Source organism: Salminus brasiliensis, chromosome 5 (genome assembly GCF_030463535.1).
Source record: "Salminus brasiliensis chromosome 5, fSalBra1.hap2, whole genome shotgun sequence".
NCBI lineage: Eukaryota > Metazoa > Chordata > Actinopteri > Characiformes > Bryconidae > Salminus > Salminus brasiliensis.
The window spans coordinates 42,606,284-42,749,762 of NC_132882.1; the positions used below are offsets into that span (position 1 = coordinate 42,606,284).

Sequence of the window (143,479 nt, forward strand, 5' to 3'; positions counted from 1 at the left end):
ATTTACATGTGCGTAATCTGAGAGGCTCCTCTTCTGAAGCTTATACAGGCATTTATAGACATTTTGGGACCGTCCAGTCCAGACTGAGCAAGTCACTGAAGTTGCGGTAGCCTCGGAAAGTTTAGTCTTTCAGTTGGAATTCTTTATTATTGTAGTTACAGCTCGTCGTTCACACGGCAGTAAAAGACTGAGCAGGACGGTCTCCCTAAAAATGGGGGAGATCGTCTCGAACTCTAACTCCAACTCCCTCTCTCTGGGTTTGGCCTCCACTTGGTCTGTTCAGACGGCTCCAGACTTCTAAAGCGTGCTCTCTAGGGTGTTGTAGTTGTCCTTGAAGTTTTTGAGCTCCAGGAAGTGCTTTGGTCTCTTGCTGCGCTGGCCCGAGGAGGGCAGGTACGTGACCTGGATGGTGGAGGCCGAGGACGGTCCGGGGGAGCTGGTCAGATCTTTAGCTGCTGACTGGTGCTGCTGGTTCAGGCTGCTGGAACTGGAGTGGATCTTCACACTGGGATCAGATACAAAATATATATATATATCAAGACAGAAGATATGAGAGAGGATATCAGTAGAGCAGTGGTCTCCACTCTTTCTCCTGGAGAGTGACCTTCCTGAAGGTTTGAACTCCCAACAACTCCAAATCTTACACCCCGTTCAGCCAATCAAAGACATCTGAAGGCAGTAGTTACTTAAATCAGGTGGGGTGGATTAGGGTTGGATTCAAAGTCTGTGGGAGGGTAGCTCCAGAAACAGGGTTGGAGACCACTGCAGTAGAGGCTGCAGCAGATACTGAACTGCACCCCCTGCTGGCCATAGATGAAACTCCTTAATCAGTTTTTATTTGGTTGTTTTTCTTTATTTAAGCTGCGAACAAGGTGGTAAATATTGTTGTGTGTTTATCTCTACCATGGATGCTTGGTATTTTAAACCTAGTTTGAATTAAGACTGGATTTTCGATGGCTAACCAGTTTAACAGGAGACTATTTTTGCGATTTCAGATCGTTAATAGATCTTAGACCAGTCAGAGCTGAACTTCTGACCAATCACCCTCCGATGGAGGTGGACTTTCATAATTTTTAACAGTTATAGACTGTGTTTAATGTAAATCTGGGTGTAGATGATGGTTAGAAAAGTCAGGAACCCTGTCTTAGTGGAACGAGTGCACTTACAGAGCAGCCAGTTCAGTCAGGTCCTCTTTGTATTTAAGAAATTCTGCTTCCCCAAAGACCTGCAGGTGAGAGAACATCAGCCATCAGCTTCTATGCCTTCATCTTTCATCACATTTACTCGTCACAAAGCCTTTTTAGACCTGTAAGCATCTATTTGTAATTATAATATTAAATTATTTATTTGCCTGTAGAGGATTTCAACCCCCACCTTCAGGTTTGGGACGAACTCAACCCATTAGATCAGCTCCATTTCCCATACAGGAGCACCGTGTAGTTCTATGACTCCAGACTGTATCTCCATCTGTTCTTCTGCTATACTTTGTTAACCTCCTTCCACCCTGTTTGTTCAGGACCCCACAGGACTGACCACCGCAGAGCAGGTAGGTAGTATTTGGGTGGTGGGTCACTCATCACTGCAGTGACACCGACTCACATGGTGGTGGCGAGTGTGTCAGAAGTGTGTGTTGTGCTGTTGGTACGAGTAGATCAGATACAGCAGTGCTGCTGGAGTGTTTAAACACTGTGCCGGTCCACTCACTGTCCACTCTATTCGACACTCCTACCTAGTTCAGGGTCCACCTTGTAGATGAAGGTAAAGTCAGAAACAGAAGCTCTCTGTATCTGCTGCAGTGCTGGGAATGCCCCACCATTCAAATACGATCTGCTCTGTGGTGGTCAGTCCTGTGGGGTCCTGACCACCCTGACGGAAGGGTGAAAGGAGGCTAAGTATGCAGAGCAAAGTATGCAGAGAAACAGATGGACACAGTCAGGAATTCTAGAACTACACAGTGCCTCTTTATGGGAAACGGAGCTGATATGATGGGCTGAAAGCAGAAAACACACACACAGACCCCAGTCCCATGGCGGGCGTTGTCGTAGCCCTCCAGCAGGCGGTCGACAAGGCTGCTGTGGCTGCTCTTAAACAGCGAGTGTGAATTCCGCAGGTCCATTAGCCAGTTCCTGTAGCGGCGGCCGGTCAGAGCGCTGGCGCTGCGGCCGAGCTCATGGGACACGGTGTCTGAGTAAGAGAGACGCAGAAACAGAGCTGGGTCGCAAATGATGCTAAGAGCCTTACTGTACACGGCTCCAACGCAGAAGCTCTTCATCATGTGAAGAAAGCAAAGCAGATTCAGCACTAATCAGAGGGAGGGCTCACCAGTGTCTCTAATGGCATCCAGAGCTTGCATCCTGTACAGGTAGTTATAACAGCCTGCAAACAAACACAGTGAGAGGGGTTTGAGAGATATGCAGGATCTCACCTACGTCAGAGTTTGCTACAGTCTGGTGCTCAGCTGCTTCGGACTATGAAGGGCATTAATGCAGGTCATCAAATGGGAAAGCTGAGCACAAACGGCTTTCCGAGAAGCTGGAACTAGACTGAACTCATCCGTCCATGACTGTCCTCAAAGTTCACATGAAATATTCTCCCATAGAATGAGGACCCCTCTTGAGCCCAATGCAATGACTGCCCTTTTTGGTGGCCTTTGGGGGCCTCATAGCATTTACTGCTACTTCTGCCCTGGGTAAATGCTTGATGATGTGGAGGTGGACATCTTCTGCCCCACCTTGTCTCTGGGAGTGGAGAAAATCTCCTTGGCCACTTGGGACCAACATGGGACCCTTTCTTTATTCATGTGAGGGGCTTTACAGTCCTTCACTGTCACCAGAGTCACTAATGTTCAATAATAATAATAATAATAATAATAATAAACCTGAGGATATACCCATTCTCTCACCGCTCTGCCCGCGATGCTTCAGCCTGTCGTCGTTCTCCGAGAGCAGCCGCGGTTCGTAGCGGATGTCGTTCACTTTAGACAGGCGACAATCGATCTCTTCTCGAAGACCCTGTAAAAGGTTTACACTGCGACTCAGTGGAGCACCTTGAACTGCTAGTGACAATGTAACTAAACGTAAAGTGAGGTGGAAAGTACTGGGACACCAGGTCTAACTGTCTCTGTCTCTATGGAGCTTCACCATCTATCATTGCATAGATCACAGTTCTTCCGCTGCTCCACAGCTCAATGCTGGGGGGCTTTATACCCCTCTACTAGCCCACGCCTGGCATTAGGCAGCAGCATGGTGCCAATAGGTTCATCTTTAGGTTTATCTGCTCCAGAGAGTCCTATTCTATTGGCAGTACTTCTTTACAGGGACTAGACACGTGACCAGGGTGTGTGCACTTGCACATCGGTGTCAAGTATTTGGACATATAGTGTACACATCCTCCAATCATATCTCTGTATTCAGCACAAGTAAATAATTATCCTGAATTGTATGAAAATCAGCCAATCGAATTTTACCTTTGGGGCGTTATGACCCAGCGGGACGTGTGGTCCTCGACGGGATTTCATGGCGAAGCGCATGATCTGCCTCTTTACGAAGATGAACAGCAACACAAATACCTAAAAAGGTGAAAGAGCGGCAGTGATTGGCTTTTCTTTTGATTCGCAAAAGATATGAAGTTATGATTTTCTCTTAGTATTTACTCATTAATACACTTCCCTCTTTTACAGTTTCAAAATAACTCAAAAAAAGCAAAAGGACCCAAGCTAAAGTTTGGGCACCCTGCATGGTCATGTAAACGAGTCCTGCAGTTCCTGTCTGAGGGATTTTCACCCATTCTACCCTGCATAAAACCTCTAGTTCTGTGAGGTTCTTGGGTCGTCTTGCGGCAACTGCTCTTCTGAGGTCTATCAACAGATTTCGGACGACCGTGAGCGCCATGTCAAAACCTTCAGCTTGCATCTCTGGAGGGGTTTCATTTTCATCCTTTTTTTTTTTTTTTTTTGCTGGTATTTATTTGAGTGTTCCCAGTGCCACTGGCTGCAACGCAAACCAACCTCCAGGTTTAACAGTTGGAGAGGTGATCTTTACATGAAATTCTACGCTCTTTCCTCAATGCGGAATTTAATCTCCCCAATTACCCAGCCCGTACGTACCCCCCCCAGTGAGGGTAAAGAACCAACACACGCCCCTTCCGGCACACATGCAGCCCCCCGACGCCTCTTTCTGCCAACGTCAACGTCAACCAACCAACACACCTGGAGGGAGGAAGCCATGCATCGGTCAGCAGGCGCCAGCAACGTGGGAATAGAGCGCCATCTACCCACCCTCGAGGGACCAAGACCAACCGTGCCCTCTCAAAGGCTAGCGGTATGACCCCGGGATTCGAACCAGCGACCCTCTGGTCATAACAACAGCACCTTATTCCTGTGCACCCTCCAGAGTCTTCCTGAAGGTCTTATGGAGCCAAATTAGTCAGCATTTTTTAAGAGAGTACTAGGCAGCTGCTTAGAGGAACCCAGGGCTGCTGATTGTTGGGGCAAGGCTTGACGTTTGCATCACGTGATCTTTCTAAACGACTAACGACGATTGGGAGACATATATTATTTTTTATTATAATTTTTTTTTTTTTTTTTTTTTACAAAATTAACAACCAAAACTAGGGAAATAATAATGGAAGAATTTACGAATCGCTGTCTGGCGAAATCTCCTCAGTGTAACTTAACTAGCTAGCTTGTTAGCTAGTGCTAACGTCTTTCTGTACGTTTTACTAGGAATATGTTATGACTGGGGGGTTTAAAAGACTGAAATATCGATGTATTCGGATTAATGATGTGTGAAAATGCGGTAGGAAGTGTTAATAGACCATATTTGTGGTATATGGTGAATATGAAAACACGAAGCTACGCTTTCGTTGGAATTGTCCGTTCCACCTTAAATGGTGCAGCAGTTGCATTCTGGCGCCTCAGGCGCCAGAATGCAACTGCTGCACCATTTAAGGTGGAACGGACAATTCCAACGACAAGTCGATTAAAGCAGCTGGCGTGATATATAAACTAACATATAGAGAAATTAGACTATAAAATACCAGCCTGTTATATTTTTTATATATTTTGAACATAATTATATTTATATATTATAGCTATTTATCTTACCAGACTCCCATAGGCCATAACCAGCACCACGTTCACGCCAGAGAGGGGCGAGTCTGTTCCCATTTTCGCCACCGGTCATCTAAAACTCCTCTATCCTGGCCGACAGCGGTCAAGCTTTCTAAATATATCCCTACATATATATACAGAAGCTTCACTTTCACAAACGGACCCTCCTGGACGCCCTGGTTGTTGACAAACGCCCCAGTCACATGACCATCTGCTCCTGCTACTGCTTCTGCTTCCTGTAGTAGATATGGCAGTACTGCCAACCCCTGGTTGGAAATGGTCTGAGCTGGTCTTTGATGGTCAGGCTTGGTCACACTGGTTGTCTAGGTTTGGTGTGAAATGGCTCGGACGTACAGATTTGGGCCAGTAACCACCATGTGGTAAAGCTACCACCACCATGTGTCTACTGGAGTTTGTTTGTAATGTGGATGGATGGCTGTGGATTTGCTTGACCATGCCTTACATGTACCTGGATGGATGGATGGATGAATGGATGGATTACAAACGATGGGCCAAACCCTTCTCAAAATAGCTCATGTCTCAAATGTACATCCATTATATATAACCATATATAACTTGGTGTAGCTTTGCCGCCATCTGTCCACCCTGAAAGGGAGCTAGGCCAATTGTGCCCTCTTGAGGGCTAGCAGCATGACCCCGGGATTCGAACCAGCCGTCCTCTGGTAATAGCAACAACGCCTTATTTTGGCAATGCATCAGGCTCATTTGTCCGATTACTTTCACTTTTCCATGAAGGTCATTATTGCTGCAGATGCTGCTGCACAGTAGAACAGTGCACCACCCCTCCTCAGTCTTCCTGAAGGTCTTAAGTCCTAATTACAATTACAAACTAAGAAAATCAGCTATCATTTTTTTAAAACGTTGGATTGCAGATAGGCCAAACCCTTCTCAAAATAGCTCATGTCTCAAATTTACATCCATTACATATATAAACATATATAACTTTCTGTGACGTAGCTCCTAGACTATGGCATTAAAGTCGACAGACGTCTGTTTACCAACACTGGATGCCACAGACGTATTAGTGCCAAGGATGGTGCCATCAGCCTGCTAGCGTCTGAGATCTTCTTAGCGCCACCGTTGAGCTGAAAAAGAGCAGGCATGTGTCCTGGCTGGTGGATTAGGAACATCTAACCCAGGGATATTGTTTAAAGGAAGTCTAGTTAGGCCTTGTTGAGAGCCTCTCGTCCACTGCCACCATTGTTGAACCCAACAAAGCTGCCTTTGGTTCTAGACAAAGGCCCAACTAGACTTGCTTTAAGGTGTGTCAATTTGACCTTTCTCCCTCAACATTTGGCCATATTTCATATTATTTTATATTATTTTATATTATTTTAGCGAGTGCTGTTTTGTTTAATGTATTGCTGGAGTTTCAATGCAATCATGAACTGCTGATGGTGTCTTACGGCTGGACACTTTCATTTTCTATAAAAACCTCAAGTTAGCTTCCGCTGCTCCAGATGGCACAATAGAAGTGTGTGTGTGTGTGTGTGTGTGTGTGTGTGTGTGTGTGATGCAATAACAAAGAACCAACCGAACTAACTTCATGAGCCTTCTTCATGCTACATTTCTAACAATGGCATATGTTTGTAGGTGTGTATATATATTTATTTATATTATATATATATATATAAGTGTACTGTACGTATGTGATGTCCATACACTGTCTACATGTATCCAGCGTATGTAGTAGTAACCCTAACGTGTCCCTCTCTCTCTCTCTTTCTCGATGCAGCTGCTTGCTGTCTAAAGCTTGTGGTTAAGCTACCCTGCTACTCTGCAGGAAGCTAGCTCAGCTTCTTCTCACTTCTGCAGCAGACATCCACCCAGGTAATTCAGCTTAACAAATGTTGCAGCATATTTGATCAGAATCACTGCATGCACTGCTGTTAACCATCATTAGTAGACTAGTTATATCAGTAATCATCAGTAAACGATTACTGTACCTCTCCAACAAATGTGGGATCAAGATTACTTAGAGCGTGTGGTGACCGACAGCCACTGCACCGGCTCAGTGGTTTGCAAAGCCATTGCATTTAGCTAACGATGCATTTGATAGCTTCCAGAGGAGAAGGTTCTTTAGGACTTTAGTGATGTCATAAGAGTAACATACTGTATTTCCAAACCTGATTTTTAAGCATTTTGTACTTTCAGTTTGCACTATGCTAATGAGTTTCAGTTGGCTTTTGGCTTAGCCGCATTAGCCTGGCAGGTCAAGTAAAGTACAAAGAATTCTCAACCCGTTTTTTTTGCTTTTGCGACCACACTTGAACAGTGGAAGGTAAGCTTTGTTCAAAATATTTCTTAAAGGATCATTTCTTTACTGCTGAATGTAGCATTTTATTTTTTTTAGAGGTGTTAGCATAGAGTAGTGTTAGCTAAGTTCCCACGCTGTGACATTTTGACTGTTTGACTGAATGTGTGAGTTAACTGTCCAGTTTTGTCCAAGCTTCATTAAATTAGTACTGAAGTTAGTCCTGGACATGGACGGCATACAGGTTGGGTTGTACACCAAGTGGCCAGCTGGAGGAGCTGTTGCAAAAAAAAAAGAAAAAAGATGAAAGGCTAAGAGGGTGGACAGAGTGACCTAAAACCACACTTCCACTAGAAGTAAAAGTAGCTCCTAAAACCCAACCTTCATGCCCAACAACGACTAACGAAGTTCTGAACTTTGAAAACTACAGTGAAACATCTTCCAGCATCTGTCAGAGTAGGAACAGAGGTGCCTTAGACTCAGTTCCCCCTAATTTTCAGATTTAGGCTTAAAATCGAAGACCAACGGCTTGCGGCAAAGCAGACCTGCTGCAGAAGCAAAAATATCATCCTATATAAAACAAGCAAAGCCGCCAAAATCAAACATTCATTGCTTGGACACGCTACATGTCCAAATGTTTGTGGACACCCCTTCTTTTGAATGCATTAAGCTACTTTATATTGCACTCGTTGCTGACACAGATGCCCACACTGTAGTCACCTGTAGTCCTCACCCTTCTAGTGCTGGGGGGAGTTCACAAGACTTCAGAAGTTCACAAGGAGTTCACAACTTGGTAACTGACCTTCTAAAATAGGTAGAAAATTGTGCATTTATAAATAAATTATTCAAAAAAACAAAAAAATGGCCAAGGAGGTGGTTTGCCGACCTGAGGAAGTTCGTCTCAGTCTAACACGAGGGAGAGCAATTCATTTAGACTCTTTAAGAAGATTTAAAGCAGTTCAACCAGCATCTGAAGGTAGAGGAGCATGTGGACGGAGGCGGTAGAGTAATACTACAGGATTGTCCCCCAAACTGGGTTATGCAGCGTTACGCAGTCCTGGCCAGAGGTCTCGTTCAGCTCCAACCTTCCACAGTGCAGTAGCAGCGTTCCGGCCCGGCGTGGAAATGACGGAGATGCCGTTCTCCCCCTGTTACAGTCCAGTGGAGCATCTGGAGCTGATATTTTAGTCATTCATAAAAATGTCACATAATGTTGCTTCAAATGTGTCCAGACATGAGTCACATCAGAGCGAGCCCTGTTTCACTGCTGTAAGCATACTGAGCATTTGACCGTTGACCCTTGTGAAACTGCACAGAAAGGCTCCAGATACTTGTCCCCAGCAGAGAACCAGTTTGCCTACAGTACTGATGGAGTGACAGCACAGGTAAAGAATGCAGCTGTGAGCTGGAGGATTAACTGGTGCGTTTATGCATGAAATTGAGACATTTGGTCACACATGATCACCTGTTCAAGCTCCACCACTCACAAAAGCATTCTCTGACATAGTAACAGTTACAATAAGACTCCCCTTATTAAAGGCCTGGTAAACGAATGGTTACATTTATTTATTTTCATAGTTATTAATCGGATGAAATGCCTTACAAATGTGTTTTTTTAATTAGTAATCAGTTCTAAAACATAAATAAAAAGGGAAACTACAGAAGAGGTGGTCTCAGCTCGGTCCCAAATGAACTCTGGAGCAGTTTGCTTGTGGTGAGAACAGGATCTGACCTCGATCCAACCTAACTTTCAGGTGAACTTTGCAAGTTTGAGCTGAACGACACCCATTTAGCCATTTAACCTGGTGTACTGGCCAGGTATTCCGGCTACTACAGCTATGAACAGATGCTATCTCGGCCACTGCTCCTTGTTAAACTGCACAGAAATATGCGCTAGTCCAGAACACAGGGCCTGTATTTGTTCTTGTGTTTAGCATATCTTGCTAAACCAAAGGTCTGACCAAAGCGGAGGCAACGTTTGTTGTGACACATTAGGGGCACATGGATTTTTTGCTGTATAAAAGCAAACCAAACCAAGGGAAATACGCCCCCTGTTTCAAACTCGTTAACTGATTAAGACCAGAGCGGTTTGGAGAAGAAAATAAAGTTAATAAACAATCGGAAGCACATCATCTGTCAAACATGGTGGAGGCACAGTTATTACATGGGCATTTTACTGCAACTGGTGTTTTTTTAATATACACAGACAAAAGTATTGAGACTCAAGGGTCTCCTCCTTGTGCCGCCAAAACAGATCTGACCATTTAAGGCATGGACTTCATAAGACCTCTGAAGGTATCTGGCACCAGGACGTTAGCAGCAGATCCTTTAAGCCCTGTACGTTGTGAGGTGGGGCCTCCATGGAGGGCATCAGTGAGCCCTAGATGCCTGTGACCCTGGCCCTGGTTCACGGGTTGGCATTTTAACTGCAACTGGTATTTTTTTTAATATACACAGACAAAAGCAAGGTCAGGTTGTTGTATGATATATGATAGCTGTTGTATGAGATACCTCCTCAGTTCATCTAAAAAATATAGCATGGGATGGAATTAGGAAGCATGGTGCCCATAGGTTCATGTCCTATTCTGTTGGCAGTACTTCTCCACAGGGACTACATGAGCAGTGTGTGCATTTGCACATCTGTGTAAAGTAGCTGAATGCATTGATGTGAACATGTGTCCACTAACATCTGGAGTCATAGTGTATGACTGCTGATAGAAGAAGCAGGATAAATTCTGAAGTGTGTAGAGAAACGTTCTGCTCAGATTCAGCCAAATGCTTCCAAACCAATAGGACGGCACTTCACTTCAGTCTAAAATTTTTCATAATTTTCACCAAATGTCGCTGTCCAAATACTTACAGACCTGACTGTACACATCAGTTCTGCCAAATACAATGGCAGTTAAGTCCTTGGAAATTATATTGCTTGTCAGGGTAGCCTCAGACAGCCAAGCTTTGCCACTTGATCTTGCATTAAGGCCCTTTTGGTGTTGCTAATATTAATAGCTTATGGAAAATGGACACAGCCCACCTGAGGTGAAGAAACATCAAACTAAACAGGACACAGGGATCCAGGTTGGGGTTAAATAGTAGGAAACCATTGGTAGATATCTGCTGAAGCTTAGATGTTTACTCACTAACTGATAGAACAGGAACCAGCAACATCTGAGCTTTACTAGGTGTAGATTCTTTAGTTGTGCTTATTCTGACCTGGTACCAGGATCTCATTCAACCGAGTGAGGAAATGCAACCCACACATTTCCTCTTCAAAATATGCAAATGTAGGCCATCTCAGGCAAGGGCATGGTTGCCTAATCTCCGTATGCTACAGCTATCTGTGGCCAGAAATCAGCGAGGGCATAGCTGCTCTCTTTGGGTGGGTGGGTAGGATGGATTACTCCTCCCCATCATTTAGCATGATGTCAGAATTGCCAGTTATTTTAAATGGTATTTATTTTGTATGTGTGAAAAGTCACATTCCTGGGATAAACCGGTTTAGTCCTGGCGCGGACAGCAGGGAATGGCCAGACCAGTTGGACCTGACAGAAGGGCTACACTCAACACAATTTTGGCGGAAAGCAGAAGAGCATCTCAGAATGAGGAACATGTGCAGCCTTGAGGAGGATAGGCCACAGCTAACGTCAGAAGACCACGCCTGGTTTCACAACATCTGTCAGCCAAGAACAGAAAGCGGAGGCTGCAGTGGTTCAGCACAGGCTGAGCAACACTGGAGGGACTTAGCCTGGTCTGATGAAGCTGGATTTCTGCTGAGGCTCATAGATGGTAGGGTCAGAACTTAGTGCCATCAGCATGAATCCATTGACTCAACCCAACCTGCCTTGTGTGAACAGTCCAAACTGGTGAAGATGGTGGTATAGTGATCGCTTGAGTGCCACTGTCTATTTGAGCTTTGTTGCTGACCATGTGCGTCCCTTCGTGACTATAATAGACCCTGATCTTCTAACTATAGCTATGTCCAGCATGCTGATTCACCATGTCACAAAGCAAGAGTCATCTCCCAACAGGTTTTATGACCGTGAGAATGAGTGCAGTGTTCGTTAGTGGTGGTTCCTCCCAGTCTCCAGATCTGAGAACACCTTTGGGATGAGGTACAATGACGGGATGCAATGACGTCAACGTGGAACGAATTTTTCTCGGCACTGAGAGTTGCTGCCACTATGAAGCTAGAAGGAAGACGTTTAGCCAAAATCTCGTGAGTCGCGAGGTTCCCACAGGCTTACGTTCCTAAAATAAGACAGCACAGTAATGTAGACATCAGTTATGCTGATTACAGTGTCAGTTAAGTCCTTGAGAATTCTTAGCCATGGGCAAACTTGGTAGTCTTACAAAGCTCCGGCACTTGATTCTCCAAAAAAAATACGCAAATCCAGGGTGTGTTAGCCACACTAACAGTCAGGAGGTCCTCCTTGTGCTGCCAAAACAGATCTGACCATTTAAGACATGGACTCCACAAGACCTCTGAAGATGTCCTGTTGTATCTGGCACCAAGACGTTAGCAGCAGATCCTTTAAGCCCTGTACGTTGTGAGGTGGGGCCTCCATGGATCACATCAGTGAGCCCTAGATGCCCATGACCCTGGCCCGGGTTCACGGGTTGTCCTTTCTTGAACCACTCTTGGGAAGCACTGACCATGGACCACACCAGGAAAACACCACAAGACCTGCCTAGTGTTTTGGAGATGCTCCGAGATGCCAGCACAATCTGGGCTTTGTAAAAGTGGCTCAGATTCCATACATCACCTTCGAGACCAGAACCAGATAATCAATGATGTAGGTCATCAGCATGGTGGCACATGCCTCTTCAATTAGCAGTAAGCTACAGCAGTACACTGAGTCCAGCGCAGTACACTGGAAATACTCGCTTCCAGGCTCTAAACAAAGACAGCTACACTGTCACATTACAAAGGAAGATGTTTGGGGGTGGAGCATGTACACCAAGCTTGAACCTTGAGCTCCTGTCACTTTCTCCAATCAAAATACTCAGAGGAAATGGCAGAAAACTATTAGCGTTCTCGCTAAAATGGCCAGGTAGCCACAAAGCCAAAAATTCACGGGATCTTCTCCATCTTCAGATATGCTTGCACGTTTCTTCTGAAGGAGGACTTCTGGGCTTTGCTGCCAAGAATACCACAGCTTGAGGCAAAGAAGGAGGTAGGAGAACTTTATATCTACATTATAGGATCACCAGCATCGCATCAACCTGCCCCCTATGTTCCCTGCTTCGTTATGCTAGTGGATCCCTTGTGCTTTCCTGGTTCCATATGTTAGTGGATCCTTTTTCCGTTCATATAAAATATAGTACGATACAAGAAAAACAGAGAGAGAGAGATAGAGTTAGAGAGAGAGAGAAAGAGAGAGAGAGAGAGAAGGAAGGGAAGTTAAAGGAAGGTGTAACAATGGGAGAGTGGGTGGGTGAGGGTGAAGATGAAGAACCAGTCAGACAAGTTCACATTACAGATGCATAATAGTAAAATCATGAAGGAATGAGGGAGAGAGAGAGAGAGGGAGGGAAACTGAGCGAGCAAGATAAAGAGAGAGCAGGTAGGTCGAGTGAGAGAGCAGGACAGCATGCAGAACGCCTGCCGAGCAAACCAGCAAGGTCTTCCAAGGTACGTGAGCTTTCTGTCCAGCTTAAGAGCTTAAGACCTCCAGTGCTTGGTCGCTTGGAGGAAGGTGTCTGTTACACGGTTTCGGAGCACGTATGTGTTTGTGTGTTGTCTGTAATCCAACACTCGCCCGTAAGGTTAGAAGGTCACAGGTGTGCCACAGCTGATCTCGACATTCAGCATCTACTTATCTGTCCTTGCCCTGTTCGTTCTCCGAAGTTCTCCGTGTTCCTCATGTCCTAATCAGCAGTTGGCTTTTATTCGGCGCTCACTTTGGTTTACAATCAATCAGGTTTCAGTCATGGTTGTCCCTGCCGGGGTGTTGGCTTCTCTGAATGGTTGCAGAGCAACACGCCCCTTTTTGTATGCCACCTTACCTGCACCTGCTGCCTTGCTGTGTCTTCTAGTGGCTTCAGCAATTCAAAACTTCTGACCTATATTGTGGATTGTTGTATTAGCTGGATGGGACGGGGGCACTCGTTTAGCAACCTGGAGTGATAGTGTTTAGGAAGAGCTACACGTGTTGAACCACAGAGGCACGCGACACATGGCCTACGCTGTGTTTGTGCGGTAAGTTCTTTATCTACACTGTAAAGAAATATGAAAAATGAAGCATGTTTGATACATGTTGGCGTTTTTGAGAGCTTTGCAACACTAGCGTGATGAGTTATAGTTTATTCTTTACTTTTAATAATATATATGAATAAATATGTAATAATAATGAATATACATGTGTATATACAATTAAATAAGTAGTTATTTACATAAATAAGAAAATAAAACCAGATACATGTTTTCCGCTTCTGCCACAGTTAAGAAAAAATATGTATTTTTTTTCATTACTTGAATAAAATGTTAAAAGCAGCTCAATTAAAAGCTTTATGATCATAAATTAAAAAAAAAGATTTATGCTATGATTTTCAAACTGAATACGAAATAAAAGTCCTATATGCTAATTATTATTATTATTATTATTATTATTATTATTATTTTATATAAATAATTGGTCAGAAGGTCAAATAAACAGATTTTAAAGATGAGAATTGTCTGTCAGTCATTTGATGGTTCAGTTTTTAAAGGGTTAAAATGATGTAAACTTATGTAAGAAATTTAGTCTGTGGCTCCGCCCCCTTGTTTACTGTTAATTCCCATCTGCTGGTTCTGACTGCGAAGCTTTTGACAAAGGAGCGCTGAGCCCTTGCTGGGAACCTACGATCTCTTCACACTTAATAAACAGGCAGTTAGACCGTAGGGCCACTTTAGAGCTGTGAAATTATACTACAGAAATTTGTCAAATTTTTCCATCAGTTTGAATTTGGTACTGTCAATTAACCCACCCGTTCGTAACCCACCTCCTTGGATTAGCAATGCTCTTGACACAAGAAAAGTAAGGACTTACCACGTGTCTCCTCTGATACATGTGAAGAAAGCCATTGCCTCTTATCGAACTGCTGCCGGTGTGGCGACACGCTCAGAGGACACACCAGCTAACAGACGCCTGTGCCGGCCAACATTGCTTTAAAAGGGCTCACCCCGAGAAAGCACAATTGGCCATCCAATTGATGGCAAAGCGGTGTTGGCTCGGGGTTCGAACTCTCGACCCCCAGGCCATAGTGGTAGCACATTAGATCCACTGAACTGCTGAGCCACTCAGAGCCCTCAATAAAAACACAGTTCTGAGTCAATTTACCTTCCCATTCTTTCTCGGATGCAGAAATGCACATGGCTTCACAACTGTCTAACTGCCTGATGGTCAAGAAACAGGAGGAGGTCATAAGTTCGAATCCCATCAACACCACATTTTACTCTCCACGGCCAGGAGTCTGATCATAGGAGGGCCTCCGGCCATGTGATGGGCGAGTCCTGATCTGCAGATGGGAATAAACGGTATAATATTGAGGGGGAGGAACCAACGACTAAACATCTTACACAACATTTAAGCAAAATTTCAGCTGCGGATGTTTTTGGGGCTCAACTTTAAACATATTGTTGACCAAACTGAGATGCAGAACTAAAAAAATGAGAGTTTTTTATACAGCGTATTGATTTATTGTCCTCACTCATGGATGGATGAGCTTCCGCAAGTCAGTCCTACTGTCTGATCTACTTATCTGATCTGGTTTAAGTGCCTCTCTGTGAGTTGATTTGAATGACTGCTGGACTGTAAAGTGCGTGGGTGCGAGTATCGGCCTCTGGCTATTTGTTGATGCATTTGTTGATTTCTAGCTGTACTCACTGTATTTGGTGTACAGGTACAGTATATCCATTACTCACACTTCTACTATGCCTGCTCAGTTTTGTACCTTTCAGCCTACAGTACGCGGTGTCAGTCCGGATTGTGGTTTGGTGCGTTTGACCTGTTATCTGCCAGTGGATCAGGTTTTGTTGAGCCACGGAGAGTGACAAAGTGCTCAAAGAATGTAGTCAGTGTAAACACGGCAGGACAAACACATCCTCTTAACGACAGGGTGCCGTAAATACGAGAATGAATAAATTAGTGTTTTGTGTCGCCCCGTGACGCGTCCGCAAAGCTTAAGGTTTGATACCAGACCTGGATGACTAACGCGCTTACTCGCTTCCCACTCCTTTCTCATTCTTTCTCTGGCTTTTCCATGTGAACGTAGTTGAGCCAATCTAGCTGGCACTTTCTTTCAACTCCCTGTGCCATAATTAAGTTAATTAACCTTCTCCATCAGTGACAGCCTTAATTTGGCCTGGATGCAATTATCGCAGCATTACAGGGCATTACTGCAGCACGTAAAAGAAAAGGGTGGAAAGAAAAAAAAAACCTCAAAAAAACACTGACTTTTTATTTTGTAGGATTTCGGAGGTCAGGGCCATCTGACAGAGCCTGTGGCAAAACGGGAGGCAGGGAGTCAAGAGACCAACCACTGGAATCCATAGACCACAGCACCGCAGTCAGAGGAAGAAAAAGACAGCAAAGGAACGTAGTCAGACTGGAGTTAACCAATCTTCCAAGTCCAAAAGAAAACACAGTATCCCAACAAATGAACTGCCAAGTGTGAGTGTAAGCAGATATAAACATTTTTGAGTGCTAAGGCCACAAGGGGAGTTGCCTTTTTTTTCTGCTGAGCGCTCTGGGTGTTTTGTTTATGGTTGAACTTTCTTTGCTGGACATCTCTTGCTTAGATCTGGACGCTAAGAGACCGACTGCTCAACAACCACACCTGCTCACTCAACAGATGATCTTTTTATTACCCCTTTTTTATGGATTTCTTCAAAAGTTTGCCACGTCGACGCTGGACGGATAGCCTAGAATTTACCGTGTGTTGTGAATTACACAGTTGACAACCTACTCACATTTGGAATGGATCTCCACGACCGTGCACGTTGCAAAAGAATGGGACGTGAGCATCTTAGGAATGGAAGTGGGAAAAGAATAGTTGGGGAATTGACTTGCCTGATGATTACACTGTAGTCCACGGACTGTGCCTCACTCTAAGAAAATGGACATGTCTGGAGCTGGGAACGCTGAAGAACAAGGCCAGGGTAAGTCATTGGCAGCCCCAGGACACTCCACAGCCGCTAGGTTCCAAATCCGCTCAGCCAAAGAGCGGCAGAGCATATTCTCCAAGGAACCCACCAAGGGATTGAAAACAGCACAATACAGTAGATTTGAGGGTGGGATGGTTGCAAATGTGAGAAGCAAGAACAGCAGTGACGGTGGGAAGGAGGAGCTCAGAGCTCGTCCTAATTCGCCACCAACTCCAGACTCTGATGTAACTGACAAAAGAGCACCAAGAGGGCTCAATCAGGTCAGTGCTGCAAGGCACGGCGAATTGCCGGTCGGCTCTGAGACAAGCGATGCGACTCAAGAGAAGCCAGACTGTGTTGGCAGCCTGACCACAAGAGCGAGGGGAAGAACAGAGTGGAGAGGACCGAATCTAACAAACAGAAGCAAAAGTTTAGACTGGAGAGGATTTGAAAGGGGAAAGGAGAATCAGACTGTGGCGATTAGGAATACTACTGACTTTAAAGTCCTCAGACGTTCAGAGAGTTTACAGGACAACGGGCCAGGCAACAGCCCAAAGCCGAATGAACCTACCAGCCCATCAAATAGCGTGTCACTAAGAATTCAAGCATACAATGCGATTGGTCAAGGAAAGCAGAACGGCAGTGCTAACATTTCCCCGGGGGTCTCTGGATCTTCGTCTGTTCGAATTAGCCGGGTAGCTCTTGCTCTGGAACGGGCAAGTGGTGGGCAGTCTCTTCCATCCAGACTGAAACGGATTGAAAGCCAGGACAGTACAGAGGACAAGAAAAGTCCCTGGTGGCTTTCTGGACAGGGCAGTCCCAAGTCTGCTCAGACTGACATCCAACTGTGTTCTCAGGTCAGTGAATCAAAAGTCAGCGAAGTAACTGGGAACCAAACTATAATGGACAGAATCGGAAAACTCTACCGCTTGAACGCATCGGAGGATAACACCGATGCAAACTCCAGAGACTCCATCCGTGCGAAACGCTACTCCGCTCCTGTTGGGGACTGGTTTTACAGCCCTGATGCTGTCGATTCCAAAACAAGCCACAGGAGCTCCATGAAGGATGGAATTGATTTTACTTCTACAACAGACACTCCGTCAGCTTTACCCAGCAAGAACATGAGAAGAGACGCCTCATCCACCATGCCCGTATCTCCCGGGTCTACGTGGTCTAAGGAAAGACCCCTTGGAAAAGATTTAACTAGTCTGATGACTGGAATTAGTGGATGGAATGTGAGAACCCAGCTTGGAGAGCCCGTAGAGAGACTGGGAACTCATTCTTTAGACAGAGCAAGGAGCAGAAATAGTCCTGCTGCGCTGTCTAGAGCTCTGAGAACTCAGGAGTCTTCATGTCCAGCTTCTGACTCGAGCATGGCTGGGAAAGCTTTCCAGCTGACTAGGCAAGACAGCATCATAAAAGAAGTGGAGAGCGACAGGCAGGTCGACCAAACAACTGCATGTTCAACCCATGTCAAAGCCATGGAGATAGGTCCAAAGAAACAGATCAACGACTCACCGGGAATTCATTCATTTGGTAAAAATGGGACTGGTCAACCCAAACCTCAGTTGTCCCGGAGTGTGACAGTAGATGGGGAAAGATACAAAGGGAATGACGATGTGTTTGAGCTTGGCTCATTAACACTTCCAAGAATGAAGAGACTGAGCTTGCAGGAGAAAGGCCAAGCACAGTCCGTGGATTCGGTGCGAAAGAAAATCCACAAGTTTGAGAGTCTCGCCCATCAAAACCAGAAGCCATCCCAGACACTTCGTACCAGAAGGACTTTTTCGGTGCCAGAAAAGCCTTACCTGCCTTTAGAAGTGAGTAAGAGCAATTCGGATAAATCTCTGAGCGAATGGAAGGGCGTATGGAACGCAAGAAACCTGAGTGACGACCCCTTTAGAAAGTGTGACGTCTCTGAAGAGATTATAAGTGCCCCTGATCAGAGTGGACCAGCCGATAAAGGAAGCCCAGCAATGAAAACCCAAAGTAGAGAAGGCTACAGAGAAGGTCCTGAAGTTGCTCTAAAACAACTGGACAAATTTGCATCATCTGACCAGAGTCCAGAGGTCCAGGACAACGTTAAGGATGATGTCAAAACGACTGAAATGACCAGGCATTTGGACGAGCCAGACACAGTTAGAGCTCATCTTGGTGTTGCAATCTCCAACAATACGTCTAAAGACTTCTCCAGGTCACAAACCAAATGTTCATCAGATGCCAAAGATGATGAAGCCAACCTCCAAATTCAAGAAAGTCCACCAGGTAATTCAACGACTGCAGGCGCTCAAGAACTTCAAGCACCAGAAAGCATCCCAGTGTTTCCGGATTCAGTTTCAACCTCCTCAATCAAGTCTTCCTCAACCGCCAACAGTACTCAGCCCAAATCGCCATCAGTTCCCCAGGGCGACTCTACGGTAACAACTGCTGTCCCTTCAACTCAACTGAATGATCTCAGTAATATCTGCGGGACAACCAGAGATGAAAAGGTAGCTGCAAAGGTTTCCAGGTGGATCACAAACAAAAGAGATGATGTTAATGTCACTGCTAATGACAGTGATGATAATAATGATGATGATGAGAATGAGGATGAGGATGACGAAGATGGCGATGAGGGAACAGAGAGAGGTGATGACTCTGACTCAGGAGAATCATCAGTAACCATCACAAGTGACATAAGCCAGTCAGATCACAGGAGTTTTTCCTTGAGGTATGACTGTAGTTTAAGGATAGCTTACATGCTAAGTATTGTTAGCATCTCCTTTTTTCTCCAAATAACTGGTTTGCCTTGTTTTTTACCTTCTGTTTCCTGCCTTTATTTTCTCAGCCTTGCAGACCTGTGTAACTTGGGTGGACTGGACTACCCTCCTTCAGATGGGAACGGTTCAATGGACGAGGAGAAGTGGATGTCCAAGAGGTCTGCCTCTCTAAGCTCAGACATCTCAGTCCTGTCTAGTGTGACGCTGCTGGCCACGGAGGAGCTGGACTGCCTGTTGGATGACGTCAAGGGCCTAGGAGACGACGCCTTAGAGGTACTGTGCGCCAGAAAGTGCTCCTCTAGAGCCAGATTTGGCGGGTTGTCTGACATCCTTTAACTATTCCGAATCATAAATGTAATCAGTGGCTTAGAAATTAAGATTTGAGATGATTGATTGTGGTGCTGGGATCTTTGAGTAATTCTACAATAAACTATATGGTGTTATATAAAATAGTCATTTGTACTATTGTTTTTTTGTTGGTTTTTTGGTACTAAAGATCATTGTTGAGCTTTTTTTACTCAAGATTTCAATAATTATTTTATAAGTGAACGAAAGGATGAATACTGTTCTCAAATTATTACATTTAAGTCTTTCAATCTTGAGATTTCATCAATTACTTTGATATGATCATTTCTAGATCTGGATTCTTAATGCTATACCTTTCTTAGTTATTTCAGAATCTTATACAACATCCATGGTTTACAAATCCCCCTATTCTGTTTATTAATGGTTTAAAATCTGTGACACAGAACCAGGGGCTGAATTTACAAAAGCTTTCTTAATTAAGGTAAACATGGAGAAGTTCGTAAGAATGTCGTTAAATACAGTTCACCAAAAAAATCCCCCAAAAAGTGTCGTTATTATTTTCTTAAGACACTTATCATTGCTTTCTTACCCAGGCTGTATTTTTATGCTGTTATAAAGAACAGGTCCAAACTTTTGAACGCTACCATGTATTCCTGTTTCCTTGCAGAACTTTGAGGATGTCCAGGTGGTTGTTCTGCATAAGGAGGTGGGGAGGGGACTCGGCTTCACCGTAGCAGGAGGAGTGGATCAGAATAAACCTGTCACTGTGAGTTATTACTGATTACCATTCTCATTCACAGATTCAGGCAGTTAAACACAGTAATCACACCCTGATCTGACCTCACTAACACTCTTGATGTCTAATGCAATCAAAACCTCACAGCAATGCTCTAATAAAATCTAGTGAAAATCTCTAAATATCTTCCCTGGACAGTAGAGACAGTTACTCCAGCAAAAGCAGGATATGCTCTTTTTAATACCCTTGATTTGGGAAGAAACCCTGAATAAGCAGGTGTCCCAATACTTTTGTCTATTTAGTCCATAACAATCCATTTCACAATTTGCACAATGGATATTTTTAGTGGCTGTTCTGGCAACTTCTTTAAGCTTCCTCTTCCTAATGCCCTCCTTTTGCTTTCTCAGGTCCACAGGGTGTTTCCCTGCGGTGCAGCAGGCCAAGAGGGCTCTATCCAAGAAGGTGACCAAGTGCTGTCAATCAATGGCACTGCTTTACACAACTCCGCCCACTGGGAGGCCCTGCGTACACTGAGGAAGGCAAGGGCGCGCGGAATGGCAGTGGTGGTGCTCAGGCCAGGAAACACCACTGAAACACAGCATAGCACTAAAGAAGGCCTCCACAGGCCGACAGGAAACCCTGGTGAGAGCACATTCCTTAGCCCTTTGTTGCTCGTTGGTATGAAGACTGCTAGCAGGCCTCGTTCATTGTAACCGTATGCCTTTTAACAGCCTGAACTGAACGGTGTGTTTATTGCGTGTGTGTATATATGTGTGTTTTTCTCAGCAGGCAGCAAAGTGCATGTGACATTGACTAAGGCGAGCTATGACCTGGGCTTTAGTCTTGAGGGAGGAGTAGGCTCCAGCCTGGGGGACAAACCCCTCACCGTACAGAGGATTTTTCAGGGTGGGCATGTAATTACACAACACTGCGACAAATGAAAATGGCCATTTTTTAAACAGCAAGTGCAGATTTACAACTAATCCCAGAGGCACCACAAGGGTTCACAAAAAAAACACCTGGTAAATCAATGCAGACACAATAATTGATTAAGTAATTGACAGTATGTGTTAGGAGTGTTAGACAAGCTTTTTGACTTAAGTTTAAAAATAAAAAATTTAAAAACGTCTGCAAGATAAATGGACAGCTAAGATTCAGCAGACTCTGGAGTGGTGACTCTGGAGCCACCTGCGTCAGAAGTTGTCAAAGAAGCATCTAAACAAGTCCAGTGCATTTAAAGAAGTCTTGTGGACTCATGAAGTCCAGTGAGCAAAGGTATGTTTGGAGATTAAAGGGTGCAGAATTTTGTGAAAAGAGCACCTTTCCAACTGTTAAGCACGGGGATTCATGTGTTGCAGCCAGTGGCACAGAGAATCTTTCACCGGCCTAAGGAGGGATGGATTCCATTCAATATCAATTCTGAAAGCAGACATCACACCGTCTGTAGATGAGCCTCTACAGCAGGATAATGAGTCTAAACACACATTAGACAGGCTTTAGCTTTTGCCATGACCCTCACAGTCACTTCAGGGTCAATCTTATGGAAACATGCAGATGATATTGTTGTGGGAATATGAGAAGACTTGTTTACATACATAAAATGCCCATGTTACATTTTATTGGGCCCTTTTACATTGGGCCCTGTTCTCCCAGTATACTTGGTGGACCCTTATTTTTGATTCTGGGGGAAAAAATGTGTTGCTAAACCACACAATCTATCAAAGAAAAAGAAAAATACCACATGGACAAAAGTATTGGGACATCTGCTCATTCATTCTCTACTGTCCAGGGAAGTTTAGAGTAGCATTGCTGAGAGAATTTGATTGCATTCAGCAACAAGAGCGTTAGTGAGGTCAGGATGTTGGATGATAGAAAGTACTAGATGAAGCACCACCATCCATCATTCCAGACAACACAGTTCTTCCACTGCTCCACAGCTCAAGGCTGGGGGGTTTTAAATATACCCGTCTGGCATTAGGTTCATGTTTATCTGCTCCAGAGGGTCCTGTCCTATTGGCAATACTTTCGCTACAGGGACCAGACAAGCTGTGTGTGTGTGCATTTGCACATCTGCGTCAGCAATGGGTACTATTTAAAGTGGCTGAATGCATTCACTGGAAGGGGTAAATCACCTAAACCACCTCCTGCTTTTTTTCTCAGGTGGTCCCGTTGGGAAGGTGTTTCCAGGAGATGAGCTGCTGGAGATTCAGGGTCAGACATTGAGTGGTCTAAGACGCCTGGAGGCCTGGAACCTGATTAAGAGACTGCCCCCTGGCCCTGTGGAGGTGTTACTGCACCGTCCTCACCAGCCGTACTAAGGGCTTGGTTGGGGCCAATTGGAGTATGTTACAGTGTTGATGGGCTTGACCAGCTGTGGTATTTTTGCAGTGTTATTTATTTTTTGTAATTGTGTAACAGTGTAAAGGGACCTGCGTCAGACTCTAGAGACTTTTTTTTAAAAAGCACCATGTAGGAAGGTGAGAGGGAATGAATGCAGGAATGCCATCATCACCTTCACCAAGGAGCTTCACCACCAAGGAAGTGGAGAGAGTTTCATTTAAACATATTCAATTTCAACACGTTGAGCATCAGCAGGTGCAGCAGGAAACTATGAGATGCCACCATGTGGCCAAATTATGAAATGCTTTTTTTTTTTTAAACTGGATTTGTTTTTATGTTTTCTATAATGTTGATATTACCCAGCAGCATGCCATCATGCGTATGTGCCTCATAGGGTCGGTTTCCTGGACATGGATTAAGCTGGTGTTATAGTCAAGACGAGACCTAGTGTCAGAACTAAGATCAGATTAAGTAAGTAAATATACATATACATACATATATATATATATATATATATATATATATATATATATATATCCTTTACAGAACCTTTAGTGGAAATCAATGTAAAAATATTTTATTCCAAGTCATTTTGGAGAATTTCTATTGGTCCATTGATCATGACATTTGGACACAATGTAAATAACAACGATACAGCAACGATATATATGAATTGTACAAATATATAAATAAGCTTATTAGTTAGCTATTTTAGTTGCACTCTGTAAAAGTTATACCTCTGTCCTTTTGAATCTTAATATGGGGCTATATTAATATATTAACATATTGTCACTGTCATATAAAAACTCCAAAAAAATAGTGGGTTAATTGTCAGTACCAGTTATTTTCTCCCAATTTGGCACCTGTTAGTAGCTAATTGTCCTTGTCAACCCTTTTTTAGCTGTTTTACAACACTAGTCCTGGACCATACAACATGCTAAAAGGAAAATGTAGTGTATGAATGGGCCTAATCACTGCCCAGGAGACCGACCCTTAGCCTCTTGATTTATGGAGCTACAGCACATTAGTATCAGGTAATGATGGAGCAGGTTTAAAAATGGCATTGTTTCCACCTATATACATATATCTATACATAAATATAACTAAATAATATATATAATATATAAGTATATAGAACAGAAGGTCTGTACAGTATAGTTTTCTAGAAATGAAAAGCACTGGAAGTTTAAAATAAGAGGGGATGCAAATATTGTCTCTGTGGAGATTGATTCTTTTATTAGCTTTATTTTCGCACATTCTTCTTAATGATGTTTTATCATAATAGAATGTACATGTATTTTATAAAAATACTGATCCGTCCTGTTTTATAGTGTAGTTTGCCTATATTTTACACTATGCTTGGATATCCGTATGTTTAACTTTCCAATTAAAAACAAAACTGGCAACAGTTCTGATCAATCTGGTTTTATTTATTTATGTATTTATTTCAATTACTTTATTTGAATAATTATACTGAGATGCCCTTAAGCTGGAAATTGGAGACCACCCTTTATTTATTAAATTTTTTTTTAGTCAAAACGGCCGCTAAGAACAAGTTCTTCATGGAAGACAGTCCACTTCCATTGAAGAAGAAAGTAAAAAGTGAAAGAACGAAGCCTGCCCGCCATCAGAAAACGTTTTTGTACTCCCAATTTTCCTCCACAATTTTAGATAGCCAATTACTCTTGCTTCAGATCTGAGAACATCCACAGGTGTTTGGTGTCCATCCAGCGAGAAGATGCCTCAAAGCCATGGGTATGTTTTTAATGGATCACTGAGTCTAAATTTGAGACGCTCAAACCATGTCTACAACCATCAGGTTTGGGTTTGGGGATGTAGGAGAACATCTAGAGCCATCTAGACAACATTATGATTGCTGAGAAGTACAAACCTGATGTTTGATTGAGAAGAAACTCATTCTACAGCAAGACCATGACCTGAGCACACTGCTGAGAAGGTCGAGATGTTAAACTGAGCAGCTTATGGTGTTCCCAGAACATTGAGTCCAGACCTCAACATCCTTGAAGTGAATCTGGTTGGGATCAGCTAGATGGTGAGAAGCAGCTGAATTTTGGATGTTTGGAAGAATTCAAGAATCTCACTCTCAGAGCTTCTGTAGAAATCTGTTGGGAGATTACCCCACACTGCATGTTTCTGGCTGAATCTTAAATACCTCATTACACCCTAAATAGTGAACTACACAAGTCATAAAACTACAAAGTCTACACAGATTTCCTGACTTTCTAGTGCACTACATAGGGGCCGGTGTGTAATCTGGGATATAAACCCTCTGTGTTTTCTTCTTCCTTCTTCTTGGTGTTCTGATGACTCTTTTTCTGAAGTACTGTCGCCCCATACAGGGACTCACGCGAGTGACACTGAGGTCTGGACCCTGCGGTGTTCAGTCTAGTTCCACATGGCACTTCAACTGCAAGTCAACTGGATGAGTATCCCCATGGCAGCCTGAGCTTTATCACATAACTACATATCACGACAGACCTAGCGTTCCTCTTTTACACCACTCCAGCTGCCCTTTGCACATTGAGTGATGAATGGTCAAAGTGACCTGCAATTAAACATCATTATATTAAGGCACCAGTATTGAGGCTCAGGGCTGTGTTCCATAGACTTGCACTTTACTTAACGAACAGCACACGGACCAGTTGGTTATCTATGGGTTTATGGCTTATGGAATGCTCCAGTGTCAGCGCTGTCAACTCATAAAGATAATGACTAAATAACTCAATGACACGCTAATGTTCTCTGAACGATTTACAGTGGCCAATTACTAATACGAATTATTATATTAGAGTATGGTTATCAGGGCCGATGCTCATCACCTCCCACTCTCTCTCTCTCTCTCTCTCACTCTGTCCTGATTACTAATGATTTAATAAGAATTTTATATAGAGCACAGAAATGAAGGACAAAGTGTAACAGACCACTCAACAGCTACAGTGTCCTGAAGTTTGCTTCAGTCTGCTGTGAGCTGCAGATCAGGCAGGGTTCAGTCAGAGTGAGCGGTCTCAAAGCAGGCAGCCAGTCCCAGCAGGAGTGAACACATGCCGAGCGCTATGAAAACCCGGGCCAAGAAACTAATCATGAGGATGAAGATCAAGAACGAGTTAGCCAGGGAATGTCTGGGAGAGATCCTTGGCACCTTCGTTCTTCTGGTGAGTTCATATTCTCATATCTCTCATAATTTCAAGGATTAAATTAAAAAAAAAACTAACTTCCTAACTTTCAATGGAAGTCAGATCGGAGCATTTCTATTGGTCCATTCGTCAGAAATTTTGATACAATGTGAAGAACACCTGCCAGATTCACATTATGTCAAAAAAGGTTTATTTAATGATATATATTTATATATGGATTGCATCAGTTTACAAGTTTGCCAGTTTACCGTTTGAGCTATGACGTTCCTTGGAGCACTTCTGGTAGGTACTGACCACTGCATACCAGGACCACCCCACAAGACCTTCCTGCTGTTTTGGAGATGTTCTGACCCAGTCGTCTAGAACATCAAAGTTTGGTTCTTGTCATAGTGTCTCAGGTTCTTACGCTTGCCAATTTTTCCTGCTTCAACACCTCCATCCCCTTCAAGAACCAACTGTTCACTTACTGCCTAACATGTAGATCTCACCTTTTAAGCGTCAGTGGTTTTAATGTTATGGTTTATAACTGTAACATTTCTGAGCTCTCTGTGCACTCCAGCCACCAGAGGCTCGCCTGATTTACTTTCATTAAGGCTGGGAGCTGTAAACACTGGGCTTTCTTGAGCAGAGCTTTGATAAATACACTGTATGTTCAAAAGTTTGTGGACACCTCTTTAAGAGAATGCATTCAGCCACTTCAAATTTACACATCTGTTTCATCAATGCCTGCAAGTTACACACACAGCGTGTCTGAACATGAACCTATTGGCACCATGCTGACTAATGCCCGGCTAGAGGGGTATTGAGCTGTGGAGCAGTGGAACTACTGTGTTCTCTGGAATGATGGATTTATGGTGCTCCATCCAATACTTTTGAGATGAGCTGGGGAGGTGAACATACATCGTCCTGACTTCTTCATCAACATTTAGTAGAAAGCCTCCTTCCCAAGACAGTAGAGACAGTTACTCCAACAAAAGCAGGATAAACCTTTTTAATACCCTTGGTTTCAGAATAAACAATGAAGGAACAGGTGTCCCAATACTTTTGTCCATGTAGTGTACCTTTAAATATTTAGACTTGCACAGTATTGTTTATATTTACTAATGGTGCTATTGTTCATTAACATTGGATTCTGGTGAGGAAACATACTGACATTATTAATGTTTGCTTTTTGGTTTATTACTAATTATAACTATATAATTATTACTACTAATTAATAATTACTAATGACTGTAGTTCTGGTGCATTAGTATTGAACTGACATTGATTAGCAGACCCTGCTTATCCTAATCACCAGGAGTTCATAAGATCATTAACCTCACATTATGGTCCCTTGTGAAACAGCAATGACCCCACGCTGATATGAACACAGGACCATGCCGACCGCTCTTAGCTTCGGGGCAAAAAAAAAAAGGGTTAACCTGTGTTAAACTGTGCAAACATGTGGGTAATCTGTGTATACAGATGTGTGTGAGTGTATGAGTGTGTTAGCACGTTATCTATAGTGCGTTGGGTTAGAGTGTGACTTATGTAAGCCTAACAGAGTACGTCAACTGTTATACTGAACACATGCTGTAATATACTGCCCCTACTGACATACACTGTTCACTTCGCCATATTAAGACGGTTAGTTATTTTAAATTCAATAATAGGCTTTAATATTAGAAACCAGACTCTTATGTGTGTTTTAGATGCTTTAATTATGAAGAGTTTTAGACCTGTCCATTCACAGCAGTTTTGTTTATTGATATTTGCACATTGCATAAATTACAATACAAACACACGGTTATTTTTCTAATAATGGCAAAATTAATAGTCATATGTCATGTAAATTACTTACAGTGAAGAAACTGTTACATTGGTTAAATATTTTTGGGAACAAGAAAGGTATTCTAAAATGCTGTAGTTGTCTTAGACATTTCACACCATTTTAAATATAATTAACTTTACTATAACCTTTCTTATATGCTAATATAATTATCATTTTTCATTATATATTCAATATATATATATTTACAATAGTAACATTTGTATTTCTCTAATAATGGCTAAATAAAATGACAAAAAATAATGAAAGTCTTATATTTCAAATATTTCTTTTTTATATAATTACCTGTACTATAACCTTTATTGCATTATAAGTGTTTTATAACTTTGATTTTTTTACAGTCTGTTTGTGTAACTTAAGAAAAATCATATAGCATATAGAAATATCTTACACTGAATTAAATAAATAAATCTGGCTTTCAAAGCATTTTGCAACTAAACCTGTTTGTGGAACAACAATTTATTACAAAAAAATATATATATATATTACATGAAAAACAGATTCCAAACTTTCTACAGTTTATTCTGAATAAACTTTTATTATATAAGTCGATATATATAACCTGAGTCTCTTATGAAAGTATACAGTTGCATACGTAGAATTTTACTAGCACTTCTTTTATAAATGAGTGAAAGTAAATTTATCTGCTTTATAATTCATGGAATTCTCCAATGCTCATCTGAACTTACACAGATAATTAATAGATAACTATATAGCTGTGTAATGTTCTGCAATCTCTAATTATTACACATCATTAAAGGTATCTCTTCATATCGAGGGAACCATATCGTCTCTGCTGTCATAATAATATCATTAACCTCCATCTCTTCATCATTATACACCGATCAGCTGAACCACTGATAGCTGAATATGAATAAAATTGCAGTGGATATATTGAGCAGTAATAAACAGTGGCAGTGGATATGGATGTTGGGCAAGCATAAGAAACCGAGACACTTTTACAAGGGACAAATTGTGATGGCTTGACAACTGGGTCAGAACATCTCCAGAACTTACTTAAAAGTGCTCTAAGGAAGTACAGCCAGGTGACTGGCGAAAGGGTCATGGAAACCTAAGGCCCACTGATGCTAAGGCCCCATCTCACAACTTACAGGACTTAAAGGATCTACCTGTACATGTACATACACTGTATGGACAAAAGTATTGGGACACTTGCTCATTCATTGTTTCTTTCGAAATCAAGGAGTTTTTTGTTGCTTTTGTTTGAGTAACTGCCTCTACTGTCCATGGAAGAAAGCTTTCTGTGGTATAGGAGCATTGCTGCGAGGATTTGATTGCATTCTGCGACAAAAGTGTTAGTGAGGTCAGAACGCTGGATGATCGCCACCCCACCTTGTCCTCTAACTCCCCAACTCATCCCAAAAGTACTGAACGTGGCACCGTCCATCATTCCAGAGAACACAGTTCCACTGCTCCACAGCTCAATGCTGGGGGGCGTTATACCCCCCTCTAGGCAACATGATGCCAATAGGTTCATGTTTATCTGCTCCAGAGAGTCCTATTTTATTGGCAATGCTTCTCCACAGGGCAATGTCTTACTGACCTCATGGCCTTTTGCTTTAGCTGTTTGGCTGTGCTGGGGCAGCGCAGGTGAAGACCGGGCGGGATATGAAGGGTCAGTTCCTGTCGGCCAACCTGAGCTTCGCTGTGGGAGTCATGTCTGCCATGTATCTCAGCATGGGAGTGTCAGGTGAGGAAGAAAACACTTGTCAAACACAGCTTTGAGAAACAGTGGTAGTGATTGTAAAGCTCTATAGCTGAAATAGGGTTCTGAAAGAGTTCTTCTTCAAGAGTAAAAGTAATGGTCCTATATTATTAACTATATTTAGTACTATATAGAACCCTACCTGCTTGGTGTAGTTGGTGCTAACACTACAAATGTTCTGCTTTAGACAGTAGTATTGCATAACATTGATTACATCACTGTCTATGTGCTCATGCAATCACCCAACGTCCATCTCTATCAAATGTGATAGTTATCTATATGGCTCTGTAATGGTTTATAATTACTAATAATTACACAATATTACAGTTACCTCTCATCTTCATGGCACCATATCTTTTCTCTCAAAACTTTAACCACCCCCTCACCATCCTTTTATCATTAGTACCAAAGCAATTAAGGCTAAAGTGTAATGAGCCCCCTCAGCTTCCACAGATGGGCAAATAGCTAATCTGGAATGTCAATGTTGTGGGTGTTTGATTGTACTGTTGGTTTCTCTCTCTCTCTATCTCACCTCTTACTCTCTCAGGAGCTCATCTGAACCCTGCTGTGTCTCTGAGTTTCTGTGTGTTGGGAGATCTTCCATGGCATAAGCTTCTGCCCTACTCTCTGTCTCAGGTGCTGGGGGCCTACCTGGCTTCCGCAGTCGTCTACCTGATGTACCACGGTGAGCGGTGAATATATATATATATATATATATATATATATATATATATATATAAAGAAAGAGAGAGTTTAGACTGACAGTCCAAAAGCTTATATAACTTTTCAGACGTTTAGAATAACAGTCCAACAGTTAAAAATGACTAAAATTTACAATTGCATTCTAAAAGTAACCATAGTTTAAAACAACATTTCAAACATGTAAAATTACAGCCTAAAAGTTCAAACAATTTTAAAATGTTTAAAATTGTAGTCCAAAAGTTAAAAGTTAAAAGTCAGAATCACTTGTAAACAAAATAACAATTGCAGTCTCAAGGTAAAAAATACAATTTAAAAGTTTAAGATTACAGTCCAAATGGTAAAAAACTTTTTTCTATTTTTTTAAATCAAAATTTAAGCATAGAGAACCATTTTATTTTATGAAATTAATCTAAACATGTGCATCTTTACATGCTTTACATGAATATGTTAATATTATACATTTTAAATGTGCCTAAAATGATGACCAGAGCTGATTCTACAATGATAGAAAATGCTATATACAATTTAAAGTAATTAAACAATATTTATTAGTAAGTATAAATAAATAATAGTGTCAAATATTCAGGTGACTAACACGAAACAAGCTGAAACAAGCTACAACATGTACGTGTTGTAACTTGCTGCTCTTAATAAGATGGAAAAGCCAAAGAACGCTTTTAAAAATACACTTCGGTGACTAGTTTAACATATTCCAGCCTGTACTGCTCTTAAATTAACCAAGAAAAAAAACATACATTTCATGAGTGATTGCAAATATTTTAACAGTAATGTAACTTTCTCACACTGAATTTGATATTTGGCTTATGCAGTATCAAAAGCTGGCAATGCTGGAAATCTAAGATGAGCTGATTTTTGAGCTGAATGTTCAGCGATCATTCTAATTTACCTTTGCTCTAGATGCTATTATGGAGTACAGTGGTGGAGTTCTGACTGTGACTGGCCCTAACGAAACCGCCTCCATCTTTGCCACGTACCCCTCCGAAGGAATGTCCCTGCAGACCAACTTCTTTGACCAGGTCAGTGCATGAGAGGGCAGGAAACAAAAACAGAGGGTCAATCAGCCAATTATCCAATAATCAGCCAGGCAAAGACCCAGCTGAGCATCCACATGGTTTTTGAGTCATGTAGGTTTTATATACAGTAGAACCATTGCCTCCACTAAGAACCCCTTTTTTTAAGTGTGTCGGTCTTCTCTCTGGTCATATACAGCCAGATTCAGTGCCATACATTTTATAAAAGAGCAAATTTTATAAAAGTTCACCCTGTCCCAGGTGGAGAAAAATAATTTCAACCAATAAGATTTGCCTCAAACTATCCTCAAGGAGAAATGATCCCCAAGCCTAGAGACCCTCCGTGATACCTGATGATTTCTGATTCACGTTCACTGTTAGCAACTCCTCTTCCTTCACTGCTCTCTCAGGTGGTTGGTACTGCCACACTGCTGCTGTGTATCCTGCCCCTAAACGACAAGAGGAATCGCCCCGCTCCCGAGGCTCTGCTCCCACCCATCGTGGCCACTGTTGTTCTGGGAATAGCCATGTCCATGTCCTCCAACTGTGGTGGAGCCATTAACCCCGCCCGTGACCTGGGGCCACGGCTCTTCACCTTTACAGCAGGCTGGGGCGTCGAGGTCTTCACGTGAGTTGGAGAGATCCTTCAAAAGTCTGGTCTTGTATATTGGGCAGTCTTCTCATATTTACTCAGATCTCCTGCCATGTCTCTCCCAGGAGCTTCGACTACTTCTTCTGGGTGCCGCTCGTTGCTCCTCTGGTGGGGGCAGTGCTGGGCTCCTTTTTCTACCTGGTCTTCATCCAGTGGCACCTTCCAGAGCTGGAGACAGAAGAAGCTAAAGGTCAAGCAGAGATCATGGAGTCTACAGTTGTGAAACCTCTGGAGAGTAAAGAAATCTTTACCATCAAAGTGGCGGCGCTGTAGTGAAAACTATGGGCGGTGTATAAAGACTGTTTTCACCTGGCGTTTGGTTTCTGTTTTGGACCAAGCCGACTTTTCGTTCTTCACCTTATTAAAATTTTGATACAGTTTTTCTTTTATTTTTTAGAAAGTCAGGTACAGAACCAGTGTTTTATCCTCCTTCCCTCTTTCTGTAGTATCTCACCTGACTTTAAATAAGAAAAATAACAAAAAATAGTTCAAAATAATGTTTTATATTTATAATTTATTATAATTTATTTTCTTTGGATTTTTACTTCCTATATAGAAATAATATATTTTTAATAAAAAAAAAACATTATTTTGAGATTCACATTCTGAGAAGATTTATTCATTCAGTTGTTATTTTGCTACATTGTCAGATATTTTGAAATATTACATAGAGACTTTGACCAAATAAGTCATAATGTCGCCAAATTTCAACATATTTTAAAATACTTCACAGGAATTATGAGAAAATAAGTCATTATTTTGCCAAATTTTGACATATTTTGAAATACTACATAAGAATTCTGAGACAATAAGTCATTATGTTGTCAAATTAAAACATATTTTGAAATATTACATCGAGATTTTGATCAAATAAGTCATAATGTCGCCAAATTCCAACATATCTCAAAATACTTCACATGAATTCTGAGAAAAAAAGTCATTATTTTGCCAAATTTCAACATATTTTGAAATACTACATAAGAATTCTGAGACAATAAGTCATTATGTTGCCAAATTTCAACATATTTTGAAATATTACATCGAGATTTTGATCAAATAAGTCATAATGTTGCCACATTTCAACATATCTCAAAATACTTCACATGAATTCTGAGAAAATAAGTCATTATTTTGCCATATTTTTTACATATTCTGAAATACTATATAACACTATATAAGAATTCTGAGTATGAAAGAGAATTAGGTAAACTGTAATTTCGGTCAAATGCGAATACTGTAGCTACATGCTAATAGAAAAACTGTGGAATTTCTTAAATACTTAAATACAATGAATTCATCTGAAGGATCTGCCTCTGATTATAGATCATATCCAGAGTTTTAAAGTGGGCTTCATCATTACTGGCCTGAAAGTGCTTCACCTGAGCCAAATCTGAGGATGGTGTAAAAACAAAAACGTGGAAAATCAAATATCCCTGAATCAAATGTCATTTCGTCGATTAGCTCGGACATGTTTAGTGTGTGAACTTTGCTTCTCTAGTTTTACAGAGAAACTTTAACAGAGGTCAATATGGTTGGTGACAGACCTCCATTTCCTCAGCATTAGCCTTGTATTAGCTGCAGAGCTGAACCAAAGAGCAAACCTCAGGCTCCAAACATGTCTTCACTGAGGAATTCTTACATATTTAAGTAATTACAAATTGTGTAAATTAGTTTTTGTCTTGAAATTCTCAAATATTACCTCAGAAAGTTGTAATAAACTTAATAATAAGCTAAGGTACTTGTATTTACTAGGCCTCAAGCTAGCTAGCTAACATTATGGCCCACAGATGCAGCTAGCTAGCTAGCCCTAACCCTAGCCATTTGTAGTTCAATTCACATACGACACAAATTAAAATGAAATGAAAATAACCAAACTTTCACAATAAAAAACAAGAAAATAAAAGTGTAAATTATGGTAAAGTAGTAATTTGTGTATAAAGCCAACATTAACTACAAAGTTGGGTAAGAGAAGGTAAACACAGCTTTATTAGCACTAGCTAGCTTGCTAGTTAACCAAGCTAGCACTAGCTATAATAAATCTAGCTAGATATATATACTAGCACAAGAGTGTCCAAATATGTAAATATAGACGTGTACGTGACTTTATCTTTATAAAAAGGTTAATAGTTTTATCTCTCGGTGAGGATATGATGAAAATTCACTAGTTCGCTCTAAAGGAGTTACTGAAGGTCCATAATTTTCTATTTTTATCAAGCCTGTCTTTCATCATCTCTTTTTAATCTTTTCATGTCTTTATTTCCTTTGTTTTAAAATGTTTCCTAAATATTTTGTAATCTTTTTTTTTCACCTTAAAATCCTAATAATAACCATCTAAAGTCCTACTAAGTGTTCACTAGCTAGCATGTTTAGCTTTAGATTTTAGGAAAACTGATCATAAGCAGATAAATGTATAATATAATATAATATGTAGTATCTATAACACATTATGTGTCTAGTATGATCATCATTATATGTGTATGTTTTGTATTTATTCCCATGGGTTAAATGCAATCTTATATAACTAAAATTGAGTTTTGAGTTTTATTTGCTTTATATTAGTTCATATTTAGATTGCTACTCATGTACACTAATGTAACTAAACCTAAAAATTGCAATTTTAGCAGTATTTTATTTAGTATAATAAATTACTTCATAGATAGAAATAATCAAAATAATCTATACTAGCTACAATACTGTCGGATAACCACCGGAAAGTCCAGTCTATACACGCATATAATCACATATCATATAAGAATAAATATATAGCTGATTTGTATTTTTATATTTATTGATTTATACTTTATGTATTATTTGAATGTTTTAAATGACTTTAAATGTAAATTCAGCTGTATGTCATTTCAGGTATGACCAGTAGAGGGCGAACACGAAACACGATTGAGCCCAAACACAAAGTCAGATCACAGGGGATTGTTTACCCCTTTATATTTTTGCTTGTAATAAAAGTATATGATCTATATGTCTTATAAATAATATTATTTGACCAAATGTCCCAAAAAAACAACTTATTTATTTATTTATTTTAGATATGCTTTCATTCAAAGAGTAGGAGGAGTAGAAGGAGTCGGGGCGGCACCGTAGCCACGCCCCTTTGTCGTGTAATCCCAGAAACGTTAATGAGAAAAAAAGAAATTGCAAAATAAAACTAATAAAAACTTAAATACATAATAAATAAATAAAAAAATACGAAAAAACGAAAATAATTAAAATGTCAAATTATATTTTCAAAAAAAAAAAAGTTTCAGTGGTCACATACACGGTTTTTTACACGATACAACTAGCAGTGAAATGCCTTGGCGACTCTCCGATCATGTAACACAATAAAAACATGACATTTAAAAATACAAATAATTAAATTTACACAAAGGAATTAAAAAAAACTAATAAATCAACACAAAAAATAATACAAATATATTCAAAAATTGGAATCGAAAGTGTACAAATTTCTTTCTCTTTTTTAAAGTATTTTAATGCTTTAAACTAATTATAGACTCATTTAACAGCGTTTAAAGAAGCCCCGCCCTCTTCAACGAACGCCACGCCCTCCTCCCAACAAAGCCCCGCCCTCGTGTCGCCTCCGCGTTGGAGTGAAGCGGGGCTCTGTAGGTAACCGTTACCTACACTGGCAGCGCGAGCGGACTGTGGAGGAGAGGGACCATGAGAGCCACAACCTGTGCGTCCTTAAACACGACGGGATATCGCTCAAACAGGCTGGAGGACACTGGCCTCCACAAGTCGGAAGGATGTCGCTGAACATCAGTGCTTAGTCCACAGGAGACCCTGACAAGGTACCGAGGGGTCTTTTCCAACCGCTTAGCTCGCGCGATCTGCTTGACCTTTGGTTTTCGGGGGGGGTTGGGGGACTTTGGGGCATTAGAGGCAGCTCTGCCTCACAGCGTTTTAAGATAAACTTGGTTTAAAACCTAACAAACACTGTGTCCAAATATTTGTGGACACCCTTCTAACTTGCATCCATTGCTGAGGCAGATGTGCTGAGGCAGATGTGCAGGTGCACACACACACACACACACACACACATACACACAGCTGGTTTAGACCTTGTAGAGAAGTACTGCCAGAATTAACCTATTGGCACCATGCCTCCTAATGCCAGGCGTGGGCTAGAGGGGTGCAAAGCCCCCCAGCATTGAGCCGTGGAGCTCAATGTGGAACTGGCTGGAGTGATGGATGGTGATGCTCCATTCAGTACTTTTGGGATGAGATGGGAATGATGAGGTGGGGTGGTGATCAATCATCCAACATCCTGACCTCACTAACGCTCTTGTCCGATGCAAACAAATCCTCACAGCAATGCTGCTACAAAAATCTAGTAGAAAGTCTTCTTCCCTGGACATTAGAGATGATTACTCCAACAAAAGCAGGATCAACTTTTTTAATACCCTTGATTTCAGAAGGAACAATGAATGAGCAGGTGTCCCAATACTTTTGGACACATGGCATCTTCTTCATCTTTTCAGAATATACTGTTGCTGTTATTTTAATGTTATTGTAATATATGAGTTATGCTGTTTATTCAGAAAGTAGTTAGCTAGTGCCGTCCTGGTTAATAACGTTAGGTTTGATAGCTTAGCTGTGCCGCTAATACAGTTAAAAGACCCTTCCTAATTAGCTTGCTAGCGCTACGGCCTGTTCACGGTCAGCATTAGGAAAATTGATAAATACCCTGACTCGTTCATCCCAGTTCTGAGAGAAGTGTTCATAGGTGTGCTAGAAAGACAGGCATTCAGAACCCCCAGTTGAATGCAGAAGACCTTCAGAAATATTTGGCTTTTGACTTCAAATAAAATTTTAATCTATTTTCAGACTTTTCGGGTAGTCCATGTTGGATTTTTGAAGGTATGTTGCGGACCATTATATCCTTTTATATATTTGACGTATATCCATTCTTCCCTCCACCTATGCAATGTTGCCAATGCCACTGGCTGCAGCACAACCGCAAAGCATTCGCCTTCATGACGCACAGTTGGCGAGGTGTTCTTTTCCATAAAAATCGTGTTGGTAGTCCACTGTGAATTTGAGATGTGTTTCAGATCATTTGCTAGTATTTAATTGAATCCACTTTCCCCTTTACCAGTATTATTAGAAATATTCCTTTGCCACTGGCTGCAACACAACACCGGTGCTTAACAGTTGGAAAGGTGTTCTCATCATGAAATTCTGCACCCCAGTTTTTCTCATAGTGTCCAAATATTTTTCATTTCAACCTTATCAGTCTACAGGACTTGTTTGCGACCGAAGAGTTTTGTGATGAGGGTGATGTGTCTTATCTTATGACTCTTCCATAAAGATCATGTTTGTTCAAGCAACGTTGCACAGTGGAATGATACACCACCCTCTTGACTCAGCTAAAATTTCAAACAGCTTCTTGGCAGTCGTACGGGCGTTTTGATTGACCTGTCTGTACAGTACACAGTACACAGAGTTTTCTGGCCCTTTCAGATCTCATCTTGACCTTTAGAGTTCCCCTGAACTCTAAATTCCCCATTTTTAATTAGACCTTTAGATTGTTGGTAAGAGGAACCCATGTTTGATGAGTACTAGTACAAGGTTTGAGAGTCATTTGAGAATCATTTTTAGAGGTTTGACATTAGATTTGATTGACAGTTCAGAATTACAGTTGATTACATGTTCTGGTCGCATGAGGTGTTAACTCCTGAACTTTTGCTTTGGGCCACTAACACCATACCAGTGACCCTTGTTTCTACAGTTTGTGTGCTGGTCAGTCTGCAAGGTCCTCAGGCTGTGCGAGGGTTTTTAGGCTGTGGGTACTTTTAAGTCAAATGTCGACTTAATTGAATCTTTGGACTTAAGCTGGACCTCAACATTCCAGCCAGAGCGAAAGAGACTTTCTGACTTCGGGCCAAAAAATGTGCTTTATGCAGCGTTGCTTAGTGAAAACGCATAATTCCCCCGAGTGGAGGATAGAAATTGCTGTGGAGGGGAGGGGGTAGGAATTGTTATGAGGATTAATGAACAGAAAGAGAGAAATGGGGACAGAAGAGCTGTGCCTAATTTCCTGTAGCAAACGGCATTACGCTTCTGCTCTGATGCTTGTTTCCTGTTTAGAACTTTGAAGAGACCGGCCGAGAGACAGAATGAGAGAGATAGAGAGAGAGAGATGGCTGGATAAACAAGCCTGGAGGAGACGGATGCTGTAATTTGCATGTGACACTGGCAAGGAACCATAATAACAGTCTGAATAGATGGAACAGTTGAATGAAGACCAGAGCAAAAACAAAAATATATATATATATATATCTTCTATGTCCATGATGTTTAAAACCTTCAGCTCGCACCTCATGAGGTAGTCCACTGTGAATTTGAGATGTGTTTCAGATCATTATAGAATTTGCTAGTATTTAGTTGAATCCACTTTCCCCTTTACCAGTATTATTAGAAATTCCTTTGCCACTGGCTGCAACACAACACCGGTGCTTAACAGTTGGAAAGGTGTTCTCATCATGAAATTCTGCACTCCACTTTTTCTCATAGTGTCCAAATATTTTCTATTTTTCATTTCATTTCTAGACATTTGTATAAAAACGTTTGATGCTGGATTTTGTGGTGGGAACGCAGGAGTGAAGCGTTTTCCTCTGATGACTCTTCCAAAAGGTGGTATTTGTGTAGGTGTTGCTGCACAGTAGAATAGTGCACCCTGGGCTGCCCAAACTGTTGCATTACACTGTATTTATTCATATTTTCTCTCTCGTTTTTTTTTTTAATGTGCATTCTTTTCAGCTTTTAAAACACGTCTTTTATTTTTAGGTAGGTAGGGAACAGCTTGGGCAGAGTTTGGATTCTGAGTGCTGTCATGTCTTGTGTTTTTCTCTGGTTTCAGCGTAGGCTGAAAGCAGTCCAGGGCTTTCTTTAAGGTAGAAAGAGAAAGGCAGAGAGCGGTTCAGGGTGTTCAGAGTGTTCTCAGGCTCATGCTGGCCTTACAGGAAACCCAAAGCGCATTGATTAACGCACAGCTAAGCCAGACCACTCCTTACAGCGCTAGCATTACTTCATCTTTTGCGTTGCTAATGTGAGTCAAACTGGGTTGTGAGGTATTCATTTTCTTTCTTTTTTTTATACCACTTCAAAATATTACAGTATTTTGTATTACACAGTATACAGTATTACTGGGAGGGCTGGGGGTGGTATTGTACGTGACGTCTGTACAATCCCCCCCCGCATCATTTTTAAACCAAAAAAATAAAAATAAAATGCACGTTTACAGGGTCACAGACTTGGTGCACATTGTGTTAAACGGCCAGTCTGACAACAACGGCTAATGTTAAACTCAGGAGAGAGAGAAGCTGGTTAGCATTAGCTCAGCTAGCACCACAGCACAAATTCAAGTCTGTCTGACTGAAATCTCACTTATAAACGTTGAGGCGAGAGGGACTCAGATCGAGCGACGGCTGCTGAAAAGACAGAAAGCTGAATTAAACGTTTTTCCCTCAGTGTTTTGTTTTAGATCTGTAGCCACTCGCTAAGCTAGCCTTTGCTTAGCTAGCTCAGCTGGCCGCAGCTCCACTGCGTATCAGACAGCCCAGTGCAGCTGCTGTTGGCTGCTAACTTCTGAGCTAGCGACACAAGTGTTGACCATAAAACGTTTCAGTGTCTGAGGAGGAAAGTTGAGCGACAGGTGTTGGGAGAAACAGAAAGGGGAAATTAGAGGCCGGTTCTGCTGTGTTTGGACTCGTAGACGGCTATCGAGGCTTGGATAAGTTAGCTAGCAGGCTAACTAAACACCACAGCACAGGCCGTGTTCCAGCTAACTGAGGCTCAAACCACACCTGTTAAAGGATGAAGCCTCAGGCTCGTTTCGTAGCCTGACGCATCCAGGTTTGCCTGCTCTGCCTTTTAGTCGAACTCAGCACATCGCTAAACTCGCCAGTATGGTGGGCTTGGTTATTCTCACCTGTTACCTATAGACCCCCAAGCTTCAGCTGCCACTCTTAAGACTTCAGTAGCTGCCGCACTGTATTGAAATAAGAGGGAGGAACTAAAGTATGTGAGTTTAGTCCGAGTTTAAGTCTAAATTAGGCTCAATTGGTGATAGTTTCATTTCTTGATTTGCTGCATATAAAACCGAACGGTTCCTTATGCTGGATAATAGGGTACCGTAGCCTGAGGACGTAACGCCCAGCCCATTAAACAGTGACTTGACTAAGACATAGCTGACAGACCTCTGCTGTAGCACGGGGGATTAGATATCACTGAATTCCCTGAGTGAGCAGTCATTTGTCCCCTGTTTCACCCTTGAGATCCTGTTGACAGTGTGTTTTGTCTTTCTTTGTGTGTGTGTTTAGACTTTCCCATGGGACGGAGCGGCAGAACCTCAGAGGTGTGGAAATGTTCAGAAAGAGGCCCCCCCCAGGTAGTTACCTGTACCTCGATAACTTGATTATTTCTTTAAGAGCTGTCAGTATTGACCAAGGAGGTGGTCTCTAACTCATGGTCTAACTGGTGTATGGTAAATATGGTGTAAAAACCTTGTATCACCAAAACAGCAGCTTTACAGAATGAGACAAAAAGCTTCTTAACTTTGAAAAGGAAGTTAACGTAAATTATTTTGGAGCATTTCTATTGGTCCATTCGTCAGGACATATTGGCACAATGTAAAGAATAGCTGGTAGATTTACATTATGTCAAAAGGTGCGGGGTTTGCAGTGGGACTCATACTTTGAGAATAGTGCAGTACAGTGCCATGCATGTCTCGTTAGATGTGTGGAAAATGGGCTGCAAAGCAGATACAGTTGATGATTGGTTAAAATGAGTGCATTTGGGTGTGGCCAAAGACCATAGTGTGAAGGCAGTAGCTGAATATGCAGGTGTATGGAAGCATACGGTCATAGGGGTCTACCAGCAGTTGCAAAAATCCCAGTCAACAGGAAATCCGAAAAACGAAACCGACGGACAGGGACCACTGGCAGGTTTTTCTGCAGGTGTATGGAAGCATACGGTCATGGGGGTCTACCAGCAGTTGCAGAAATCCCAGTCAACAGGAAATCCGAAAGACGAAACCCAAGGACAGGGACCACCGGTAGGCTTGTTGACTTCTACAAGCAAAACTTGTCTGGAAGCGAAGTCATTTCCGTTACGCTAGCGGTGCCAGGCTTACAATACTACAGTTACTTTAGCTGTCTTCCTAAACCTCTACAGTTTCCTCAATACCATGCAAATCCGTATTCTGGTTGCCATGTGTGCTTGTATAATTACCTGACCCAGCCGTCTATCCATCACAGTTTGGTTCTTGTCAGAGTGGATCAGGTTGTTAAGCTCTCCCATTCGAGAACTGACTGCTCACTTGCTGCCTTGATCCCACCCCTTGACAAATGCCTCACCAACCAGATAATCAGTGCTATTCACTTCGCCTCTAGACTGATGAGCTCTTTGTGAGCTCTGCAGGTTGACTGGTTATTAAATAATACTGCTGGTATTTATTATTAGGGTTCAGATCAGATCGTATTCGAGGGCTTTCATGTAGACTGGCCATGTCTCTTTAAGTGTTAACTGTTACTGTTAATGGCCTGTTTTTGTTACTGATGTGAATCGACATTGATTGTACCTCTGCTGGTTAGCTTGCAGACGTGCATTGTCTGCACTCATTATGCTGTCTGTTCTGATGCCGGCCAGCTGCCTGATCTGCCACTGCCACTTCTAAATGCTGGAGGACCTGCTTATTATGCAGGCCTTTAAAGCTTCACACTCAGGCCGTTACAACATTTGTCACTGATTAGAGTAAGTAGTCTGATAAACGAACACTGCCATTCTAACATATCACTTTTACAGTAATCATTTGCTTTATTTATTATTAAAAATAACTTATTCAGTAAGTTCAGTGTAGATCGTACATTTACAGGTTAGACAGTAAATTATGATAGATTTGACAAATAGATTATGATATTAAATATGTAATATTCAAACATTTTAGGTGATCGATTCCATAGCAAGTTATAAATCATTTTATAGTATTATTAATATTATACTGAACATATTAAAAATATTCTACAGGGTAATTTTATTTTAACATTATTATGGGTATTATTTTTTATTATAACTTCACTTATGATCTACGACTTCATTGTGGATATTCATTTTATTACTTTAATTTCATTCTTTACCTACAGTATTAATTTAGAATATTAATTTAAAAATATTAAATTCATATTAATTAAGGAATATTAAATGAATATTAAACTTCATTCTGCATATTAACCTAATTATAACTTTATAATGTTCTACAACTTCATTCTGCATATTAGTTTAATTACAACTTATCCTTAAATATTAAATTATTAAATTAATTAATATTAAACAAATCACTGCAGTCATGATTTTCTACAACCTAATTCTGGATATTATATTTGATCATTTAATAAACAGAAAATCGTAATGTTCTACTATTATATTGTATATTATACTTTTATTATAACATTTAACATCTACAACTTATTACATTTTATCATTTAATACACCATACATGTTCATTCTCTACTATTTTATTGTATATTATACATTTCTTATAACATTTTTCATGATGTTCTACAACTTCATTCTGGATTCTAAATTAATTAAACATTTTATTCTGTGTATTAATTAAATTACACCATTTTCCTGATTTTCTACAACTTAATTTTGTATATTATATTTAAACATTTAATAAACAATAAATCATAATACTCTACTATTATATTGTATATTATACATTTATTATAACTTATTATCTTAATTACAGCCCCATTCTTAATGTTCTACAACTTCATGCTGAACATCCATTTTACAATAAAGGTCACTCTTGATGTGATCCTGAAGGTCATTGTCCATCCACACACTTCTAAAATCACAGAAAACAGGACTGGACTATTTTAAAACTATTTTAAAACACAAGACCGTGAAGAAATGTGACTTTATATCGTGTGTTATATTGAACATGCGTTGTATTAATTCTGATATCTGATGTAGTTGCATTGTTCAAACGACGAGGGAGTGGCTGGAAAACAGTCCAGGGCACGTGCTGAAGCCTGAGCCGTTAGAAACATTCAGCAGCTGAAAGACGTTCCCTTCACTGCTGGGTCAACACACACACACACACACACACACACACACATACACACACACTTTCCCAACACGTGCCCAGCCACCTGCCTGGCCCAGTAGTCTCGTGCGCTTTTGTACCACCACCCCACAACAACCCTCCCCACCCCTCTGCACACCCCTTTAGATATCCTGAGTCTGCAGGGCTCTGCCTCTGGAGCCAGCATAGCCAACGGTCCTTCAAGTTGCCTCGGCAACCTCCTCCGCAGCTTCCCATTGGCCGCTCCCGCAGCCAATCCCAAGCCTTTCTGATTATGTCATATATAAACAGCGTGGTTGTGTTCGGCTGGGAGAGAGAGAGAGGGAGAGAGAGAGGGAGAGAGAGAGAGGGAGGGATGAGCGTGAGCGATACCTGAGCTGAGGGTCCGCTTCGGAATGATGATGCAAATCGATATCTCTCGCGCTTTAGAAAGACAGTCAGACAGAGAGAGAGAGAGAGAGAGAGGGAGAGGGAGATTTATGGTCTATATGAGATAAGAGCACACGACACAGGATCAGGTGATGCCTGGTGAAGGCGCAGCGGTTCAGAAGTTGCACTCGGGGAAAGTGAGTCTCGAGGCTGTAACTCGATGCGGGATGGCGGCCAGCAGGAGAGCTTCACTCACACTCAGCTTTTAAAGAGAGACAGCGACGTCAGGCAGAGCTGAGAGGGGCTGAGTGACCCCCACGACTGCGGCAAAACACAGACCAGAGGGAGGACCGACCGACTGGTGCGACCTGTAGCCACAGTGCTGAGATTCATTTATACAGTGCCACGGACACTCGAGGGAGAAAATGACCATTCCCAAAGACATTCCAGACAAGTGGTTTCCCATCGTCCTCCCAATGAAATGGGCCAAAGAGGGACTCCCAAACAAGGCGAAGATAAGAAGAGGGGCAGGTACTTGTATTCTGGCGTTTGTTTTTGTTTTTAATGACTGAATTTATTTAATATTATTCTTATTAAAATATATATATATATATTTATGTGTTTATATGTTTCACATTTCATTTCATTTCCATTGCATTGTTTTTTTTAATTTATAAATATTTTGTTTATTATTTGTGATCAAACTTTGATCAAATACTTAGATATTTACATTAATATTTTTATTTATTTGTTATATTTTCTTAGTTATATTTTTGTATTTATTGGTTTGTATTTTAGTATATTTATTTGATTTAATTTTACAAATTATATACAGATTTTTTATTTTATTTATTTTATTTTCTTTAACAATAAATAACATTAATAAATAAATATACCTGATAATTTAATTTATGTATTTTTAAATTTGTAGTTCATTAACTTTTTACATTTTTGTTGTAATTTGTTTTTACTTTTATTTAAAATGTCAGTTTTCTTATTTATTCTGTAAGTATATTTATATTTTATATATCTATGTATCCACTTAAATATTTTATTTGTATAATTTAAAATAGAACATTTAAATATGTATTTAATATTTAGATTTATTTATGAATAAATGTTTACTAGATAATGTTGCGTATTTGCTAACTTCACCTTCAGCTCCACTTCATGTCATCCTGTCCTGCCAATAAAATCACTCTTTCCATCTGTGTGAGTGTGTGTTCGTCATTGCCTCACTCGACGGTCACCTCAGGTCATATGCGCTTGTGTGTGTGTTTGTGTGTCCTCACTCGACCTTTGTTTGGGTCGCTTCTTGATATCATACATTACGCTCACATTATTCCATCTCATTCCATCTTCACGTTATCTTATCTTACTTTACTTTATCAGTAATAACTCCGTTCTCCGCTGAGAAGCTTGGTGGAGAACGTAGGTTCTCACAGGGTCACCTTCATGGGAAAGCTCACAGTTCCAGATGTGATGCATGTGATTGACTTTACTAACCAGGTGTTTTTCACATATTTCTTTTCACCTTGCACCACCAGCGGCGTTCGCCTGTCTGCCTGTGTGTGCGTGCGTGTGTGTGTGTGTGTGTGTGTGTGTCCGTTAATGTGCTCAGAAGGGCAACTGATGGCTGGCTGGATGCGGGTGATGTAATAGTGATGAGGTCTGCAGGATCTCTTCTCTGTTATGCAGCGTTACGTTACTTCCACTCCAGCTGTCTCAACCCAAATGGCTTACACTTACCTTAAAGGCTGCACGGAAAATGCACGGCCTGTTATGGTTTGAGAGCTGTTTTGACCTTTGTTTGATTTGACCGTCAGCGCCAGCCTTGCTGTTACGTCAGCTCATGGTCCTGGCAGAAGCAACGCAATCACTTAAGGTAACAAGTGAGTGTTTCTTTAATGTGATTGGCCGGTTTCCAGCGGGCAGCGCAGCATCAGCAGTTAAGGCACGTGCCCGAGATTGTCCATTCAGCATGCCGTTAATGAAGGCTGTATATGCAGCATGTCTCGAACCAGGCACTGTGGTCTCTGTGGGTCTGTTTACTCACAAGTACTCGTTATAATAAAATAGCACCGGCTCCTGAGGGGTGCAGCTGTCTAAGCGCTGGTGGAATATCCCATGATCTTTATGCAGTGATTCCACAGCAGTCTGTGGTGTGGCGTAAGTGACCTCTGAAGCTGAAGGCCTCTGAAAGCTCCCGAAGGCCGAGATGCCGTTTAACAGTAGTTCTGAGTCAGGTTTTGGGTCTATTCCTGGTGAAGGGATACGTTCAGGGCATCGTACGGCAAAAATAGTACCCAAATTTGGCCATGACTAAGCAGCAATCACAGAAATTTCTTCAGTAACAGTTATAAATAGATAGCCGAATAAAAGTCAGTCAAAAGGCTGTGCTGTGCAATTGTACTGTAGTAAGTGAGGTAGCCAACCGGCCTAAGCAGTGGTCTGTTCTTCAGTTAAAGCTGCTGGACACGATTCTGAAGAACAGGTGCGCCAGACACTCGTCCAACATCTATACCTCGGTGTTAGCACGCCAGCCACTGGCCTCGTCTAATATCTCTACCTCGGTAGTAGTACTCCAGCCACTGGCCTACTCCAGCATGTCTACCTCGGTGTTAGCGTTCCAGCCACCGGCCTCGTCCAATATCTCTACCTCTGTGGTAGCACACTAGCCATCGGCCTCGTCCAATATCTCTACCTCTGTGGTAGCACACTAGCCATCGGCCTCGTCCAATATCTTTACCTCTGTGGTAGCACACTAACCATCGGCCTCGTCCAATATCTCTACCTCTGTGGTAGCACACTAGCCACCGGCCTTGTCCAATATCTCTACCTCTGTGGTAGCACACTAGCCATAGGCCTCGTCCAATATCTCTACCTCTGTGGTAGCACACTAGCCATCGGCCTCGTCCAATATGTCTACCTCGGTAGTAGCACGCCAGCCACTGGCCTACTCCAGCATGTCTACCTCGGTGGTAGCACGCCAGCCACTGGCCTCGTCCAATATGTCTACCTCGGTAGTAGCACGCCAGCCACTGGCCTACTCCAGCATGTCTACCTTGGTCTCAGCATACCCGCTACTGGCCATGTCCAAAATCTCTACCTCGGTAGTAGCACGCCAGCCACCGGCCTCATCCAAAATCTCTACCTCGGTGGTAGCACGCCAGCCACTGGCCTGCTCCAATATCTCTACCTCGGTGTTAACGGGACAGTCACCGGCCTCGTCCAATATGTCTACTTTGGTAGTAGCACGCCAGCCACTGGCCTACTCCAGCATGTCTACCTCGGTGTTAGCACCAGCCATTGGCTTCGTCCAATATCTCTACCTCGGTGGTAGCATGCCAGCCATCGGCCTCGTCCAATATCTCTACCTCGGTGGTAGCATGCCAGCCATTGGCTTCGTCCAATATCTCTACCTCGGTGGTAGCATGCCAGCCATCGGCCTCGTCCAATATCTCTACCTCGGTGGTAGCATGCCAGCCATCGGCTTCGTCTAATATCTCTACCTCGGTGGTAGCGCGCCAGCCACTGGTCTACTCCAGCATGTCTACCTCAGTGTTAGTGTACCAGCTATCAGCCTTGTCCAATATCTTTACCTTGGTGTTAGCACGCCAGTCACCAGCCTCGTCCAACATCGCTTTAGTAATGTTAGCACTATGGCTACAGACCTCCTCCAACTTATGTTACCTAGCATAGTATTTTGAATTGGGCATTAGTCCGAATAATCCCACTGTGCTTGCAAACAGCTTTTCAGATCTTAGTGGTCATAAAAGCCTTTGCAAATGTTGTTCGATCAAATACCATGATAGACCACGACAAGAAATTAGCTTCAACCAGGGTAGCGTTACCAAACTGTTACTTCAATTACTGCTGCTACGCAAACCAGCTGTGTTTCACTGCCGTGTTCTTAGCGTTTATGCTAGGGGAGTTAGCCAACTTGCTAACTGCTATGTTAGAAACACAACTAATCGCACTAATCGCCGCCGGCCAAAGCAGTGGTCTGTTCTTCAGTTAAAGCCACTGGACACGACTGTGGAGGAGGAAGACGCAATATAAATATGCATATAAATATGCGCAGATGTAGACGAGTTAGCCGCACTGCTAACTGCTGTGTTAACAACTCCGCTAATCACAGCGGTCACACTCAACCCACTATCTATACTTATCTATAGCTCAGGTCACTTGGTGTGCAGCCTTGTGCTCTTGTAATGGTTTAATTTATGAGGCGTTAGGGTGCTGTTACTGTCTATGATTGGGGATGTAGCTCTCTTGCTAACTGCTACAACCTTTGTAGGAACCGGTGTGCGACTATAGCTTTTTACCTCACAGTTTGGGGCCTGAAGTTGGATTCTTTAGCTTTGCGCTGAAGCTACAAAAGAAATGGAACTGATCATGTGTGAAATGTACAGGTCAGAAGGTCAGAAACCACATACTGAACACCTCCAGGCCTCCACACCTGTGTTGGTGCATGCATGCAGTTCGGACTTAGTCAGACGACTACAGTTGGGGTCAGTTTGTTAGGAACCGCACCATTCTTACTCCATGCCGTGCCTGAAGGAGGTCGTGCACCGCTTACATAATCAGGGCTCTCAGCGGTGGTGCTAACCTCATTTTACTCCTCACACTCACGCACATCTACACCGGCGGTCCGCTTCAACATGCACACCTAGACATGGCAGACGGATTCGCTCAGGGTGAATTTATGTCTCGGGGCCGAAGATGAATACAGTTCTAATGAGCGTGATTGATCACAGACCCTAGATCGGGGACCTTGGATATGCTTGATAATAGAAATTTGCTTCTTGCATTGACAGTAGAAGATGCTAGGCTAATGTTGCTAACAAACTCTGGACTTAGACTGTCACCAATCTCCTTTTTTTGGAAATACACACCCAAATCTTTAGAAATGCATTGAAATGCTATGTAAACAAGCCATGCCTTTCTCGTGCTGAGATGAGATTGACAGTCTAAGCCCAGTGCTTGCTAGCAACATTAGCCTAGCATCACCTGCTCTGAACAAACATGTTGACACTGCTTGACTGATTTTTATTTATTTATGTCATTTTTTATTTGGTCAAATTGGTCCCTTAAATCTCCCAATTTAGTACGGTCAGTTAACCCCCACCCGTTTGTAGCTTGGAGGAAAGCAGTGGGAGCTCCAGCTCCACCACAGCAGCGTTGCTGGCTGATGACGGGTGGTCTAGACAGCTTTCACACCTGACATACTCTCAAACATACTCACAGAGCATGTAGCAATGCTCCGACACGAGGAGGGGATGGACTTAACATGTCTAGCGTCCCCAAAGTTTTGGACGGAGAACCAACTATCATTCCGGAGAAACTGTGGTTGCTCCACAGTTCAGTGCTGGGGGGCTTTATACCCCTCTACTACCCACTCCTGGCGTTAGGCAGCCCCAGAAAGTCCTATTCTATAAGGGGTGTCCACAAACATTTGGACATATTGTGCACTTTGCGCATCCATACTATGCTGGTCAGTTTGTGCTTGGTCATGCCAGACCTCCTAGGATTTTGGAACTGAATCAAAGTAACCCCCCCCCACACACACCCCCCCCCCTTTCTCCATCACAGCCTGTTTTCCACCGCGGGAGCGCATGCCGTAGCCTCGGCCACTGCGGCTAATCAGCGGGGCCGTCCTTGGCTGCATTAGGAAAGGGCAGAGTGCTAAAAAGTGCTTAATGGCCCAGTTTAGCGGGGAGCTGCTCCAGCTAGGAACCGGCACTACGACATTATGTCATCGGCAGCCAATAGGCAGGTGCTGTGCGGTGGGACTCGGAGACGGTGTCGATTTTCAGCGGGATTGATTACTGGACGAGAGAGAGAGAGAGAGAAAGAGGGCGAGAGAGGGAGAAGAAAAGGAGAAATGACCTTGAGCAGCAGAGAAGAGATGTGATTGAATGAGGTGAGGTTTGAATGTGGAGAAACCCATTGAGACTCTGAAAGGCTCTAACCACAAGGCCTTAAAAATGAGTGTGTGTGTGTGTGTGTGTGGCATTTAGGGCCTAGGCATCAAACTGAAGGTGGAAGTTTAACCATTTCATTATAGTTACGATTGATTAGAATCCATGGTGAACCCTCTGGACTTTCACAGGCCACACCACCACGACTAAATGGAACCACGACTACTGATAGGAATCAGGTTGGGAGCTCCCCCTAGCACTAGCAATGCTCTGATAGGGTGAGAACTTAACCCACGTCTCCAGACTTGACTACCGCAACTCCCTTCTGGCTGGTCTTCCTCTGAGCACCATCAGGCCTTCAACGCTTCTGGGTTCAGCCATGTTCTTCTCACTGGCTTCCTGTAGCTGCTGCCCAGGTCATCAGATTCAAACCCCTGAAGCTGCAAAGCCTACAAAGCCAAGACTGGACCAGCCAGCCCCTCCGTACTCGATGGCAATGGTCAAAAGCCGATCAGCACCAAGAGAACTTCCAGCCTTAAGTACGGCTCGGCTTGACCCGCCATCCTTTAAGATCCACGAACGTCAAGCGTCCAGGCTTTTCTATGTCCTGTACCGAAGTGGTGGAACGAACTTCCCCTGGGTGTCCGAACGGCGTCAGAGTGACCCAGACTGAAGACCCTCCTCTTCCAAGAGTACTTGGGTGAAGTGTGTTGTGTGGAGTATTGAGGTCTCCATTAGGGACGCACCCTATCCTATACTAAAAGTCCTGAGCCCAGACAGCGTCCGGCAGTTATTCATTTTAGTGACCAATGAACAGAAATTGGGTTCATTAATATCTGAGTTCATTTGTTATAGTTTGTTTTTAAAAATATATCAATCTTGATGCCTTAAGTCTCTCCCAGATGGTTTATTAATTCAACAGTGATATCGGATTGGATGCAAAGTTCATGTATCTTCATGACTTCAGTATTTAGTAGTATCTAAGCTTAAAGGCATCTTTTGGACTAACTAGGACAAACTAGCTAAGGGCATTTGCTGAGTAAAGAGCAAAGTCGCTCTGGAGCAGAGCCACTGCCTCTTTTCCAGCTGTAGTAGAGACAGTTACTCCAACAAAAGAAGATTAAACTTATTTAAATACCCTTAATTTAAGAAAAATTGAGAATGTGCAGGTGTCCCAATACTTTTGTCCAAATAGTGTAGGAACTTGTGCTGAATGGACACAATTCTGTTGCCTGTTTCAATGCAACAATTTCCTTTCCATTGTGTATACACATTGTGTGTGTGTGTGTGTGTGTGTGTGTGTGTGTGCGTGTGTGTGTGTGCGTGTGTGTGTGTGTGCAGTCAGGGCTGTAGGCTGTGTCTTGTTTCGACCTGGGCAAAACAGTGTGAAAGCTCAGGCAGCTCTGAGTGGCCTTTTAGCAGGAAACCACAGAAGACAGGGTGAGTAATTCAGAGCAGGACCAGAAAAGGTGTTGAGGAAGCTGCTGCTTGCAAAGCGGAGACTGCTGTGGGCCGTGTGTGTGTGTGTGTTTGCATGTGTTTGACCTTTTGCGATGCACCACTTTAGTGCAAGTGCAGCCATTGGTCAATCAAGTGGTTTTTGCACCTGCTGCCATCTAGACGTACTCTCAGCTGTACTCTCACGCTTGGACGTCAGCTCGGCAGCCTTTCGGGCTGGGTTCATGTACATTTCGGGATGTAAATTGGGTGTAAAAGGCAAGACTGTGATGGAACAGTTTGGAGGGGCTTGGGATTGGTCCGTTTGCCTCCGTCCAGCTCTGTTTTGGTTCTGCTGGAGGTTCTTCTGAAGGAGGAACCATTATTCGACTTTGCTATAATAAATACAGCTTAACATTCGAGGGCTCCTTTATTAGTGCTGTGATAGGATTTGGTGGTCCTCCAGGTCTGGTATGGTTGTTCCTTGTTTGTTGTAGAAGTAGCTTCTCTTCAGAAAGCCAGCATGCGTGTGGTCTGTGTGCACTCTCATGCAGGGCGTAATCAGGGCAGTCTCTTCATTTTTTAACGCTCTCATCAATATTGCAGCAGCACAGGGGGATGGCGGACCTCCCTTAAGCTTGCCCACGCGCACACGAAGGCACACGACGAGGGCTTCCTGTTCTCCACTGTAAATCGAAATGAATCTCAGGTAGAAAACGAGGTAAAAAGAGGTTTATTAACCCTTATAAGACCACTGACCACCAGTCTGCTGTGGCCCAGTATGTCCAGTATGTCAATATGTAATATATATATATTTTGGATTAAAAAACACTCCACGGTTATTACGGTCAGATTATAAAAATTACACACACTGCAGATTCATACTGGATTAAAAATGATTCCATAATTATTACTGTCATTATAAAGACTACACAAACTGCAGATTCATACTGGATTAAAAATGATTCCATAATTATTACTGTCAGATTATAAAGACTACACACACTGCAGATTCATACTGGATTAAAAATGATTCCATAATTATTACTGTCAGATTATAAAGACTACACAAACTGCAGATTCATACTGGATTAAAAATGATTCCATAATTATTACTGTCAGATTATAAAGACTACACACACTGCAGATTCATACTGGATTAAAAATGATTCCATAATTATTACTGTCAGATTATAAAGACTACACACACTGCAGATTCATACTGGATTAAAAATAATTCCATAATTATTACTGTCAGATTATAAAGACTACACACACTGCAGATTCATACTGGATTAAAATTACTCAACCGTTATTACTGTCAGATTATAAAAATTACACATACTGCAGATTCATACTGGATTAAAATTACTTAACCGTTATTACTGTCATATTATAAAGACTACACACACTGCAGATTCATGCTGGATTAAAAATTATTCCACAGTTATTACTGTCAGATTGTAAAAATTACATACACTGCAGATTCATACTGGATTAAAATTACTCAACCGTTATTACTGTCAGATTATAAAAATTACACACACTGCAGATTCATACTGGATTAAAATTACTCAACCGTTATTACTGTCAGATTATAAAAATTACACATACTGCAGATTCATACTGGATTAAAATTACTTAACCGTTATTACTGTCAGATTATAAAGACTACACACACTGCAGATTCATACTGGATTAAAATTACTCAACCGTTATTACTGTCAGATTATAAAGACTACACACACACTGCAGATTCATACTGGATTAAAAATTATTCCACAGTTATTACTGTCAGATTATAAAGACTACACACACTGCAGATTCATACTGGATTAAAAATTATTCCACAGTTATTACTGTCAGATTTTAAAAATTACACACACTGCAGATTCATACTGGATTAATAATGATTCCACAGTTATTACTGTCAAATTATAAAGGCTACACATACTGCAGATTGTAAAAATGACTAGATTCATACTGGATTAAATTTATTCCACCACAGTTATTGCTACCAGACTGTTAAAACCACTCACACTGCAGATTCATACCGGAGTCAGAAACCATTCACAGTTAGTAGCACAAAACTGCACAATCTACATAGACTGCAGATTCACACTGGATTAAAAAAAGCTCCACAGTTATTTCTGTCAAACTGTGATAACCACACACACACACACACACGCACACACACCTAATTATTGCTGGATGTAAATAGCCAGTGTCTCTCGCGCTTTTCTACACAAGTTCCATAAAGCTAATAGTGATCTATGCTCCGGCTGAGAGCGCAGCAACAGATTCGCTCTGCTTAGCCGAGTCCGACAGAGCCTCTTCATCTGCCCGACTGGATCAAGGTTGTTGTAAATTTCTTAGCACTGACTACTCTTTTGGCACACTGCCATGCAGAGACGGCAGCAGACTCCTGATGAAGTGGCTTCTGGAAGGCATCTGCTCTGCAATGACCAGCAGTAAAATTAAATTTGGCTCATGGTTCCAGGAAACATTTCCAACATTTTGCCCAAGCTGCGTTTTTTTGACTGTCCGCTCGTCTCCGGTCAGTACATGGCGTGTGCTGCATAGTGAACTGACTGGGGAATGGGATCAGGACATTCCTACTTTTGGCCATGTCATGCATTCCCAAGTCAGCTGCAGTTGATCCTGGCATATTAGAATGGATTGGATGTAGATCCAGATCCGGTCCCGATCCTGTTTCCGGGTGTGCTCACTGCAGCAGAGAGGGTAAAGGCTCAAGGGCCCAACAGTGGCAGCTTGCCAAACCCACCACCCTGTTATCAATAGCCCGGTGCTCTAACCGCTGAGCCACCACTGCATCAGGGACACTCCACAGTGGTAAAAACAAAGGATTGGAACTGGATTTAATGGATTGACTGTAGATCCAGATCCAATCCTTTGTTTTTACCACTGTGGAGTCTCCCTGGTGCGGTGGTGGCTCAGTGGTTAGAGCTCAATAGCCCGGTTATCAATAGCCCGGTGCTCTAACCGCTAAGCCAGCACTGCTCCAGGGAAACTCCACAGTGGTAAAAACTAAGGACTGAACTGGATCTGGATCTACAGTCAATCTGTTAAAATATAATATAAAGGTGGAGGCCAGATTCTATCTGTGTCCGACACTATTGGTGAATATGTTAGAAGGCAGCAGAACAGCTTAGAGTCTGCAGTGTGGAACCTTTTTCCAGTGGAACCTGGATCAACGTTTCTAGAGTGTTGGTTCTAATCAATGGTTCTAGACCGTTGACTGCATTTAAGCCACTTTTCTCCCTTATTTATTTATTAATTTATTTTTAAACGCCACCAAAACAATACAGGGTTAGAAACATGACACTATGGTGCAAACGCTGTCTCCTGCCGTTTTACCAGCGGGAGAACCGGGCGCCTTACTTGGGTTCAAACCAGCACTTGAACAGCCCGTTTAAAACCAAGAGAAGTAGGCTAGCGCACACACGGCCATCGTGTTGACTCGATTGGTCCAGGAGCTGCCCCTGATCCCCAGTCCTGAACCCAAAGGGAAATTCCAGGCTAAAACTAGCATTTAATATGTTGCTGTAGCGCTGTCCCAAGGCCTAATGCCTAATCCCTAGGCCTCATCAGTTTGACCATATTCACAATACTGTATCCTGCACTCTCACTACAATACCCATAAAGCATCCCACATATACACCGTGCAACTATCGCGGATTCATTTTCGGTGGTAATAAAGAAATGCCGTCTGCTAGCGTAGCCAGTGATTTGGGGACTAATAAATACAGAACTGATATTCTAGGCTTTGTATGCTGTTGAAAGCTCCTCCTACCTTCGAGAAACATCATCAGAAGGGGGGCGGGGATTGCCTTGTCTTTGAATTAGAAAATCTGAGTCTGTAGACGACTTAGGCTCTGCTGTAGGAACTGCGGAGATGCGTCAAAGTCAGATTTAGCGGTGGATATGGTTGTCATTTCGGCCGGAGCGCCCCTTTAACCTTTAGGGTCTTCTCGTCTTCGTGAGGCATGTACACCTAGAAAACCCTAGAAAGGTTCGAGTGAAGGTTAGCTGGCTAAGCCGTACGTCTTGCTTTTGTGAGGCAGGTCCCTTATTGGGGTTGAGGTTAAGGTGAACTTCATAGACAGTTCGTTGAACACCTACGCGACATCTACAGTGGCCCCTCAGGATAGGGAATCGGTAGCTGCTGTGAATGTATTTAAGAGTGTTTAAGGGTGAGGAGGTCGCTTTGGAAGCAGAAAGAGAGTAGGTGCAGGAACGAGGAACCTGAAAGTGTTTACCGGTAACCTGCTCACAGCAGAAGAAGTGAAAGTAGCCAGCTGTTGTTTGGTAGTTAGCTATATCGGTGCTGTTTTTGCCTCATTGTACATATATGAATCATACTGTACAGTGCACACACCACAGTGAGCCACTTTTTTGCTTTCACAGGTGTGTGTAAGCATAGCAACCGACCACAGCACTTCAGTCTGAAACTGGCTGGTGGCGTGGGGTGGCTTAGTCATGCTAAGTGTTCCATGTATAAAGCTGTAGTTTCTATTTCTGCAGGACTGTGTTGATTTTGCTACAATGGTGCAGAGAGTGTATGCATATCCAGTAACTTAGGGTAGTTATACATTCTAAAAAAAGGTCGTGACCCCTCTCTCTTTCCCTTCTGGAAATGACACCAGTCAGTCATAACATTCAAAACAAATTGTATAGGTCCCGCTTGGGCAAGGCGTGGACTCCACAAGACCTCTAAAGGGCGTCCTGTGGCACCAAGGCTAACGTGAGCAGCAGATCCTTCGCATGTTGCCCTGTAAGTTGTGCGGTGGGGCCTTCGTTAGCATCCATGAGCTCCTTCCTTGAGGTACTCACACAAGACCTGATGTTTTGGATGTGTTCTGACCCGGTCGTCTAGGGCAGTGTAAATGTCCTCACGATGCGTTGGAGGGTCTTGCGGTCAGAGGCTGTGCAAGTCCCAAATCAGGCAGTGATGCAGCTGCTTAGGATGCTCTCTATGGTCCCTCTATAGAAGAGGGTGAGGATGGGTGGAGGGAGACGGGCCTTTCTCAGCTTCCGGAGGAAGTAGAGACGCTGCTGGGCTTTCTTGGCTGTAGAGCTGGTGTTCAGGGACCAGGTGAGGTTCTCCGCTAGGTGGAGACTAGGTGAAACTTGGTGCTCTTAACGATCTCCACAGAGGAGCCGAAAAAGTCTTGTTTTCCTGAAGTCAACAACCATTTCCTTGGTCTTCTCTACATTCCAGTGAAGGTTGCTTCTGCCAGTGGTTTTAATGTTGTGGCAGATCAGTGTATGCCTAAAGTACAGACATCCATGATAAAGACCTGTGAGGCCTCGCTTCTCGCAGTTGTGCAGTCCTTCACGCAAGCCAGTAGGCAATTAACGCCTAATTACACATCACACTTCATTAACCAGACACCAGACTGTGCGTGTCATTGATCCTGATGAACTGGCTAATTGCTTCTGATTCCCACTCGATTGCCTGATTTGGCCTCGTTGGAAAGCAGTGTGACTCATTGATCAAGTCCAAACCAGTCGCTCAGTTGCTCCTCCGCTAGCAGCACACTGTCAGGCTGCATTAGCCCTGGAAAGACGAGAAGGGTCTATCTGGGCCTCAAAGACCAGGAGTTATTTTATTAATTTATTTATTTTGTATCCAATTTTCACCCATTTTTCCCCTCAATTACAACTCATAGACAGTGTTCTTCTAACAAGGTCCCTCAAAGCACCTTAAGAGGTTCCTCTACAATTTCAAGTCGAAGAACCTCCAAATGTTCCTCAAAGATTTTACACTTTAATAGTGTGGCTATGTTCCTCCATAGTTTTAAAATGATGAACCTCCAAACCTGATTTTGCCTTCTGGAGTATTATATGCATCGCTGTGAGGGGAGTTGGTGTGTGTGTGTATGTATGTGTGTGTGTGACTATAAGGATAGCATGAATTCACCGGGGTTTTTTTTTTGTGTATGAGCTCTGTTAAAAGTATAAGATCCTTGAGGAACCTTTGGAGGTTCATCATTTTAAAACTGTGGAGGAACATAGCCACACTATTAAAAGTGTAAAATCTTTGAGGAGCATCATTGAGACTTGAAATTGTCATTTGTCACCTCTTAAGGTGCTTTGAGGGACCTTGTTAGAAGAAAAGCTGTTAGAGAAAAGGGTTCCTTGAAGGTCCCTCACCTTAAGAGGTTCCTCTACAATTTCAAGTGGAAGAACCTCCAAATGTTCCTCAAAGATCTTATACTTTTAATAGTTGGCTATGTTGCTTAGCTTAAGCTTAGCTTAATTAGGGACATCTAACAACCTAACCACATAAGGTCGATTCACTTTCTTAAATAGCCGTTAAATGTAGCATATACATATGTTCAAAGTTCCTCAAGCAACATTTGGAAGTTCTTCCATTTGAAATTGTGAAGGAACCTCCTCAATGACCTTTCAACAGTGTAGTCCTAGCATTTCTGAGGTCAAGGGTGGTTTCAGAACCAGAGCGGCCTGTTTTGAGATGCTGATATTCATCACAAGTGCATGTCTTTTCCTCCGCAGAAGAAGAAAGGAGGGTCCGAGCCAACGACAGGGAGTACAATGAGAAGTTCCAGTATGCGGTAAGAAAACGAGCAGTTGTTAGAAACTCCTACCTTGTGCGTCCGCTCTGTGGCCACTTTATGAGCTCCACCAACCTCAGCATTCCAGTAGGTTTAGAATTAGACTGTAGAGCAGCTGTTACTTCTACAGAATTCATCAGTGGTCAGTTTCCTGCCACGAGACCACAGTGGTCCAGATGTTATTTAAGTGGACTGTTCATGGTGGTTTATGTGATGCAAGCGAGAGTGTATTGCTCACAGCAATGTTGAATCTGGAGTTTTTACACCCCGTTTTTAAGCCCAATTTGGTTGTAGCCGACTGAATTTAAGCATCCAAATTTTTATGTGCAGTGTGGAGAGGGGAAGCAATGCTTGATTACTTGTCCAAACGAGCTCCAATTGAGCACTCAGATGACCGGGCTACTCTTCTCACAGTCTGAGCAGTCTTACAAGCCTTATTTAGAGCCTAGAGCCACCACTAGGTTGAGAAATGGTCCACCACTCAGAAATCTCCATTAAGAGCATCTCTGTGGAACACAAACTGTGCATCTGCAGATGGGCTACAGTCTTCAGGTGGAGGTACAAGGGAGGTGTGTCTATTAAAGTGGCCAGAAAGTGTCCATATGACTTCATGCCCATTTCCATAGCATTGAATTATCTTTCATTTGATGACCTAATCAGTGGTGACTCGCCCTCTGTTTCTGCAGAGTAACTGCATCATGACCTCAAAGTACAACGTCGTCACCTTCCTGCCAGTCAACCTGTTCGAGCAGTTCCAGGAGGTTGCCAACACCTACTTCCTGTTTCTTCTCATCCTGCAGGTACTACTCACTTTTGTTTGTTTAAAAAAAAAAGGCAAATGTCCATCCAATAGTCCCACACACTTCTGCTAGAAGAAAAAAGTTGCTTGTTAGCGTCTTAGCATCTTGTTATTGATTGCAAGCGTGGGATTGAATTGATGCAGACAGGCATAGGCGGCAGCCTTCTTCATCCCCGTAGGCAGACGTTGCGTAACAGGACACTAAGAGTTTGATAGGTAGGCTGAAACAGAGCTAGCTAGTGGCTGCATCGTTTTACAACACGTAGAACAGGACAGGCAAGGACGCCGTCCACTATGCAGGACATTACAGACGCACGTTGTCTTATATACTCTCATATGACCCACTGAGCCCATATTACACCGCTGTTGAGCAACAAACAGGCAGCAGAGGCAAGTTTTCTTAAGATTCTTAAGCCTAAAGCCGTACTTTGCCATGATTACCTCTAGCTCTTTCTGTTGTGCTACTGTATCGCCTCAGTGAGGAATTAATCTTACTGAAGAATTCTCTCTCTCTTACTTTCAGTTGATTCCTCAGATTTCCTCCTTGTCCTGGTTCACCACCATAGTGCCTTTAGTACTGGTGCTGAGCATCACTGCAGTCAAAGATGCCACTGATGACTATGTGAGTCAACTGACTACTCTGTGCATGACTTTTAGAACCTACACTGCCCCATTCACAAGTTAGGTATCAATGTTTCCACTCAAATAAAACGCACATGCAGATCAATGGATACAATGAGACCAATATGCTTTAAGACTAGCGTTAAAGAATTAGCAAGAATTATTTAGCATTTCTTGTTCATTTGAAAGTCAGTGAGCTTAAACTACCTTTAGTTGTGATGTCAATAATATTCAAATCTAAACTGTTTTTAAAATATTGTAAGTAATTTATAATATTAATAATAATTGATCATTTATCATGTTCTGTTAGTTTATGCTAATAAATGTTATGTAATGTATTAACTTCTAACTAAGTTCAGGACAAGGACCACGCCCTAACTCCTCCACATTCTCCTGATGGTCCAATTATGACCTCTGCCTGGCAAGGGGGGGTCTAGCTTCGGGTCTCATAAGCTCAAAGCCCCCCAGAACTCCGGTCTAAATTCAAACCTAGTCCTAGGTTCAACCAGTTTTTAAGCCCAATTTGGTCGTAGCTGACTGAATTTCAGGGTCGGTGGGCGTGGCTGCAGTGACGTCACGTGCATACCCTCTATACTGTATCGGATCAGTGTCATCTCTATATGTTATAGCAATGCACCAATATGGGACCTGTGGGCTGATGCTGATATTTGTTCTATGTTCGTATCTGGCCTTACAATATTTACCGGGACCGGTGAAGGTTAAATACGTGAATGTAATTATCCATAAAGATTCAATTATATGAGTAATAATGGTCCAAATAACTCTTAAGAGTTAACATAGCATTATGCTCTTAACCCCTTAATGCAGAAAGGCCTATTGGTGTATTACTCAGCAACTACAGGGTCTTCTGTACAAACCGTGGGGCTATTCTTTGGTAGCAGAGGTTTGTAATAGCACTTTCGGCCCACTGGCGGTCCCTATTGGCCAAATCTAAACATCTGCACATACCAATATGAATCCATTAGCATTGTGCGTCCCTTCTGAGTCTCATATTGAGACACTCTTGCCTCCGAGACGAAGCCTAGACTGTTGTAATCCTCACATCTCTGTATTTCTCTCGTAGTTTCGTCACAAGAGTGACAACCAGGTGAATAACCGCCAGTCTCAGGTGCTCATCAATGGCATGTGAGTATCACACTGACCACACATCAGGACTCCCGTGCTGCGGGTTTTGCTATTGTATGTCATTATATTACACTGCTGAGATCCCTCCCTGTCGCTCTCTCCCGCCCTGCTGCAGTCTACAGAAGGAGAAGTGGATGAACGTGAGGGTGGGTGACATCATCAAACTGGAGAACAACCAGTTTGTGGCAGTAAGTCTTCCACCGGTCATCTAGCATGATAGTCATCACCCTGTGACACCAAAAATGACACTGGAAAGCTACGAGTTAGCTAATGTCGCTAACAACTAACGGACACTCATAGCCCACCAGTTAGCGCTATGCAAACTGCGTACCTGATTGCTAGCACTGTACGACGTACTGTGGTCTGTAAGCATCAACAAAATAGTACAGACAACACTCTCAATATGCTACCAGGTGGCTGCTACGGTATACACTGTATGGCCAAAAGTTTGTGGACACCCTTCTCATTAGTGAATGGCTTCTTAGTAGTGAATCAGAGCTGAGATTTTTGTTTTGTTAGTGTCAGAAACGTCACGTTTGCACAAGAAAGCGCATGAATTGCTTATCAAAATAATAACAAGTGCTGTCGCTATGCTTTCGCTAATGTTTCCGTAGCTTTTTCATCAATTTCTTAAGCAAATAAATGAAAATTTGAGCGTATACATGCACCAAGACCAGATTGGTGACAATCCAAGTCCAGTGTTTGTTAGCAGCATTAGCCTAGCATCTCCTGTTCTGAACTAAAGAAGCTCATGTCACACTTCAAACTTGTCTTGGCTGATCGGCTGCACCCGGGGTCAGAGACGGGCGGTCAATCACATACACCCTCCATAGAATCTCCATAGAAAAGCATTGCTAACACTCTAACTCTGTCTGAATTCATTACAGGCTGACCTGCTCCTGTTGTCCAGCAGCGAACCTCATGGCTTGTGTTATATTGAGACTGCGGAACTGGACGGGTGAGAGTGTGACCCCTTCTCCAGACCTAAAAACACTACACTACTGACTGCAATACGCTGGTCTCTGATATGCTTCGTTTGTTTGTTTGTTTGTTTGTGTGTTTGTGTGTTACAGCGAGACGAACATGAAGGTGCGTCAGTCTCTGTCCGTCACCTCCGAGCTGGGAGATCCTAACAACCTGGCTCAGTTTGATGGTAGGAACCTGCTGCTGTGTGTGTGTATGAGAAAGTGATTTGATTGACTGAGCCACAGTGCTAGAAAACATGCACGACCTTTACACAGTTGAACCTTTGATGCTGAAGAACTAAGACGGATCTCACCCACACTTCCTGCCCTCGCTCTGCAGCTGAAGAGCCCATCGATTATATGTAAACACTGACTCCTCAAAAATCACCAAACCGCACTCCTCACATCTCTCTGAGAATGGTCTGGGCGTGGTCTTTATATTCTAACGCCCTCTACAGGTGGGTAGATGGCTCGCTCCCTCCACCCATCACTTCAGACCCATCACACAGGGGTGTACCTGCGTGTACCCCGCATTGGTTGAGCAGTGAGGTTGCATTGCTGGCAGTTCGGAAAAAGAGGCAGTGGCATGTGTCTCTGGGGGTGTTTTTTATAATGAAATATCATGATGCCATATCAGGAACTCACTCTCTCTCTTTCCCTGTCTGTGCAGGTGAGGTGGTGTGCGAGCCCCCCAATAACAAGCTGGACCGCTTCTGCGGGACTCTGTACTGGAGGGACTGTAAATACGGCCTGAGCAATCAGAACATGCTGCTGAGGGGCTGCGTCCTGCGCAACACAGAGAGCTGCTACGGCCTTGTCATATTTGCAGGTGTGTACGGTGTGTGTCTATGTGTGTGTGTGTGTTTGTCTGCGTCTCTAAAAACTGGATGTTATAACCAGTACTGTTCTCAGTTGATGCTGACGATGGTTCTGCAGGTCCAGACACCAAGCTGATGCAGAACAGCGGCCGCACGAAGTTCAAGCGGACCAGCATAGACCGCCTGATGAACACCCTGGTACTGTGGGTAAGGGAACCTTAACTCAGCTTCTTGTGCAGCTTGTTGAACTACATCTTCATTTATGTGCAAATGCACACACACACACACACACACACACACAGCTTGTCTAGTCCCTGTAGAGAAGTACAGCTAATAGAATAGGACTCTCTGGAGCAGATAAACATCATGAACCTTTTGGCACCATGTCTGTGCTAGAGGGGCATAAAGCCCCTGTGGAGAGCTGTGGAGCAGTGGACATTATTGAAAGGCTCCATAAAAAGAGTCTTGTCGCTGAATGCAATCAAATCCTCACAGCAATGCTCCAATGCTCCAAAATGTTGTAGAAAGCCTTCTTCAGTAGAGACAGTTACTCCAACAAACGCAGGATAAGCGTTTTTAATGCCTTGGATTTTAGAAGAAGCAGGTTATGAATGAGCAGGTGTCCCAATACTTTTGTCCATATAGTGTATAAGTGTATAAGTGATAACCTAGTGCAGCTTTGCTGTGACTTGAGTTGTAGGCTGTTTGTTTAAGTAAGTTTAAGCTATGACACTAATGCACAACAGCCTGAGAGTATTAAGCTTGTGATGCTACCACCACCATGCTTAAAAAGCTGGTACAGTGTTCAGTGCCTCACTTTTACTTTTCTGAATAAACCACTGGACACTTCGGCCGAAGCCCTCCAGAAGGCTTTTTCTTTATCCATGTGCTTCAGCTGCCTCAGTGCTTCAGACCTGTAGTTCGGCTTCAGGGTGTCGATTCTGGAGCAGGGGCTTGTTTTTTGGTCAAGCTATCCCTAACTCTTCCTTTCTCTCTCTCTCTCTGCCAGATCTTTGGGTTCCTGGTGTGTATGGGAGTCATCTTGGCCATAGGCAACGCAGTGTGGGAGAGGGAGGTTGGCTTTCTGTTTCAGAGCTATCTCCCCTGGGACCCCCCTGTCGACAACTTCCTCTTTTCCGCCTTCCTCTCGTTCTGGTCCTACGTCATCATCCTCAACACCGTGGTGCCCATCTCCCTCTACGTCAGGTAGGACGGACTGGCTGGCGCAGATCGGACTGTTCCTTTTAGGGCTGTTTCTGTATGATTTTAAACATTCGTAGCTTAATAAGAGCCGCTTTTCCGTTTCGTTTGTTTGTTTATTTATTTATTTTTGTTTGTTTTGCTGTTTTCATGTTTTCCTCAGATCGTCTCAGGCAGGTAAGAGTCCCCTTGCCCTCCCCCATCCCAACTTTTTGGAACACCAGTGCCCCATGTACCACATCACCCACAAAGCTCTGCTTAACTACTGGACCCAACCCAGCCCCTGTAAACAAGCTCTAACTGCTGTTGACCAGTAGTTGCCCTGTTGACTAATACCCCCTCCCGAAAACGCTAACACATGGTAGTAAATGAATAACATGGTGCTGGAAGACATTAAATTATAGAACTAAAAAAACGTTTACATAATAATACAGTATATAATATAGTGATGACTTATGCTTATGCTTATTAGCTAACTAGAAGCTAATATAAGCTAATTTTTAGCTTATATTTTCATTGTTCGTTTTCATTAGCTAAACTAGCTAGCTAACAGACTCTCGCATCAAACCATAAAAGCTAATAAAAAATTGTAAAACTGTATATGAAAAAATAAAACTAATATAATAACAAGATAATAGTAAAAGCACATAGTAGCTAGATATAGTAGCTAATTTCTTACTCAGGTTGGAAGCTGAACTGTGAAAAGCAGATTTTTTTTATTTTATTATTTTATTTAAAACTATAATGTTATTAAAAATGAAAAATGTAGTACAATACTGATTTAATTATGTTTTTAATTAGTCATTAAGAAATGACTGTAATGAGAGTAGTGGTAATTAATTACGTGAGGTGAGTATATCATTTATTGTAGATATATAGATATACATATCTACAGACAGACAGATAGACAAACAGATAGATAGACATATAGATAGACTGGTAGACAGACATAGACAGACAGATGCATAGATAAATATATAGATAGATAGATAGATAGACAGACAGATAGACAGATAGACAGATAGATCGATAGATAGATAGATAGATAGATAGACAGATAGACAGACAGACAGACAGACAGACAGATAGACAGACAGATAGACAGACAGATAGGTAGATAGATGGGTAGATGAATGGGTAGATGGATGGATGGATGGATAGATAAATAGATAGGCACCCCCAGAATTACCATATAACTGAAATACATTTAGCTACTTTAAGTACTTTAAGCACCCATTGCTGACACAGATGTGCAAGTGCACACAGACACACAGCTTGTCTAGTCCCTGTAGAGAACTACTGCCAATAGAACACAACCTAGAAACTCTGTTGAGCAGACAAACATGAACCTGTTACCACCATGCTGCCTAATAATGCCAGGTGTGGGCTGGAGGGGTATAAAGCCCCCCAGCATTGAGCTGTGGAGCAGTGGGACTGTGTTCTCTGGAATTATGGATGGTGGTGCTCCATCCAATACTTTTGGGATGAGTTGAGGAGTTGGGAGCGAGGTGGGGTGGTGATCATCACCCAACATCCTGACCTCACTAATGCTCTTGTTGCTAAATGCAGTCAAATCCTCGCAGCAATACCTCTCCAAAATCTAGTAGAAAGCCATCTTCCCTGGACAGTAGAGACAGTTACTCCAACAAAGGCAAGAGAAATCTTTTTTTAATGTCCTTGATGTGCAGGTGTCCCAATACTTTTGTCCATTTATCTACCTACGTACCTAGAGGGGACGGGCCTACTAACTGCAGCGTGAACTGTCCAACTCACCTTAAAGTGGACCCAAACAGGGCCAGCTGCAGCTCACACTGAGTAATACAGTGACACAGCTGTATCCCATAATGCCCTAGGTGTTGTAGCATCGCATAGTGTTGCAGGGAGATACTGAGCATTGAACACAGTTGAACATTTACAGATGCAGAGGAGTACTGTGCCACTGTCTGACTCAGCTGTGCTGCAGAATCCCTCAGAGCTATGAGTGTGTAGGAGTGTGTGTGTGTGTGTGTGTGTGTGTGTGTCTCTGAACGGTGCCACGTGAAAGTCAGGTGTTGGTGTGTAGCTAAACGTTATGCTCTGTCCCTCTCTGTCGCTCTCTCTCTACTCCAGTGTGGAGGTGATTCGGCTGTGTCACAGTTACTTCATCAACTGGGACCGCCGCATGTTCTGTAACCGTAGCAACACGCCGGCCGAGGCCCGGAGCACGACGCTAAACGAGGAGCTGGGCCAGGTGGAGTACATTTTCAGCGACAAGACCGGAACCCTCACCCAAAACATCATGACCTTTAACAAGTGCTCCATCAACGGACACGCCTACGGTGAGATACACACACATACACACACACACACATATGCACCCACACAGATTTTCCTCAATGCATAGATAGCATTGAGTGATACAGTATCTCAGAGTGTGTCCTGATGTAGGCATGCAGTTGTGCTTAGTGCTCCACTGTATGTCCAAATGTTTGTGAACACCCCTTCTATAGAAAGCATTCAGCTATTTTAGTAACAACCATTGCTCACACAGATGTGCTAATACACACACACACACAGCTTGTCTAGTCCATGTGAAGAGGTACCTCTCAACAGAATAGGCTAATAATAGGCACCATGGCTAATGCCAGGCATGGGCAAAAGGGGTATGAAGTCCCTGCCCCCCTCTCCAGCATTGGGCTGTGGGGTAGTGGGACTGTGTTCTTTGGAATAATCGTGCTCCATCCAGTAGTTTTTGGGATGAAGTGGGGAGTTGGGGATGAGGTATAGTGGGGCTCATCCAACATCCCAACCTCACTAACGCTCCTGGTGCTGAATGCAATCAAATTCTCACAGCAGTTCTTCTCCAGAATCTAGAAGAAAGCCTTCTTCCCTGGACAGTAGAGACAGATTTTAGAATGAGCAGATGTCCCAATACTTTTGTCCATACAGTGTAATTGGTGGGGTATACGTTTCTGTTGCTCCTACTATTACATTAGACTTGTTAACTTGCTGCATTTTAGGTAAGAGGGAAAGTTATTTAAACATGATTTGGGTCATTGTCATGTTGCATGGTCCACCTCCAGCTTCAGCTTCAGTTTTTGCCATGACATTTCCACCTCTTTACTTTACAGTTGGTATGTCAGAAAACACACAAACCTCACCATGGTTTGTGGTGATTGCCCAGACGCTTCTCTTACTTCTTACATTAGCCTTGTTGATTAGCTGCTTTTGCGGTGAGGTGGGAAAAGAGTGAGTTCCAATGGGACCATTACTTTACAGCATGTAGCACAGCTATACTCTAACCCAGGGGAACAAGCCCACCAAAATGCTGCAATACTGAAAGTGCAGATCCAGTTATTTATACCTCTGTCTTGAATCGCAGGTGAGGTGATAAACACTCCTGGAGCTCAACATAAGGTGAGTACAGCCCTATAGCTTTGCAGTTCAGAAAATTGTAGCATGCAACCAATCACTCAGTCCAACTAATAGATAAATAACATTAAATATTTTGCAGAAATAAGCCAGTATTTATTTATTAGTTTGATTGTGATTATTGATTGTGCTAATCTTAACTTTTTACATCAAAATACTACAGAAATATTACAATTAAGTCAGCTCAGGTGTGGTTTTATAGGCCTATTTTACAACCCTGTTATTTGACCTTAGAATTCAACAATGCTGATTGTCTAGTTATGGTGGGCTCATGAAAAAAAATAGAATTGCTCTGCTTAAATTGGTTCTCTTATGGCACCAAATGGCTCATGTGGCATACCATAACTTAGCCTAGCTTTGTTATTAGCACTCTTTGTGTGGTGTGCAATTAGTAAGCTGAGGAGATGGAGCTGATCAGCTAGTGGGTTAGCTTTTAGCCTAGCGCCTGCTTGCTTTTCTGGGGTGCTTTCTGAGATCCCTTTCTGATGGATGGTAGGCTCTAGTCTGAGGTAGTCCAGTTTGTCTAGTCTTTAAATATTGATATAGTATATAGTATAGTATAGTGATATAGTATTTTTACCATATCACCCAGCCCTACTTTGTACATGTGTTTTTAATGGGACCCAGTTGGGCTTCCCAAATGGACCCCATTGTTACAGCCTGTCTTAATCTCACATGGGTCCCATCTAGGCCCTGCATGCATTGTACAACCCAAATCTAGCCCATGCTTAACCCCTCCTGGTCCCATCACTGACTCTGGTGGGCATCCGTATGTGGGGCCAACATGGAACCTGAGGACAAAACCTTCTGGTTTCCAGTTGGGCTACCCATACAGGCCCCAAATGGTCATGTTAGCTGGGTGGCTTTGGCTTCTTCACTCAACAAATTTGTCAAATTAGTCTGCAAACATTTTTGAAGATGAATTTGAAGGGATGTTATCTGAAGCAACAATTACACAGCAGTACCTGTACCCCAAACGTAGCCAGTCAGCTAGGACTAGAGGCTTGTAGCCCTGAAGTTGGCATTGTGCAGACAACGTTCCTAACCACACTTGCCTCAGACCACATTAAGTAATTGTTGTCTGTAAGACTTCCTGATGTGCTTTTTGATGTCTATAAAATTGGCAAGAGTGTGTTGCTTATTTAGTACCTTCTACTACATGTTAGCTGCATTAGCCGCATAGCTCCAGTATATCCGCCAGACATGCCTTAGCTGATCAGATGCATTTTGGGGGCTGCATTTTAATTTATTTTATGAATAACCATTTTGACCTATTGGTAATAAGAATTGAGGCCTTTAGGCAAGATGCCTAGACCAACATTTGTATAGTGGTTAAATCCTTGGGTTATTGATCATGGGTTCGATACCCAGATCTGCTAAGCTCCCGCTCTTGAGCAAGGCCCTTAACCCTTTTTGCTTCAGGGGTGACCCCGTGGATCGGTCAAATTATCCAATACCACACCCAGATAATTTTGTTAGTATCGGGATCGGGACTCTGCACAGTGCTTTATGCAAAGCTGGATACTAAGCTGTATGTCTGCTAATGATGTGATGGTTGTTTCTCAGAGGGCCCAGCCCCTGGACTTCAGCACGTGGAACCCGCTGGCCGATCAGGGTTTCCGTTTTTACGATGCTTCGCTCCTGGAGGCCGTGAAGGTGGGGGAGCCGGCCGTTCATGAGTTCTTCCGTGTGCTGTCTCTCTGCCACACGGTCATGAGCGAAGAAAAGAGTGAAGGTAACCACTTTAACCTGCACCATCACTTACCCACAAACCCAAGGCCTGGTTTACCTCACATAGTTTCAAAGTAGGCCTCTCACTTCCTACTGTTTTTGTAATTCTCATAACTATGTCCAAGAACCAAGAAGTAGATGCGTTCACTGGCTGCGTCCACTCTCCACTCACAATGTTATGAGGCAAATACATTTGAAGGCCAATGATTGCTGTAAACGTCTCTAGCTGTAGGTCACAAAAATAGGTAAATGGGTAGAAATACTAGGTTGGTGTCTTATCTGGCTGTGTACTCTTCTCATAGCCTGAGCTCAGAGGGTCAGAATAAAAAATGGTCCAGTAATATGTCTAAGTTGTTTGATTATCTAGAATTTGGTCTTCAGAACATGCTCACAATGTACTGTTTTGCGGCTGCATATTGTTTCTAGTGCATACCGAACTTTTCTCATGCTTTGCTGATCACTACTGTACATTTATCTGTGCTATATATTTAATATAGTGTATAATAATTCACTGTAAGTCAGGCAGTTGTTTAGCTGGCTGTTGTTGTTTTTCAGGCCTGTTAGCTGGTCTTTGAAATGCATGTGGTGGGGTCATAAGAGTTTTATGGTGTTATATCGATAATGTCCACTACATGACTTCAACCTGCTGCCGAAGCGAACCCAACACGCCCCAAAACACACGTGCTTCGCATTACCTAGAGGGTGCAGATTCGGGTCAAAAAAATTGAATATGTTTGACATGCTCTGACCGGTCTGAAACACATTTGGGAGGTCAGCGAACTAGAGCCAACCAGCACAAACTAAAGTCAGAGTAAAAATAACGTAGTGTAACAAATGGCCTTTTAGTTCTAATGGATGTAGGACCTCAAAAGATGAGTTAGTACATGTTGACCTTTTGACCTTTATATACGGGAACAGCAGATTTTAAGCCAAAGTACCTTGACTTATGACTTATGTGTGTTGTTGACCTCTATGAATTCCAAAATGAACTATGTAATATATTAAAAAACATTCAAAACATTCATCCAGCCTCTTTCAGTGCCTCTGTGCACCAGCCTTAGCTTATGAAATATTAGTTACATTTAAATAAAAAGCTCATTTTTTATGATAACATTAAAAGGGGGGGGGGGGTACAGTTGACTCTTTATGACCCTTTTTGTTCTCTATTTTTTCTTCCTCTCTCCGCAGGAGAGCTGCTGTATAAGGCTCAGTCTCCTGACGAGGGCGCCCTGGTGACGGCGGCTCGAAACTTCGGCTTTGTGTTCCGTTCCCGTACGCCTGGGACCATCACCACCCAGGAGCTGGGCAAAGCGGTAACGTACACGCTCCTTGCCATCCTGGACTTCAACAACATCCGCAAGAGAATGTCCGTCATAGGTATGCCATTTTCACTATGCCAATATCTGGTCTGACGTTTCTCCACAAGGGGGCGCTTGTATTTCTGTGAGATTATTGGGTCTTTTGCTGCACTGCCCTTTTGAGGTCTATTAAATGAACTTGACCCATTATATCAGCTCCACTGACCATACAGGAGCACTGTGTAGATCTAGAAGTCCAGACTGTATCCATCTGTTTCTCTGCATGCTTTGTTATTGACCTTCGTCCACCCTGTTTGTTCCTTAGTGGTCAGAACTCTATAGGACTGAGCACCACAGAGCAGGTAGTATTTGGATGGCGGGTCATTCTCAGCATTGACTGACGTGGTGGCGAGTGTGTTGGTGTGTTAGCACAGACACACAGACACAGCAGTGCTGCTGGAGTTTGTAAACATTGTGCCTGTCCACTCACTGTCCACTCCATTCGACACTACCATTACCTAGCTGGTCCACCTTGTGGATAAAGATGAAATCTGTTAAATCGGTGCTGACAGGACGCTGCTTGCTGGACATGTGTTGGACAGCAACACACACTACTAACAGACTCACCACCACCATGTCAGTCAGTGAATGGGCCACCACCCAGATACTACCTAGCTGCTCTGTGGTGGTCAGTCCTGTGGGGTCCTGACCACTGAATAACAAACAGAGTGGAAGGAGGCTAATAACAAAGTACAGTCTGGAGTTATAGAAGTACACAGTGCTCCTGTATGGAAAAGTGGAGCTGATCTGATGGGCTCATTTCAAACCGGGGGTGGTCATACTATTCTGATATGACCGTCAGAACATGCAAAAAAGTGTTGTGCTAAGGCGAGCCGGGTGGTGAAGTAATTCTCTTGCACCCTGTGAAAGTGATTTCGTCGCACGTGATGAAATTTGAGCTCATTGAAAATGATGGCGCCCTGGCCTAGACGCTGAAAAAGCTGTAGACGGCAGCAAGCCTGCCTTGCCAAGCCACAGCAGTACATTAGTGCCTCTACAGTGTGTCCATGGCTTGTAATAACACTGAAATACGGCCCTCCGGTTTGTGCAAGTGAATGCTGATGGTCGTGGAGCTCGCATTTAATTTGCTGTAATCAGTTGTTTTGTGGGAGTCAGGGTAAAAATAATGCCAGTGTTTCTGTCTGAGTGACTGGCTAGCTGCCATTGTTGTAGGTGAGACGGACAGTAGGTGGCGCTATATGCCTAACAAAGTGAATCCACCTTGTACTCATCCTTACAAATAATTACATCATGTGCTGTAGCCAAACTTTGCCCCAGGTTTTGGGTACTGTGCCTTTAAGACATAAGATATATGCAAATTACCTCCTCCTCTGATTGGTTGGCTTGTACTGCGCCTTATTCAGAAAGCAGCACAGGCTAATATGAACTGTACACATATAATACATAAAAGTTTATGATATTATATTTTGGTATAATATTAGTGAATATATACACTATTTGGACAAAAGTATTGGGACACCTTTGAAATCAAGGGTATTAAAAATAGTTAATCATGCTTTTGTTGAAGTAACTGTATCTACAGTCTGGATAAAAAGGCTTTTCCTCACCGCTGTGAGGATTTGATTGCATTCCCAACAGAATTCTATTGGCAGTACTTCTCCACAGGGACTAGACAAGCTCTGCATGTGTGTGTGTGTGTGTGCATCTGCACATCTGTACAGCAATGGGTGCAACTGAAAGCCACTGAATGCATTCATTAGAAGGGGTGTCCACAAACTTTTAAAAATATGTGTCTGTTTCAGTGAGGACCCCTGAGGGCCGTATCCGTCTGTACTGCAAGGGGGCCGACACAGTGCTGTTCGAGAGGCTCCACTCGTGCAACCATGACCTGGTGAACATCACCTCTGATCACCTCAATGTGAGTGTGTGTGTGTATAGCCTGCAGTGAGAGTCCAGCTGTCTGACTCCTTTAGAAGGTAAACACCCCCCTCTAGTGGTAGCGCACGGAAAAGACTGACTCACACCACTTGCAGTGGAGGTTTCGTTCCTTCAGTCTAGCTCAGAATTGAACTCAGGCTTCTTGTGGTGTTTACATGTCTCAGATGATCTGGGTATTTCACACAGTGTGTTGGTTTGCGCTTGAGCTCATGACCATATCGAGTGTGTGTGTGTGTGTGTGCATTCCATGGCCGTTATACACTCTTCAGCTGCCTGACACTTTTCCGAACCTTTACTTACTTTTTATACTTGATGTTGATGCAAGTATCATAGTGTCAAATCTGCAAAGAAAAAAAACCTTATTTGGCCACGCCCACTTTGCCAAGTTTGAAGAATTTCCGCTCATTTCGGATCAAATGGTTTGTGGCCATATCGCATTAGAAGAGAAAGCCGTTAAATCCAGTTACATTAGAGATTAATTCTGTAATCCAACCATTTAAACGGATCAGTTTAGAGGCTTGTAAGGTCGTAAGGTTGGACAAATATATGCAAAGCAATAACTCATTTGTTGTGGAACTACTTTTTGCCGGAAGGAACCGACGGTGGTAAAGCGTATTCAGGATGAAATTCAGGGCTTTATATATATATATATATATATATATATATATATATATATATATATGCAATTCCGATATGGATTACTTGCAGAGGGTTAATGGCAGGGCAAGGGCACTGCACCGGCTATATGGGGTAAGTCTTGCTGTTTGCTATGGTATGTGTATCATGTCTGTAGGTTTTCTAGAACACCGGCAGTGTGGGAATCGGGTTCAGTAAATGTATTGGTTATCCATTATATATATATATATATGTATATATACTGTCACCATACTGTCACCACTGTCATATATATATATATGTGTGTGTGTGTGTTTGAATAGGAGTATGCAGGTGACGGGTTACGGACGCTGGCTCTGGCCTATCGGGATCTGTCTGAGGAGCAGTGGGCAGAGTGGGCAGAGCGATACCGTGGTGCGGACAAGGCTACAGACTGCAGGGAGGACCACTTGGCTGCTGCTTATGAGGAGATTGAGCAGGACATGATGGTAATCACAATCGTAATGAATCCAAAAGTCATAAATGCGTCCTGCTTCTTTCACGTGTCTGTTTGTAACGTTTGCCTGAATGTCTCGTAGCTGTTGGGAGCCACAGCTATAGAGGACAAGCTGCAGGAGGGTGTTGCCGAGACCATCGCTATCCTTTCTCTGGCTAACATTAAGATCTGGGTGCTGACTGGAGACAAGCAGGGTAAGTGGCAAGTATATCCACGTAAGGGTGGGCAGGGCATTATGTCAAAAACCCTTTGCTATAGAGGGTATGCATGTGACGTCACTGTGGCCACACCCACTGAGTGGCGGAAAGATGCTCAGAAGTTTTAAGTAAGAGGGAAAGCAACTATACTAAAGGGCCCGAAAACAGTGGGAAACAGCTGTGTTGACAAAAAAACGAGAGAAAATCTGGTACAATCACAAGAAATAAGAAAATTAATTTGACCAAACTTGTTAAAGCATAATTCAATAAAAAACACTCAGCTCTTGGATATGGACCATTGGTCCTTTGGTAATGTGGACGGATCGCTGTCAAGGCCAACTGCCTTTACCTAGAGCAGATAGTCGCTTGTTTCTATCCCGGTTTGGCTGTTTTCCCTAATTGGAGAATGGAGAAATGCCGAGCGGGTGCTAGACTAAAAGCTAAACCAGCTGAGCTGCTGCAGTCTCTTCAGCTAGCTAAGTGCACACCATGCCGAGAGGACACAGAGAGGACAGAGAGGACAGACATCAATCTGAAAGACTGAAAGACTGTTAAAGACAAATAACTCCTATATAATAGTAGGTATTGCAGTTCCAAGCTTGGCTAGGCTAGGCTATGTTATCATGGCTGTGGGCCGTTGCGATGGCGTAAGTGTTCTGCACAGCAGTGTGTTTCAATCTTAGGGAGTAAAAGTAACAGGGTGGTAAATTTATTCAAATTTATACATCAAACATCAACTGAAATACTCAATAAATACATTCTGTATTTCTCTCATAGAGACTGCAGTCAATATTGGCTATTCGTGTAAAATGCTGACTGACGACATGACAGAGGTGTTTATTGTTAATGGACACACCGTCCAAAGCGTCCGTGAAGACCTAAGGTAAGTCCACCTCTCCGTCCACCATATCGTACCGTATCCATGCTCTACAAATGTCAAACCTCTGAGTTCGTTTGTTTTTCTGTGCAGGAGAGCAAGGGCACGCATGATGGAATCGGCCCGCATCAGAGATGGAGAGAAAGAGGCGGAGACTCAGTGGGGCGGAGCCTGTTCTTTGGGTAACGGATACAGCAGCAGAGATGGGGCTAATTGGATCCCTGATCAGGAGAAGTGTGCCCAACCCCAGGCCCCTCCTACCTCAGTGCTGGAGTCGATCAGTGGAGAGTTTGCGCTGGTCATCAGTGGTCACAGCCTGGTGAGCTCATTCTATCAGTGGTGGCAATCATCAGGGGGCCAAGCACTGACCATACTGTACATATACAGAAAATAAGCTGCAAAAACTTTTGTTTTGTTGACAAAAACACAAAATAATGTATGTATTTTTTTAATAATTTGTCATAATGAGTTATAATTTCTGTAGTCATTGAAAAAAACACAACACCCAGATAACATGCCCATGTGGGGCCTGTACAGGTAGCCCAACTGGGAACCATCCTCGGGTTCCAAGTTGGCCCCACATATGAATACCTACCAGTGTCAGTGATGGGACCAGGAGGGGTTAAACATGGGCCACTGCACATGTGGCCTAGATGGGGCCCATGTGAGATTATGGAATTTAGGAAATTGTAGGAACCCCAAGTGGGTACAAACCCACCTGGAGCCCACCTAGCCCACGTTCCACCCATGTGAGCCCTACGTGAGCATGTTGGCAGGGCACATATCCAGCCATTTAGTCGTAGTTCTAACAAGTGTTTTCAACCCGGACTATATTTTGAGCTAGAAACAATACGTGACAGCCAATCAGAGCAGAGATTGTTTACATACATTAAAGTCTTAAAGGCACAGTAACCCGTAACAGCCAGTTTCATTATAAAGGATTGAATATATTTTTGTTTCATATCTTTCCGGCAGGCTCACGCGCTGGAGGCCGACATGGAGCAGGAGTTTCTGGAGACGGCGTGTGCATGTAGGGCTGTGATCTGCTGTAGAGTCACTCCGCTGCAGAAAGCTCTGGTGGTCGAACTGGTCAAGCGGCACAAGAAGGCGGTGACCCTCGCCATCGGAGACGGAGCCAACGACGTCAGCATGATCAAAAGTGAGTCGGGTTCGCAGAGGGTTAATCGTGTGACCTGGTCTAGCGTGCAGGAGTATCAGAGCCACTCTGGCCAGCTGATACGTCCAAGTGGCAGTTTTTGATTTTTGAGCTTCTGAAACTATTTAGCCGCTGCCAGGAAAAGACTTCCTTCCTCAGAAGTCTGACCTTTTAAACCTCTTAACACAGGAAGCCTATGAACCCTTCTTCCCCCTTCTAGTTCTCTGTGTGGTGAGAGAGTTCTGGAAAACGACTTATTTGAGATGAAGAGGACGGGTGGACGTTACCTAACTGCTCAGAGTGACCATAAAGCTGTAGGTTTCACAAAGTCTGTGCATTGTTTTGGTAAAATTTGCCTGTCTACTCCAAATGTAGTGGTGTTTGATCCTTTTTGGACTATGCTGGAGCTGTATGGGTAATGCTGCTAGTGATGGAAGTTTAATGTGCAGCCATTAGCATCATGTAAACTGCATGGCTATGTTTTGTTTCTCCGCCAGGTGGATGACGGGGGTCAAAATGGCAAGAAAGTTTTGATTGGGACAAAATGAGCCAGAATTTGAAAAAAATTAATAAGAAATAAGTAACTATTCTGACAAAAATAATTGAAAAATACAGTAAATTCTGTGAATAATTTGACAAGATGAGTAAAAAAACAAGAAAAAAGACATTATTTCAGTTAAAAAACCTGAGAATCATGAGAAATTACATTAATAATTTGACCAAATGAGCCACTAATTAAATAAATTTAGTAGAGTACATACTTTTATCAACAAAATAACTGAAAAGCAACAAGACAAAATCTCAAAATGTAGAAAACAACTAAAAATTACAATAATAATTTGGCAAAAAGAGCCGAAATCGTATGAAAATCCCAAGAAATAAGTAATTATTTCAACAAAATAACTGGAAATCATAAGAAAATTTTTAAAAATAAAAATTTTTTGGGAACTAAGGAGGGAAAAAATTCCAAAATCTCATTGGCCGAGCTGTGTGCATAAGACCGCCTCACAGCAATTGAATTCTGCACTACTGAACTGAAGTATTTCCTGAATGATTCGCTGTACATGAGCACCAAATGATTGATTTAACCTGGTGCTGACTGGTCTTGTGACGGCTGGCCGTTTTTTCCCCAACCCCGAGGCTAACTGCTTGTTAGCTGCATTAGCCTCATAGCTCCACTGCAAAACCAAAGAAGCAAACTTCAGACCAGGGTGACCTCCAAAGGAGAATGGCCAGGTTCATTATTCCACAAAGGGAATTGTTTGAGACTGGATGAAGATTTTGGGAATGTTCTCTTCCTTCTTCCATGGCCAGGAAAACACCTTGGATACTCCCCACGTCCACAGCACAACACTTCCCTTTCCACTAAATGTGAGCGCTCACCGGCATAAATAAAACTGACCTGCATTGTTGAGTGAGCGTGCTTCCCTGACCCCTGCGCTGCGACTGGCCCGAGGTCTTTATTAAAGGGAAGGTAGGCACTGTTACCTTAAAGCCTCGCGTGCCTAGGCCTTAGACTGAGGCTGACAGGGATTTTAGTGTTGACCCGAAGGCCACGGCTACTGCCCCACATTCCACTTGGAATGTACAATCCCGGCCAGGAAAAACAAGTCTGCTCTGATAGGACTGTGGATGCGAGCCTGTGTATGCATGTTTGTTTGTTTTTCTCTACTTCTGAGCTCACAGATATAGCAAACAACTTGGGGAAAACAGTACCAGTAAAATGCCTGGACACGTTTCATTCACATACACACATGGAAACCTACATAGAGGCGTCATAACACATTCATAACATGTTTATACAAAGCAACACTCCACTGACATTGTGACGGTGACACGATTGCCCTGAAGCTCATTTATTTATGTAAACATTTTTGAAATTTATAACACTCTTCCTAATGAAGTTCAGAAAAGTCATTATTTAATTGGATTTTCTGTTGTGATGTCGCAAGATTTTTCTTGTGATCTCAAGATAACATCTTGATTAGTCGGGATAAACAAAGGTTGTTTGCTTATAAAAATAAGTAGTTGTTTTGTCTCATATTTGTTAGCATAACAAAACAATTGTTATCTTGAGATCACTAGAAAACTAGTTAAGATCATGAGAAAACAACTTTTGTTATCTTGAAATGATGAGAAGTTAATTGTGATTATAAGAAGCCAGCTGTTAGTATCCTGAGATCACAAGAAAAACTCACTGTTGTGAAAAAAAACACAGCAAAACACCTTTTATCTTGAGATCAAAAGAAAAACTAATTATTAATTCAACAAAACAAGAAAATTAAGTTGTGATCACAACAAAAACAAATTTTATCTTGAGATCAAAAGAAAAATAGGTTGTGATCACAACAAACACAACTTTTATTATGAGATCAAAAGAAAAACAGGTTATTAATTCAACAAAAAAAAACTTATTTTAAGATCACAAGAAAATTAAGTTGTGATCACAACAAAAACAAATTTTGTTATCTTGAGATCAAAAGAATAATAGGTTTTGATCACAACAAAAAACTTTTATTATGAGATCAAAAGAATATTAGGTTGTGATTACAACAAAAACAACTTTTATTATGAGATCAAAAGAAAAACAGGTTATTAATTCAACAAAATAACTTATTTTAAGATCACAACAAAAATGTTTGTTATCTTGAGATCAAAAGACAAATAGATTGTGAGAACAACAAAACGTTTCTTTTGAGATCACAAGAAAATGAAGTTGTGATCACAACAAAATGAAGTTGTGATCACAACAAAAAACTTTTATTATGAGATCAAAAGAAAATTAGGTTGTGATTACAACAAAAACAACTTTTACTATGAGATCAAAAGAAAATAGGTTATGATCACAACCAAAACAACTTTTATCGTAAGATCAAAGGAAAAATAGATTATGATCACAACCAAAACAACTTTTATCATTAGATCAAAATAAACATATTCTTAGGTCATTAAGATAATGGTCAGAACTGGATTTTCATGTAACTAAACACCAAGGCTCCATGGAAACGATGCTCCATAAGAGTGTTATAAATGAAACCCGCCAGTAATAACCTCCATACTCAAGCAACCAAAATGAATTTATGTTAATAAGGGTTCATGATCTGAAGCAGTACCACATAATCTGTCAAACATGGTGGAGGCACTGCTGGCTGTCAGTGGATCTGGTGACCACTGGTGTGACTACTGATAGAAGTAGCTGGAGTGTCATGGCAATACTGGGCTTTCAGCCATTTCTTTTGAACTGTTCTTTATAATGCAAATGTAATGTGCTTTATGAGCAGTACCGGTCAGGGTGGCCTCATATTGTTGTGAGACACTCAGACTTCTCTGTTTATCACTTCCTTCTGCTTTGGGAAGAAAAGAACGTCTCAGAAATCTCGTCATGTCACAACGTGTTTCATAAGGATGCTGTTACTATAGAAACTGCCAGCTGTGGTGTTACTGCCAGGCCTCTGTACATCGTCCAGTAACACAGATTTCAACATGTTTCCTCTTTCGCTCTGCCGCACGCACACAAACACGGCAGCCGCGATTTGACACCATTGCACATTTATCCATTTTTGCGGAGCAGAGGTTTGACCCTGTGGTCTCTAGGGGTCAAAGGCAGTTCTGGTAATGGGGCTGTGATAGCTGAGGCTGACATAGCGATTCCATGTGTGAGAATTAGGGATGCACCGATCCGGCTTTTTCAGTTCCGATACGATACATAAACTTTGCGTATTGGTCGATACCCGATACCGATCCGATACCACTGCTGAATTAATAAACCATATACCTCAGCATATAGGAGAGACTTAAGGCGTCAGGATTGACTTTATATAATATAACAAATTAACACATAGATATAAATGTACTAAATTGCCATTTATTTGTCACTTAAATAAAAAAATATATATATAAAAATGTATTTTATATTATATTTATTTTATCTTATTTTTAAATACTTAGCATAAACAGTAAATCAGAATACAATCTAGCAGCTGAACCTGAGAATAAATAAGTAACTTGGTCAAACATACAAGCAGTTATCAAAAATTATTAATTGTAAACATTTAGTTCAGTCGAAAGGATCGGTTCCATGGATCGGCCTAATTATCCGATACCCCATCCAGCTAATTCTTTTAAATATCGGGGCCGATATCCGATCCTGATATTGGATCGGTGCATCTCTAGTGAGAATAAGTGCAGAGAAGCTCACTTTTGAGAGGAATCGGTCACTGTTACTGCAGATGGACTGATTTTGGGAAGGCTACAATATGCAGCGAGGCCTCCAACTTATCACTGTACTACTTTAAATGATGCTGCAGTATCGGACATGCAGCTACTAGAGCTGATCAGTGTACTCTATTAGATTCCGGGGTCCGGGGAGTCGGGGTCTGAAACGTGACCAGGAGCCCCCAGACACTACTTTTTAGTGCCTGGGCACCCTAAGTGGTGAAGACCCATCTCTATCAAGAGTATTTAGGGGCAAAGTGTAGTGCATGGTGAGCACTACACTTATTGTTTATCTAGGCATCCACACTGACTTTAGTATTTGGCAGCATCTAGCCTCTTGAGGTTGTCTTTTGGATCCAAGCCCATACAAACTAACTAAGGATATTGTCAGAGTGACCAGTGAAGCACTTTCGTAAGTGGCTGTGGAGAAGAGCAGCTGCTGAAGGTCTGAGTGGTCAGTTACTGCATCAGTGTAAATTGTTCTGACTGTAAACTCAACACTGAGCTTCGGTAAGTAATTAAACCTAATTGGAAAAGTAGACAGGAGGGTTGAACTCATGTCTTTCTGCCCATTTGTCCTTTTCTGTCCCCAGCGGCTCATATCGGCGTGGGCATCAGCGGTCAGGAGGGCATCCAGGCGGTGCTGGCGTCCGACTACTCCTTCTCCCAGTTCCGCTTCCTGCAGCGCCTCCTGCTGGTTCACGGCCGCTGGTCCTACCTGCGCATGTGCCGCTTCCTCTGCTACTTCTTCTACAAGAACTTTGCCTTCACCATGGTGCACTTCTGGTTCGGCTTCTTCTGCGGCTTCTCCGCCCAGGTAAAGGGGACCACCGGCCCACCGCCCCTGCTATAGGCCGGTGTACTGTAGAGCTAGTTATGAAGTTGGCTGATCCACAGACCGATACTGGGGGGGCTTTTTACCTCTAAAGACCATGCTTGGGCATTCATTGAGCTTGGTGACCTTTGGGTGGTGTGGAGCTCCTCCACTGCTCCAGAGCATCAGGACTTTTCTATAAAGATTATTATTATTATTATAGCTATGTCAGCTACGAGTCCACCTCACAGGAGCTGAGTTCACTAGTTAGAAAGCTTGTCCACAAACTTTTTTTTTTTTAAATTTTTTTTTATCACACACTAGGTCCAGTCACAAGTGTGATACCACGAGTACAGTGGTGGGCAACTGAGGGCTGGAGTCCAGCACAGTTTGGTGATTTCCCTGCTCTAGGACACTGAGTAAACCTGGCCATTAACCGATGACCTGAATCAGCCGTATTTAAGCTGGACGATCACCAAACTAGGCAGGAACACGGCCCTCCAGGACTGGAGTTTCCCAGCCTTTTGTTCCCCCTAACACCTTGTCCTTTGTTTTGTCTTTCTCTTTTAGACGGTGTACGACCAGTACTTCATCACTCTGTATAACATTGTGTACACATCGCTGCCTGTCCTGGCCATGGGCATCTTTGACCAGGTATTCACACAGCTGATGAACCTGGATTGAATTGTGAACCATTGTCATCACGTCCAGCTCTGAACAGCAGCGTTATCGGACAGGAGGGCAGCCAACAGGAGGGCAGTTAGCATGTCTGGAAGTTTCTCCGGCACGGGCGAAAGGCTGGTTTGTCTTAGCCATGGCGTGCTGAGGCAATGGTGTTCAGTGTGGAAGGCAGTAGTGTCCAGACAGCGGAGCTGTCACCACATCACATCTGTGTCTGGATCGAGTAAAGTCCAGCACTTACTGAGCTTCATTCTGGAGGAGGACTTTATCTCCTCCCACTCAGTCCGTGTAGACATTAGCAACATTAGCGAGCATCCTGAACACCACAGCTAGCAAAAAGACACAGCCTCGTATTTCTACATTAAATTGGCGTTAGTCAACAAGAGCCGGCGCTGAGGGCTCTGACCCGGCGCTGAGGACTCTGACCCGGCGCTGAGGACTCTGACCCGGCGCTGAGGGCTCTGTTTCTCACGGTTTTAGCAGTAAATGTTAAATGAACGTAACGTTGATAGCGTTAAGGTTAGCGTGCTAGCATTCTTAATCAAAGACATGAGTAAATGTGTCTCACCGTTCATCTGTCCATTACATTCACGTTAACTCTCTTCTAATTGGACGCCTCGTTAAAAATGCTGCATGATGGGCGGACTTTTTCAGTTGGAGTTGAACCTGATTGAACTGGATGGAGAGGAAACTCTGGTCAGTGTGTTTGGTTGAATTATGGGTGTGTTTAGGAAAGGGCAGCAGCCTCGGCTATTGATTACAACACAACCGGAAGCCATTTAAAGCTTACTTTCACTATTTACACTCGCACACTGATGAACGCGGAAGTGTGATAGTGGTCTATAGACAATAATGGGGGGTTAACTGTTTTCAAATGTTAAACTAAAAGCAAGGCCTGGGTTTTATTTTTTTTTTTTTATCAGTATTGTGTTAATCAAGGGTGCCCAAATGTTTTGTCTTTGAGAGCCTGAAGTGCAATGCTTGTGTTAGTCCAAAAGGACAAAACAATTTACTATAAAAAAAGGCATCATGCCTTAAACCAATGTATATATGAATATTTAAATCAAATATATTTAATTAGCAGAATGAAACGTCGTATTGTGCTTTTAAACATATATATATAGATTCATATTTAAACTAAATTGTTTATATTAAATGAAATACATTTTAAAAATGTATTTAATATTATAAAATATTTTAATTAAAATATTAATCATTATTTAGTTATATTATTTAATATAAATTATATTTAATATTCAATTGTATACATTTTTTAAATATATTTACTATTATTAAATATTTTAATGATAACATTGATCATTATTTAATTATATTATTTAGTAAAAAATATATTTAATATTAAATTATATACATTTTTAAAATGTATTTAATATTATACAATATGTAATATTGATTAATAATGTAATAATGATAACTGATATTTATTTACTTATATTATTTTGTATAAATGATTAAAAAAAAGTAAGGAAATTAAAAATGAAATAAACTCTATGTGGTATGAAAATATGTTTATCCTATTATTAGTGGGCGGGGGGTGTGGTGGGGGTGAGGTTAGTGTAAGTATCTGACAGGCCAAATCAAATGGACCAAACTTTGGGCAGCCATGGTATAAACAGCTCCTAATAGCAAAACAGAACAATGAAACCATAACAGACCTTAAACCCTAAAATAAGAAACATAACTCTACAAAATGGACACATAAAAACTGTGAGTTGCCCTGGCAACAAACAAGAAGCATGAGCAAAAAATTATGAGAGAGTGAGACTACAGACAAAACACAGGTACAGTGAATAATACAGGGGCGGAGCTACGATGATGCACTAGAGATTTGTAATTGAATCATTGGGAAGTCAGAACGAGCATTTTAATTTCCATGACAAATCCGACATTCAGTCTTTTCCTCTCTCTCCCTCCCTCTCTCTCTTTTTCTCTCTCGTTGCCTCCCACAACAGGACGTTCCCGAGCAGCGGAGTCTGGAGTACCCGAAGCTCTACGAGCCGGGTCAGCTGAACCTGCTGTTCAACAAGCGCGAGTTTTTCATCTGCATCGCGCAGGGCATCTACACCTCTGTGGTGCTGTTCTTCATCCCGTACGGTGTTCTGTCCCAGGCCACGCAGAGCAACGGCGTCCCCCTGGCGGACTACCAGACGTTCGCCGTCACCACGGCGACCGCCCTGGTCATCGTCGTCAGCGTGCAGGTCAGTCCACACATTTTCCAAAGCTACTGGGATTCTGTGAAATTGACACTCTGTACTCGTGTACCAGCTCCAGACCATCCCCATTCTGTTGGTCAGGACTTGTGTGTGGAGATTATGGATTATAGGGTGTCAGCTATGGGTCTACATTACGGTCCCCCTTACGATCCACCTTACAGATAGGGTTCAATGAGTTAAGTCAGAGCAAATCCTCTCAGAGCCCCTTCCTGTTATTAAGGGTGTCCCTCAGGGCTCGATTTTATGGCCTACATTATTTTATATATATATATATATATATATATATATATATAAATATATATATAGTTTTTTGTCTGCTCTAAAGAGATGAGACCACTCTTATACTGGTTATAATAAGTCAGGTCACAGAATACCAATACCTAGGTATCTGGTTGGACAGCTAGAGTCAGGTTAAAGTGTAATGGTTTTGCCGTTTATGACTAATTCTCAGAAAAAGGCTGCAGGAAAATCTATCTTCCAAAAGTAGGCGAGGGCTTCTGAGTGGTGTAGCTGTCTAATTGCTGGGCCTGCCATTAGAAGGTCGCTGGTTCAAGCCCCATCTGTGGGCGTAGGGTAGGGTATTTTAGGGGAGGGTCATTATTTCAACATAATGGGTCAAAATCTTGAGAAAAAAAGTAGTTCAGTTATGCTTTATTGGTAATATACACTTTAACAAAGCAGGGGTAAGTTTCTTGCAAGCTATCGATGTTGGCGAATAACGAACTAACTAAGGTACAACGCAGCAAAATGAATCCATTGAGCGTCCAAATCAAGTGTTTCCCAAAGAAATTCATAAACCGAAACTTGACAAATAAGTTAAAAAAAAACCCAAAATATTATTTTAACATCAATTTTTATTACGGCTCCTGAATGTGCGGCTCCTATGTAGTATTCATGTTATGGAGGATTCTGGAAAACACTCGTTAATCAACAAACATTCTTAAGGACTAGTTAACATAGTAAGTAGCGCTCCAAAGCTTTTGGGAAGCTCACAATTATAGTCGAGTCTCAGTTAGTTATTAATACTAATATTCCTCATTAATAATGAGCACTTCGACACACCTGTCATAACATCCCCTGTAGCTGCGCTGAATCTCCTCATAGAGTTTCTCTATGGCTTTTGGTGTGTGTGGTGTTGCAGATCTCTCTGGACACCGGCTTCTGGACTGCTATTAACCATTTCTTCGTGTGGGGCTCCCTGAGCGCTTACTTCACAATCCTCTTCACCATGCACTCCAGCGTCCTCTTCAACATCTTCCCCAAGCAGTTCCACTTTCTGGGTAAGAGAACACAGAGACCCCGGTCAGCCGGTCAGCTCACAGTACCAGCACAGAATCTCCTTCATCTCCTACAGAAGCTCATAGAGCGTTTTTCAGCAAGGTGGTCTGAGCTATCATCGGGAGATTGCAGGTTCGATCCCTTGTGATACCACAGCCACCTGTAGAGCTGAACTGGGAACTGGGAACCATGTTCTGTCTGGGTGGGCAGTGGCCCACATTTTCCCCTCCATTAAAAAGTGGGTGGGTGGGTTCGGACTAAATCAGGTTATCTGGTATTTGGTCCCTCAACTCGATCCAACATCCGACGTTCTTGCCTTACCAGTGCGCTTGTTGCTGAATGCAATCAAATCCTCACAGCAATGCTCTTCCAAAATTTAGGAGAAAGCCTAAGGACAGTAGAGACAGTTACTCCAACATAAGCAAGAGAAACTCTTTTTTAATATATTTTGGCTTCAGAAGGAACAATGAAAAAAAAAAAAGGTGTCCCAATACTTTTGTCCATATATTGTAGTTCCACTAAACTGCGCTATTCCTATTTGAGAACGCTCCCCACTGCTGCGGGCTGGGAATAATATCAATGAATGGCTTCAGAAGGCGCTTTGAACACATCCAGAGATGTCCCGATCCGATCCAGGCGTATTTTAATGAACTGGGTATCAGCTATTTTAAGCCCAGTCCAGTTCTCCAATTCTTCGTTTTTACCACAGTATTCAAAGCGCCCTGTGGCGCCCTCTGGAGCCCACAAGGAGCCATTACTGGACATTATTCCCAGTCTGCAACAGTAAAGAGTGTAATCATAGGGCAAAAGAGCAGTGTAGAATCTGTAGTGGGGAACTACAGTGTGGACAAAAGTATTGGGACACCTGCACATTATTGTTATGTTGGTTGTTGCATTGTTGTTTTTCTCCCAGTGTCACAGCGGTAAGTAATTTTGCTCTTGTGGTGAAGTGGATGCAACACTGGAGTGAAAAACGTGTGTGTGTTTGTTTACCTTTCTCAGGAAGTGCTCACAACACATTAGCACAGCCAGTGGTGTGGCTGACTATTGCATTAGCTACAGTCATTTGCATCGCGCCTGTGCTTGCGTTTCGTTTCCTCAAACTGGACCTCAAACCACAGCTCTCAGACACCGTAAGTGTATGTAAATGTGTCTGTATCTGTGTCTGAGTGTGTGTGTGTGTGTGGGGGGGGTGTTGATGGATAATTTATATGCGACAACCATTCCCAGTTATATGTGTCAGTAGAAACAGAAGCATATAGAGCACTGTTGCGAAGGCGATGAACAAACAACTAGCCAGAACAGAACTAGCCAGGCTAAATTACAGCTTTCAAACATGGTGGAGGTAGTTTCACACAGTGAAGCCACAACTAAGCCTCCTGATAGAACCACTGATAGAACCCCATATCACAGATCTGCAAAGGTAAGGATATAAGCTGTATTTTGTGAGGGTCAGAACATCTCCAAATACAAAAACCGAGAGCTACAACAAGTACAGCAGATTCTTCGCTTCGCATATCCCAGCCAGGTCAGAGCACAGGGGCAGCCATGCTACATCAGCCTTGGAGCAGAGAGGGTTAAAAGCCTTGCTGAAGGACCCGACAGTAGCAGCTTTAGACAACACAGGTGTCAAACCCACAACCCTGTCTCCAATAACCCAGAGTGCTAACAACTGAGCGACTCAGCGCTAACAACCAGCCACTGTAACGCATCCGCTCCATCGTCTTGGTAGTTGCTATGCAAACACCAACACAAGCAGTTAAGCTTTAAGGTTTCAGAAGACTTTTATTCATTGATTTTTTTTCACACCAGTATTGATGGAGTCTACACTCCAGAAACGATGTCCCGCATGTAGGTGGGCCAGCTAGCCGGGGTGTGTATGCTTTGGCCTACGCCTAAGTGCCTGGACATGTGCATGCTAGCCTCTGATTGCTCCTTTCTCCGTGTCCCAATGAAGGTGCGCTACACTCAGCTGGTGCAGCAGAAGAAGTGGAAGCCTGGCGGGCGGGCCGGCCGCAGGGTGGGTGGAGTCGGCGGATCAGGAGGAGGAGCCCTGGGCCGCTTGGGCCGGGGTGGCTCCCGCCGCTCGGGATACGCCTTCGCGCACCAAGAGGGTTTCGGGGAGCTGATCACGTCGGGCAAGAACATGCGCCTCAGCTCGCTCGCCCTGGCCACGTTTGCCTCGCGCCACAGCACCATCTGGATCGACACGCTCCGCAAGAAAAAACACGCCCACAACACCCCGCCCACTGGAGAGAGCAGCCCCGCTCCCTCGCTGGCGCCGCCTCTCTCCACATCTTCTTCCATGGTCGGCCCTCCAGAAACAACCCTGGAGGAGGCAGGGCAAGTGAACGGTGACCCCGCCCCATGCAAGAGCCTTGATGATGTGCAGTTTAACGTGGCCAGCGGGGCACAAGTGGAGACGGGGGGGCGCGGTCTAGAGGCACAGGTGAACACAAGGAAATGCTTTCTTTCTTTAAGAACCTTTAAAGGGTTACTTTTATGAGCATTGAGGATGGCAGGAGGCCGAAGCGTTTGCGTAATTCGTGTTTTTGTAGTTTACTTAATAAATAAATGATCTACTTTTCACTAGACTTGATGCCATGTTTTTCCAGTGTTCAGTCAATACATTTCCACTTCATTTCCAAATAAAAGAATATTTGACAAGAGTATTTATCAGTCAGCTCTTCAAAAAAAAAGTAAAAAGTAAGTAAACCCTGGATTTATACCATAATTATACCTAACTTAACTAATCACACATAGTTATTGAGCACATTGAGTAAACATTCAAAGTGCAGGCTAGAAAAAGTAAGTGAACCATCTCTGTTATTGACTTTTCCCAGAGTTAATTGGCAAAAGGTCTTTCAATTAAGGTAAAGTTTTACGAAACCTAGCTCCACATCAAAACCTCATTCCAACTGTGAGGAATGGTGGAGAGAGCATCAACGTTGGGTAATGCAACAAGACGATGACCCAAAGCTCATGGGTGAACCAACTAAAGAGTGAAAAAAGAAGTTTTGTTCAATGTTAGTGTTTTGGAATGGCTCAGTCAGAGTCCTGACCTTAACCCTATGGAGATGCAGTGGCATGGCCTGAGGAGGGCTGGGCACATGAGGCATCCCAGAAATATTGATGAACTGAAGCACATTTGCAGGGAGGAGTGGTCCAAAATTCTTCCTCAATGTTGCGAGGATCTTATGCGGCGTGCCACCAGAATTCCAGAATCTATTTGCATCTCATTAAATCAGTCATGCACTGTCCAACGTCTATCTGTGGACGGATTTCCATGGTGTTCGGATGCACAAAATACTGTATAATGCATTATTATCACTGGTATCGCTAATAATGCTAAATTGGGGCATAAAAAGTGGGACTTGTTTTGGTTAGATTCACCATAAAACACCAGTAAACAATTGTCAAATCAGTTGTAGTAAACGCCAAAGTCTTTAACTAACTGTTTTTTGGAAGTGTTTTGAAATAGTATACAATTATCAGAACAGTTAGCTGCAAAGCGGTCATCTCTGGCGTGTCCTCATTGCCAGCTCCGACATCCAACTTCCGAGGTAAAAAAAGGAACGCAGCATTATTTGTTCAATGTTCAATGGAGATGATTCCTTCTTAAAGAGGATCTACAGTTAATTTACTTCAAGGGCTCACTTACTTTTTCTAGCCTGCACTGTGGACGTTTACTCAGTGTGCTCCATAAAAGACTCCAAAGATCGTCTTTGTCAGACTGTCTTTGGGATAATATTTGGGATAATGATCAGACCACATTTTAATAGCAATCGATGCAGAAATCAAGGTACTACCAAACGTCCAAAAGGTTCATCCTACTGGACATCAAATAGACATAGCCATTGCTGCCCCAGGTTGTTATGGTGCCAAGTAATTCAAAAAATGAGGGAAGTGTCCAGCGACCTTTTTGGAAGGCAGAGGCTCTGATGAGACTGAATGAGAGGAAATGAATAACAGCCCACCGAGATGTTGAACTACTAGATAAGTGTGTGGCAGGATGCAGCTGCTTACAGGGCATTTCTGCCTTTTATTTAGCAATTTGTGTTTCATCAGTACTACCTGTACTCTCTCCTTCTTAGGAAACTGCAGCGGCTGGCTGGAAGGGGGCTGGACCTCGGATCACTGGTGCCAGCAGTCCTGGCCCGTCCACCATCGCCGAGGAGACGTCCAGTGGCGAGTGAGAGGCGCAGGCGTTGATAGACGCACCTGTGGGAATCTCATGTGCATCCTTGGATGTTGAAAAGGTCTTGCGTCTGACTGAGGACAAGCCATAGCGACTAGCGATGACGAGCAGCCGGTTGGTAAAGACTGACTCGAAAAAAAGACCTTAAGCTAAACATGCTCAAACACAAGCAGACCATTACAGACCCACTGGAAGCACTGGTGAGCGAGCCATTTCAGCTGGACATTGTATTCAAAGCAAAGGAGGAAAGCGCTGTAGATGTGAAGCGGTAATTCAGCCAGAAATCTTTAGATCTTTTGACTGCAGAACCTAGACTAATCAGACGGGCTAATGTTCCCCTTAACCCGACACTCGTCAAAACAAAGGGGCTACAAAAGGTTCTTTGAGCGATGCCATAAAACAACCACTGTTGTTGATGTAAAGGATCTTTACCAATTCAAAGGTTCTTCAAAGGCTCTTCAAAGGGTTTATGTTTGTAATACAAATGTGTGATTGTGAAGAACCCTTTAAAGTCTGTAAAAAAGCCCTTTCTTTAATGTAAAGGTTATTTGTCAATTCAGAGGCTCTTCAAAGGTTCTTCAAAGGCCCAAATTTATAATATAGGTGTGTGATTGTGAAGAACCCTTTAAAGTCTGTACAAAAAAACTTACCTTGATGTAAAGGTTCTTTACCAATTCAAAGGTTCTTCAAAGGCTTTTAAGAGATGTGTGATTGTGAAGAACCCTTTAAAGTCGGTACAAAAAAGACCTTCCCCTGATGTAAACGTTCTCTTTCAATTCAAAGGTTCTTTAAAGACTCAAGTTTATAATAGATGTGTTTGATTGTAAAGAACCCTTTAAAGGCTGTAACATTTTCCCCTTAATGTAAAGAATCTTTTATCCATCCAAAGGTTCTTTAAAGGCTCTTTAAACGCTCAGGTTAATAAGACATGTTTGAGTGGGAAGAACCTTTTAAAGGCTGTAAAAAAAAATATGTCCCTTGGTGTAAAGGTTCTTTACAAATTCAATGGTTCTTCAAAGGTTCTTCAATGGGTTCATGTTTGTAATGGAGATGTGTGATTGTGAAGAACCTTTTTAAGGTTTTAAAAACCTTACCTTGATGTAAAGGTTCTTTACCACTTTAATATGTCTTTAAAGACTCAAGTTTATAATAGAGGTGTGTGATTGTGAAGAACCTTTTTAAGGTTCTAAAAAGCCTTCAGTTGATGTAAAGGTTTTTTTTTTGTCAATTCAAAGGTTCTTCAAAGGCCCAGATTTATAATATAGGGGTGTGATTGTAAAGAACCTTTTAAAGGCTGTAAAAAAGCCTTCCCTTGATGTAAAGGTTCTTTATCAATCCAAAGGTTCTTCAAAGGCTGTTCAAAGGCTTTTTTTAAGGCTCAAGTTTATAATACATGTGTGAGTGAAAAACGTCTCTTAATTTAAAGATTCTTTACCAGTTCAAAGGTTCTTCAAAGGCCCATGTTTATAATAGAGGTGTGTGACTGTAAAGAACCCTTTAAAGTCCGTACAAAAAACTTTCCCTTGATGTAAAGGTTCTTTACCAATTCAGAGGTCCTCCAGATGTTCTTCAACGGTTCAAGTTTGTAATAGAGATGATAGTGTGAGTGTTCTATTGTTCTTCAAGGAAGCAATATTGTGTTCTTCTATAGCATCGCTCAAAGAACCTTTTATAGCTCCTTTATTTTTAAGAGTCTAGGTCTGTCAAGATATTAATTTAGATTTTTGATATCGAGTGTAGGATGATGATGATGCTCAATGCCAAGCGACACTGTGGCAAAGCATAAAAGCCAACACCACTGATTAAACACCAAGGTCCTTTTTCAGACAGAACTGTTCTAGCTTATTTAAACACAGCATTGAAACTCTGGACATTGGCGTATTTGAGTTGTTTAACTCTAAACCCAAACGTAGGTGATCAGCCAAGACATGACCTGTCTGGGAAGTTTGTTCCTTTAGCTTCTTATTCAAGCTACACGGCTAATGTATGTGTCCACAGCTCTGAGCCGTGGACTCCACAAGACCCCTGCAGATGTCCTGTGGTATCTGGCACCAAGACGTTAGCAGCCAATCCTTTTAAATCCTGTAAGTTGTGAGGTGGGGCCTCCATGAGCTTCAGGCCCATGACCCATGAGGTACCGACCACTGCGCCACTGCACTACCGGGAACACCCCACAAGAGCTGCCCGATGTTTTGGTCCTCACGCTTCCCATTTCTCCTGGCTTAACACATCACTTGCTGGACGCTGCCCCATTGCATACCCTGGGATGTCCAGCTTAGGGATGCCGTTTGCACAGCGCTATCGGCCGCCACCGCCTAATAGCTGCATTAGCCTCGTCGCCAAAGCAGCAAACGTGGTTATGTCGACCTTCGGGTCTTCGGGTGACCTTTGGTTTAAAAGGGGAAACGTGATTTCTGGCTGAATTGCCGCCATAGATGCTGTCAGGTTCAGGGCTTCAGAGCTACCCACCACCTACACAAAACTCACGAGCAGAGCAGATCTCAGAGCTCCATCAAGAAGGGAAGTTCCTCTGTGTCGTGACATTAAGGGCTTTCCCTTTAGCCAGGAACACGCTACGTGACTTCACCTTGTTTTGTTCGTTTTTTTGGTTTTACAGCAATTGTCTGAGAGTGAGACGCTATAATGTCAGCTGTGACGCCTGGCAGATGTTTCCAGAGTCATTTAGCGCCCACCCTGTCCGTAACTTCCCCTAAATACCCGTTGTTGTTGTTTTTTTTATTATTATTATTGATCCGTGTTTGGAGGATCACTTCACTTTTTATTGGGCTGTACGGCATAGTTGCGCCTTTCTACTTGTCAGGTTTGCTTGATCAGTGGGTAAGAAGACCCTGATCTGCATGAAAGGACCGATATTGAAGATGCAGAACGTCCATATGCTCTTGGTTCCTCTTTTTCGTTCTTCGTCCGTCTTGCTGAGTCTGTCTTTCTGCGTTTACTTTTGCCTGGATGTATATTTTTGTTCTTTGCCTTCTCGCTCTTTTGCTTCCGTTCCTTCTTGAAATCGATGTCAACATGTTTTTCTTTTTTTTCTAAGGCTTGATAATTTCCATATGCTCGCTTGTTAGTTCTGGTGCCGGTATTTTCTCACCACAGGGATCAGCTGAGTGTCGGTGAAGACCTATAAACTGGACGAGGATATGAGAGATGATTGCTTGGAAGGCAGACTAGCTCCAGTGAGGGTCATGGATTAACGAGAGTAGCAATTTCTAGAGATGGCAAATTCAGGTCCAGAAAGTAAAAATCCGCCCCAGGGGACCTGAATTTGCCATCTCTAGCACTTTTAGGCCAAAGTTCTCTGTGAGAACGTGACCAGGACTCTCCCGAACGGATTCAAACTCTCACTCTACGTCTTCATTCACGTGTTTGTTTGTTTTTGTTGTTGTTTTTTTTTTTACACCATATTGGTGCTCCGAAGCTACGACCGTCCACCCCGAACTGTTAAGCTGGACTGCTGGAGTCGTACTCACTCAAACTCACTCTGCTCTTCTGGATCCCAGAAAGAACTGTGAAAAAAAAAGAATGTCGTACCATGACGAAGCTATCAAACGGATCCCACCAGTCCCAACAGTCTGAATCTAAACGTGGCCTTAGATACACGTTCATGGCTTAACCGCTCAGCGTTGGCCGTTTCTTCACTTTAAGGTGGACCGAACCGTCGTCCTTTTTTTTTTTGTTGTTGTTATTGTTGTTCTGTGGACGAAAAGACAGACCCGAGGCGATCCACCTCGAATGGCCAAGTGCGGTCGTGTTGTGTTCGCTCCTTGTGTAGGCACATAGCCGTCTATTGCAATAATAGGGTCCACAAGACCAAAGCTAAAGCTAACGGCCTGTGGTCGCCGCTTTTTCATGATCCGTCGAGTGTCGAGATTTGAGACGTAAGAGTGGACCGTGGATGACCCTCATCCTTACGATGGAGTTGCTGGGAAGTGGATGAAATGTCATTAAAATCGTTTATGCCTTCTTCAAGAAGGAAATGTCTTGTGTGTATGTGTGTGTATCTCTTATGTTGGCTTTTGGGATGGAATATGAGTCAACAGGTGTCTAAAAGGGACCTTTTGATGGCTTTGCCATCAGCAGCCGGAGTCCTAGAGAGCACAATTGACTGTGCTATCTCCGGGTAGGTAGATGGCGCTGTTGGCCGGCATGGCACAGGTTGGTGCGGTTGAGCTGGGGACCGCTTGCCGCATTCCTCCGAGCGTGTCGGCTGCTGGTGATGCCTCCTCGGCACCGGTCCTAAAAGAGGCGCTGGCATGTGTTAAGTCCTTACCCTCCTAGTGTTGGGAGCATTGCTAGTGCTAGGGGGAGCTACAAACGGGTAGGTTAATTGGTAGTACCAAATTGAGAGAAGGAGAAGGATTATGGATTATTTACTCACATAGGCAATCGCACCACCCTACACCAATAAGAGTCCTTGGGCTACATTTTCCTATATTAAAATTTATGGCATTTGTCTGATGCTCTTATCCGGAGTGACTTACATACTGCCAGGCAATCAAACCCTAAACAGGGAAGAGAGTGTTGAACTGTAAATGTAAGCTTATTACTAATGTAATAACTAAACCAAGTTTGAGAAGCCATGGCTAATGCAACAGACCAGACTATTTTCAGACTATTTTTAATATTTATATATAGTGAAAATATAGTCTTTACTACTGAAACAGCCTTTCCTTTTTTTATTTTTATGTTTTAAATAATATTTAATTTAATAAGTTATTTGCACTCAAACAGTATGTCAACGTTGTGATCACAACCTATAAAATTATGTTGAACAAACAAAATTTATCAACTTGAGATTCTTGAGATTACCAGAAAATTCATTTGTGATTGAGATATATGTTTGTTAGCTTGAAATTATAAGAAAAATGATACATTTATTTGCCATTTGTATATAACAGTACAGCAACATACCCTTACAGCATCTCATGATAAAAATTTCAATAAAACGTTATCTTGTGATTACTTATTTTTCTTGAGGAAAAGTTGTAATCTTGACAAAATAAAATTCACCAGAAAAATTAATTGTGATCACAAAATAACTTTGTTTAAAAAGTTTTTTTTCTTAATTATTATTTACCACACACCCTTACAGTTTGAAAATTTTAATATATATATATATATATATATATATGTATATATATATATATATATATATATATATATATAAATGTATAGCTCATTATTTGTATTACTACAAAAGTCCAGACAGGAAGTGAGTCAATTGTATATTTTTTTTACCTTCACAACATATTCTTCTTATGAATTTGAAAAAAATATTGACAAAACTTTATCTTGAGATCACAACACAAATCATTAGATTATCTCATGTTAACTTTATCCTGAGATAATAAGAAAAAACAAGTGGTGAACACCAGACAACTTTATCTTGAAATCACAACACAAATCACAAGATTATCTCAAGATAACCTTTTCTTGCGACCATAAGAAAAATAAGTGGTGAACACCAGACAACTTTATCTTGAGATCACAAGACAGATTATCTGAAGATAACTTTAAATCCGACAAATTAGCTGCGATCGCAAGACCACAGGAAAAATACATTGTGTTTATGAGTGGCTTTGTTGAACCATTATTATAATTAAAGAAGCCATCCAACTTCTTGTGGATGATTTGGAGGCCATTATTGAGGTTTACTCTCATGGTCCTTGACACAGACAGTGTTTGTCCATGTTCTGAGGGGGTTGTACATTACGCAAGAACCCATTTGTCACATCCAGATACTGAGGGAAGGCAAAGGGGGCAGGCTTTTAGTGGAATCTCCAATCTTTTTACACACTCCTGACAGAAACTCGACAGAAACAGGCTGGGCTTTCACCTCAGAAGCCATGCTTTCTTGTGTTTAGCTCCTTGTGGCTGTCTTCCTGTTGTTTTCACTCTCACGGCTGGCTGAGCTTCATATGTTCCTGCTTTTGGCTCATTATCACTTCAGTTATGGCAGACTGACCTGACGATGAAGCTCCTGTTCCTCCTCGGCTTGTTTGCTGTCAAAGTCCAGTGTGCTCAACAGGCTGAAGCATGTCCTCGAAAAGGTGAGTCGGTGCCCCAGCTTTCAGTGTTGGTCAGCTGGATTTTCAGCGTTGCTTTGGGTAGACTAAACAGGGTGTTGTCCATTGAGTAGGTTTTAATAACTAAGTCGAATTTAATATGTGAGTTGCTAGCTGATATGCTTAGAATACGTGTTTTACTAATTATTTATATGTATTTAACCTTATTTTTAGGATAAGTTTAGAGTTTAAAGCTGGTCTTCTAGGAATTGTCCGTTCCACCTTAAATGGTGCAGCAGTTCCATTCTGGCGCCTGAGGCGCCAGAATGGAACTGCTGCACCATTTAAGGTGGAACGGACAATTCCTAGGAGAAGCTATATTTCCAAGTCATCATAATATTTTACAAATACATCACATAAAATCATATCATATGATAAAACATAATCGTAAATTATCATTAAGAAAGTTCAGAAAAAAAGCCCAAAAGTGTAACAATTAAAATTACACTTATTAAATAAAGTTTCCTAAATATGGTTAATTGTAACATTATTGTTTTCTATTCAAATGCTATAAATTTTTGTTTATGTTTAAAAAAATCAACAAAAAAGAGGCTTAATAATAATATTTTATATAAATATTTAATTTATTTATTAATTAAATAAGAAGATTTGCACAGCCCATGTTGTTGTTAATAATTGTTAATACATTAATGTTTGACTGCGAATAATAATTCTATTACTAAATAGTAATATAATAAGTCTTTACTAAATGTAAGTTTAAGGTATATTTATGAGGTTTTCAGTTTTTAAGGAGTTTTTAAAACGAACTAACTAAATCAAATTTAAGTCGTTTTATATATTTGTTTTTTGTACTAGTAGAAACTAGTAGAAAAGTTTTATTTACCGAATGTAAACAAGGAGATTTGTATGACTCACTCATGTTGTTGTTAATAATTGTTAATATTTATTTTTGACTTCTGATAATAATTAAATTAGAACAATGCCATGTTGTCTTTAGTGGGTGTAAGTTTAGTCAAATCTCGACAAAGTCAAAGTTTTATGAATATTTATGAGGTTTTTAGTTCTAAATGGGGTTAAAACTAACCCTGCGGTGTGGAGGCTGTACTTTGTAGCCTGGCAAGCTCTTACTGAGGGTTGTTTACATCTCTAAAATTCATGCTGTATCAAGCAAACAAGTCTAGCAACGTCAAATTTAGGTAGTTTTACACCCGTTTGTTTACATCAGCTTTTTTTACTCCAGTAGAAACTTTTGTTAGTGAATGTAAATAAGGGAATTTGTGCATTTCTAAATGGTAATTCAGAGATTGGATGTGTGGAGGCTGTACTTTTTCTTACTGTTGAGTTTTTTTTTTACATCTCTTAAATTAGTGCTACATCACAGCCAACAAGTCTAGCAACGTCAAATTTAAGTTGTTTTACACCAGTTTTAACCTACCTTCCTTAAGTGCAAAAGTAGTGTTTCCATAAATACGTGAACTCTCATAATGGTGTGTTTGAAACAGTTTTTGAAACCAAACAGGTTTCATATCAGGCCACAGAACTGAAACAGTGTTGCTAAATATTGCTAAGTCCAGCGTTTGTTTTAGCAGATTGTGATATTTTGATGAACACCTTGACACATTGGGTGGGCCTGTTGATTTGATACATATCCATTTCCAGGTGGAAAGTGCTTTGGAAGTCCAGTGTGTGCTTTGTGGTGTTCCACAGGGTTCTCTCTTAGGCCCACTTTTATTTTCTTTGGTCTCATTATTGGGGTCAGTTATCACAAATATTCACAATTTTACATTTATAACAGATTTCTGCTGAAATGAATGAAATGATGGAAATGTTTTAAATAAACTAACAACCGGTTTGTCCGGTGTAATTAACTGGACTATCAGTAATTTAAATTGAATGTTTGTTATTGGGAATAAAACTAAGTGAAAAGCGAGTTATGAAGTTCTCCACAATCAAAAGAGGAAATCAGAAATCTTGGCATAATTGTAGACACCACTTTAACTTATAATAATAACTTAATTAATAAAAATAAAAAAAAATTCATGCTTTAGACAAAGTATCAAATCAAAAATGGTTCACTGCAGTGGCGTTTCTCGGGCTTGGTGCTAGCATTTTTGAAACGTTTGTTTTTGGGGGCAATTTTTGGGACCTTGTACCCCCTCACCTCATCTATGGTTTTGTGTAAATGTTTTTACACCTCTGGTCAAATGACAATCAAAAAATGTTGTTGTTTTTTTTTTAAACATACTACATAAAACCATTCTGCGCATTATTATATAACACTGCAGTTTATTTTTCAAAATTTAACAGACGACAAAAGAACATGTTTATTATGCAATAAAAATTTCTATCCTTTTACAATATGTTAAAATAAGCCAGTAAACAGTAACTATGTTTAAGAATGTGCAGAAGTGCAGTATTTTCCCTCACAATAGTGGGGCATTCCCTACTAAAAGGTCTTCAGCTGTACTTATTTTAACCAGAACGGTTTCAAATCTGATTCATTCGGGAATGCTAGACTGAGAGCAGGACGGATTGTAGCGATAAGTACTGATTATCTTTCATGTAAGAACTGACATTATCAATATTTAAAACCCAGCACACATCAGTGCTTTTACAGAGGGAGGGAGGGAATGCAGAAGAATCAGACTGGAAGAAGGAACTGAGAACAAGTGTGGGGTTTCATTGTGCAATTTAGCAGTTTATCTGTGCAAATCAGTCAACCGCAACACACACACACACACACACACACACACACAAGCCCAGGAAACCTTTTTTTTTTTTATTATTATTATTTATTGTAATACCCGCCCAAAATAACGGATCAACGCTATTCCTGGAGACGAGCAGATAACATTATTGCCACATGGAGAAGATGTACAATGCACAGGAGAATTACTGGCTGAAGATAAACGGAAAAGGCTGTAAACAAACGACTTTTTAAAGGGGATTTCCAACGAGTTTTCAAAAATTCAGAGTAGTTTTGGTGTGAAGTGGCTATCTGTAGTGAAAATGACTGACTCCGAATTTTCTGCAGTGGTAGGGAATGTTTTTTTGTTGTTTTAAAAAATTAAAACAACAAAAAACACTTTAAAGGCTTTTAAAAGAAAAAAGGTTATAACGAATATTTTTTGAAGAGAATCACTAAGACGTTCTTAAATCCAATTCTCCCAAAAACATAATTTTTGTTATTTAAGGACTTTTATTTAAGACACTTTTTGTTTATTGGGTTTTTTATGTAGCCGTTTGCTAAATAGTTATGCAAAATTTTACAGCTGATCATAAATAATGTTTAATTTTCTGTTATTCAGTTAAATGTGGCATTAAGCTAAGTGTTAAAAAAATCTGTAAACAAGGACTGGAAGTGACGGAAGTGGAGGAAGCAGCCAACAGAGGAAAAAAATCCCCTTGGAAAATGTGAGAACTGTGGTGTTGGAAAGCTGTTATTTTCCTAATGTAGAAACTAACAATATTTTAATAAATTCTTATGATTAAAAAAGAAAATTATCGTATATTTTTATCAAGTTAAGAAAAATTGTTTTTCCTAGAATCTTATCCTAAATTTTTCAAATTTTTAATGAATTTGACATTCATTCTAGTAATTCAGCTATTTATACTCATCACTTTAGAGGCTGACCTTCTGACCTCTCAGAGTCCGAGATTAGTGGGAGGCAGTTGTGAGGTTAAGAAAATATTTTATAACTTTTTTAAGAATACCATTGTTCTTATAAGTTTTCTTAAGAGAAAAATGTTTTTAAAAAATGAGAATTCTTATGATTCAAAAATAAAATGATCGTATATTTTTTCCTAGAATCTTATTCAAAATGTTTAATTTGACATTCATTCTAGTAATTCAGCTATTTAAACTCATCACTTGAGAGGCTGACCTTCTGACCTCTTAGAGTCTGAAATTAGTCTTACCCTAGGCCATCGGGATGTTAAGAAAATATTTAATAACTTTTTTAAGAATACCATTGTTCTTATAACTTTTCTTAAGAGAAAAGTTCTGAAAAAAATTAAATTCTTATGATTTAAAAAGAAAATTGTCATATATTTTTATCAAGTTAAGAAAAATTGTTCAGCTATTCAGCTATTTATACTCATCACTTTAGAGGCTGACCTTCTGACCTCTCAGAGTCCGAGATTAGTGGGAGGCAGTTGTGAGGTTAAGAAAATATTTTATAACTTTTTTAAGAATACCATTGTTCTTATAAGTTTTCTTAAGAGAATTCTTATGATTCAAAAATAAAATGATCGTATATTTTTTCCTAGAATCTTATTCAAAATGTTTAATTTGACATTCATTCTAGTAATTCAGCTATTTAAACTCATCACTTGAGAGGCTGACCTTCTGACCTCTTAGAGTCTGAAATTAGTCTTACCCTAGGCCGTTGGGATGTTAAGAAAATATTTAATAACTTTTATAAGAATACCATTGTTCTTATAACTTTTCTTAAGAGAAAAGTTCTGAAAAAATTAAAATTCTTATGATTTAAAAAGAAAATTGTCATATATTTTTATCAAGTTAAGAAAATTTGTCTTTCTAAGACACTTTTTAAGAGTGTAGCATATGGTCGATCACCACAGACAGGAATTTCTATGCTTTAAGAAGGACCGAAAACCTTCCCACCCGAAACTCACAATCCGAAATCACAACATCTGTTCCTTCAACATCTGTCCATCGGCGCCTGTCGGTAGTGACACGAAATTCGCTATGAATAAAGGCCAGTGGGCAGATGCGGAGGGAACTGCCGTACAGTCTCCTTTAACTGGCATTACAACTATTTTTAGCGTCTTTTTCTGTCCTCAGAGTCTCCTCCTGGCAAGCTGGCTTTGACCCAGGGTAGCGAGGTCATCCTGGACTGCAGCGGGGACGTCACCGTGGACGGCGTGTCCGTAGTAACGGCTGTGCGACAGAAAGAAAAACCCAGGAGCCGAGGAGTCACGACCTCCCACCGGACATCCCAAAGGGAGGGAGACAATAGCGGTACCACTGGAATGTACCATTCTACAGTGGGGAGTGCTGCTGTAACTGGTGTGACTGGGACATACCTAAACAAGACTACCACTGGAGGAGGGTACACTGCAGACCAGAGTGCTGCTGCCGGAGCTACTACTGTTAGAAGTCCTGCGATCACGGCCGAGGAGCGGACGAGGACCAGGAACGACATTACTGTCAGACAAGTCACTCGGTCAAGGAGAGTGGGCGGAGTTGCAGAAGAAGGAGGAGCTTTTAGCGTGGCCATGGAAATGGGAATCAGCTCTGAGCGAGGTAGGAGTAAGCGCTCAAACGCATTTAGCGGCGGTTAGATTTCATGAGCCGCAGCCGTTGAGCTGCACTGGTTGAACGTCCTCGATGCTGCAGGCCGTCATCTCGTTCCTCACTGGCTCTCAGATTTAGTGCCTTTGCAACTGATGACAGCCTTTTACTATTATTAGTAGTAGTAGTATTTGTTTGTTTTTATTTATTTATGTATTTATTATTTTATTTATATATTATTTTCATTTTGTTGTTGTTGTTATTATTATTTAACCAATGTAAGTCAAATATATATAACATAAAAAATAAATATTACAACAGTATATGTTAAATTAAGCCGATAACCCGTGTAATTTGATCAGTAATAATAATAATAATAATAATAATAATAATAACAATAATAAATGTCATTTTCTTCTCAATTAAAATATTGTTGCCTTTCAAAATAAAATGTGGGGAATTCAAATAAAATAATGTATATAATAATATATTAAAATTGGGAATATTATTATTTTTGTTGTTGATATTATTAACAGTTAACAACAGTAATTATTCTACTAAATAAATTACATTTAATTTCAAATGAATTATTTAGATTTTTAGTAGTTTACATTTTTTTGTGTATTATTTTTTGGTTTTCACTGAGTTTTATTATAATTTTTCTGATCATTACCACTTACCTAATTATGTGTCAAAATAATTGTATTGCTTTCTGTTACGTCTATAGTGGTAAACAATTTCATATCACTGTGTGTGTGTGTGTGTGTGTGTGCAATATTCCTAATAATTTTTCAGCCCATTACTGCATAATAAACTTCCGTTATCCTCCCACCACTAGGGGTCAGCGTGGACTATGAGGACTACGAGGACTACGAGGACAGGGAGGAGGGCCTGCGGGTGACCAGAGCCATTAAAAGACAGACACACTGGACTCGAAATGGCCAGAGAGTTCGGGGCATGAAGAGAGGAGGGTCCTTGAGACTGCCCGCCCTCCGACCGGCCGACTCTGGGAACTACAGCTGCTATAGAGAGGGCAGGCTTGTGATGTCTGTTAACATCAGTGTGGGAGGTAGGATTTGAGGAGTGTGGATGAAATACTGTATGATCTACAGTCCAGTTACATTACAGATCATATATCAGTTAATTGACATATCTGGTGGTCTCAGCAAACTAATGTGCATATGTCTACTAAATGACGTATCTATGATATAGGCATGAGGGTCAACTTGGGTCAAACTATTCTTCTTCAAGTTCAGACCATGCCCTCAGCATATGATATTATTTGGGTGGGTGGAGAATGTAAGAGAGGGGGACAGAACCTGGGTGTTTTATACTTAGAACATCAACATCACATATAATTCGATCAGTAATAATAATAATAATAATAATAATAATAAAAAAATATATTATTATTATTATTATTATAGTTCTTAATGTCACTTTCCTCTCAATTGTTACTCCATAACATCTCATAATCACAAAATACTTTCCCATAAATATGAGCTGTTCTGTCATAATTCCAACACGTCATTTTTTACAACATAGACCATATGGACAGAAGTATTGGGACACCTGCTTATTCCTTTTTGCATTAAAAACAACAAGAGTTATTCCTGCTTTTGTTGTAGTAACTGTCCCGACTGACTGAAGAAGAGGACTTTGTACCAGATTTTTCTCAGAAGCCCTGCTGTGAGAATTTGATTGCATTCAGCAACAAGAGCGTTAGTGAGGTCAGCATGTTAGATGATGATCACCACACCACCCCACCCCACCCCACCTCACCTCATCATCCCTCCCTACTCCCTAACTCAGTATCCCAAAAGTATTGGATGGAGCCCCAACCATCATTCCATAGAGAAGACAGTAGTTCCACTGCTCCACAGCTCAATGCTGGGGGGGCTGTATACCCCTCTAGCCCCCCTCCTAGGTTAGAACAGTTCATTGCCAACCTCAGGTAGATCTAGGAATACTGCCGTGATGCACATACACAGAAGCAAGACCTGAGCGTTCTCGTATCTCTTTCAGTTCCCCCGGAGAGGCCTACACTGTCCTGCCGCAAGAAATTCCACACAAGCAAGGTCCGTTGCGAGTGGATATCCCACCAGCCCATCGTTCCCCGACCTCAGTGTTACCTGCTGATCAGTAAAGGGTAAGGATGAGTTTGTAGTGTGTAATTAACAGGAGTGGGAATCACTGCCAGTATATGATCATGATAGTTTAGGCCACTAATCAGCCTTCAGACCATCGTTGTTGATATTAACTCACTGGGTTCAGCACTACAGCAGCTAGTAGACTGACCACTTATCCGGTCTATTTAAAGACACTGGCCTCCTCCGCACATTTATTGGATTGGATGATCACCACCCCACCTCATCCATCCTCAACTCCCCAACTTATCCCAAAAGTATTGGATGAAGCCCCACCACACCATCATTTCAGAGAACACAGCTCAATGCTGGGGGGCTTTATACCCCTCTAGCCCACGCCTGGCATTAGGCAGCAGCATGGTATCAATAGGTTAATGTAGTTTATCTGTTCCAGAGGGTCCTATTCTATTGGCAGTAGTTCTTTCTCTACAGAGACTAGACAAGCTGTGTGGAGTCAGATGTGTGTTTGATTCTCTGTTCAGGTTCGAGGAGTTCTCCCGGGTTTCCTGTACGTACTCTGTTAATCGCTCGCGCTGCTGGTGTGCCTACCCCAGCGATGAGGGGGACAGAAAGACCTATACAGCCAGACTGTGCGTGACCAACACAGTGGGCAGTGCCATCAGCCTTCCCCGCAACTACAACCTGCAGGACATCAGTGAGTGTACTTGTGTGTGTGTGTGTGTGTGTGTGTGTGTATGTGTATGTGTGTGTGTGTGTGTGTATAAAAAAAAAGAGTTTATCTGTAACCTGATTGGAACCTGCAAGCTGATTCGATATTTTTTTTGATGGGCGCGACTTTATCCTTAATAAGCAAGCTGATTGGCTCTTTTAGTTGAAGGTGGGGACTTTATCTGTAACCCTCAAGCTGATTGGCTATTTTTGTTGAAGGGTTTGTATCCAACAAGCTGACTGCCTCTTTCAGTGAAAGGGCGGGACTTTATTCGTAACCAGCCAGCTGATTGGCTATTTTTGTTGAAGGGTGGGACTTTATCTGTAACCCCCAAGTTGATTGGCTCTTGTAGTTGAAGGGCGGGGGCTTTATCCGTAACCAGAAAGCTGATTGGATATTTTTGTTGAAGGGCGGAGCTTTATCCATAACCACAAAGCTGATTGGCTCTTTTAGTTAAGTTGGGGATTTTATCCGTAACCCTCAAGCTGATAGGCTATTTTAGTTATAAGGCGGGACTTTATCAGTAACCAGCAAGCTAATTGGCTCATGTTGTTCAAGGGTGGGACTTTATCTGTAACCCCCAAACTGATTGGCTCTTACAGTTGAAGGGCGGGACTTTATCCATAACCAGCAAGCTGATTGGCTCTTTAAGTTTTATGTCATTACTTTCTGTGTTTCACTTCAAATGTGTGGTTCCATTCACCACCAGGGGCGCTGCCAGGGATTTATGGGCCCCATGAAAAGATATGACACTGGGCCTCATAACTCCAAACAGCAAAATACTAGTAAGTCATATATTTTTAAGACCCCTGTCGGTCACAGGCCCTAAAAATGCGTTTCATCATCTGGCGTGGATGCAACCGTGGATATTGTGTATTCTGTCGTTCTTTCCCGCCGCTGGAAGCTCTCCTAATTTTGTGGAAACGCTGAGTACGTCAGTTACCTCAGAACCTCAAATAACAAGATTGCAGAGACCCATCAGTCTGGAAAAGGAGAGAGAAGTTCCACTGAACTACGATAAGAGAGTGTGGCAGAGTACTGCCCTCCCAAAATCTCTCCAAGAGGAAACTGTGAAGTCAGCCAGGAACTGGCAAAGAACCCAAAGAACAACATCTAAAGAGCTGCAGGCTTCTGTTCTATCAGCCAAGGTCAGTATTTATGACCCCACCTCTAGTCAAAGCTGGTGAAACAGTACGACGCGGCGGCCACTTCAGGACACTGGAGAGTTTCAGACTCTGCTGGTTATGGGAATACAGGTTACTGTGTGAACCGGGCCTTCGTGACCGCAGCTTTTCCTGCGCCAGTGTCTCGGCACATGGCGAAAGGAAAGCAGTGGGAGCTAACAGGGACCTCTGCTAGGCTAAAAGCTAACGCTTGCTTGTCCCATGTCTTCTCTCCATCGTCCGCTCATTTGAAAACACACTGGACTCCCTCAGCTGGACCGAACTGGCGCTACACACATATGAGTGGGGTGCAAGGCTAAGAGCTAACCGGCTACAATCTCTTCAGCTTGTTGAGAGGGCAGTGCCACAGTGTTAAAACTATGCTATAGTATCTCGGGTTTGCGAGCCCAGCGTGTTTCATCCTGAGATAAAATAACAGGGTGGTAAATAGGCTTGTTAGGCCACACCTGAGCATTTTCTGAGTATAATAAAGTCACATACGTATTATTTATGCATCAAATATGAGTTCTATGGCCTCCTTAATTGTAACGAAGAGGGGTTGAGAAAGTGGCCGATCGACTGCGTTCAGGGAGTAAAAAATGAATACTGTAGATATGATGGGAATTTGGGCACCTTGAAAGGACTTGAGCCACTTCATATCTGCTGTTCTGATTGTACTGGACGTTGACGCTTGGTGTGTGAGGAGGTGGTTGTGTTGAGACAGAGAGCATGTGTGTGTGTGTGTGTGTTCTGTGTTTGCAGGGTTAATATTGATATTGCAGATATGATTTGATTTCATACACACCTACTGTTCATTCTTATCGCATTGTATTTGCAGTATGTGTGTGTATGTGTGTGTGTGTGAGAGAGGAAATTTGCTCAGTTTTTCAGTATACTGAATAGAGCAGACTCTAACTGACCCCCCCCCCCCCCCCCCCCCCAGCAGTGGTGGCTGAATTACTGACCACAGGGTTGTGGGTTTGATACCCACCCGGGTCCACTTAGCTGCCACTCAACCTTCTGTGCTCCAGGGGTGCTGTAGCATGACTGACCCTGCGCTCTGACCCCGGCGCTCTAAGCTGGGATGTCCAGACAGAAGGGTTTTACTGTAATGTTCAAGGATAATCAAAGACAGTCAAAGCATTTCCTAATCAATTAATCAATGAATCAATTAATTAGATCTCTCCCTCTCTCTCTCTCCCCCCCCCCCCCCCCCTTCTTCTAGTCAAGCCAGACCCTCCTGCCAAAGTGGAGGTGAAAGATGTAAAAGGGCAGCTTTACGCGCTGGCCATCTCGTGGTCTAATCCTGCCACCTGGCGGGATACTGTGAACTTCTATGGCCTGCACTTCCAGGTCAGATATCGCCCTCTGCTGGCCAAAGTGGTAAGTGCTGGGCAAATGTGAATAGCACACACACTGCTGGACACTGATGTACTTTACTCATGATGTGTTTATTATTGGGAAGCTGGCAAAAAAAGGTATAATTATAAACAGAGCTGGGGACTAAATTCTAAATTGTGGATTAAAATGAATATCCAGGATGAATTTTAAATTTCACAAAAGGAATATGTCTAATAAAATAATATCCAGGATGAATTTATAATAAAATGAATATCCAGGATGACATTGTTATCAAATTATTAGTTCTAATAACATTAATATTCATGATGATAATGATTCATGATGATTCATGATAATAAAATTAATTTCCAGGATTAATTTGCAATAAAATTCATAATAAATAAATAAATAAATAAAAAATCCAGGATGAATTTTTAATCAAATAAATAGTTCTAATAACATTAATATTCAGGATCAATTTCTAATCAAATTTATAATTCTAATGACATTAATATACTGGATGAAGTTCCAATAAAATTAATATCCAGGATGAATTTCTAATAAAATTAATTCCAGAATTAAGTTATATTTAAAGTTATCTTTACAGATTAACTTCTAATAATATGTATATCCAGAATAAATTTATATAATGAATCCAAAGATTTGCAGACACCCCTTCTAATGAACGCATTCAGATACTTTAAGCTGCACTCATTGCTGATGCAGATGCGCAAATAGATGCTGATGCACTGCTAAGAGAATTGGACACTTAGGAGCATATTGGCACTATGGCGTGGACTCCAGGGGTATAAAGCCCCCCAGCATTGATCTGTGGATTAGTGGAACTGTGTTGATGAGTTGGGGATTGATGAGGTGGGGTGGTGGTCATCTTACATCCTGACCTCACCAACATTCTTGTTGCTGAATGCAATCAAATCCTCACAGCAATGCTCCTCCAATATCTAGTAGAAAGCCTTCTTCCCTGGACAGAAGAGACAGTTACTCCAACAAAAGCTGGATAACCTTTAAAAAAAAAAAAAGAAACAATGAATGAGCAGGTGTCCCAATACTTTTGTCCATATATGTGCATATGTATTAATGGTAGAATGGAAGTTTATTGAAGGTATTGAAGGTGTTTTAAAGGTAGAATAAAGTATATTGTGGGAGGCATTAGTGTTAAGCTTGTGTGTGTGTGTGTGTGTGTGTGTGTGTGTGTGTGTGTGTGTGTGTGTGTGTGTAGTACCAGCAGGTGGTACTAGAGCATAAGCTTTCCTGGTGGATTTTGGACGCTCTGCCTAACACTGAGTATGAAGTCCAGCTTCGAGCTAAAGATGAGTATGAAGGACACTGGAGTGAATGGACCAGCCCTGTGTATGCACACACATGGACAGGTAACTATACAATATACACACAATACACACACACCTGAGAGGGCACAATTGGCCTTGCTCTCTCTAGGGTGGGCAGATGGCACTTTCTCCCCACATCTCTCCAGTGGGATGCTGTCCAGCACTGGGCATCCTTCATGTCTTCATATGATGCATATCTGTCTTTGTAGCTCCTGAGCCCACCCCTGCCTCTGCCGTCTATACCAGTCTGGTAAGATCTGCCCTTTACACACATACACACACACTTACAGACTTTAGCTTATTCATACACACCTTTGCTGGCCACTTTATTAGAAACCCCTACCTTGTGGCCCATCTGTTGATGCACAGTTGGTGTTAGCAGATGCGAGGTAGGTGTTTCTAATAAAGTGGCCACTGAGTGAAAGCACAAAGTAGGCGTTTCTAATAAAGTGGCCACTGAGTGAAAGCACAAAGTAGGCGTTTCTAATAAAGTGGCAAGTGAGTGAAAGTATACAGTAGGGGTTTCTAATAAAGTGGCCAGTGAGTTATGATGCAAGGTAGCCGTTTCTAATAAAGTGGCCAGTGAGTTACGATGCAAGGTAGGCATGTCTAATAAAGTGGCCAGTGAGTTACGATGCAAGGTAGGCATGTCTAATAAAGTGGCCAGTGAATTATGATGCAAGGTAGCCGTTTCTAATAAAGTGGCCAGTGAGTTACGATGCAAGGTAGCCGTTACTAATAAAGTGGCCAGTGAGTTACGATGCAAGGTAGGCATGTCTAATAAAGTGGCCAGTGAGTTACGATATAAAATGTGTTTCTAATAAAGTGGCCAGTGAGTAAAAGTATAGAGTAGGGGTTTCTAATAAAGTGGCCAGTGGGTTAAAATACATACAAGGTAGGGGTTTCTAATAAAGTGGCCAGTGGGTTAAAATACAAGGTAGGCATTTCTAATAAAGTGGCCAGTGGGCTAAAATACAAGGTAGGTGTTTCTAATAAAGTGGCCAGTGGGTTACGATGCAAGGTAGGCGTTTCTAATAAAGTGGCCAGTGAGTAAAAGTATAGAGTAGGGGTTTCTAATAAAGTGGCCAGTGGGTTAAAATACATACAAGGTAGGGGTTTCTAATAAAGTGGCCAGTGGGTTATGATACAAGGTAGGCATTTCTAATAAAGTGGCCAGTGGGTTATGATACAAGGTAGGCGTTTCTAATAAAGTGGCCAGTGGGCTAAAATACAAGGTAGGTGTTTCTAATAAAGTGGCCAGTGGGTTACGATGCAAGGTAGGCGTTTCTAATAAAGTGGCCAGTGAGTTACGATGCAAGGTAGGCATGTCTAATAAAGTGGCCAATGAGTTAAGATATAAAATGTGTTTCTAATAAAGTGGCCAGTGAGTAAAAGTATAGAGTAGGGGTTTCTAATAAAGTGGCCAGTGGGTTAAAATACATACAAGGTAGGGGTTTCTAATAAAGTGGCCAGTGGGTTAAAATACAAGGTAGGCATTTCTAATAAAGTGGCCAGTGGGTTAAAATACATACAAGGTAGGCATTTCTAATAAAGTGGCCAGTGAGTTACGATGCAAGGTAGGCGTTTCTAATAAAGTGGCCAGTGGGTTATGATACAAGGTAGGCATTTCTAATAAAGTGGCCAGTGAGTGAAAACACATGGTAGGCGTTTCTAATAAAGTGGCCAGTGATTTACGATGCAAGGTAGCACGATTCCAAGATTTATCTCACTTGCTCATTCTCTTAGGAACCTTTCTGGACGTTTCCGGAAGGCTCTGGATTTGAAGCTGATCCTAAAGTGGGTGAGTATATAAAGGAGATGCACTACCACCCCCTCAGTTAGACTAGTGTGCCCCCCTGGCTTTTCATTCTTAAATAGTCTGGTCTTACCCTTTATACTGCTGTAGCTGGAATAAAGAGAATAACACTGATTATCAAGCTACAGAGGCCCTGTACTGTTTTTAATTAATCACAAATGTCTCAGAAATGAGACCACTGGTCCAGTCGGGCGATTTATTTGGTCAAAATATACAGCTTTGTATACTAAAGTCAAAAGGTCATTATCTTCAGAACTTGATAAACATTCTTATTGAAGGCCTCTGGTCAATAATCAGAGCATACTTAGGCCTTTAAACAGGTGTGTTAGGCCTTATTGGGCTGATTGGTGCCTGCGCCCCACATATTGCCGCTTTTGCCGCTTTCGGCTATGATAAGCCTAATATTTGTGCGCCCAGTGTGTTGATTTGAGCGCAAACTTCTCTAGAAGAAAGACGGTCTGTCAGCAGTGACAGATTTTCAACAATGCAGTGTTATTAATGTCACTGTTGGGCATCCATCCTTTTCCCGTACACCTTTTCTTTCCCCATACCTCCCCAGCCCTTTTTCCATATAAACAAAAAAGATCCTAGGAGCTGTGTCTAAACCCTAGAAGTGAGTCTACTACCCGAGCTCTCTTGGCATTAAACTGATGCATTATGTCTCATCGAACTGATTGTGTGCTTGGACCCCTCCATATTGCCGTTTTCGGCTGTGTTTGTCTTATATTGGTGAACCCAATGTGTTGATTTGAGTGAGAACCTTCCTAGAAAAAAGGCAGTCCTGTGTCCAGCAGTGTAGTGATGTATCTCTCTCTCTCTCTCTCTCTCTCTCTGCTCTAACAGAAATAGCTCGTCCGAATGACGATGGTGGTGTGGTTTGGGTGTATGTGCTGTGGGTATTTGGGCTGTGTCTCCTCATCACCCTCTCCATGCTCTTCATCTACTCCTTCAGGTACAGCTGACCTCCCCACCCACCCCACCCCAAATGTAGGCAGTCAAGCAAGTCATTTGGTGTCTGAGGCCTGGGATGACTTTACAGAATATCCATATAGAGGGTATGAGCACCACGTCACAGGCCGACTGTATGCCACTAAAACAGAAAAATAGGAAAGAGCTGCTGTGGGATTCACTGCAGAAACATTCAGATTCAGCAGATTCAACTTTAAAAAGCTGGTAACTTCACTGATTAAACAGATTCAGTGCAGTGTGGGGACGTACAGTATGGCTTCACTGTGACTGTAAGGGAGTTTGTGGCCAAGATAAACATCATATGTATCCACTTGTTGCCCCTTAGTTTCCTCATACTTATCATTTTCTGATTTTAGTGGTTTTTAATTGCACATTTTTTGAGCTTGGTTTGATACTGGATATTTAGTGGATATTCATGTTTTGTCCCTCCTAGGTTTTCAAGACTTTCTAAGAAACCCAAACAGGCTCTTTATCTTAGCGAAGGTTTTACGTTTTTAAACAGTGTCCACTTTTTAAAGACGGTCCCTTACCGTCAGCAGAGCCTTCTGCAGTGATTCTGGCTGTTCTGATAAACCCCTTAAAAAGCCTATGGATCGCTGGTGGTAGCAGACCGAAAAGAGAGGCCCTTGGAGTAATGGTTTTACCCCGTGTGTGTGTGTGTGTGTGTGTGTGTGTGTGTGTGTGTGTGTGTGTGTGTGTGTGTTTTCCCTCCCTCAGGAACAGGCTTTGCTTCATGTCTAAGTTGGAAAAGCAGAGCTGCTCCCCTCCCTGCTCCTGCTCATCTCCTCCTCCACCCCCTCTCCAGCAGCCCCTCATGGCTCCTCATCAGCAAAGCCAGCATCACTTCCTGTCTGTAACAGAAGAGGAAGGAGATGGCATCAACTTGCATAATTATGACTATTTCCTATCTCACCCCGGGGACTGATGGGACGGTGCGGGGCAGAGACTTGCCAGAACAAGTAGATCCCCATTCTGAACCAACGGCCAGTGTGTCCTAAGCAAGCACTGTCTCTCTCTCTCTCTGTCTATCTCGCTCCCTTCCTCCCTCTCTCAAACTCTATCTCTGTGTAATTACCCCCCCAAAAAAAACAAAGCCAGCAGACTGAATGTGCCTGAATTCTCACTCTCTACCTCAACAGAGGTGGTGTTCAATAACTGCTCTTCATACAAAGCAGGAAGCGAACAATGCTGCAGAAAACACCACAAACCACAGACATTTTTGATTTTCTAACTTTTACAAGTAGGACAGGACACATTGCATAAGCAAAGGGCTATAATGGCTATAATACTGTGCAAACAAAACAAGATGATGTCATTGAAGGCCAGTAGGCCTGAAGGTTTGGCGTTATGATGACGTAACAATGGCCTGCCCAATTATAGTATAAATCCAATCCGCTAGGTTGTTAACATAGACTGACGGTTTAGCGTTATGACGATGTAACGATGCCCTGCCCTATTATTGTGCAAACAAAACAAGATGATGTCATAATAGGCTGACATCCAATCCGCTAAGTTGTTAACATAGACTGACGGTTTAGCGTTATGACGACGTACCAAATGCCCTGCCCTATTATTGTGCAAACAAAACAAGATGATGTCATAATAGGCTGACATCCAATCCGCTAGATTGTTAATATAGACTGAAGGTTTAGCGTTATGACGACGTAACAATGGCCTGCTCTATTATTGTGCGAACAAAACGAGATGATGTCATAATAGGCTGACATCCAATCCGCTAAGTTGTTAACATAGACTGACGGTTTAGCGTTATGACGACGTACCAAATGCCCTGCCCTATTATTGTGCAAACAAAACAAGATGATGTCATAATAGGCTGACATCCAATCCGCTAGATTGTTAATATAGACTGAAGGTTTAGCGTTATGACGACGTAACAATGGCCTGCTCTATTATTGTGCGAACAAAACGAGATGATGTCATAATAGGCTGACATCCAATCCGCTAAGTTGTTAACATAGACTGACGGTTTAGCGTTAAGACGACGTACCAAATGCTCTGCCCTATTATTGTGCAAACAAAACAAGATGATGTCATAATAGGCTGACATCCAATCCGCTAGATTGTTAATATATACTGAAGGTTTAGCGTTATGACGACGTAACAATGGCCTGCTCTATTATTGTGCGAACAAAACGAGATGATGTCATAATAGGCGACATCCAATCTGCTAAGTTGTTAATATAGACTGTAAGTTTATCGTTGTGATGACGTAACAATGGCCTGCCCTATTATAGTATAAACAAAACGAGATGATGTCATAATAGGCCGACATCCAGTCCGCTAGTGTGTTAATATAGACTGTAAGTTTATCGTTATGACGACGTAACAATGGCCTGCCCTATTATTGTGTGAACAAAACGAGATGATGTCATAATAGGCGACATCCAATCTGCTAAGTTGTTAATATAGACTGTAAGTTTATCGTTGTGATGACGTAACAATGGCCTGCCCTATTATAGTATAAATAAAACGAGATGATGTCATAATAGGCCGACATCCAGTCCGCTAGTGTGTTAATATAGACTGTAAGTTTATCGTTATGACGACGTAACAATGGCCTGCCCTATTATTGTGTGAACAAAGCGAGATGATGTCATTTGTCCAATCATCGCGTGAATCAAATGAAATGATCGTTACTATGCAGTGATCCTATAGGCCGCTGGTGGTGGTGGTTGTTGTTGTTTACAGGCTTCTTCAGTTTCCTAGAAGTACTAATGATACCTGTACAACAAAACACATTCAAAATTTTGTCATTTTGTTTAGTATTTGAATTTTTAAAAATGTGACGTATAGAAGAGAATTACACTGTCATTTATATTTGCATATGCATGCATCATTACTATGCAGTGTTCCTATAGGTTGTTGTTGTTATTTACAGGCTTCTTTAGTGTCCTAGATGTACTAATGATACCTGTACACAACAAAATACATAAAAAAAGTTTATTTTTGTTTGTTGAATTTCCAAAGTAATTTACATTTAGACGACAATTGCACTTGTAATTTGCATATGTACAAATTTCTATAATAATTATATAATAAACAAATTCCATATAAACAAATAAGTTCTGCATAAACTTGAACAAAATACATTGAATGTAATGTAAAGTAGCAGTAACGCAGTCGTGCCCGGCTCTAGTGTGCAGTCCTTTGCTGACTGAGCGAAGTGAGCCACATTGACGATAACCAAGAAACCGCAGCTCCCTCATTCAAAAGTTCCTGAAGCAGCAGTGCTCGAACACCTGTCCTGTCTGCAGGGCGGCTGGTTTGAGGGGCTTCTTCCATATGTGCTGTTACTAAACTGTTGCAATGCAAGACTGGCTAAACCAACCCAAAAATGCCTGTTGTGTTCTGTACATATGCAGGCATTTCTTTCCAAGCATAAGCTTTTAATAAGACGTTGTACATAAACTATTTGACAGAGAGCTGAAGCTGTATTTTGTGTGTTTATCTGAATAAAGAGAATTATTTTGAAACATCCTGCCGTGTTGTCATGGCATCACATTTTCATTTAAAATAACATTTTACGGATGTTTACATCTATACGTCTAAGCGTGTTTAACTCTATAAATTGATATGTGTTTAAATCTGTAAAGTATCTATAGATATTTTAGGCGTATAGATCTTTAATAAGTTTATAAGTTTATAGATCTTTACATTAATAAGTCTAAATGTTCATAGGTGTATAAATCTTTACATAAATAAGTCTATAGATGTTTTAGGTGTATGAATCTTTACATCAATAAATCTTAGATGTTTAAATTTATAGATCTTTACATAAATAAATCTATATATGTTTATAAGTTTATAGATCTTTACATGAATAAGTCTATAGATGTTTATAAGTGTGTAGATATTTACATTAATACGTACAGATGTTAATAGGTGTTTAGATTGTTTATAACTTTTTTGATCTTTACATCATTAAATCTATTGATGTTTATAAGTTTAAAGATCTTTACATGAATAAGTCTATATGTTTGTGTGTAGATCTTTACATTAATACGTATAGAAGTAAATAGGTGTATAGATCTTTACATAAATAAGTATAGATGTTTAGGTGTATAAATCTTTACAGGGATAAGTCTATAGATATTTATAGCTTTACAGATCTTGACATAAATAAGTCTATAGATGTTCATATGTGTATAGATCTTTACATAAATACATGTATAGGTGTTTATAAGTTCATAGATCTTTACTTTAATGCATCTATAGATGTTTATAAATCTTTACTTTAATAAGTCTATAGCTGTTTATAAGTTTATTGATCTTTACTTACATATATAATATGTATAGATGTTCACAGATGTATAAATCTATAAGTCTATAGATATAGATAGATAGTTTATATTAAATCTACAAATGCATATACGTTTATATCTATGTCTAAATCTTGTTGTTTGTGTTAGCTATATTATATTATATTATATTATATTATATTATGAATGGCATTAGGAGTCTCACTTTGTCAATCTTCATTCCTAAAGAAACTCTGTGGACTTTATTTACAAAACGCTGAATATCCAAGGTCGATTTAACCTGTGGATTATTCCTATAAAACTGCTGCTGGTTCATAAACAACATTCCTTTGCGTGAAATTATTATTATATTAATATTCAGCCCGTACTCAGCCGGATAACACCGCCCCCCCAAGCGCCCAGAAGTAAGGTTCCGCACTCTTAAGCAGTTCATTGTATTAATCCGCCCCGCGAAAAGTAGTCCGGCACTCTTTTTTCACTTTATTTCCGCTGTCAAAGTGCGAAGTCGGGTAAAACCGGCTGATTAAATTAGTGGTGTTTAAAAATGAATTTAGCGGCGATTGTGTAGCTCAGGGTACTCCGGGTTCCGAGGTCTAGTGCGGACAGGGAGCCGGACCTAGTGCTAACTAGCTGGCAGCGGTGCGCGGAGGTGTGCGCGAGGCTGCAGGAGAACAAGGCGACTTCGTGGCTTCAGATTTCCTCTTTTTAAATGTCAAATTACAACTAAAAACGAAGCAGCGGAGCTTAAACAAAAAGTAAGTCGACTGACGGCAACCTCCCGTCTCCTGCGTGCCTGTCATGGAGTTGCGGACCGGCGGCATCCCTCACACACAGGCGACGCTCGGTAAGTGATTTAAATCGCGGCTCGGTTCTTGTCTCATGTCCGGACGGCGGTCCAGAGCAGTGTCCGGAGACGAGCTTGACCGAGCTGCTGTTTTGGAGGGTCTAGCTAAAGCGTTGCATCAGGCGCTGCGTGCAGCAGGCTAGTGGCACCAGTGGCATTACAGTGATTGGAGGGATTTCTGATGTAAAGTTAAGAGTTTCTGTCGCAAACAGACACAAAACATCAGGCTAATCCATGAAAAGGGGGGTTTTAAATAGCAAAAACAAACTGGGGGTTCTCGCGCGCCGCCCCGCACCGCCCCGCCCCGGCCCGCTCCTGACCGGGGTGACTCAGGCACGTGCTGTGCGAGAGACCGTCGTGCGCACTGTAGAGTAATAATGCTTGTAACACGCCCCGCCCACTCGCGCCGTTCTGGACTGTAATTGGGTGGAATGCACCCACCTCCGCCGTTCTGTAGAGACGCGCGCGCCCGTTCATAGTGTGCGCGCACGCCGGCGTGCAGGAGCTGGAGTGTGGCTGTGCGCCGCCTTTTTTTTTGGCATGCAGGGGTCACCGGAAACAGTCATGTCTGATTTGGGTTTGTTATCACTGAAATCAGTGTTCTGCTCGTGCGTGTGTGTGCGTGCTGCATCTCCAAGCAATTAAATAAAATTAAAAAACAAGTTTGTTATTGGTCACGTGCTCATAGTCATGCTCATCATTCTCTGCATTTCAGTTCTCAGCCTTTTCCTGCTGTATCTGACTGAGGTTGAGGCCAGTTGCAGTGTGAAGGAGCTTCCTGATGGGAGGTTCACCTACTCTCTGACTGCGAGAATGCCAGGCGGTGTGGACTACAGCTGGGTGATCGGCGTGAGTTGTCAGTTTGGTCTGATATAAATGTGTATATATATAATTTTTTTTTTTTTGATGGGTCAGTTGACCTTGTGAATGGCCCTGATCCTAAGCTGTGTTCGAAAGTGTGCCCTGTTCACTACCTAGTGCACTACTTTTGGGGTTCTGCCACTTCGTAGTAGTGTACGAAAACAGAGTGCAGAATTTGCAGCGCATTGTTAAGTACAGTCCCGTCATGCACATCATGTACAAATGATGTACCCTAGCATGGAATACCCACAATCCACTGCAACACACTGGATTTCTGTTCCCTGATCTGGATTTTCACGTGTAGGGGTGCCACGCATACTTGATAAGGACAAAAGTATTGGGACACCTGTTCGTTCATTGTTTCTTCTGAAATCAAGAGCTGTCTCTACTGTCCAGGGGAGAAGGCTTTCTACTACTGCAGAGTGTTATTGAGGTCAGGATGTTGGAGCTCATCTCCAACTTCCAAACTCATCCCAAACGTATTGGCTGGAGCATCATTTCTCATTCCCCACATGCTGGGGGGCAATTTTGCAATTATGCAATGGGTGCAACTTAAAGTAGCTGAATGCATTCCTTTGAAGTGTCCACAAACATTTGGACATGCAGTGGGTTTTCTTGGCCCGAATGTAGTATTCAATGTAGTTCTTTTGTCTCTGTGCTTGTCTTGCATTTATGTCCAGCCTCCTCGCAACAGCTTGATCTCAGGCCTCTCCACTGGAAGACGTTTTACACTACAGTACAGTAATAATGCAGACAGTGAAATCAGACACCAGCCTTTGCGAATATTGTAGTACAAATGACAAAATGACCGTGACGGGGTGGTGCTCACTAATCACTAACCGCAGTGGATTATTTAAATTGTTTAACGATCCTAATTGTTTATTAAATCCCACAGTTTTACGTTTCATATCACATGAAATCTGTTTGTTACAGAACACGGTCATTGCCCATGAAGACGGTTCTGACCGAGACCTAGTCTTGGATCATGGACCTCAAAACCTCACCACGAAGAACTGCCAGGAAAAGGTGTCACATCGGAACGGAAGCACCGGGGTTAGTAATGAAATTCCAGTACATTCAATAATAAATAAATGGAAGGGACTTTATTAGCAGGTCTTTATTACCATCATAACAAAAATAATATCATAATACTGGACATTATAGTAATCACAGTATGTTACAATACTAGCTAGCACGTCCTTGACTTTTTCGGGTGGGAGAACTAATAAATGTGTGGTATTCCTAATAAACACATCCAACACACTGAAATTCTGTTCCCTGTGCTTCTATATAGTGATCTGGATTTTCACATGTAGGAGAAAGTGAACATTGGCACTGCTCTAGTTTGTGAGCTATGCATAAGCGATATGGACAAAAGTATTGGGACACCTGCTGATTCATGGTTTCTTCTGAAATCAAGAGTATTTAAAAAAAAAAAAAAAACAGTTTCTTTTGTTGGAGTAACTGTCTCTACTGTCCAGGAAAGAAGGCTTTCTACTCGATTTTGAAGGAACATTGCTGTGAGGATTTGATTGAATTGCATTAGTGAGCTCAGGATGTTGCCGCTCCATCTCCAATTACACTCACAACTCTTTATTAGCACCATAACAAAAATAATATCATAATCACAATATGTAGCAGTTTATAAAGTGTATAAATATTTGTATTAGTGGTGTCAATCTAATAAAACGTTTAATGGTGTTGAGCACAACAATATTCTGATTAAGTTAAATGTAATGTAGAGTTAAAATCTAGCACATCCTTAATTTTTGGGGCGGGAGAACCAATAAATGTGGCAAATAAATGCCTAATAAACTGTCTACATTATTTTTTCTTATATCTTGGTTTAGTTTTGAGAACTTTAGCCTCGAACACGACTAACCTCAGACACATAAGCTTTAATAGAAAAAATGCTTTTATATGTGTGTTGATATTTATTCAGCTCCACTTTAGCAAGTTTGACATTTACTTATTATCTTGTTCACTATCATATCAAATAAGGACATGTAAAATAGACTAATGTAACTTACATTACAACAGTATTGTTTCTAATTTACCAACAAATGTCCTCATTCACAAAATTATTCAACCTTTTAGTCACATTCTCGCAGCGATCTACAGGTATCTTAGCCCATTCCTCATAGGCTTGCATGATGCAACATCCTTCTTGGAGTCCCACCAGAGATTTTCTATGGGATCAATTTTAAGCCTCATTTACATATCTCTGCCTTTCAGTCTCCAACAGTTAAGCCCTGACTACTCAAACTGCAGTCTTTAGGAGCGTAACAGTTTAACGTTTTATATACAGGACAGTCAGTCAGAACAGAGTTATGCTTAGCTTCTGTATGTTGCTGCAGTCATGCTAGAGCCTGTATATCCAAAACACAAACTTTACAGGAGAAGGAAACAACCTTCTTAACTTTCAATGGAAGTCAATGTAAAAAGATTTCATTTTAAGTCATATTTTGGAGCATTTCTATTGGTCCATTCACCACGTAATTCTGAAACCATGAAAGAACAACTGCCAGATTCAAATCAGGTCAAACATTGAAAAAGGGGTTTTGTAAGACATGTGAATGATATGTAGATAATATCAGTAAAGTACCTCTGTCCATTTATAATTCATTCATATATATGTGATGATTCATATGAATGATGATTTCGTTGTTTGTTGTACCTTTGTAATGATGTACGTAGTTAGGATTTGGACACTCTGCTGTAATGTACTTCTAGTTTAGCTTCTATAAGACTTGTGGTTCAGATATCTGCTAGTCTCTAAACGCTGTTTTTTCTTGTCTCCACAGAAGTCGGTCAACTGCTCATGTAAGTAAATTTCCTCCATTCCTCCATGAAGCCTCTCGATTTCTGTTTTCTTGTGTTTTCACATAATGAGAATCCAAACGTATTTTTCTGCCCTGTAGACAGCTGCCCCAAGAAACTTCCCAATAAAGGTGAGCATCTTTAGGTTTGTCCTACACTCACACTGTCCGGGTCATCTAGAACATTGAGCAAGACAAGACAACCATATTCATCTTTACTAATGGACACAGATGGACTTGAACCCATCCATGCAGTGAACACCCACACATACACCCCAGTGAAACACACACAGTGACTGTGAGCACATGTGCCCTGAGCGGTGGGCAGCAATTGCTGCGATGCCCGGGGAGCAGAGCAGAGCAGAGAGGGTGAAGGGCCTTGCTCAAGGGCCCAACAGTGGAAGCTTGTCGAGCCCGGGTACTGAACCCATAACCCGGAGCACTAACCACTGAGCCACCACTGCCCCAAAAATAAAGGAACCATATTTTATATACATATCTCTGCCCAAAATCAGCCTGTTTAAAATATACTGAAAACGACCTCATTTACATATCTCTGCCCAGTCAGTCTCCAACAGTTCGGTCCCGCCCACTCCGACTGCGGTCATCAAGAGAGTAACAGCTTGCTTTTTGAATACAGGGCAGTCAATCAGAGTATATTTATAGTTAATAGTAGTTATAACAGATTTATATTTTAGAGTTATATTAGTATTAAAGGCACAGTAATAGAAACAGCCAGGAAATTGAATTGTGAACATTTTTCAATATAAAAAACGATAGAAGTAGAGTTAAAAAATGTAAATAGCAAATAAAAAGGCTCACAGATCTAGTGTTTATTTGGAGTTTTTAAGGGTTTTGAGGGACTTTTTGTTTCATCAAAAAATCAATTTACTTTAAGTAAAAAAAATTCATACAAGAGCAGCAAATTGGTGATTTTCAGAGATTGTAGCGAAAGTATTGAGAAACACCTTTAAAAACTGCATGTTTGATACAAAGAATAAGCAGTGTTGCATTTTATAATATAATATATAATATAATCAATTAAATATAAAGTGATTTCATTACATTTCATTATATATTTAATTTTCTCTAAATTTGGACGTTGTTGAACCTTACACAGGAAATTTTGATAATTTTGACTATGCTTACTTGTCTTGTAGACTCCACTGTCTCTACTGTTGGTGCTGTTGTTGGTGCTGTAGTTTGTGCTGTTGGTGCTGCTGTTGTCTTTTTGATCATCTATTGGAGGTGGGAGGATCTTAAAGGGTAAGTCTGCAGTTACTGTTAGATAACTTGCTTATTTTCTGAATATCCAGCCATGGCCATTAAAACCAACTGGTGTTATGATTTGCTAATACGACTGAACTGAACGTCAGAAGTAGACCTATTTAAATAGACTTGGACTTGGTTTAGCCTAATTTCCAACTTGCTGTGTGCAGTTGCTTCCAGGCTTGGAGGGAAACCCGCGACAGTCCAACAAGCCAGGAAAGCCCTGAAGATCACCTGTATACCAGGAGTGCGCTAATTTTGGCTGAAACTGAGAGGCTCCATGCATAACCTATGTTCTAAGCTCTGCCATGTAGCTTTGCTATGCATAGTATCTAGAGTGTGTGTAAAAAGACCTATGACTGTTCGACTGCTACAACAGGCACAAGGGAAATTGGGTCAATGAGCCCACTAGAGGGTGCTAGCAGTCCAAAATTAATCAAATGCTTTTCTTTCTTTTCTTTCTTTTCTTTCTAACACAGCACTGAAACTTTCTGTTGTTTTCATTATTGTTATTTTAGCTCATGAGATGTGGCTCGGGCAGAGGAGAAAAGGGAAAGCAAAGAGTTTGTATAAGTAAGACGAAAGAGACCTTTTTAAGTAAGACTGGTGAAGTGAAGTCTAAAACTTGGTCAAATAAGGGTACTTCAAAGTACCCTTTGGAAAGTGGCCTCAAGGAAACACTTTTTTTTTTTTTGCTGCTCACTATCCTAGAAGCAGAAACTAGGAATTTTTACTGTATTCGAAGTCGTTTTATTTATAAAACCCAGATTATTATTATAGACTATAATCCGTTGAACTGAACCTCTTCCTAGCTGTTAAGCATGGTGGTGGCGGTGTCATGATCTGGGGCTGCTTTGCTTTCTATGCTTTTCTTTTTGCTTTATTGAAGGACCAATGAATTGTGGATTGCACTAGCAGTTTCTACAGGAGAACGTTAGGGTGTCTCTCTACGTAAGCTGAAGTTTAACGATGCACGTGAGAACTGTCTCTTTCGCCCACTTTTTGTTTATCGAATTTTAAAACCTGGCTAAATTAGCTAGAACGTCTTCTAGAGACTATAAATAGAATAATGATTCATTTAGATCACGTGTGCCATTAAGTAATTGTCCATCTGTTCACTACAGGAATTCCGGATCCGTAATGCCGGACCTGCACTGTTTGATTTCTAGACAAGTCAGACAGAGTTTCACAGTCTCAAGAGATTTTAAAGCATGGGAGCTCCTTCAGAAGCTTGTGCGAGAGATGAGTCCTGGTATGAGATAGTATACGGTATGGGATGGTCAGCGGTGTGACTCAACGAGTCATTTGGGCTGTAGCTGCTCTGATGCTATGAGGTTGTCCACTTGGTGGGAGTGTGTATACATTGAGCCTGAGCTGAGCCTTAAGCACAAACAGTGCCTCATTTTAGTAGCACTGCTCAGTAATTTTCCAGTAACGGAGTAACACTCCTAAATTGATAGAATTGTAAACTTGGTAAAAAAAAATGTTATAAAACCTTTTGTAACATTTGTATCAATAATGTAATACCTTATATTGTTGGGGATTCATTCTATTGTTCGCTTGATCATTCGTAATTGGGAATTTCTGAAACTATTGGCAATGTATTACATTGAATTTTATATTTTCAGATTGATCCTTTGTAATTGGAAATTTATTACATTATTAGAAATGTATTACATTATTGGGAATTCATTACTTTACATCTTCAGGTTCATTCAGGTTATAATAATTTATTATTGGGAATTTATTACATCATTATTAATGTATTACATTATTGGGAATTCATTACTTTACATCTTCAGGTTCATTCAGGTTATAATAATTTATTATTGGGAATTTATTACATCATTATTAATTATTATTAAAAATAATTATTAAAAATCGTTATTATTAAATATTATATTTTCAGATTGACCATTTGTAATTGGGAATTTCTTACATTGTTAGGAATTTATTAAATTTGATATTTTCAGGTTAATCATTTGTAATTGAGAATTTATTAAATTATTAGGAATTTCTTACATTATTGGGAAATCATTACATTATTAAATTGATTATATTTTCAGGTTGATCATTTAAAACTGGGGATTTATTACTAATGATCAAATGAAATGTGTAAAACAGTATTACATTACATTATTGAGAATGTATTACATTATTGGATTTTATGACATTTTTAGGTTGATTATTTTTAATATTTTATTTAATTGACTAAGTGCAAAATTCTCGTATTTCTCTGAGATTATTACGTTATTGGGAAATCTAAAATGAGTAGTGCTACAGAGCATTATAAAAGCACAGTGAATGTCTCCCCATGGCGACACTCTGTTTACTACTAAATATATGCAGCCCGAGCTGCCTGATGCAGCCTGAATGTGATTTTGACGGTGACGAATGTTGTGTATGTAGCGTCAGCTGTGTGATTGGGTTGTATGTGAAGGGTACGTATGCTTTTGCACTTTGTGGGGGTGGTGAGGAGATTATGGTAGCACTTTGTTGGAATGCGGCTGGGGTGCAATGCAGAGCCGGTTTCACCGAGCCACTTCAGGAGGCTTGAGGCCTGATTGATGATTCTCTGATTGTGGAAAAGCCATGCCTAAGCTGTCAGATCGCGGCCTGATGACTTTTTAATAACCACTAGAAACACAACTGAGCCAAGTGTACACATGGCTCTTAGTGGTGCATTCGTTATCTTTACTCCTGCCATCCAGAACTGGAGTGATTGTCAGACGGCAATACACAGCATGGTGAATTGGGCAGGGGTTGGTCGGCAGCATCTCAAGTTTACTTCGTTAGATTCCAGAGAAGAATTCCAACGTCGATGTGGCTGGGTGTGAACAAAAAGTAGATCAGCTTATCTTATAATTAGCGTAGCTTTTCCTGTTCTCCTGCAACCTGTGATGTGCTTTCTCTCTCATTTATTTATGGACCAGGAGTAAAGATTTAGATTGTATATTTAGAAGGAAAAACTGGTCCTTGACTGAGAATTTTTTGATACTACGTTTTACACTTTTGTACCATCTACTAATTTGCTTCTGCTTCTAACTGCAAAAAAATAAAATATCAGGTCTTCTCAACATGTTGGCATCTTTTCTCTTTATTACGATTCCTCTGGTTTTTGATCCAAGACTTTTTGATAAGACCAGGGTAATTAATCCCCTGCTGGAAAATCCAACTCGGCACCACCTCAACTGAAGGTCTGAGTTGCTCTTCTCAAGGCCGAGTTGGTGGAAAAGCTGGTCATCCAAGTAAAGACAAACTAAAAAGTCTACCAGCATGGCCAAGTTGACCAAGCAGGTCATACTGATGTAGTCAAGCTGGTCATATTGGTGGACCAATGTGTCTGGCTGATCAAGCTGGTCAGCAAACTTGGTCAGACTGGTTGACTGACTAGCTTGGTCAGGTTTTTAGACCAGGTGAAGAGCTAAGCGGGTCAACCGGCTCAACCACTTAGAGCTAGATTTAAGATTTAAGGCCCCTTCAACCAGTTAAAAAAACCCCACAATGCAGTAATTAGAATGTAATGTCTGGGAAGAATGTGGTGGGCCTGTTTATGGTCCTATGATGGTCCGGAGTGTGTCGTGTGGTCTGTAATATCCTGTACAGTCAATGGCATACACGACATGTTCTGTAATTATTGTAGTGCAGAATATTTCAGATGTGACGTGTAGTATAAATACACTGGTTTTAGAACAGCCACAAAATACAGTTTTCCCAACTGCTACAGTTGGGAAATATATGAGTGTGGCACAACAGATAAAACCACTAGCTGCCAGTAAGCTATTAGACCATGTGGGAGACCAGGGTTGGATTCCCAGTCTGGGTGACCGTATGCTGTGCTACACCAATAAGAGTCCCTGGGCAAGACTCCTAACACTACATTGGCCTGTCTCTGTAATACGAGTTACCTTGTAAATCGCTCTGGATGAGAGCGTCAGCTAAATGCCATAAATGTAAATGAGACGACAGATCTCCACCATTTATTTAAAAAATATTTCTGTCCACCATGAGAGACAAGTCACGCTACTTACTCTTACAGTTGTCGCTGTAACCAAGACTGGAGGGAAATATATGAGATGCTACCTTATCCACATTAATTTAATGCACAAAACATGTCCTGCCTGTTCAGGCTGTGTGTTACAACTGGATCCCTTTAGAACGACCACATGAATCTGGATAAAGCTGGGTTCGGTCTGAATCAACTTGATCACGTGAAGAAACCAGTATAGGCCAGTACAAGGAGCTCTAGTCGCTGAAGTTTCACTATGGCTAGAAACCACCAGAGAGGCAGAGTAAAAGAAAGATGTGGAAGAGGTGAAAGAGGGGTTATGAGACTTTCGTGAGATGAGATACAAGCAACTGTCATAGACCATGTTCTCGGCCACGGTTTGACGACAATGAGGGAAGCGGGACTTCGAGTTCAGCCCAACCTGAAAGCAGACTGGCTGTGTCCACCATAGAACAGGTCATTGCTTCTTCTGTTTTTCCAGCATACATGTAGTCCCATGTATTTATATTTTTTGTAACTACATGTTCTTTTGTAGAATCACAAGACTGCCACGTCGGAGGGGAGGACATCCATGTTGTACCCACACCAGGAGACCCTCCGTGTTGACATGGTCCATCAGGACAGTGCAGGCAGTCTTTGAAGGCCATGTTAAACAGTCTCCACCTTTCCACTATTGATCAAGTCCTAAAACGCAACAGAATCCAACTCAGCTGTTTGCTTGTTAGCTAAGGTAACGTTAGCTTTAGCAACTGAGACGGTGGTTGGTGTGGCACAACAGATAAAACCACTAGCTGCCAGTAAGCTATTAGACCATGTGGGAGACCAGGGTTGGATTCCCAGTCTGGGTGACCGTATGCTGTGCTACACCAATAAGTCCCTGGGCAAGACTCCTAACACTACATTGGCCCACCCCTGTAATACGAGTTACCTTGTAAATCGCTCTGGATGAGAGCGTCAGCTAAATGCCATAAATGTAAATGAGACGACAGATCTCCACCATTTATTTAAAAAATATTTCTGTCCACCATGAGAGACAAGTCACGCTACTTACTCTTACAGTTGTCGCTGTAACCAAGACTGGAGGGAAATATATGAGATGCTACCTTATCCACATTAATTCAATGCACAAAACATGTCCTGCCTGTTCAGGCTGTGTGTTACAACTGGATCCCTTTAGAACGACCACATGAATCTGGATAAAGCTGGGTTCGGTCTGACCAAAAGGAGAAGAGGAGAGGCCCGGACGTGATTGTGGCGACGAGCTATTGTTGCAGTCCCAGGTCAGCGTGGTGGCAACATTACGTCATTTCTGCCGTCATTCCACATTGGGGACATATAACACTCAACATCTCCTGATATTCCAGATGTGTGTGTGTGAGCAGCAGGATAGCAAGACGTCCTGTTTGAGTTCCTGTGTGGGACAATGTGAGTTTGTCCCACACAATGCCATCCAGGTCAGAGAGTGGTGTAAAATCAACCAAGAACACCATAGTTCCCTTTCCTCAACTCAAACGAGGAGTTCTTTTCCTTATGGCGTAGAAAGGCTTATGACCGGCAGCCCCTTACGCCAGGGAAAATCTCTTGCACGTAATGGAACTGGCCTGTGATGTCAGGGGTGTGGATGTCTGGACAGGGAGCCTGTGATGTAGATGAAGTCCTGTGGCCTGACCCAGCATGTGGGTTGGTTTACAGTTTAGAGAAATGGATGGATGGTTTTAAGAAATATGTCTTGGCAATTGAGCAAAGTTGTAAACCCAAAATACCATTGCAACGGAAAGCAATTTGACTCACTTGGCCTTGGACTTGTCTTGAGTTCAAAGGATCCATCAGCTGCTTTCCAGTCATCACATATGTCAGGAAACCCTCAACTGATCTGGAAAACAGAATCAGGCGGGCTTTGCTTAGATGAAGTGGAAACCTGCAGCCATTTGTGCTGTAGGTGAATGGGGTCCATGTTTAACCTATCCTGGTCCCATCCATATGTAGGCCAATGTGGAACCCAAGGACAAAACTTAAACACAGTATGTAGGGAAAAGGGACAATGGGAGAATGTGAACTAGGCCCCATCATTCCAGAGTGGTGGTTTTCATGTAGCTTATAATTTGGACTAAATGTGTTTGGGATAGTGTCTACATGCTGCACTGGTCTAGACTGATTCACCAACCACAATGACATCAGTTTTATATTTTCTCCCTTTCTACCAATTTCAAAAGACGTGTAGTGTGGCTGGGTGAGAAGTCTGCTGATCACAGTTTCAGAAAGTTAGAAAGTGCAGGGTGCAGAGTGTGTGTGTGGGGTGGAGGTGTGATGAGAGGCTGTTGGGAGAGCTTTGTGACGGACTGTACTGATACACTGGACTGCTGGCTGTTCAGCAGCCTGATGGCCCGGGGTAGAAGCTCAGTTCTGGTTCTGGTCTTTATGCTTCTGTACCTCCTGCCGCTGGGCAGCTGTGAGAACAGGCAATGGCTTGGGTGGGTGGAGTCCATAATAATAATCATCCTGGACATCCTCAGACAGCGGCTGGCATGTAAATCCAGAAGGAGCTGTACCCTGGTGATGTGCTGGGCTGTGCACACCACCTCCTGCAGAGCTTGGACCAATCAGTGATTTTTTGTATTTTTACTTTTTTTTTTTTATTTAATAACATTTAAGTTAAACTAAGTTAAATTTAACTTATTATTTAAGTTTAAAGTTTTTTTTGTCCCTGTTGTCATCACAGATATATAAGATAATTATAAAAAAAGCCCTCAAGCCCTTTCCTGTTGTCATTGTTTAAGCTCAGAGCAGCTGTTTCCAGTTATTTACATGTGTTAGGAGACTGGTGGTAAAGATACAGTTGCTCCACAAAACTGGTGAACTGTTCACTTCTATCAATTTCTATCCAATCAGATTTGGAAGTCTCTGAAAACTCCACCACTAACTACTAACTCTATTGAACGGGTGGAACTGATTAGCAAAATTTATCAACAATAAACACTGTTAGTTTGTCCGCTAGGCAGATGTGTTTGACTACACTTCAGTAGACCAGCAGGAAAATCCAGGCCACTAAATGCAGTAAAGCTCCGCTGGCGCGTGAGTGTGCTAAATGTCTAAATAGTTTTACAGATTATACTGGAAGCAGTTTACATTTCCATCAGATTACAGAACCAAAGCTCAGCTCTGACTGAGTTTCACATGAGCCGTTTGAACTGAGCCCTTCACAGATTCAGATTCACCAACAGCAGTGTCGAGGTTAGCTGTCTGATTAGAAACAGCATCAATGAATTAAACCATTTAGGAAAGGAGCAGTGTTTAAAAATGTAGTGAGTAAAAAGTAAAAAGTATTAGGTGACAGAAATACTCAATAAATCACAGATACTTCAAAATCCATAAAGTAAAAGTACAGTAGAAGTACAGTAGAAGTACTTACTTTGTTACTTTCCACCTGGAACTTTCCAGGAGTGATGAAAATGATGGGAAATGATGGCCTAATATCACTGAAGCTATTAGCATGTGGTGTGGTGTAGCTCCCTGCAGAGTAGGTCAGGCCAAAAGAAACAAATGCATGGTCTAGCATCTGACAAGCTCACTAAGACTGTCTGCTCACATTTTACAATGAGAGGCTGAGCTTTACTAATGAGTCATTGCTTAGCTTTTTCCTGGTGTATGTGAACATGAAGGGTTGTGCGTAGGACGATGTAGGAAATGACTCCTCTAAAGGGGTTTTGTTTATCTTACAGTGTCTGGAAGACTACAGACCATCAAACCTCTATGCAATCCCATGTTGATTAGGAGCTAGGACATACTCACCATACAAGTTAGGATGCTCTAGTGTATTCACTGCATTTAATGGATGGCAGTTTTGTAGATATATCTAGATAGATATAGCACTTATTTTGAAATATGAAAAAATTCTATACAGAAAATTATGTTAATAAGTGCTATAGACAGACAGATAGATAGATAGATAGATAGATAGATAGTAGCTTAGTTAGGACATTTCACTCCAGTTCTCTTGAGTCTCTGCCACGGACATCTTCATACTAGACTACGTACGTGTGCTGTGTCATTGATGGAGACAGACAGTTAGATAGATAGATAGATAGACAGACAGATGGATGATAGATGGATAGACAGATAGATAGACAGATAGATAGATAGATAGATAGATAGATAGATAGATAGATAGATGGATAAATAGATAGATAGATAGATAGATAGATATATGGATGATAGATGGATAAATAGATAGATAGATCGATAGATAGATAGATAGATAGATAGATGGATAAATAGATAGATATATGGATGATAGATGGATAAATAGATAGATAGATAGATAGATGAATGATAGATAGATATATGGATGATAGATGGATAAATAGATAGATAGATAGATAGATAGATAGATAGATAGATAGATAGATAGATGAATGATAGATAGATATATGGATGATAGATGGATAAATAGATAGATAGATAGATAGATAGATAGATGGATAAATAGATAGATAGATAGATAGATGGATGATAGATGATAAATAGATAGATAGATAGATAGATAGATGAATGATAGATAGATATATGGATGATAGATGGATAAATAGATAGATAGATAGATAGATAGATAGATAGATAGATAGATATATGGATGATAGATGATAGATAGATAGATAGATATATGGATGATAGATGATAGATAGATAGATAGATAGATAGATAGATAGATATATGGATGATAGATGGATAAATAGATAGATAGATAGATAGATAGATAGATAGATAGATGAATGATAGATAGATATATGGATGATAGATGGATAGACAGATAGATAGATAGATAGATAGATAGATAGATAGATAGATGGATAAATAGATAGATAGATGAATGATAGATAGATATATGGATGATAGATGGATAAATAAATGTGTTGGTTTCACATGATGGTTATCTATACTTTACTGCAGTCATTAGAGATTTAATGTATTTTTGGGTGAAAATGTAAAGTAGAAGTAAAAAGTCAGCAGATAAAGTCATTATTTATCTGCTGACTTTTTACTTCTACTTTACATTTTCACCCAAAAATACATTAAATCTCACCAAAATAACCTTCTGCATCCTGTGAGGGTGTGTGTCCCATTTACTGCACAGTCATTGGTTTGTTCTGTAAGAGGGCTGGTGTACTGTTTGGCTCTTATACAGCTAGCTCCTAGCTCCAGTGCTGTGGAAAAAGGACAGCCATGGCAAAGTTCATCTGGTGTTCTTTACTCTTCGGATTTGTGTGGAATCTCAACAGTGAGTAATAGACTTCCTCTAATGTAAACTTTTCCATTGGTTCCTTCAAATTAAATTATCATTAAAATCCAGGCTGTACGGGTGTAGAGATGCCGCTTAATGTGTATTACTGTGACTTTGTTGGTGGTGTGTTATTGTAGTGGGTGGTGTCAACAACACTGGAGCTTCAACCCAAGATAATAAACTGGGTAAGTAGATTTCATTATATTGGTGTGTGTTGGTGTGTGTGGCAGCAGGTGAACCGTCAGTTCTTGAAGGTGATGTGTTAAAAGCAGGAGAAATGAGACAGTACTTTTGGGATGAGTTGGGGAGTTGGGGATGAGGTGGGGTGGTGATATCCTGACCTCACTAACGCTCTAATGCAATCAAATCCGAGTTTAGAGAGTTTTCTGAGGCCTTCAGAAAGAAGGTTGTAGATGCAGATGAATCTGAGAAGGGATTTAAAAACACCTGAAGTGTAACAACTGTCACTCAAAATGTCAGCAAAGAATCTCCAGAAAGGTCTAACCACAGCTGAAGTCAAAGCACAGCATCTACCATCACTAAGAGACCACGCACATTTGATTTTCATGGGAGGTGTGCAAGGAGAAAACCTTTGCTGTCAGGAAAAAATCTAAGCAAGGACATCTAAAAAAATGTGCTTTAGACGACTGAATCCAAAGTTTAATTATTTGGATGCAGTAATAGAGGATGTGTTTGGCGTAAACCAGACACAGCATTTGAACAGAAGTACCCATATCAGCTGTGAAGAATGGAGGTGGAGGTGTCGTGGTCTGGGGCTGCAGCAGGGGCTGGAGAGCTTCCCAGCATGGAATCCACTAGGAATTCTTTATTTTATCTGAGGGAGCTTGAGAAAATGTGAGACCACCTGTCTGAAAACTGAAGTTGAAAGACTTCTGCATGGAGAAGTGGGGGGGGGGGGGGGGCAGTAAACAAAAAAAAAGAATTCTACTTTAATGCAAAATATATTTGGTGTGTATTCAGAGAGGTCAGTGTGTACATGGAGTGTTTCATAAAGGTGTCAGATACACTACATATTATCAGAACACTTTTTTGCTGGGGTTTTTTTTTCAGGTTGTCCCACGGTCATCTGCAAGAATGGCACCGTCACCCTGGAGCTGAATAAGAGCATGGTGGAGGAGCGCAGGGGCTGTGAGCACAGGCTGTACAATGAGGTGAGCACCTGAGCTCCACTCTGCACTACACCTGTTTAGTGAGGAAGGTGGAGGATGAGGGGTGTTGGGGGTTATTGGGATTATCTGGTCAGTAAACAGGATGGAGTTTATTCTCTACTGCTCTTGATTTGCAGACGGGGCATTTTCTGGGTGAAGCTGATCAGTCAGGACTGATGAACCTCTCATGCCAGTCTCACAATTACACCAGACAAGTTACCTGGAAGATCCTCTGTGACGACAAGACGGTAAGAAGTGTGTGTGTGTGTGTGTGTGTGTGAGTGCTGGGTGTTTGGTCTCTGTTATTGGACTGTTTATTGGTCTGTAGAAGCTGATTACAGTCAGTGCTGGTTCTGGTCTGGTCCGCTCTGCAGTAGCCTGAGTGTGAAAGCGGCCTAAAGTGTTTTCCAGTCTAAACCAGTGATGGACGTTAGTGTGTGTGTGTGTGTGTGTGTGTGTGTCTCTGTTTCAGATGGATAAGGAGGTCTGTCTGGTTTTGTTTGTGTACTGCCCTGACAACAGTGACCAGTGTAAGTAGAGTTTATTTAATAACAAAGTAATAATCATATAAAAAATGAAATAAACATGAAAAGTATTATTATTATTATTGTTATTAATAATAATAATAAAATACAATCACAGTTAAATTAAATTAGTTAATTAATTTAAATAAATAAAAAATTAATGAGGGTGTGCAGTAAAATGCTAAAATGATGCAAAGTTCTGAATTATAAGTGAATAATGTAAATAGATTTTTTTTTTCTGTAGATTTAGTGCCAGTTCCACCTTAAAAGAGGCTGTTTCAGAGTGTGTTTTGAATGAGACACAAGGCAGGGCATCCAATCATTTACATATGTCAGTAACAAAACCAGCAACTAAAATGCCACAAATCATGGTTAAAATAAATAATGTTACAAAATGTGAAATCTGTTTTTTAAAAAGTCACTAATTATAATAAATAAATGAATAAAGTGTTTTGTGTATAGTGCTGTTCAGTTCACCTTCACTCACAGTTAGCAACATTAGCATTAATGACTGAACTGCTCCTTTAGCTAGCTTAGCAGTTACTAAGACAATATTATTATTATTATTATTATTATAATTATTATTATTATTATTATTATTATTAACATCAGCTGAAACTATTTTCTCCTCTTTCCTAAGAGTTGCTGATGATTTTCTTATGCTTGTATCTGGTTTTATTCTTGCGTGGTTCTGTAGGTAAAGTCTGGAAGATCGCCTTTTCTGTGACTGTGCTCTTGATCGTGCTTAGTGTTGTTGCACTGATTACGCTACAAGTGCAGAGATGTGAGTATAAAATGTGGGACTGTGTTGTTTTCAGTGTTAATAAACATCAAGCAAACATCAGCACTGCCATTAAGTCTTAGCCGTTCAGAGTTTTTACGGTCGCTTTGCTGTAATATTTTTAATTGGATAATCCAAGATCCCAAGAGCATCTGCTAAATGCCTTACATGCAAATGTAAAATTACATATTCATTAGACCTACATTCTGTGTCTATATAATTATGGCAAATTGTAAATAGTTATGCCTTTCTAATCCCAAACTGAGACAAATTAGAGCACAAACACTGATGTGGCACCAATCGTCCAGTTGCTACAGCTGTGCATGAATTATCTGGTTGCGATCAGGTCATTTGCAGAACACCCAAATCAACAGGCAGGTAGAGATTATAGACAGTGACAAGCAAAAGCTTGTCAAGCTCTTATCAAGATATCTATTACTGTGAAAAGCTAAGCAAGTATAAAATGATATGATCTCCAAAATAAAGTTAAAGATTTTAACACAGCCGGGGGGCTGTGAGGGCCAGAGCACAACCCTTAGCTTATGCCTCTTGACAACTGTGTATTAACTTGCAAAACTCCCAGATAACAAAAGACACAACTGTAGGGGGAGCCCACCAGCCTTTTTTAGATGCTCGTGGAGTTTCATGGTAAGGCTGCATCTTCTGATGATTCTGAGTCTGAACAGTCTTCCTGAAGGTCTTCTGCAGTCAAACAGGGATTTTGACTCTGACGTTTACCCTACCAGCAGCTCTCTCAGACAGTTTTCCTGGTCTTCCAGACCTCAGTTCATTCCTGTAAACTGACATTTCTCAATCACAACTATCTTAAAAACACTGCTACCCACTCATAGCATTCTCCAGCTGTGCGGACATAATTTTTTATTTGTTGGGACATGGTTTGAGGGGTCAGAGTTTTTATAAAGCTAATTTGTTTTTTGACTGTGGACAAGCTAATTAAGGTCATAGACCTTGTTTAAAGCCTGAATCTGAAAGCACAGATCTCTTGGGGTGCCCAAACTTTTGAATAGTGCTTGTACATCACAAAAAGAATACGCTAAACTTGCTTAACATGCTGTAAAGAATGTTTATCCTTAATTTTTAAATATGTTTTATACTTTCAATTCACAGTAACAGACATTTTGACCAAGGGTGCCCACATTTTTGCATATATTCAGTTCAATTCAATTGAATTAAATTCAGTAAAATTTCTTATTTCTATAGTGCTTCTGACAGCGAATGTCGTCACAAAGCAGCCTCACAGAGATTTGGGTTCGAGCCTCTTTTGAGGAAGCCAGGCGGCGGCAGCGGCAAGGGAAAACTCCCTCAGATCGAGAGGAAGAAACCAAGACCAAGACCCTCTCCCTGTCTCTCTCTCTCTTTCTCTTTATCTCTCTATATACTATACTCAGTTTATATTCCACAGGTAGTATCATTCATAGCTGTTATTCATATTCATATACGGCTGTATCCTGTAACCATTGTGTACCATTAATAAATCCGTCTGTGTGACTTTAAACCAACTTGATGTTTAGCCTCCTGGTTTGCAGTGTTTATTATTTACACAAAATACCAAATGAAGTGTACAGTGCAGGGAGGTAGTAATTATTATAATAATAAATGATCATCAGTAAATAGTCCTGTATTGGGAAAGGGAGGACAGGGGAAGGGTACTCAACAGTCTTAACAGCCTCAATCTTGGTTGAGAGTCCGAATGTCTTGTGGGAAGAAACTCCTTCACATCCTCTCAGGGTTTTGCCTTTAAAGAACAGAAGCACTTCCCTGACCGTTTGGTCCTTTACGGTCCCTGAGGTTCTTTGTGATCTTCCTGCCCTTGGTCCATTTCAAGAAAATGCTCCAGCTTATAATTACTTATATGTTAAATGTTGAAGTTCATGACAGAACAATAAGAAAAAGACTGAACAAGCAAGACTTGGAAGGGATGCCAGGAAGGAGAAGGCCTCTTCTTTCTAAGAAGGAACATGGCAGCTCGGCCAACTTACATCTGAACAAACCACAAGACATCTGGACAGGGGAGACCAAAGTGGAGATGTCTGACCACTTTTGGCTAAAAACAGAACACAGCAAATCAGAGCAAAGCACAATGGTGGAGGGGTGATGATTTGGACTTCTTTTGCAGCCATAGGACCTGCCGGGTCGAGTTATTGAGTCGACCATGAACTCTGAACTGAACTATGACAAGGTATTCCAGAGCCAAATGTGAGGTCATCTATCCAAGCTAAAGATTGGCTGAAATTGGGCCATGCAACAGGACAATGATCCCAAGCACATCAGCAAATCTATAACAGAATAGCAGAAAAAGAAAAGATTTAGGGTCTTGCAATGGCCAAGTCATAATTGAAAGGCTGTGGTGGGACCTTAGAAGATCTGTGCATAATCGGATGCCCACAAACCCCAAAGAACCAAGATGGCATTGCTATCCTAAAGCTCACCTGGCACGTAGACGCTGGGGTTTTCGCTCATGCCCGGCAGAGGCTGGTAGTCGTGCGGTCGGCGGATCTTCAGACTCTGTCCCTGGAAGATGATGCCATCAAACGCCATGGCCTGCGTCGTCTCATCCACCGAACGGAACTGAAGGAACACCAGAACTACAACTCAGCCTCCCAAAAACCTTCAGTCTCCGACCTCAACACTTCAAAAAAGAACTTTTAACAGAGTTTAACATTCAATTAAAAGCTGCATCTCAGCCACTTTTCATAAGCATTACAAGATCAGATCCTTATCCTGACCACGCCACTTCAATGAGAACGGTCAGTTCTTACTTTGATAGGCTGAATCTTTGATGTTCACAAAGCACGTAAAAGAAAAGAAAAGATTTAGGGTGTTGCAATGGCCAAGTCATAATTGAAAGGCTGTGGTGGGACCTTAGAAGATCTGTGCATAATTGGATGCCCACAAACCCCAAAGAACCAAAGCAACATTGTAATTAAGAGTGGATTGAAAATCCTCCAGTATGATGTGAGAGAACGTGGCTCTACAAACTACTGACATGGCTGTTCCATTTTGGCTACATTTGGTGGGACCGTGCCGATCATGGAAAAAGGGCTGAATTGCCAGAAAGGCAAGGACACAAAGAACCTGAATCATGACACAGCTGAAGAAAGTAAACTGCTCGTGGAAGGGAAAAACCCAGTGCGGATGCAGTAGATGACCGGCCGAGTGACCTCTATGATCTGGGGGGTCTCAATTTTAAATATGTGTTTAAAACCCATTGACTGAAAACACATTATTTCACATTATAGACTAGTCAACTAGTCATTTATAGAGGTCGTTTTAGGCCACAGAAGCTTTTTCACAATAAGGAGCAGATGTTGTGGTCCCAAACTCCCTTTTGATGAAATGCCATAACCAATAACCAACCTGCAGAATTAGGCTTGTTTCACACCTTGAGTGCACTGTGGTCAGCTAATCTAGCGTATCATCTGAGCAGATCGCTGAGTCTCAACCACAACCCACCACAGCAACGACTGGCATCCTGCTTTGGCTGACCTACTGAGAAATCGTCCAGCAATAGAAACAATTTAAATAGAATAAAGCCATTTCCTGCCTCCAATTTTGGAATGTAGTACACTCGGTTCGCGAGTACAAACTCCCAAGGACAGAAGTACGCTTTCTTGCGATATCTGGGGTGTTCAGACTGTACTAGGCTAGATGTACTCGACATGTTTGTACGGTATATTTAAAAATATGCATATATGTGCAAATATGGCATTAGCATTGCTATCGCAACATTAGCATTGTGACCGCCCCGACTCGTCAGCCTTGTGGTGTATCCCTACCGCTGTATTAGCTCGCTGGCCACCAGCCTCGCCTAGCATTGCTACCGAAGCGTTAGCATCACTGCTACAATATTTTTAAATATGTATATATGTGCATATATGGCATTAGCATCTACCCTTCCTCCCTCTTTCCCTCCCTCCCTCTCGTAGATTTCCATATGGACAGTGTGGGAGATTGCCACATCTCAATGATGTCTGGAATTAGTCTGGAAAAACATATACCCTCATCTTCAGAAAACCATGCTGCTTATGTTGAGATAATGAAATACATCCTAAGATATTGAAATAATAATGGAAACAGAACTATCATGGCCATGGCCGTGCCTTAGTAAGGCATGGATACAAGATAATTAAGTTGTGGCCACAGTTTACAAACTTGCTTCCATGTCTTACAAAGAAGTGGCCACAACTTAATTATCTTGTTCCCACGTCTTACTAAGTTTTATTTTATGAGGGATATGTCACCAGTGGAGCTTTGCTCATGACTTCTCTCCTCAGTTTGTCTATCATGAAAGCAAGATTTGCTCTGTAGTCAATCTGAATTACTTTCTGTCTCCATCTTCTAAAGTAGCTAACGCTAACATTATATCCATGTGTTGCTTGGGATTAGCCATACTAGTAAACAGACCTCCAGACAGACCCATGTACAGAAGAGCTCCCCAAAATCACCAGCTCCAACCATACATTTAGCTGACGCCCTCATCCAGAGCGACTTACAAGGTAACTTGGATTAGGCCGAAGAATCGAACTCCAGTCTTCCACATGGTGTGGTAGCTCACTGGCAGGTGGTGGTGTTATCTGTTGCGCCACACCAACCACATTACTGTGGTGTGTGCGTGGGGAGGGGGGAGGCTCTTATATAGCTAGCTCTCTTTTGCTCTTCCTCTGTTGTGGCTGCCGAGGAAGCAGAGCAGCCATGGTGAAGTTCATCTGGTGCTCTTCATCTGGTGCTCTTCATCTGGTGCTCTTCGTTTTTGTGGGGAGTCTAAAAGGTGAGTGGTGCCCCGCCGCCCTCATCGTGTCTATACTTTTCTGTTAGATAGTAGTTTAGCGGTGGGTTTTACAGCTTCTTACTCTACAGATGACAGTCAGTAAACTGCCATATACAGGAAATCATCATGTGCAGCTTCATGTGGCTCTTCTGTTTGTGTGTTATTATAGTGGGCGATAATAACAATAACAGCACTGGAGCTTTAACCCCAGATAATAAACAGGGTAAGTAGATTTCATTCATTTTCACTATTATTAACCCTTAAACTGTTATAATGCCACTTTTGTCAGAAATAACAGGAGTTTCAGAGGCCCCAGAATCAAACCCTGTGGGACTCCCTTTTTAGTGAAATGCGTTTTTGACTTTCAGACTGCACCACAGTCTTCTGCCAGAATGGCACCATTACCCTGGAACTGAATGAGAGCATGGTGGAGGAGCGCAGGGACTGTAAGCACGGGCTGTACAATGAGGTGAGCACCTGAGCTCCAATCTGCACTATACCTGTTTAGTGAGGAAGGTGGAGGATGAGGGGTGTTGGGGGTTATTGGGATTATCTGGTCAGTAAACAGGATGGAGTTTATTCTCTACTGCTCTTGATTTGCAGACGGGGCATTTTCTGGGTGAAGCTGATCAGTCAGGACTGATGAACCTCTCATGCCAGTCTCACAATTACATCAGACAAGTTACCTGGAAGATCATGTGTGGTAATGAGACGGTAAGAAGAAAAGTGTGTGTGTGTGTTTGGGGAAAGAAGGTCTGTAGACCCTGACTACGTTAGCAATGTATCGTACTGTATACACATGTTGGTACCCCTCGGATTATGAAAGAAAACCCCACAATGGTCACAGAAACAACTTGAATTTAACAAAAGTAATAATAAATTAATACGCTATGATAATTAACCAATGAAAGTCAGACATTCATTTCGAACCATGCTTCAACAGAATTATAAAAAAAAAAAAACTCAAGAAATGACAAATTATGGTACCCTTAATTTAATATTTTGTTGCACAATCTTTTGAGGCCATCACTGCAATCAAAATTCTTGGGTGTTTTAGCTGTGTGTTTGGGTCATTATCCTGTTGCAAGACCCATGACCTGCGACTGAGACCAAGCATACTGACACTGGGCTGCACATTTCTCTCTAGAATCCCTTGATAGTCTTGAGATTTCATTGTACACTGCACAGATTCAAGACACTCTGTGCCAGATGCAGCAAAGCAGCCCCAGTACATAACAGAGCCTCCTCCATGTTTCACAGTAGGGACAGTGTTCTTTCCTTGATATGTTTCATTTTTTCATCTGTGAACATAGAGCTGATGTGCCTTGGCAAAAGGTTCCATTTTTGTCTCATCTGTCCATAAGACATTCTCCCAGAAGCTTTGGGGCTTGTCAACATGTAGTTTGGCAAATTCCAGTCTGGCTTTTTCATTATTTGTTTTCAACAATGGTGTCCACCTTGGTCGTCTCCCATGAAGTTTACCTTTAATCTCTGTAGAGGTTTTTCTGGGCTCTTTTGTTACCATTCATATTATCCATCTCTTTGATTTTAAATAATTCTGTTGAAGCATGGTTTGCCTCGCAACGCATGTGTTTGTGTTCCAGACCTATCACATGCCCCAAGCCTGACCTCGTGCACAGCTGCAGAACCGCCATGTTGTTTTAGCTATGCATTTCGATCAGATCCTGTCCATGTCTGGCTCAAACTCTTGCTGAGAAATGGCTGCAGGATGGTGGGAAATGCAGCTTCACAAATTTTAATATCCCTCTATGATTTCTGGTTGTAGTTGAAGAGCGCCCTGAGGATGTTGACAATGCCAAGCGTAAGTAGAGTTAATTTAATAATAATAATAATAATAATAATAATAGTAAATTTCAATACAATAATACAATCAAAGCTTTGGAGGTACTAAAGACAAAACCAAAACAAACAAACTAATTAAAATCCAAAAACAAAAAAGTCAAACTTAAGTAAAAAAATTATAGCACAATTATGAATGTATTAATAATGTGAATTTAAACATAACACAAAATGTAAGAAATTTGTGTGTTAATAAATCTTATACTGTTGGAATGTCTGTTATCGCTTATCACAGTTATTTCCGGGACAGTTTACCCTCCTTGAGTTATAGTGACAGGCCTGTGCAGTAGCCTCACAATAGAGTGCGGCCTAAAGTGTTTTCCAGTCTAAACCAGTGATGGACGTTAGTGTGTTAGTGTGTGTGTGTCTCTGTTTCAGATGGATGAGGAGGTCTGTTTCAGAAGTGAGTGACTCTTCTTTCAGTCTCTTTGAAGATTTTCAGTTTTTTAAAGCTCAGTTCAGTGTTGAGGAACAGCAGGATGGTGGGAAATGCAGCTTCACACTGTTTAATATTCCTCTGTGTTTTTTGTTTATAGTTCAAGGCCGAGCTGAAGAGGTAGAGGATGACCAGCGTAAGTAGAGTTCATTTAACAACATAATGATAATAATTAGAATAATAAATACAATACAGTAAAACTGTTGTATTTTTGGAGATATGGAAGACAAAAACCAAAACATGGCAAATAAAAAAATAATTAACCAATAAATAAAATCTATAATAATGATAATAATAATAATAATAATATAAAAAATAGAAAGGTCTAATACAATAATGCAATCATAGCTTTGGCGGTATGGAAGACAAAACCAAAATATGCCAAAATAAACACAAAAGACAATTAAACAGTGGATAAAAACAAACAAAAAAGGCTGTACAGGATTGTACAGTATATCTAAATAAATAAATGTAAAATTTTATTAAATGTTAAAACTATTAAAAAAGTAGCAAAATTATAAATGCATTTTCTTTTGGGGGGTATAGTTTTTTTTAAGTAGACACACAGGACATGTCAGGTACAATTTCTAAAATATAGTAATACATAAAATGCATCACCATAAGTAAATGATGTAAATGTGGGTACTTAGCAATAAACAAACAAATAAATAAATGAATAAATTAATCATGTAAATAAATGTGAGAAGCAAGTTCTAAGGCACTTAATTCAAGGGCAGCCAATTACAAAAAAGCTCATTTACATATATCAGCGTTTAAGGACGAGTAACAAACTCAGCAAATACAATTTCACAAATTCCAAAATAAATAAGGTACAATTCCTAAATGCTCATTATTATCAGTGATGATTGACAGTGTTTCTGATTTGCAGACTGCAGAACCATCACCTGCCAGAACGGCATCGCCACCCTGGAGCTGAATGAGAGCATGGTGGAGGAGCGCAGGGACTGTGAGCACATGCTGTACAATGAGGTGAGCACCTGTGCTCCACTCTGCACTACGCCTGTTTAGTGAGGAAGGTGGAGGATGAGGGGTGTTGGGGGTTATTGGGATTATCTGGTCAGTAAACAGGATGGAGTTTATTCTCTACTGCTCTTGATTTGCAGACGGGGCATTTTCTGGGTGAAGCTGATCAGTCAGGACTGAAGAACCTCTCATGCCAGTCTCACAATTACACCAGACAAGTTACCTGGAAGATCAGGTGTGACGACAAGACGGTAAGAAGTGTGTGTGTGTGTGTGTGTGTGTGCTGGGTGTTATTGGACTGTTCACTGGTCTGTAGAAGCTGATTACAGTCAGTGCTGGTTCTGGTCTGGTCCGATCTGCAGTAGCCTGAGTGTGAAAGCGGCCTAAAGTGTTTTCCAGTCTAAACCAGTGATGGACGTTAGTGTGTGTGTGTGTGTGTCTCTGTTTCAGATGGATGAGGAGGTCTGTTTCAGAAGTGAGTGACTCTTCTTTCGGTCTCTTTGAAGATTTTCAGTTTTTTAAAGCTCAGTTCAGTGTTGAGGAACAGCAGGATGGTGGGAAATGCAGCTTCACACTGTTTAATATTCCTCTGTGTTTTTTGATTATAGTTGAAGACCGAGCTGAAGAGGTTTCCAGTGAGCCGCGTAAGTAGAGTTCATTTATTATCATTATTGTTATTAGTATTATTATTATTAATACAGTTGTGGTTTGGTTTGTAGTTGAAGGCAGAGCTAAAGAGGTTTCCAGTGAGCCGCGTAAGTAGAGTTAATTTATTATTATTATTATTATTATTATTATTATGTGTAGTACAGTAATGCAGTCATACTTGTGGTGAATAAAACCAAAACATGCCAAATGTAAAAAATAATTTAAAAATGGAAGAAATTGATAAGGGTTGATAAGATTATTAAATTAAAATATATTAATTAAGTAATGTAGTGAATTAATTTTTAAAGTAAATAAACAGACACAATACATATCTGGGGTACAATTTCAAAAATACTATTTTCCATTGTCACAGTGTGGTGAAGCTTGGAGACAGAGCCGGACGCTCACACAGGAATTTATTTAATACTAAACCCAATAAAGTAAAAACACCGGAGATATAAACAAACACTGTGACACTAACTAAAGAAACAAAAACTGAAACCAAACAAACAGGCCAAGCCAGACAAGGGAAGGCTGAAACAAAGGAGTGCTTATACACAGACAGACAAGAAACACATGGGACTAACAAGGGGGTGGGGCTAGAGAGGATACACAGGTGGGAACACTGATGAACAGGTGGGGCAAGGAATGACAAACAAACAGAGCCATGTGCTTAAGAGTGTTTTGATTTTCAGACTGCACCACAGTCATCTGCCAGAACGATACTGTCACCCCGGAGCTGGACAAGAGCATCGTGAAGGAATGCAGGGACTGTGAGCATGGGCTGTACAATGAGGTGAGCACCTGTGTTCCACTCTGCACTACACCTGTTTAGTGAGGAAGGTGGAGGATGAGGGGTGTTGGGGGTTATTGGGATTATCTGGTCAGTAAACAGGATGGAGTTTATTCTCTACTGCTCTTGATTTGCAGACGGGGCATTTTCTGGGTGAAGCTGATCAGTCAGGACTGATTAAACTCTCATGCCAGCCTCACAATTACACCAGACAAGTTACCTGGAAGATCAGGTGTGAAGACAAGACGGTAAGAAGTGTGGGAGTGTGTGTGTATATGTGGAGTGTGAAAGCGGCCTAAAAATAAGCAGTGCTTTCCAGTCTAAACCAGTGATGGACGTTAGTGTGTGTGTGTGTGTGTGTGTGTCTCTGTTTCAGATGGATGAGGAGGTCTGTTTCAGAAGTGAGTGACTCTTCTTTCAGTCTCTTTGAAGATTTTTTTAGTTTTTTAAAGATCGGTTCAGTGTTGAGGAACAGCAGGATGGTGAGAAATGCAGCTTTACATTTTTTATTTTTATTTATTTATTTTGTAGACCACCCTGACAAGGTTAATGATGACCAGTGTAAGTAGACGTTTTATAATAATAAAAATGTATTAAAATACAATCATAGTTTCTGGGGAATGGAAGAAAAAAAAACAAACATGCCAAAAAAAAAAAAATAATAACAGTTACAGTAAATAAAAATTACATTTAATAATCCATCACAATGGATACATATCAATAGAAATAAATAGACATACTATACATTTTTTAATAAATAAAATGGATTCAAATTATAAAAAGTAAAAATTAGACACAAACAGATACAAAACAAACAGGTGAGGTGCAATTTCTAGTATTACCTAATTTAATAAATGTTGGGTACAACTTTAAACATAAATACATATATTAATTGTTCGCTGGCTGTTAGCAACATTAGCATTATTGACTGAACTGGTCCTTTAGCTAGCTTAGCAGCTGAACCGCTTTAGCTTTTACTAAGTTGTAATTTTTTTAAGAGTTGCTGATGATCATCTTCATCTGTTTTTATTCCTGTGTGGTTCGGTAGGTAATTGTATGGTTTTGGCGATCGTGGTGTCTGTGACCGTGATTGTGGCTGTGATCTTGATCGTGCTTATGGTCTTTGTGGAAAAGCAGAAATGTGAGTATAAAATGTGTGACTGTGTAGTTTTCAGTGTTGATGTTAACGGAGTTATTATGGTCGTTTGCTGTGCTATTAAAATATACATAAACATGTGGACAAAATTGTTGGTACCCCTCGGTTAATGAAAGAAAAACCACAATGGTCACAGAAATTGTCACTTGAATCTGACTAAATTAATGATAAATAAAAAAAAAAATCTATGAAAATGAACAAATGAAAATCCGACATTGATTTTGAACCATGCTTCAACAGAATTATTTTAAAAAGTAAACTCATTAAACAGGCTTGGACAGAAATAGTGGTACCCCTGAAAATAATGTGACCAAAGGGGCATGTTAAATCAGGGTGTGTTCACTAATTGGCATCACAGGTGTCTACAATCTTGTAATCAGACAGTGGGCCTATATACAGGGCTACAGGTAGTCACTGTGCTGTTTGGTGACATGGTGTGTACCACACTCAACATGGACCAGAGGAAGCAAAGGAAAGAGTTGTCTCATGAGATTAAAAGGAAAATTATAGACAAGCATGTTAAAGGTAAAGGTTATAAGACCATCTCCAACCAGCTTGATGTTCCTGTGACTACAGTTGCACAAATTATTCAGAAATTTAAGATCAATGGGACTCGCCAAACTCCCTGGACGTGGCTGCAGGAGGATAATTGATGACAAATCAAAGAGACGGATAATATAAATGATAACAAAAGAGCCCAGAAAAACATCTAAAGAGATAATGTGAACTTCAAGCTCAAGGAACATCAGTGTCAGATCATACCATCCGTCATTGTTTGAGCCAAAGTGGACTTTGGACTTTGATGACCAAGGAGGACACCATTGTTTAAAACAAATCATACAAATTGCCAAACTACATGTTGACAAGCCCCAAAGCTTCTGGGAGAATGTCTTATGGACAGATGAGACAAAAATGTAACTTTTTGCCAAGGCACATCAGCTCTTTGTTCACAGACGAAAAAATGAAGCATATCAAGAAAAGGACACTGTCCCTACTGTGAAACATGGAGGAGGTTCTGTTATGTACTGGGACTGCTTTGCTGCATCTGGCACAAGGTGTCTTAAATCTGTGCAGGGTACAATGAAATCTCAAGTGTGCAGGTCATGGGTCTTGCAACAGGATAATGACTCAAAACACGCAGCAAAACATTGAACTATTCTGAAGTGGCCTTCTATGAGCCCTGACCTAAATCCTATTGAGTATATTTGGAAAGAGCTGAAACATGCCGTCTGGAAAAGGCACCCTTTAAACCTGAGACAACTGGAGCAGTTTGCTCATGAGGGCCAAAATACCTGCTGAGAGGTGCAGAAGTCTTATTGACAGTTACAGGAATCGTTTGATTGCAGTGATTGCCTCAAAAGGTTGTACAACAAAATATTAAGTTAAGGGTACCATCATTTCTGTCCAGGCCTGTTTCATGAGTTTATTTTTTTTTTATAATTCTGTTGAAGCATGGTTAAAAAGCAATGTCTGACATTCATTGGTTAATTTTCACTCCGTTTTAGGGTGAGGCTGCATTTTGTGATGAAACTTCCAGTCAGTACAGCAGTTTTGCAGTCAGACAGGAGTTTTTATTACCTTTCTAGAAAACTTACCATCAGTCCTTTTTTTCTTTTCAGACCTCAAATGGGCCTCCACAGATCCAGTACTAATGTCATGCTCATAATTTCTTAAAATGTTCCATTTCCACTTACATTCTGGTTACACTTAGCCACATTACTGTGTCTCTGTAGACTGACAGGAATGCCTTTCCCCATGCAATATGGCAGAATTAAGTAGAACGTCATCTTCGGAAATGGCCTTTAAAATAAAAAAACACAACAAATGAAATATAAGCCTCGTCCCAACAATTAGCATTCATGAGCTCCTCTAAGCAACTGCCGAGCACTTCGAAAATGTGAAGCACTTTTGTGATAAGAGCGTCTGCTAATGCCTTAAATGACTCTTTATGTCTACCTTCACTAGTAACTGCAAATAAACTAAACGTGTCGTATTCTGGTATCTGTTGTTATTTCTGAAGTTTCTTTGCACAGCTGAAGATCTGCAGGAGCTGAAGAAGCTGCCTTGCTTATGTATTATCATAGTTTTTGGTCATTTAAAAACTAGTTGTTGAAAAAGAGTTGTTGAAAAACAACAACAACAACTCAAGGCCAGCTTTTACTGGTAGTAGCTGGTTTCAGATGGTCTAAGCTGGTCTTCTGAAGGTGAAGTTTTTAGTTGATTGAAAAAGCTGGTCATCCAGGCAACTGGGCAGCAACACTGGTCAGATTGATGGTCGTGAAACTATATTTATTATGGTGTAAACAAAACAAGATGATGTCATAATGGGCTGAC

General features: G+C 41.4%; 6 protein-coding genes and 1 long non-coding RNA gene across 14 annotated transcripts in view; 6 read left to right on the forward strand and 1 right to left on the reverse strand.

Moving 5' to 3' along the window:
• Positions 1 to 5,333, reverse strand: part of c5h1orf43 (chromosome 5 C1orf43 homolog) — a 6,508-nt gene extending 1,175 nt beyond the window's left edge. The window contains exons 1-7 of one of the 3 annotated variants that reach the window (XM_072680473.1): positions 5,105 to 5,333; positions 3,467 to 3,568; positions 2,903 to 3,011; positions 2,323 to 2,376; positions 2,018 to 2,184; positions 1,167 to 1,225; positions 1 to 505 (exon numbers count right to left, since the gene is read on the reverse strand). The exon at positions 1 to 505 is cut by the window's left edge and continues 1,175 nt beyond it. In XM_072680473.1, coding sequence (XP_072536574.1) covers positions 298 to 505; positions 1,167 to 1,225; positions 2,018 to 2,184; positions 2,323 to 2,376; positions 2,903 to 3,011; positions 3,467 to 3,568; positions 5,105 to 5,167 — 762 coding nt within the window. In that variant the 5' untranslated portion in view covers positions 5,168 to 5,333 and the 3' untranslated portion in view covers positions 1 to 297. Of the gene's footprint in view, positions 506 to 1,166; positions 1,226 to 2,017; positions 2,185 to 2,322; positions 2,377 to 2,878; positions 3,012 to 3,466; positions 3,569 to 5,104 lie in introns of all 3 variants that reach the window. The other 2 variants (XM_072680471.1, XM_072680470.1) reach the window with 2 other exon arrangements.
• A 1,594-nt stretch (positions 5,334 to 6,927) lies between these two features.
• Positions 6,928 to 23,180, forward strand: LOC140556493 (uncharacterized). Of its 3 annotated transcripts, none has more exons than XM_072680475.1 (7): positions 6,928 to 6,961; positions 15,832 to 19,219; positions 19,337 to 19,541; positions 20,242 to 20,340; positions 20,718 to 20,952; positions 21,097 to 21,216; positions 22,471 to 23,180. In XM_072680475.1, exons 2-7 carry the CDS (start codon positions 16,479 to 16,481, stop codon positions 22,626 to 22,628), a joined length of 3,558 nt encoding a protein of 1,185 aa, XP_072536576.1. In that variant the 5' UTR covers positions 6,928 to 6,961; positions 15,832 to 16,478; the 3' UTR covers positions 22,629 to 23,180. The 3 variants fall into 3 exon arrangements, with proteins under 3 accessions (XP_072536576.1, XP_072536575.1, XP_072536577.1); XM_072680474.1 differs by lacking the exon at positions 6,928 to 6,961 and adding an exon at positions 12,493 to 12,556; XM_072680476.1 differs by lacking the exon at positions 6,928 to 6,961 and adding an exon at positions 12,493 to 12,556 and having other exon boundaries at positions 21,100 to 21,216.
• Positions 23,181 to 25,712: 2,532 nt separating this feature from the next.
• Positions 25,713 to 32,017, forward strand: aqp10a (aquaporin 10a). The gene is made up of 6 exons (XM_072680477.1): positions 25,713 to 25,823; positions 29,218 to 29,344; positions 29,907 to 30,044; positions 30,980 to 31,098; positions 31,503 to 31,720; positions 31,810 to 32,017. Exons 1-6 carry the CDS (start codon positions 25,713 to 25,715, stop codon positions 32,015 to 32,017), a joined length of 921 nt encoding a protein of 306 aa, XP_072536578.1.
• Positions 32,018 to 35,426: 3,409 nt separating this feature from the next.
• Positions 35,427 to 92,572, forward strand: atp8b2 (ATPase phospholipid transporting 8B2). Of its 3 annotated transcripts, XM_072680479.1 has the most exons (29): positions 35,427 to 35,550; positions 40,084 to 40,151; positions 57,122 to 57,180; positions 57,867 to 57,980; positions 58,503 to 58,601; positions 59,685 to 59,746; positions 59,862 to 59,934; positions 60,634 to 60,704; positions 60,820 to 60,899; positions 61,382 to 61,540; positions 61,648 to 61,736; positions 62,539 to 62,735; positions 64,839 to 65,047; positions 66,091 to 66,125; positions 67,707 to 67,875; positions 69,060 to 69,248; positions 70,993 to 71,108; positions 72,067 to 72,231; positions 72,322 to 72,433; positions 73,214 to 73,319; positions 73,407 to 73,632; positions 74,289 to 74,472; positions 79,278 to 79,501; positions 80,069 to 80,152; positions 82,153 to 82,398; positions 83,555 to 83,693; positions 84,694 to 84,824; positions 85,649 to 86,140; positions 87,786 to 92,572. In XM_072680479.1, exons 2-29 carry the CDS (start codon positions 40,127 to 40,129, stop codon positions 87,885 to 87,887), a joined length of 3,957 nt encoding a protein of 1,318 aa, XP_072536580.1. In that variant the 5' UTR covers positions 35,427 to 35,550; positions 40,084 to 40,126; the 3' UTR covers positions 87,888 to 92,572. The 3 variants fall into 3 exon arrangements, with proteins under 3 accessions (XP_072536580.1, XP_072536581.1, XP_072536579.1); XM_072680480.1 differs by lacking the exon at positions 40,084 to 40,151; XM_072680478.1 differs by lacking the exons at positions 35,427 to 35,550; positions 40,084 to 40,151 and adding an exon at positions 43,192 to 43,751.
• A 1,033-nt stretch (positions 92,573 to 93,605) lies between these two features.
• On the forward strand, positions 93,606 to 112,139 carry il6r (interleukin 6 receptor). Of its 2 annotated transcripts, XM_072680482.1 has the most exons (11): positions 93,616 to 93,957; positions 98,741 to 99,202; positions 100,029 to 100,259; positions 101,216 to 101,339; positions 101,820 to 101,992; positions 104,396 to 104,553; positions 105,752 to 105,902; positions 106,070 to 106,110; positions 107,607 to 107,661; positions 108,520 to 108,628; positions 109,363 to 112,139. In XM_072680482.1, exons 1-11 carry the CDS (start codon positions 93,879 to 93,881, stop codon positions 109,568 to 109,570), a joined length of 1,791 nt encoding a protein of 596 aa, XP_072536583.1. In that variant the 5' UTR covers positions 93,616 to 93,878; the 3' UTR covers positions 109,571 to 112,139. The 2 variants fall into 2 exon arrangements, with proteins under 2 accessions (XP_072536584.1, XP_072536583.1); XM_072680483.1 differs by lacking the exons at positions 108,520 to 108,628; positions 109,363 to 112,139 and adding an exon at positions 108,629 to 109,332 and having other exon boundaries at positions 93,606 to 93,957.
• Positions 112,140 to 127,932: 15,793 nt separating this feature from the next.
• LOC140555736 (uncharacterized) lies at positions 127,933 to 129,114 on the forward strand. Its single transcript, XR_011979684.1, has 3 exons — positions 127,933 to 128,002; positions 128,143 to 128,190; positions 129,077 to 129,114. It is a non-coding gene; the product is annotated as an uncharacterized lncRNA (long non-coding RNA).
• A 6,063-nt stretch (positions 129,115 to 135,177) lies between these two features.
• LOC140556653 (uncharacterized) lies at positions 135,178 to 143,130 on the forward strand. The gene is made up of 18 exons (XM_072680729.1): positions 135,178 to 135,268; positions 135,438 to 135,491; positions 135,637 to 135,737; positions 135,872 to 135,982; positions 137,055 to 137,090; positions 137,507 to 137,531; positions 137,665 to 137,700; positions 138,454 to 138,554; positions 138,689 to 138,799; positions 138,999 to 139,023; positions 139,157 to 139,192; positions 139,268 to 139,303; positions 139,892 to 139,992; positions 140,127 to 140,237; positions 140,366 to 140,390; positions 140,521 to 140,550; positions 141,038 to 141,130; positions 142,765 to 143,130. Exons 1-18 carry the CDS (start codon positions 135,193 to 135,195, stop codon positions 142,809 to 142,811), a joined length of 1,155 nt encoding a protein of 384 aa, XP_072536830.1. The 5' UTR covers positions 135,178 to 135,192; the 3' UTR covers positions 142,812 to 143,130.
• The last annotated feature ends 349 nt before the right edge of the window (positions 143,131 to 143,479 follow it).

What these genes read in the sequence shown, in the direction of transcription:
- LOC140556493 (XM_072680475.1), top strand. Translation starts at nt 16,479, where the DNA reads ATGGACATGTCTGGAGCTGGGAACGCTGAAGAACAAGGCCAGGGTAAG. An exon ending in CACAGGAGTTTTTCCTTGAG is followed by an intron (nt 19,220 to 19,336) that starts GTATGACTGTAG and finishes TTATTTTCTCAG; the next exon opens with CCTTGCAGACCTGTGTAACT. An exon ending in CGTACAGAGGATTTTTCAGG is followed by an intron (nt 21,217 to 22,470) that starts GTGGGCATGTAA and finishes TTTTTTTCTCAG; the next exon opens with GTGGTCCCGTTGGGAAGGTG.
- aqp10a (XM_072680477.1), top strand. Translation starts at nt 25,713, where the DNA reads ATGCCGAGCGCTATGAAAACCCGGGCCAAGAAACTAATCATGAGGATG. An exon ending in TTGGCACCTTCGTTCTTCTG is followed by an intron (nt 25,824 to 29,217) that starts GTGAGTTCATAT and finishes CTTTTGCTTTAG; the next exon opens with CTGTTTGGCTGTGCTGGGGC. An exon ending in TGGGGCGTCGAGGTCTTCAC is followed by an intron (nt 31,721 to 31,809) that starts GTGAGTTGGAGA and finishes TGTCTCTCCCAG; the next exon opens with GAGCTTCGACTACTTCTTCT.
- atp8b2 (XM_072680478.1), top strand. Translation starts at nt 43,646, where the DNA reads ATGACCATTCCCAAAGACATTCCAGACAAGTGGTTTCCCATCGTCCTC. An exon ending in GAGCGAAGAAAAGAGTGAAG is followed by an intron (nt 67,876 to 69,059) that starts GTAACCACTTTA and finishes CTCTCTCCGCAG; the next exon opens with GAGAGCTGCTGTATAAGGCT. An exon ending in CCATGGGCATCTTTGACCAG is followed by an intron (nt 80,153 to 82,152) that starts GTATTCACACAG and finishes CTCCCACAACAG; the next exon opens with GACGTTCCCGAGCAGCGGAG.
- il6r (XM_072680482.1), top strand. Translation starts at nt 93,879, where the DNA reads ATGAAGCTCCTGTTCCTCCTCGGCTTGTTTGCTGTCAAAGTCCAGTGT. An exon ending in GGGAATCAGCTCTGAGCGAG is followed by an intron (nt 99,203 to 100,028) that starts GTAGGAGTAAGC and finishes TCCCACCACTAG; the next exon opens with GGGTCAGCGTGGACTATGAG. An exon ending in TACCTGCTGATCAGTAAAGG is followed by an intron (nt 101,340 to 101,819) that starts GTAAGGATGAGT and finishes TTCTCTGTTCAG; the next exon opens with GTTCGAGGAGTTCTCCCGGG.
- LOC140556653 (XM_072680729.1), top strand. Translation starts at nt 135,193, where the DNA reads ATGGTGAAGTTCATCTGGTGCTCTTCATCTGGTGCTCTTCATCTGGTG. An exon ending in AGCACATGCTGTACAATGAG is followed by an intron (nt 138,555 to 138,688) that starts GTGAGCACCTGT and finishes CTTGATTTGCAG; the next exon opens with ACGGGGCATTTTCTGGGTGA. An exon ending in TCAGGTGTGACGACAAGACG is followed by an intron (nt 138,800 to 138,998) that starts GTAAGAAGTGTG and finishes TCTCTGTTTCAG; the next exon opens with ATGGATGAGGAGGTCTGTTT.